General features: G+C 40.9%; 4 protein-coding genes across 9 annotated transcripts; 3 read left to right on the top strand and 1 right to left on the bottom strand.

Annotated features, from left to right (window-relative positions):
• Positions 1-8,353: 8,353 nt before the first annotated feature.
• Positions 8,354-11,772, top strand: fabp4 (fatty acid binding protein 4, adipocyte). The gene is given in 4 exon segments (NM_001102786.1): positions 8,354-8,468; positions 10,510-10,682; positions 11,019-11,120; positions 11,571-11,772. Coding segments are annotated over 4 exon segments (405 nt in total). The 5' UTR covers positions 8,354-8,392; the 3' UTR covers positions 11,625-11,772.
• Positions 11,773-17,860: 6,088 nt separating this feature from the next.
• Positions 17,861-23,608, bottom strand: mrpl53 (mitochondrial ribosomal protein L53). Its single transcript, NM_001005117.2, is given in 3 exon segments — positions 17,861-18,659; positions 22,282-22,394; positions 23,444-23,608. Coding segments are annotated over 3 exon segments (327 nt in total). The 5' UTR covers positions 23,539-23,608; the 3' UTR covers positions 17,861-18,540.
• A 20,931-nt stretch (positions 23,609-44,539) lies between these two features.
• On the top strand, positions 44,540-50,240 carry LOC100495473 (fatty acid-binding protein, brain). Its single transcript, XM_002936622.5, has 4 exons — positions 44,540-44,677; positions 47,489-47,661; positions 47,943-48,044; positions 50,006-50,240. The coding sequence occupies exons 1-4, from the start codon at positions 44,602-44,604 to the stop codon at positions 50,057-50,059; spliced, it is 405 nt and encodes a 134-aa protein (XP_002936668.1). The 5' UTR covers positions 44,540-44,601; the 3' UTR covers positions 50,060-50,240.
• A 9,248-nt stretch (positions 50,241-59,488) lies between these two features.
• Positions 59,489-140,407, top strand: pag1 (phosphoprotein membrane anchor with glycosphingolipid microdomains 1). 6 transcript variants are annotated; one of them, XM_004915163.4, is made up of 10 exons: positions 59,489-59,714; positions 72,074-72,178; positions 113,855-113,997; positions 116,211-116,368; positions 129,757-129,968; positions 130,470-130,521; positions 131,096-131,189; positions 131,928-132,532; positions 135,983-136,042; positions 137,836-140,407. In XM_004915163.4, the coding sequence occupies exons 5-10, from the start codon at positions 129,820-129,822 to the stop codon at positions 138,196-138,198; spliced, it is 1,323 nt and encodes a 440-aa protein (XP_004915220.1). In that variant the 5' UTR covers positions 59,489-59,714; positions 72,074-72,178; positions 113,855-113,997; positions 116,211-116,368; positions 129,757-129,819; the 3' UTR covers positions 138,199-140,407. The 6 variants fall into 6 exon arrangements, with proteins under 6 accessions (XP_004915220.1, XP_004915219.1, XP_004915218.1 ...); XM_004915162.4 differs by lacking the exon at positions 116,211-116,368 and adding an exon at positions 70,198-70,349; XM_004915161.4 differs by lacking the exon at positions 116,211-116,368.
• The last annotated feature ends 3,772 nt before the right edge of the window (positions 140,408-144,179 follow it).

The raw sequence follows: 144,179 nt of genomic DNA, 5'->3' as shown, positions 1-144,179 counted from the left end.
CACTAATATTATAGATGACTGTAAGAGCCAAGACTTTTTGTGTCATATTAATGGGACCAATTCTGCAACCAACCTGTGCACACATACCCATGTTGTTTCATACACAAACATGCCAATTAGAGCTGTGTTATGGTGGGTTGGCAATGCCCTGGACCACCTACCCCACTTCATTTGAATGGGAAGTAAGGTGAATTGTCCAGTGTGGGTTTTACCCACTTAAAAATGCAGAGGAAATTACAGATTTTGGGTGAATCTCAGCAAAGGCACAGCCGCTGTGTAATATAGTAGCAGTGGGGGGATAATAGCCTCTGGGAAGGGACTGTGGCTGTGGGATAGCAGGTATAGTAAGGAGAGATGGTGCCTATAGTAATGGTGGGGGGATAATAGCCTCTGGGAAGGGACTGTGGCTGTGGGATAGCAGGTATAGTAGGGAGAGATGGTGCCTATAGTAGCAGTGGGGGATAATAGCAGGTATAGTAGCCTATAGTAGCAGTGGGGATAATAGCCTCTGGGAAGGGACTGGGGCTGTGGGATAGCAGTATAGTATATAGTAGCAGGAGAGTGGTATATAGGTGGGGGGAAGGTATATAGGGGAAGGGACCCTATAGTAGAGACCTATAGTAGCAGGGTAATATAGTAGCACAGGTTAATAGGTATAGTATATAGTAGCAGAAGGATAAACAATGTTATGTAAAGTTACAGTGATTATAATCTGAGATGGCATTGCATATGAACAATTTTCTGTGTTAATATACATTTTTACAATGCATGGGATGGAAGTTTACACTTGTGGTTTAACCTTTATGTTGCAGCAGATTCCGGCATGAACCCAGAGCAGTAGTAACAGAGCTGGAAACCTTTGGCACACATTGTAGCACAACTGGTCGCTGCATAGTATTTCCCAACATGAGACTGATTCATAGCACCTTGCTAGATTTACTGTTTGCCTTATGTTTTATCTCATGAAAACACCTTGGGAAAATCTGGGAATAAAACATGAGATAACATTTTCTCCTACAGTTGAATCTAGGGCAGCATGTAGTTTTGTCACCTTGAGGCTGACGTCCCACAGAGTAGATCTCTGCTACTGCAGGCAACTAACCACTCCGAAATGCCTTTCCACCATCACTTCGGTATTCCAAAATGCCTGCAGGAGGAAACTTTGTGAGTCTTTGGGAAGCCGAAGCGATGTGTAGGCCTTTCTATCGGCGAGTTCTGTAAGTGTATGCTATATTCTGAATTGTGGAAAACCAGTTTGGTAGTTTTGCTAGGAACAGCATGTGTCTTAAAGCCTCTAAACTGTCTGTACCGTGTTAAATTAAAGAAACTATCCAAATGGCGTGTATTAAAGGTAAAACTAACCCCTAAAGAACATACACTTCACTAAGATACAATTTAATTCATGGGCTGAAGTCGCTGATGTATCTATTAAAACTCATCTGCTGAGCTGCTATCTGGAGTAATCCCATTACGTTTATCAGCACTACAGGTTGGACATCTTAAGGTGGCCATACACGTAGCAATCTGCTCATTTGGAATTTCGGCTCTTTAAGTTACCAGGAGCGGCTTTTTGCTCTCCCTGGTAACTTGCCGGGCATTCGCCCCCCCTTCCTGTGCATGCACGAAGAATCTCTCTCTACACCCATCCCCCCCGCCGAGCCAAAGCAAGCGTGCAAGTGCGGGCATTTAAACTCCCATACAGAGCAGTGGGAAGACGTCCCCATTGCTCCGTATGGGAGCAAAATGTCGAAATCTTGTTGCTACCCTAGGGGCGGGCCTTTGTGGCCTTGCCACAAATCCGGGCCTGGCAGCTCCCCTGAACAGATCTTCTGCCAATATGCTCACCTAAGGTGGGCGATATCGGGCTAATTCAATCATGGGGCCCTAGGGCTGAATGATCAAATTAAAAACGCAGGTACTCGATCCAACGGAAAATCAAACCTACCCAATCTGGACAATTTTAGGCCAGATATGGATCAGGTAGGCCCATCAGGGGTGCCCATAGATGGGCTGATAAGCTGGTGAATTGGTCTAAAAGACTTAAATCAGCAGATGAATTCTGCCAGTGTATGGCTACCTTTAGCCGCACAGGAAGCTTCCTTCGGCAGTTAAAATGACCTAGTGGTGTAACCAATGAACCAGCCCTAATTCCTTGTTAATTTGCATGGTTACAAAATTAATTTATGCCTCCCTAATTAACCAGTTAAGCATCCTTGTGCATATCTACTCCTATTGATGGGTGGGAGTTTTTACCTACTTTGCCCTACATGGCAGAAAAAGTCAAAATAATCTTGGGCAGCTACGAGGAAAACAAAGTCTGACTGGCCTGCCTGGACCCAAGGAATAGCCAGGTGGGCCCCAGCCATAGTGGGCCTCTCTCCCTCTGCCCATCATGCTTTACCAATGCTGCCATTAATGTCTCCATATTGACATTCTCTTATGCTGTTGTGTGTTCCTCTTTGCCTTCTGCTTGCTCTATCAATCAGGCTGAAGGCACAGACACAGTCACGCCCTCATCAACAATTCATTTCTGTCTATGTTAGCAATCAGCTGGGATGTCATTGGGCTGGGCTACACACATGGCTGCAGTTTGCATATCGAGCTGAAAGGGTGCAAGGTCTGCCAGTGCACACGATCCTCTGGCTCTCAGGCATGGCTTTTTTAATACTGAACATCAGTATTTCAACAACCTGTAATAGTAATGGTAATAGTATATTGTCTCAATTCAGTCAGTACAGAATGATGGTGTAACTATAGAGGGGGCAGACCCCAATGCCACAGGGAGTCCGAGGGAAACACTGGGGGTCGTGGTGTTACAGGTGACCTATGATTTTCCCTAGTGGAGCCCAAGCTCCTCAATCTCTCAAATAAGGTGAGCTCTACTTAACTACCTAAGACCAAATGGTCTAATTAGTAAAGAGAATGGCTTGGATGGACATCTGGACACATCCTTTGAGGGGGATATATTAAGGCCATTGACATCAAGGGAATTCCATGCTAGATTCCTGCATTGGGTCGGTTACCTACAGAATTCCCACAAATTGGTTAGGACTTAGAAATCTCCCAGTTGTGTGGGTGGCCTTATGTGTGGGTTAGCTGGTCAGGGTCAGATAGCTCCTGGGTGGGCCTGGGTCAGGTGCCCACACAGTACTCTATTCCATGCCCTACACTGCCATCTAGTGACTGTTACATGTACCTACATTACCATAAAACTAAAGTCATTTACCAATGTACTTTGTTCACTGCATAGAAGTTGCCCACAGAATCTGTTGTGCATTGTCTTTGTTCATCATCCACTGTCAGTTATGACTCTTGGTAATCTGGCACTAGCATTGGTGCATGTGTTGGTTTTCTGGTGTTGATTAGAGATGTCAACCAGGCCCATATTGTGAGTTAAATAATGATCCACTCCTGGCCTTTTTCAGATCCTATTTCATATTAACATTAAGGGGCCCATTCATTAAAGCATGAATTTTCACCAATTAAAACCATGATAATTTCTGAAAATTGTGCGAAAATCCTTTTCTTGGACGTACGAAAATATCGTGGTTGCGTTCTGAAAGTCACAAAATGTTCATATCCAAGCGATCGTAAACGGCGCGAAAACCTTTCTGGCTTTAAAACTTCAATGCATGATTTTGGAAGCCTTCCATAGGACTCTACAGCTCCAACTTGGCCAAAAGAAAGTCACCATACCAAAGCTTGAATGAATTCCGAAATGGTCGTAGTCTTTGCGAAAAATACGACTTTTTTGTGGAATTTAACGAAAACCACGAAATAGTAGTAATTTTTTTCATTTGGTAAATCATGCTTTAATTAATGGGCCCCTTTGTTTGAAGAGAAATTCAGGCCTAAAAAAAACAGGATCCAGGGACGCTGCTGCCATGAGGCGAGTTGAGATACTCGCCTCAGGCGGTAGCGCCGGACAAGTTACCAGGGCAGCCCCCCCCGCTACATGCAGGGGGAGTGAGGGGGTCTGCATCAACTTGGCCACCTCAGGCGCCCAGGACCCCTGTGAGATGGTGCTGGCCTCACGCATCTGCTTTATTCTCCTAGTGTCTTTACTTTACATACTATAATCTATCCTTCCATTTATTCATTCTCTTTGTCCTGATACAGAAATAGCGAAGGATCATGAAATAGACCAAATGATTAGGAGCAGGGAGGCCACTGAAACCTGGGCCCACCGGTAGTTTTCCTGGCATCCTGTAGGGCCGGTCCAACACTGCAGAGGACTGAGGATTTGGTAAAAGGAGGAGTATAAAACATTTAGAATATGAATATTAATCAAGCACACCTTTTTAGTTATACTTTACTGCTCCTGGCCTAGCCTGCCTGTGTGCAGTGTCGGCATTCCATGAGTGAGTAGCTAAAAGTAAATAGCTGGAGAGGGAGTGCTGATTTCAACTAAGACAGTGGTGTGTATTTGTATCCATATGCGGCAATTCACTACTTCAGTAATGGAAGATGGAGAATTGGGAGCTCAGACTCCAAGGACTCTTTTATTTCTTGATGGTACAAGGCAGACATTTTTTTGAACCCTGTGCAACATTGTGTAATATCACAACAGTGTCAAAATCCTGTTTAAAAAATAAATTAGTGCACACTTTATTAAAGCATATAAATGTTTAAAGGGGAAAAATGGAAGAAGAGAAGGGAAAAAAATGAAAGGTAGAGTTCAAAGTGGGAATAAGACAGTAGAATGATAAAGGATAGGAAAGCATAGAATGGAGAGGTGAAGAAAGAACAGGCAAGGAGAATTAAATGAAAAGAAAGGAAGGGGTTGTCGAGAAAGGTTAAAAACAGGGAATAATATGAATGTGGTTAAGCATTAGGGGAGCAATGTAGACAGGAAGAGCAGAAAGGACAAGGAATAAGGAAGAAGAGATCATAAAGGTAAAGGAGAGAAGAGCAGGAAGAAACAAGAAAATGGGAGGGCATAGGTAAAGGTAAGGGTATATGCAGAGTGGATAGAAGCAGCCAGCACCCTAGGGCAGTGCATAAGCTTTGCCCTGGAGCAACTGAAGTTATGTAATGGGTAAGGGATTAGATTTGGTACGGTTAAGGAGTTTGCAATTCAGAGGTGATGCCAGTGGTGCAAGATTTGGGCATTTAAATTCCCATGATGCCAATGTTCATCATCAATAAACCAATAAACCAAGCCCTGCCTTCTTACTTTTTTGTGTTTCAGTACCTGTTACCTTCCATTAACCCTTCCTGTGCCATTGCCTGCCTTTCTATTTTGTGTTGCTGCAGTAAAGCATCTTTTGTTTGCCAAACACCTGCCTGCCTGGTTACCAACATAGCCTTCTCCTTCTTCTCTAGTCTAAACACTAAGACCAGTGGCCAGGAGACCTAATCCTGAATTCAGTGCACCATTAGAATAGAACTATCAACAGATTTTCTGCAATTTTTCTCTGTAATAATGAAACTTGCACTAATAATAATAATAATTATTATTATTTATATAGCACCATCAATTCACGCAGCACTTTACAGAATAAAGGGGTACAAAAGACAAAACAGGTGAACAATGTGGGTGATTACAGCCTGAGGTGTGAACAATGCAGGGGGTGAACAATGCAGGGATTAAAAGGTGTGAACAACACAGGGGATTACATTTTTAAGCAATACAGGGGGATTACAGCCTGAATCTGAGGCGAGAACCATGCAGGGGGCCAGTTAATCTCAGTAATGATACCATTTAAAGTTTACACAAAGGTAAACCATCAAAGCAGCCAGACAGATGGGGGGCCACACAGAGACAATTCACAAAAAATCATTTACAGTTACATTTGGATAAGGATTGGAGACACTAGGGGGAGCCTGCACGCAAGAGCTTACATTCTAAAAGGAAGGGAGGCTGAGACATAGGGGCTGATTTACTTACCCACGAACGGGTCGAATGGAGTCCGATTGCGTTTTTTTCGTAATGATCGGTACTTTGCGATTTTTTCGTATGTTTTGCGATTTTTTCGGATTCTTTACGAATTTTTCGTTACCAATACGATTTTTGCGTAAAAACGCGAGTTTTCCTATCCATTACGAAAGTTGCGTAAAAAGTTGCGCATTTTGCGTAGCGTTAAAACTTACGCGAAAAGTTGCGCATTTTTCGTAGCTACGAAAAATGCGCAACTTTTCGCGTAAGTTTTAACGCTACGAAAAATGCGCAACTTTTTACGCAACTTTCGTAATGGATACGAAAAACTCGCGTTTTTACGCAAAAATCGTATTGGTAACGAAAAATTCGTACAGAATCCGAAAAAATCGCAAAACATACGAAAAAGTCGCAAAATGTTCGTTTTCAAGTCGGAACTTTTCCAATTCGGGTCGGATTCGTGGGTTAGTAAATCAGCCCCATAAGGTCAGGGTAACTACCATGGCGTTAGAGTTCATCTTGGTGTGTAAAGTGACAGTAAGTGCAGAGTAAGGGGTGAAAACCAGTGGTTAGTTTGAGGCAAGATAAGGGGTGCTCAGTGAGTAATCTCATTTCTTAGATTATAGGCTTGAATGAAAAGGTGAGTTTTAAGAGACCGTTTAAAGGCTTGGAGAGTCTGGCAGTGCCTAATGGGATGGAGAAGAGTGTTCCAGAGGATGGGTGCAGTGCATGAGAAGTCCTTGATGCGAGTGTGAGAGGAGGTGATGAGTGAGGAGGAGAGAAGGAGGTTGTGTGTAGAGCGAAGTTTACATCGGGGGTGTACTTGGGGATTAGGGTGGTTAAATAGAGGGGTGTGGCACCAGTGAGTGTTTTGTAGGTGAGTACAAGAATCTTAAACTGAATCCTGTACATGACCGGTAGCCAGTGCAAGGATTGTCTTTCGGGGGGGGGCGGCACTTGTGGAGCGGGAGGAGAGGTATATGAGTCTGGCAACACTGTTCATGATGGATTGGAGTGGGGTCAGTTTAGACAGGGGGAGCCGACAGAGCAGTGAGTTGCAATAGTCTAAACAAGAAATGACAAGGGTGTGGATGACTCTGCCCCACTTCTGCTTAACTGCATGCTGTGCTCCCTACTCTGGGTGATGATTCTATGCATTTCAGTGTAACTTGGTAAGTTAGGTTTTGGGTGCAAATTTCTGATAGAGGATGACAGACTTGTTACTGCAGGTAATCTGGTGAGGGGGGCTCAAATCAGGGTGACTCCCAAACAATACGGGCAAATTGCAATGTCTGTGGATTCTGCTGTGCACCCCTAGTTTGACATAGTATGGTAATCTTTAATATACTTGGGGACCTATGCACCCCTAGGTCTTTTTGAGACCTTGCAACATCCATCATTTGCATTTAATGGGGTTGTTCACTTTTAAATTAACCTTTAGCATGACATAGACATTGATATTCCGAGACAATTTCCAACTGGTTTTAATTTTTTATTTGTTGCTGTTTTTTAGTTACTTAGCTTTATGTTCAGCAGCTCCCCAGTCTGAAATTTCAGCAGTAATCTGGTTGCTAGGGTCTTGTTTACCACAGCAACCAGGCAGTGGTTTAAGGCTAATATCCCATGGGGAGATTGGCTGCCCCCAATAAATCTCTGCTATCGCAGGCATCTAATCTCCCTGAAAAGCCTTTTCACGGGCAATAAATGGAATCTCCAGTGGAAAGGCCACACATTGCTTCATTTTTCTAACGTCCCATGGTTTCTTCCTGCAGGCAACTTTATGCAACTTCAGAAAAACAAAGCAATGTGTACTGTAGGCCTTTCCCTTTATTGCTGGTGGAAAGACTTTTCTCCCTGTGGGATATTGCCCTTGATGAGAGACTTAAATATGAATAGGAGAGGGATTGAATAGAAAGATAAGGAATCAAAAGTAACAATAATAATAATAAAAAAGATGTAGGCTCACAGAACAACAGATTTTGGCCGTCAGGGTGGCTTTTTGCTGCCACCCCCCCCCCCCATCTGGCCACTCACTTGCCTCAAGTTGGGAGCAGTTCTGTCTGTAACTTGTATTATAAACAGGCCTGTGCTTAATCAGTATCAAAGTGTCAGTTGCTGTCCCAAAGGCTTGCAATTTATTACAGAAAGTGATTCCTTCCCATTTTTTCCTGCTTGGGAGCGGCTGACAAATTTCCATGGTGCAGATTTCCCTGGTATTATAGCAAACAGCACCTGTAGGAGGTGTGAGTGTAACTTGGGGAAACCGGCTGAGCAACAAAGGGCACAAGTCACTTCTTGAACAGACCCTGAGGCAAGGAGTAATTATGAGCGCCCAATCAGCTCAGCCGGACAAGAAAGCGTTCTACACCTGAGCAAAACGCTACCGCAGCGGCGCCCAATGGCTGTCTCACCCAGGCCCCGCCCCCAGCCCATATAAACTCGTCCTCCGTAAGTATCTTTCTCACTTTGCGCTGAGTTTGGAGGTTCTGTTCTGATTTTGTGGTTATTGCAGACATGGAAGCGCTGTGTGGTACTTGGGTGCTGGTAGAACCGGATAGTGCCAACTTTGAGAAGTACATGGCGGCAGCCGGTAAGTAGTTTAGCGGAGATCCCGGCTGAGTTGGTGTTTGGGGGTGGCGGTTGGGTTGTGGTTACCCCATACTAGAGATGTCTGTTCAGAGGAGCTGGGTTATTGGAGCTGCTGACTGTTATAACAAAAACAGTAAGTTGTTATTGGTTATTACGCTTTAAAGGGTTTTGATTTTTTATTCCTGTAACGATATAGCAGGAGTTACTTTTCCTCCAGGTCTAGTAAGTGTCGGAACTAAAGAACAAGAAGTACAATATTCAATAGCAATTAAAGGATATTGGTATTTTTTTTTGTTTTTAAATGAATGGGAGGTGGAGATAGCCAAAGAATTACCTGTAGAAGGGGGTTCCCTTGGAGAAAAGTTGTCTGTACCCAGGAGGTATAGCCTTAAAACAGTCCTTAAGGGAACATTAACACCACAAAATGAGTGTTAAAGTTATTCAAATATTTGACTATTGCCCTGCACTGTCAAAACTGGGTGTTTGCTTCAGAAAGACTGCTATAGTTTATATAAATAGCCATATAAACTGAATGAGAAAAGGCACTCATAGCACATAACCAAAGCTCTGTAGACTACCACTGTAACCTATTAAGAGTATATTTTACAATGGTATTCTACAGAGATGTTGTTAATTGTTATCTAATCTTTGCCTTTTTCTGACTGAACAGCTGCCCCATGGCTATTACTAGAGGGACACCTCTAGTAAATACATGTTGCAGGGCAACACTGATGGCAGTTTAATTAAACTTCAGTCAGTTTGTCCTGCGGGATGGATTTTCTAGATGTCCCTGGATTTTCAAATGATCTGGTCACCCTTACTTTTGTGCCCCCTAATTCTCCAAGTAACATCTCTACATTGGTCCTGTTGCTGCCATCTGATTACTGAGATTACTACTGTGCATTCTGCGCTCACAAGATGCAGAGGGGTTGGTACTATGATATTTACATATATTTAAAGCTTGCAGATCACATGAGGCTTAATGTACATAGAGGGTAGGATTCTCACTGATTAAGTTGCATACTATAGAAATGGAGAAATCTTTGAGCACTGTTTCTTTAAGAATCTTTCCTGGATGTCACACTCCGCTTTCTGTAACCATTAATCTGAGTTGGACATTTAGGCAGTCTGGTAAGTGAAGGTTATGCCCCTTTATAGAGACTAGTAAAACAAATCAGCCCAATGACATTAGGTTGACCCAGATCACTCACTTTCAGGAACATGCATCTAAAAAATCATTAGCAGGGCTGAACTTATTGTAGTTTAGCTTAAATGCAGTGCTGCCCTGCAACATGTATTGGACATGTGTCTGAATTTTGAAAAGATTGGTCACCCTAGCTGAGAAGCCTTCTGTATAATGAGCTGTTCCTTATCTGAAAGCCTAACAAAGGCATCAGCCTAGGGAAGTAAGGGTTTATTTGTACAGAGGGCTTCTCTGCTGCTAATTATGCTCATACAAACAAGGTAGAATTGGACTTTACACTCAAATTCGGTTTAGTGCAAGACAAGCAATACATAGTTATTAAACAATAAGCAAAAACTATAAGCCCTATTAAGTGAACTAATGGGGGGGGAGTTGTTTACTGTCCCGTTAAGATGGCTATACTGTCTTAATGTTATCCATTTGTGTTCATCCAAGTGGCAGACATTTCCTATATCTGGGTCAATGTCTGAACACTTTGGATCTGTGCAGTTTGGGTATTTGTATGACTGCATTAGAGGACTGTTTAGTGATGGCTTACTCCCTCAAAGTAAGTGTGTGTACTTTTAGCACAAAAAGTGGATTTTGCTGCTGAAAAGCCTGATCATGTGCCCCAAGTTGCCCAAACTTTCCTCGCAAACAGAAATTAAATGAATGGATCATGCTGCAGTGATTACATGGTGGAAGGTCCAGTGGAACTGATCCTGCTGGAATTTGGGTTATTCGGTGATATATGGAGAGCCTTCAGTAGTTGTTGGCCATAGCCATGACGTGTTCATAACAAGTAGAATGACTGTTAACTAGTGCTGTATTTACATTATCTTGGCCTATTTCTTTTCAGATGTTGGTTTATTAATAAGAAAAACAGCATGTACCTTGAAACCTGATGTTATCATCTCCGTGGACGGCGATATTATAAAGATAAGATCTGAAAGTACTTTCAAAAACCATGATACCATTTTTAAGCTTAATGAGGAGTTTGACGAGGTGACTGCTGATGGTAGAAAGACAAAGGTGAGCAATGCCATCTTGTCTATCATTGGGTTCCCCTACTCACCCCCACAGGCTGCAGCTCTATATTTGTCTCCTCCTTGGTCAGTTCTAAGTATCCAGTGTATGCAAATCCATTTCTTTATTAGGTGCTCTTAGCCACCTAGGTCATTTCTTGCCTTTAGCAGCAAATGAGTTGAGTGGTGGCTTCTTGTAGAATGCTATATATTTATAAATATCTTTAAGATTATTTTTTTTTTTTTTATAAATGCTTACCGCTTACTATCATTTGTATATATATATTTTTTTTTTTTTTTTCTGTGACGTGTGCAGCCTAATGACCATGTCTTGCCCTTCTAGACTACTGTTACTCTTGATGATGGTGTGTTGGTCCAGCACCAAAAATGGAATGGCAAGGAGTCTAAAATAAACAGAGAGGCAAAAGATGACCAGATGGTGACGGTAAGTTCCTTTCTTTCCCCTACCCCTGAGTAAGTATCTACAGAGTTCAGTATTCCTCATTAACTGTAGCCAAAAGAGCCCCCAGAATGCAAACTAGTTAAAAGAACTTTGTAGCTTTGTTCTGATTCATGTTACTGTTATGTGAGGGGGGATCATGGGCTGCACTGGTGTTACAAACTTTAACAATACCCAATTAGGTTCCAGTTTCTAAATGGTTTTTTAAGTCTTTTTCTGTTGGATACCCTGCTGAACTTTTTTTTTTGTTTTCTTGAGGGGTTGTACAACCTGCAAAACTGCAGCCCTTCCCAATATTGCCCTAACAGTTGGTTTTAGTTAAGTATGTGCAACAAAACCCCTGCTGCCTTATAGGAAAATCTCCTTTCCATAAATGAACAGATCCAGATTTTACACTTGTTATAATTTCTCCCCCCCCCCCCCCATCATCCACAGACCTGCATAATCGAAGGCATAAAGGCTATAAGGATCTACAAGAAGAAAAACTGACTTCCAGACCTTGGAAAGGAGCTATGCTTTAAAAGCTCAGTTTAATGAGCTGTGGTCCAATTGCCTGTACTGCTTGCTTCATATTGTAGGCTTGGCTATGAGTGCATATGTGACCTGTCTGAGTAACATTAAAGCTCTTGGCTACCAACTCTTGTGTATGTGTTTTCCTAAGCCATTTCCTTACCCTTGACCATCACAATGAATCCCTTTTCTATTTAATAAGTAAACTAACATAAGATTATTTATCCTGGGAATGCTTTGGTGACCACATTCATTCTGGGCACTAAAGCAATGGTGTAACTAGATTACTGGGGTCCCACAGCAAAATCCATTTAGGGCCCCCAAAACATTAGTAAATTGACACTATAGCAATATACATTAAAATTACTATTTTGGGGGGGCTTGCTGGCCCTCTACACTCCTGGGTCCTCCTGCAACCACAGGGTCATGTTGCTCTGTAGTTATGCCCCTATGCCTGTGCAATCTTGTAACTGTAAAACCAAATATTGGACCACAAAGTGAGCTAATATTGGATGCTTTATACCCTAAAGAAACCACAGTACTTTTCAGGACCCTTCTGCTTTGTGTCTTTGAGGGCTATAGCATATACTATTGGATTTGTCAACAGCAAGTTCTCTGTAGACTTGCATATCAAGCCAGGGTTTATCCAATAAAGTAAGAAAACTAGACAACTCTTACCCAGCAGTTTAATGTGTGTAATACAAAAGATCTTTGAATAAAAATACAGTGGCTTGCAAAAGTATTCGGCCCCCTTGAACTTTTCCACATTTTGTCACATTACAGCCACAAACATGAATCAATTTTATTGGAATTCCACGTGAAAGACCAATACAAAGTGGTGTACACGTGAGAAGTGGAAGGAAAATCCTACATGATTCCAAACATTTTTTACAAATAAATAACTGCAAAGTGGGGTGTGCGTAATTATTCAGCCCCCTGAATCAATGCTTTGTAGAACCACCTTTTGCTGCAATTACAGCTGCCAGTCTTTTAGGGTATGTCTCTACCAGCTCTGCACATCTAGAGACTGAAATCCTTGCCCATTCTTCTTTGCAAAACAGCTCCAGCTCAGTCAGATTAGATGGACAGCGTTTGTGAACAGCAGTTTTCAGATCTTGCCACAGATTCTCGATTGGATTTAGATCTGGACTTTGACTAGGCCATTCTAACACATGGATATGTTTTGTTTTAAACCATTCCATTGTTGCCCTGGCTTTATGTTTAGGGTCATTGTCCTGCTGGAAGGTGAACCTCCGCCCCAGTCTCAAGTCTTTTGCAGACTCAAAGAGGTTTTCTTCCAAGATTGCCCTGTATTTGGCTCCATCCATCTTCCCATCAACTCTGACCAGCTTCCCTGTCCCTGCTGAAGAGAAGCACCCCCAGAGCATGATGCTGCCACCACCATATTTGACAGTGGAGATGGTATGTTCAGAGTGATGTGCAGTGTTAGTTTTCCACCACACATAGCATTTTGGCCAAAATTCCATTTTGGTCTCATCTGACCAGAGCACCTTCTTCCACATGTTTGCTGTGTCCCCCACATGGCTTGCAGCAAACTGCAAACGGGACTTCTTATGGTTTTCTGTTAACAATGGCTTTCTTCTTGCCACTCTTCCATAAAGGCCAACTTTGTGCAGTGCACGACTAATAGTTGTCCTATGGACAGATTCCCCCACCTGAGCTGTAAATATCTGCAGCTCGTCCAGAGTCACCATGGGCCTCTTGGCTGCATTTCTGATCAGCGCTCTCCTTGTTCGGCCTGTGAGTTTAGGGGGACGGCCTTGTCTTGGTAGGGTTACAGTTGTGCCATACTCCTTCCATTTCTGAATGATCGCTTGAACAGTGCTCCGTGGGATGTTCAAGGCTTTGGAAATCATTTTGTAGCCTAAGCCTGCTTTAAATTTCTCAATAACTTTATCCCTGACCTGTCTGGTGTGTTCTTTGGACTTCATGGTGTTGTTGCTCCCAATATTCTCTTAGACAACCTCTGAGGACGTCACAGAGCAGCTGTATTTGTACTGACATTAGATTACACACAGGTGCACTCTATTTAGTCATTAGCACTCATCAGGCAATGTCTATGGGCAACTGACTGCACTCAGACCAAAGGGGGCTGAATAATTACGCACACCCCACTTTGCAGTTATTTATTTGTAAAAAATGTTTTGAATCATGTATGATTTTCGTTCCACTTCTCACGTGTACACCACTTTGTATTGGTCTTTCACGTGGAATTCCAATAAAATTGATTCATGTTTGTGGCTGTAATGTGACAAAATGTGGAAAAGTTCAAGGGGGCCGAATACTTTTGCAAGCCACTGTATATTTGAGATCACATTTGTCATGTGTTAAAATTTGGGTATTAAAGTATAGTCCCACTAACATGCTGTTAGACATCCATGGATAAAAGTGGTGTTTGATCATGGGGGGGAGGGGGGCCTGGTATGGCTGCAAGTTGCATTAGAAATCAGATGAGAAGGTGTTACACACTAGAATCCATAGGGATGTAATAACAAATATTTCTTTTAACATGACTTATTCTATTGCTATAGTTGCCCATTTATATTCTTTATCTAGTTCAATGAATAAAAATTCCCAAATCTATAGTAGCTGCTACCGTCTTCCTATAGAAAGAATGTGCGTAGTCTGTCACATACTGCAGGAAGCTTATGGCCTCCCTACCTGTAAGTGTTTGACATCGGATTGGTCTACACATCACCTCCTACATCAACACACATGAGACTGAAGCCGGTAAAAGCCTTACTGATGCATTTAGTGCTTAGTAGGAAGACATTATTTGCCTGTTCTAAGTAGGGTTGCCACCTTTGCTGGGACTATTTAACTGATTTCAGAGTGGTTGGATCAAGGGGGATGGATGTGGTGGGAGTTGGGAGGATCCAGCACTATTTTTAAGGCAAGTTGGGGACAAAACTTAGCAGAGAGGCCAGGAAGTTAGTTTGTAATACCAGGCCTGGCCTTAGATGGTGATTTACTGGCTAGGCTGGTAACCTGCCTGCTACTATACTGATCAGTTACTCAGCAGAGGCAGATTAATTTTCCTTTATACAGTGTCAGACAAGTTAAAGGACATGTCAACAAAAAATGTACTTTTTGTCTAATAAAAGAAAACCTAATTCCAAGCTACTTTGCAACATACACATTACAAATTTGCATTGGTTTGACTTATTTGTATATATGATTGCTATTAGAAGTACTGTTTGCTAGTAAGGCAGCAGACTGACAGACCTGTATTGCTGGAGGAGACTAACCTTTGCAACATTGTTTAAAAGTAACAACCAGGAGTTCAGCAAATGCTGCTTTTAATAGCAATTACATTTACACATAACTTTAAAACATTAAAAAATTTCAATAAATACACATTGGAAAGTTGTTTGGAATTATGTTTTATTAGGCAAAAAAATATTTTTGTGGTGGACAGCCAGCTCCATGCGTGTTTAGAACCTGCATTTTATGCCCTTATGTTGTTTTTTATTTTAGGCAAATTAAGAGAATTGTTTTTTTATCACTGACACACATTACAGTGCTTTACAGTAATCCTCTATCATTCCTTGCCCTAAGGTATATTATTATTGTACATTCCTTCATTATAAGCTACAATTAGACAACAAGCTTGAGTTTTTCTTTCAACCGGAACTTCCCTTGCGGTACATGTGCTATTATGAGTTGAGGACTCGGGCCAGTGCTTTTGTCACAGATCAAAATTCTTACTTTGGGTCTTTGTTTCTGATATTTCCCAATATAATGAGAAATTAGTATGTTTCTTCTAGAGTCCTGTGTCTTGTTACAGAACTGGAATTACACTGTAAGGCCACACTTAAGTCGTCCTAAAATTAAAAAAAAACTACTCTTCAAAATCTGAATGTACATTAAACTTGCCTATAGGTCATGCTGATCATTTTTCTTTGACGGTGATTTGTAAGTAATTGTTACATAAAGTTCCTAACCTGACTCTTCTGCCAACCTGACTGTCCCCTCTCAGCCTGTCAGTTACACATTCTAATGCTAACGGCCAACTGCTGCACAAATATGGCCGCCCCCTCATAGAGGAACATGGGGGATCAAGTAATGTAAAAGCATTGGGCAAATACCTTAAAGTAAAAATTATATATAGCACGCAAAGCCAATGTTATGATAGATGTAAAAAAATATTACATTTTTGGTGTCCGTATCTCTTTAAAACAAATTAGATTAACAACGATTAATATAATGCTTTTAAAACAACAGTTTCATTTGGTCATGTTAGTCAACTGGCTACAGTCAGCTGAAAATACATTTCCTGTGAGAAGGATTATCTGAGGCTCGGTTTAGAAACTGATGCGAGTGAGCAGAGAAGAGACATCAGCTGTTTCTCTAGTCAGTTCTAAGCAGAGCAGCATCACAAGTCATGGGTTTTCTCAAAAAACAAATTTTAAGCTCACTATAGGCCGTCAGCCGCAATGACTAGCAGTTTCAAAACTGCTAATATATTGGAAACTAGAAAAAATTATGTTCATTGCAAAAGTTCTTAGAAGAGCTCTCTGAGCAATTTACATTTTTTTAGGGAAATAATTGGATGCCACTCTTGCAATGAGGCGCATAATATTTGAGCTTTTGTTAGCTTATAGGGAACTTTTCTATGCTGTCTGGGTGCTAGGGTCAACAAAAATAAAATGAGATGATACCAACAGAAAATGAGGAACACAAATTGAAACCAGCAACGTTTTGCATTACTTGTTCAAAGGTTTTCCCATGGTCACAACAGACGAACATTCGGTTACTGCTCTGTGGCCTCTAAGGAAAAGCGTGAAATTCCTATCCACTGTGTTACAGAAACACAAACCAAAAATATTTTATGGAATTTAATAAAAATCTTAAATCTATAAAAGTTAAATGCACTCGTACCAACTAAGACCACTGTGTACTTTTTATAATGTTAGAACAATTCCCCCACCCTAAATCTTGTCATATGGATAGAAAAAGATGCAGTTTGAGAGTGTGAGCCAATGAGCAAGTGAAAATACTTTGGTTAAAGGGGATATTGTAAGCCCAAATGTGCCTGATGATTTCTTTCCAACAGTATATACAAAAGATATATATCTGAGAACACTGTAAAAGAGAAGGTGAGGCAAGGTGATGACATAGCAATTAGCAACCCCCACTGCCTTTTGGTAATAATTCCCAACAAAATTCCCCCTCCACACCAACATCAAATGCTCTCCCATGAGTTGTCCCCTTGTTCCCTGTAAGTGGATAATGTAGTGCAGTGGGGTTGGTGGCCCCATGTCTGGCTGTGTCACATCTATGTGTCAGGAACATGTGCAATAGAAACAAGAACCTGATTGGCTTCCAGTGCCATATACTCCACCATGGCAATCAGTACATGAATGTTCTGCAGTCGCCAATCCTTCTGTGCTATACTGTGTCCTTATTGGATACTGAAATGGTGTGAGGTGTGGGGTAGAAATCATCTGGGATAATATATTTGTGTGTTGTAAGAAAGTTAAAAATACACCAGAATGTTGAGTGTGACTTTCTAGGATTGCTGTTTTGCTGCAAAAGCGGAAAGGCTGGAAAGCACTAAATATATTCATTTACTTACTATAATTATCATGATGGTGAAATCGATTACCTATGTCTGTACAAACAGTACTATCTGTACACAAGCTTAACTAGTGGTTGGTCTCCTGTCTTAAATATTCATATATTTTGCAAGTTAAGGTTCAATTTCGTCTGTCTCAGTTTAAAATTCCACTTGACCATTTATTTTCACTTTCCCTTTGGGTTTTGTCTAATGTGAATATTAAAGAGATGCTGACCACTGAAATTAAAGGAGAAGGAAAGGTAAAATTGTAATCGCTTACCTTATACCCGGGGCTGGTGCTTCTGTTAGAAAAAATATGCACCAGCTCGGGGTAACTGCGAATGAGCAATCCTCTTCCTTCTGTCTTCCTTCCTTTATATTTTGAAATTTAGTATTTTGGTGTCAGTATAACTTGATTTGGGGCTTTTACACATGGGAATTTATGTGTTTGACATGCAGTTCTGAGTCAGAACAGACTCTATTATATTCGGCCTGACTGTACCTGTGAGTGTTTTGAGTTGTCTTTTACTGCATTTATACCCCTAGAAATTAAGCAAAAATATGTTTTATTTACCCCACCCTTCTAGTGAAACTTTTCGTAGCCATAACGGTTAATAAGATGTTTCCAAAGGTGAAGGAATCAAAGATTACACGGATTCTTTATTTAGAATCACAGCTTTCAGAGAATCATTGCTAATCAAGAAATAGAGCTGTTACCAAACCTTAGGTTTCCATATGTTATGGAACCACAACTTCATGCATATTTTGGCTAATGGTATTTTTGGAGGATTATGGGAATTGTAGTCCTGCAACATCTGGGGAGTAAATGTTAAGAAATGGGGATGTAGAGTCTCGCAAGCAGCAGGAAATAAGATCAGACTTCATGGCAAAGTAGTGGCTTGCCCAAACTAAAGTTACATTATGCACTATTACACCCTGATTTCAGATATATGAAAGTTTTAGGGTGACAGTGTCCCCTTTATAAAAGAATAATTATAATACAAACCCTGGTTTCAGATAAGTTATATTTAGCTCTATAACAGTGGAAATGTGTTTCTGTATACGTTTTTTTATGCTGCTGAAAAAAAATATTAACAAAGAGAAAGCAAATCCGAGGATCTTGTGTGAATTATGGATTTCAGCTCAGAGTGACTCTGCCGGGTCACCAGAAGACAGCCATCGGCTTGGGCTTATCAAGGCAAGTTCCCTGCCAGTCATAGCAGAAAGAGATTGTGCGGCTGCTGTGCCCCAGGTGGAAGGTTGCTTAATGGCATGGCTCAGGAATGATGAACAAGAGGCAAGCCTCTCCACACACTACTTTTTCCCACTGTCTTTTACTTGCAGGTTCTTGGAGGCACATTTTACATTTAAAGCTGATAACATTTCCTTGGAGGTCACATTGGGTCCTTTTATCACAAGTCGCTCACCGTCAGCTGGAAAGGAAATAGAAAATATGTAACTGTGCTTCCATTTGTAGCATGAAGGCAAATGTAGCCGCTGCTGGACAAAAATGTCAACTTCCCCCCTAAGTGAAATGCTTTGCTGGCCGTGCAGGTGAGTGAGTAAAACTGGAACATATACAGAAGTGCTTCAGTGCTACTGCCATTAGGAGAAAATTAAAAGAATTTTTATTTATTATAGGACATGAGGGATGGATGAACCAAGCCTAAAACCAATAAACACTATCAGTGATAATTAAATTACTCATTTATTAGCAGCTTGTGGCCTGAATCCCTAACTGAAAGCACTCGCAATGCAATTGGATTGGTTCTGCTGATACACACCCCAGCTCAATGCTGCGAGAACAAAGCAGATGTGTGCATGTGTTACAGGAACTCAATCCAAAAGCAACAAATATGGAGCCACAAGTTCAGTATTTGTTATTGGGCTCTGAGCCTATAACCACCAAATACTTGCACATCTCAATGTATCCAATACCCTTGATAAAGTAAATATATTGCTAGACTCAGGGAACTGAACAACAGAAGATGTGTCTGGGGGACCAGGGCAAAATAATCTATTCATTTTATCCTCACCAGCCTTTAAATGCCCTCTGGTGTGTAATCAGGAGTACATAATCCCATCTCAAAGATAGATTAGCCAGGCACAAGTGTTATTTTACTCTCTGTGATTTTCAAATTTAGGAACTGTGAGAAACCACATCCCATAGTACTCTTAACAATGAGCAGCTCTTGAGATCAGGGGGTGTCTCATATCACAGTGTTCTTCCCAAATAGTGCTGTAACTAAATTGCTCTGCGTTATGCTGCTCTGAATGTGACCCTTTAATTCACACACTGAATAAACTCTGGGATCAGTTTTTAAGTGATAGAGCACCCCCTAGTGTTAACAAGTAAATTAGTAGTTACAGAGAAGGCTGCAGGCTAAATGATTTTGTACAATGGTGACTTCCAATATCCATATATTATAGAAATGTACTACAGTTATGGGACCTGTTATCCAGAATGCTTGGGATCTTGTGTTTTCTGGATAAGGGATCTTTCTGTAATTTAGATCTCCATACCTTAAGAGTACTAATAAATCATTTAAACATTAATTAAACCCAATAGGATTGTTTTTCCTCCAATAAGGATTAATTATATCTTAGTTGGGATCAAGTACAAGGTACTGTTTTACTATTACAGAGAGAAAGGAAATCATTTTTAAAAATGTTAATTATTTGCTTAAATGGAGACTAAATTGTCTTCACATAATTTGGAACTTTCTGGATAACAGATCCCATACTTGTATCATGCAATACATACTTTTTTTGGTATAGGTACAGTATGTGCTCTGTGAGAGAGAAATCTGTGTGACACAGTGACATCACTGCCAGTCAGTGGTGTTCATGACATCTGGAGGTATAGTCAGTTGGGTACCTGCAGCAGACTCTAGAACGTCTCTGAGGGTGACTTCAATTAAAAGTGTACTCCCCAACAAGTGGCAGTGCCCCCAGTGTATGCACACCAGACTGAGTTTACCATAATAATAACAATGTAAGAAGAGAGATGCCAGTACATCCCATGATTTCCTGCTGGTCCCCAGAGAGTCCTATGAGTGCTAATAATGAGTTAAACTTGTTATAAGCTGTTTTAAAGGAGAACTAAACCCTAAAAAGCGACACTCACATGCTCAGTGAGCCTATGGGTCATTGCAAATCATCAATTTGATAATGAGTCTGGCCTGTTATAAGGTGATGCTACAGGACTGATTATTTAATTCTGATGCTAGTTGCACTAGATTCTGAGTTACCATGTAGTAATTATCTGTATTAATTACTAATCAGTCTTATATTGTGACATTTATATTCTATATATACAGTATATTGTGAGCTGGCCCCTAACCTCAGGTAAATGACAGCAGCAGAGCATGTGCAGTGAATCAGCTAAAGGGGTGTGGATGCCTTGGGCTAGCACAGAAGCACAAAGCATAATATATACATTTCTAGCCTATTTCTTTAGTTACGCTTTAGTTTTCCTTTAAAGGTTACTGTCTTGCAATTAGGGATGTGAGGGTGAGAAATGATTTAACCCACGCCAGCCATAAACAGTGACAACTCAAACCCAACCTGGCCCGGCATCAGGTTGGACTATTTACAACTGTATATGCAACATATTTTGTTTAAAGGACAAATAAACCCCAATTCACAGGGGATGCCAATTTAATTCATAACCTGGAACCCCAGGATGGCGATTCTTGGATCTTCCAGCAAATGCACAGTATAGGAATAGTTTTCACTTTATTATACAGCTCCACCTACTGGATACTTAAATAATAAATAAATCATACCAAAGCAACCTATAAGCATTTAAGAAAGTACTTGCCCCTTTTCTTCCACAATGCAGCTGTACATAGTTGTAGGTACAGAACAGCTATACGATGAAAGAGAAAGCCTTATGTGCCTTGTAACCATCCTGATGTTCCTTTAGCTTAGCATGGTGGCAGTATATTGAATATGTATAAAAAAGCACCTGTCACTGTGCCCAGCAGAGACTGAGAGTCGGACTCAGCATACCTGTGCCATCGGGGAGAGGGTGGAATATACTGAAGTCAGGGAAGACAGGAAGGCATACAGCTGCTCTCCCCATAAATGCAAACAATAGGTGAATAATTAAATACGTAATGGGGTTGTCCACCTTTGAATTAACTTTTAGTATGATGTAGAGAGTAACAATTTGCAGCTGGTCTTCATTTTTATTGTAATTTTTTTTTTTAAAGGTAAGTTTTTGTTCAGCAGCTCTCCAGCTTGGAGTTTTAGCAGCTATTTGGTTGCTAGGCTTTAAATTACCTTAGCAACCAGGATGTGGTTTGAATGAAAGACTGATATGTGAATAGGAGTGGACCTGAATAGAAAAATAAGAAATATAAAGTAACAATAACAATTAAATTGTAGCCTCACAGAGCAACATTTTTTTGACTCAGGGGTCAGTAACCCCCTTTTGAAAGTTCCAAAGAATTAGAAGAAGAAGGTGAATAATTCAAAAACTATGAAGAACAAATAATGAAGACTTGAAAAGCTGCTTAGCACTGGGCTTTCTATAACATACTAAAAGTTAACTAAAAGGTGAACCTACCCTTTAAAAACAATATAAAAACTAAATAATGCAGGCCAACTGCAAAATTTCTAGGAATAGGCCATTCTATAACATACTATAACAAAGGTAAACTATCCTTTAATATGCTTAGCAAGATCCACCAGGCAAAGTAAAATAAAAAAATAAAAAAAAGTTGGAACAATTTGTTTGTCACATATGTGACACCACATATCACTGTGCAACCCATCACAATCTGACTGCAACCTTTAATAGACTGTAGTTATTTATAGTTGGTTTCACAGTATTTTGGCACCTCTTGGTGAAACAGCTAACACAGAGGAAGGATGAAGTAGATCATATAATTAAATATCACAACCTACATTGTTAAGACATTGTGTGTACACATTGCTAACAAAACTCTATTGGTCATCCCTGGCGCAATACACAAAAGAGATGACCAATCAGTCTTTTATTGTTAAGTATGTATATTTGTTTTGCTGTTAATATAATATGAGACTCACCAAACAGAATATCCACGTGGGGTTCACTCCGATCATGCCTCACATCTACAGCAATGTCACAGTTTGCGTTGGAAGAGCGGATTTTTTTGGAGTTTATAATATCCAAAAATTCTCTGGAAAAAGAAAAGATTCAAAATTCAAATAATTATTAGCAATAATAATAAGTATTATAATAAAATGGCTACTCCTGGAACAAGCATAATATCCAAGTCTATCATGATCTTAACATCTATTGGTATAAGTATTGGTATATGTAGTTTATATATCTGAGTGCACATAAAGGTCTGTATGTATATAAGATAGATATGTATATAAGACAGATATATGCAATGGCGGTCATTTAGAGGGGTTGAGCAGTAACTCTGGTCTAAAAATGTTCACTGGGCCCCTACACTGTGCGGAAAACCGCTTTCTGAAAATACCGTCCTACGCAGTATTTTCGGCAACCGTTTTTCCGCTTGCCGAAAATATATGCCCTACGCCTCATCTGGCATTAGCCTTAGAGAAGCTTACGTATAAACTCCACTGACCTCCCAATTAAAATGCCGACGTATTACCACATTATTTTTACTATGTTTATTAACCACTAATGACTAGTTATTGGGCCCCACAGCAATATCATTGGGCACCTAAACTTAAAAAACATATGAATTTCCATATCAAGCAATGACAACACAGAGCAGGGGCAGGTAGGTAGGAAGGGGTTAAACTTTAATGACCCCAAAACTCTGAATGACATTAGCACATCAATGGAACAGCAGTTCATATTGCACACACAAGGGGCATGGGCAAAACGGTGATACCGCACACTTGTGTTCATGGGGGGCCCCATATGGAGCCAATGGATGTAGTTATAATATAGTGGTTTAATATGGTGGAACATAGTGCAGCAGGGTGCAGGAAAGCAGTTTTACATAAGGTGCTGACCCTAGTACTGCCCTAGACTGGAATGACTGGGATTAGGAAGGTACCACCTACAACGAGGGTGGGGGGGGTGCAAACAAAATAGCTGGTACACAAGAGTGACACAAGTGCCCCATGTGTTTGTATGACCTTAGGCACTTAATGAGGAGAATGTGCTGTATATGTACATAATACTAGTTCCCCATATAGAGCCGAGTGACTGAGCGCAGTGTTGCTGCTCCTGTGGGGCACTACTTACCTAACGTGCCGGACATTGGGCTCAAAGGGACAGAATCGCACAGCGATGGACTTCACTGACTTTAGCAGCAGCTCCGAAGCACCGACAGCAGCCATCATCCCGCACACATGCAGCCAATGAGAGCGAGAATCTCCCTCTCCCACAATGCAATTCGCAAATAACTCTCCGCCCCCCGCCCCGCCAAAGCTTCCTGGGATATGTAGTTCTTTAAGCGGGGATAAAAGATGTGACGTGAGAGGAAGGTACGTACGTGTACATGTAATTTCTTAATAAGCAATAAAGCCATACCAGGTGCTGAGTGGTGCAAATAGAAGCACTGGCAATTTCACCAACTCTTGTTCACACAGGCGATCCTCCTTATGTTGCAGGTTGCATCCAGTTGCGCTTAATTCTACTGTATGTATGTATGTATATCTTTATTTATAAAGCGCTACTTATGTACATGAATACAAACGGGGTTATTTAGATCAGTGTTTTTCAACCTTTTTTGGGCAAAGGCACACTTGTTTCATGAAAAAAATCACGAGGCACACCACCATTAGAAAATGTTAAAAAATTTAACTCTGTGCCCAGCAGCAGTGCCCCCCTAGTACATTGGTGCCAAGAGCAGTGCCCCCCTAGTACATTGGTGCCCAGCAGCAGTGCCCCCCTAGTACATTGGTGCCCAGCAGCAGTGCCCCCCTAGTACATTGGTGCCAAGAGCAGTGCCCCCCTAGTACATTGGTGCCAAGAGCAGTGCCCCCCTAGTACATTGGTGCCAAGAGCAGTGCCCCCCTAGTACATTGGTGCCAAGAGCAGTGCCCCCCTAATACATTGGTGCCCAGCAGCATTTTACTTCTGCTCTTCGGCAGCTTCTCCGGTGGCTTCAGCAGCATCTTCGTATCCCTCAGGTGCGCCGCCTCTGCACTTCTGCCTACACGCGACCGCACACAGGCCCTTTTATAACGTTGCGCCCCGTGCGTACTGACATCACCCGTACACACGGGGCGCAACCAATGACAGGGCCCGGATTTTATTAAAGGGCCCCCTTTGAAAGTAAAAATTGCGGCCCTGCCTACGGCACACCAGTCAACAGGGGTTGAAAAACGCTGATTTAGATAGTAATAGATAAATACAAAGTATAACAATAAACACAAATAAATAAAAGATACAGTTGCAATAACTTAAGAGCCAAAGACACAATAGGATGGAGGTCCCTGCCCCTAATGCAACTTTATACCTTAGGACATATCTGATTTTGCGTCTGATAATGGTGGTCGCAGCTACACTGGAGTTCTGGGTAGGGAGATTTTATTGTGAGTAAAAATCATGGAGTATTTGCACATATTTGTTTCTACTTTGCATTGCTTCAGTAAATATCCCCGTAGTCCCCATCTAAATTATTGTATCTTTTAATCAGGGCTTTAATATATTTCCTCATTCCCCAGAGATTCTTTTATCTGTGGAATTTCTTTTATACACTGGAATATCTGTACTGGCTCAAACTTATATTCCTATTCCAGGCTCTATTTGTAGGGTAATGCAGCGACATAACTAGATTTTACTGGGCCCACAGCAAATTAAATTAAGGGCCCCAAAACATTGGTAAATTAGCAGGGTCTGCTTCCTCTGTAGTTACATCCCTGGGGGACTGTGCATAACAAGCTAACTGCCTTTTTTGCAGGGAGTGCAGGCGTATGCCTCCATTATTCTTTTATACCTAAACACACCACTAGGGGGTGCCTACACAACATATAACCAGGTTGGCTAGTAGTAAGAGACATTGGTCATTTACAAAGTTATTAATGCTCTTTAAGCTAGCAAGTTTTTTTCTGTTTTAGCTGCAGTCTGCAACAATGAACAAAAAAAACAGATGCAGGGTGGTCAGGGGGTGCAGGATAGGAAAAATGTTAAGGATAGGGCCTAGTGGCAGTCTACTTCCTGTGTAGATACCTAACTTTTATGTGCAAATGATGTTCCAGTTAAGGGGCAAGAGGGTGGACCACTATATCCCTTCCCATTACCCCTTATGAATATTGTGCTTCTGAATACAGGCAGTGTTGCATTTATGGGGGTAGCCGCAGGGCTCTTCGCTTCCAGTAGCAGTGTGCAAAAAGTAAAAACAGGGTACAGGGGCTGAGGAGTTCAGTATTCAGCATTTCTTTTTGTGTAACATTGTGGGGGGTTGTCATACTTTGTTTTAATCATCTTACACTTTCTGATATCACAACACAATGCATTTCACAGAAAGCAATCAGCCAAGTCAAATGAGCTGGCATCTCATTAAAAATACATCAACAGCTCATTGCGCAGCAGTAAGCGTTTATAATCCAACAGCAAAGAGCCACAGACCACAAGATCCATCTGACTAATCTGCTTGCATGAGTGTTTTTTAATGTGTGAAGAAGTAAAACTCGCCATTCCAAAGGGGCATTGTGATTGTGACACAGCATCATAGTACAAAGGAGATTCCCTGCTGTGTCAAATGTGGTTGAACGGATAACAGCAGACTCTGTGGAAAACATCGCAATGGGCATGGCTTCTGTTGTGCCAAATGCTGTTGTGCCTAAATATACTTTAATTTGCCTAAACTGGGCTGTCTTCTATAGGTATCCCAGATACCAGTGGATGGGGTGGACTAGGGTGACTGTCAGTTAAGGTAAGATTTGGGGGACTAACCTGTTTGATCAACGGCTCCTCCTGAAAGTCCAGTTTGAAGGCCAGATAAAGGAAGATTAGACCTTTGAAATTGAAAATATGTTTTATGGACAAGGATTCTAAAAGTGAGCAACTGGTCTGCCGCACCTCTCTGCCAATCCTTGCACTGGCTACCTGTCATGTACAGGATTCAGTTCAAGATTCTTGCAAAACACTCACTGGTGCCAAACCACTCTATTTAACCACCCTAATCCCCAAGTACACCCCCAGACGCAACCTTTACTCTACACATGACCTCCTTCTCTCCTCCTCACTCATCACCTCCTCTCACTCTCGCATCCAGGACTTCTCGCGCGCTGCACCCATCCTCTGGAACGCTCTTCCCTATCCCATTATGCACTGCCAGACTCTCCAAGCGGTCTCTCAAAACTCACCTTTTCACTCAAGCCTATAACCTAAACCCCCCAAAAATTCACTAACCACTGGTTTTCACCTCTCACTCTGCACTTACTGTCACTTTACACACCTACATAAACTCTAACGCCATGCTAGTTACCCTGTTATGTCTCAGCCCTCTCTTTTAGAATGTATGCTCTTGCGAGCAGGGCCCCTCCCCCTAGTGTCTCCAATCCTCATCCAAATGTAACTGCAAACCATTTTTGTGAATTGTTTATATGTACATTGTTTATATGTTAACTGTTCTGTCTTTTGCACCCCTCTATTCTGTAAAGCGCTGCATAAATTGATGGCGCTATATAAATAATAATAATTATATTTCTGAAATAACATGTCAGTTGCTTGCAGTATTTGAAAATGTTCTTTTACTTGAAGTTACACTTTTATGGACCACTAAAAGAGAAATTTAAGGATGATTTTCGATGATATTGAAAAGCTGAATTGACACGTGTTTTCCTACCGGCAACTTACATTACTACCATTGGAAAAGCACGCAGAAGAGATTAGCAATGGCAACCAGAGGAGATTAATCGCAGGGTGACTACTCTCCCCAAGTGGCCTTATATGTCCTTTGACCAAAAATGAGAAAGGGGCATTAAAGTAATTAGAATGTAAAGTACATGGGGAATTCATTTTTCCCTAGGCCTGCATGGGAGGGTTGCTGGCAGTGCATGGGTTACTGTTGTGCGCATAGTAGGATAGCTTTCAGTTTACCTTACCATAGAAAACAGCTAGGGTTATGATGTCAAAGGGCCAAGTCATCTCAGGGCCCATGGGGACCATGTGTTCTTAAGAGCAGAAATTTCAGGGGTATATAAAGGGGCACAAGAGCAGATACCTCTTCGGCTGGCGGCTAGATAAATAAGTTAATATGTTGTTTATTGTTGTATATTGTTTATTATATTAAAAAAATATATATTGTCGCAGCATGGAGGAAAATATGAGGTTTAACTAAAGAGCTTATTGGATTTAGGTAAGGCCAAGCCCGTCACAAAGTCACTCAATAGTCATCCTGTTAAATGGACTAAGGCTGGCTAGATGTCATTGCCATAAATATTCTGTTTTAATTTAGTTTTGTGATCCTACACATTTATTGGACATTAATGAATTTGCTGTTAAAACATGTATTGTGGAATATAATTTTACCACCTGGGAGGGGAGGTGATACACTGGGTTATGCTTTTGAATCAGGTTTAATCACTAAGGATACTAAAGAGTTTTTGATTACTTCTCACCTTAAAGTCCCAGTACTATATCTCCTGTCTAAAGCACAAAAAACCTAGATAACCCACCAGGTGCCCTAAAGTCTCCACAACAAACTTTCTCACAAAATGTTGACAATCCTAGAATGTCATAGAAACACTACATATTTCTTATTGAAACTGCAGTGTATTGGCTTAATAAATCTGGTTGGTTATGTAGCATAAATATATGATTTTTATAAACATCTATTCCCCATGAGGAGGGTATGAAATACACTGAGAAAATGCTCCATTTGGTGAGGTGTATTTCCTGGAGAAAAAAAATAAAATGTACATTTGTTATAAAATATTGCTCATGTGACCAAAGAGGGATTACAGGGAACACCGAGTTAGGATGCATTTGGGTATGGTTCTAATACATTTGAGAATTTGCATAGCCAAAGAATATCCAGTGTCCCCAGTTCCTAGGGTCTTAGCAAATTCAGTTTTACTTGGAAAAACTTCTTAGGGTACAGCTCTGTAATTCCATGTCATTCTTTAGTATGAATAAGTAAAGGATAAATTGACATGCTGGTAAATGAGTGCCTAATTCCCACTAATTTAATCGGAATTTGTTTTTCATTTGCAGTCATTTTGTATGCTAGGTCAGTGCTTTGTTCATTTTAATATATACTGGATTTTAATTAAATATTTGACCTCTTCCATCTGGCAATATGCTACCCAATAAATTTACACACAAAGTTAATTACTGCCAATCTGCCCATAGGAGATTTCACTATTAATATGGATCAGCAATATCCAAAGTGAAACAGAGCACCTCATCTGCCAAACAATTCCTCAGCAAACATTATCCAGACACTGAATCCCAGCGTATGTACTGTACAAGCTTGTGTTCCAGTCACTAGGCAAATTCTTTATGGCCTTTAATATTTACTGTGTATATCTGTCAGATAGGTTGGTGGCTCACAGCACTTTGTGCAAATCACTCTGCTGAGTAGTTCTCCAGAACTATGGAATGGCACAATGGTCAAATGGGCAAGATTTTCATTTTGAGGTAAACACATATGGCGCACTGAAGCTCAGTGTTTTGTTGCATGGGAGTGCCCTATTGCATGGCAAATTCATATTGGTCCTATATTTTGGTGGGCGGGGGCTAAAGTTTTACAAACAAAAAGTTGTGATTCACCTCCTCCCAGATTAAAGCACAGTCCCTGAAAAGTTTTGCTGCATTTTGTACTCAAATAATTTTATAGAATAGCATGGAATTGGGTCTGTGGATTGGAGCCACAGATACGCAGATGGCCAGAAGCCTCTGTCTCCATTCATTCCATCCTTCCTCCTCCTATCCCCTTTTTGTTTTTTCTTTTTACCGTGTCTGCTGAGTCCATATTTTCCTTGTTTTTAGGTTATCTCTTCTGGATTCCTCCATTTCTTCAGAACTCAGAACTACTGATTCTCCAGTATGATAATGGTGCAGTGCAAAGTGGTAGTGGGATAGAGGGGGTGGAGTGAGAAACTGGGGATGAATGAGTGCTTTGGCCCCTAGATTTCTAATTACTGGAAAGATAAAGCCTAGGCAACAAAAGTGTTAAATAAATCCTAAAAGATTTTCAGAATTGTTCTGATGAATTTTCTCTTTTGTCTCTTACGATCTGTTTTAAAATTATATTCTGATATTTATCACTTGCATAAATATTAAATGTTGCTAGTTAATATTTAATCATGTTATTGCCAGTCTTAAATTGAAATTTAAAAGGAAATGTAAAGACAAATGAGTTATCTATTCAATTCAAGTGTTGAGTAGCCAAATGGAAGACACATCCCATCAGAGCATTTGGCTGGTCAGCCTCTGGTGTCAGTTGGGTGGGGTTGGTATTCTGTGTTGGCCAATTAAAACTGGTGTGAATTGTTTTTTTTTCTTCTGGTAATAATGACCTTTCAGGGGGTGCTACCAGTCTATTTGGTAGCCCCTATCCTACCCCGGTTAGCACTGAGTGCAGTAGGCAGGTGCCGTGTTGGCCACATGGGCATCAAGATGAGGCAGCTGCAGGCTCAGGGTGCTGGAAGAACTGAATCCCCATCATATTCCTCTTGATATTTCAATCCGGGTGTTGTGATTCTTGTCTCTATGCAGAACTGAGCAGCTGGAGATCTCTCTGTGTGTGCTGGGGTTTGGGAATGGCATTGCAGGCAATGTACTCTCTAGGAACAGAGGGAGTGTGCTGGGGGGTAGCTGTGTTTATTTATTTATATTTATATATATTTACCTGTGAGCCTCACTCAAATGTAAAAAGAGTTGGGGAGCAACACAAGCGTAAAAAAAGTTTTGTCTATTTAGTAGCCCCTTTATGCACAGCCTACAGGAGGTTCTGTTTGTCAGTACACCTGGTTTTTATGCAACCAAAGCTTTTATCCAAGCCAGGGATTCAAAAATAAGCACCTGCTCTGAGGCCACTGGGAGCAACATCCAAGAGGTTGGTGAGAGCAACATATTGCTCCTGAGTCACTGGTTGGGAATCACTGCTTTAAATACTATGAAAAATACTTCCTGCAGTGCTGAATGCTGTTAAAGGACAAGGAAAGGCAAAGTCACTTGGGGGTGCCAAAATGTTAGGCACCCCCAAGTAACTTAAATCGCCTACCTTTCACCCCGGGCTGGTGCCCCTGTTCGGAGAGAACAGCACCAACCCGGGGTAGCAGCGAGCACTTCCTCCTTCCTGCTTCGCGTGCGCGAATGCGCAGTAGAGTGAAAAGCTGAACTTTAACAGAGAAGTCGGCTTTTCACTCTAATGCGCATGTGCCGGTCGTGGGGTCCCGGCAAAACGAAGCAGGAAGGAGGAAGCGCTACAGGTACCCCGGGCTGGTGCTGTTTTCTCCTAACAGGGGCACCGGTACAAGGTAAGCCTTTCCTTGTCCTTTAAGCCTCATCAATTCCATAGGAAACTGCAGATGCCTGTAGATCTGTAGCTGCAGATAAATCAGTGTAGCCCTGTGCAATGCCTCTTACATAAGTGTGCCTATTGGAGAGTATGCTTACAGAACTGCAATGTTATTGGCTCAGGGCATCATTACATATAGAGCACCCATCACACTATGTAGTTCAGGATTTCTTAACCTTTTTCAGATGGGACTCAGATTATATGTGGGAATCACCTACACCTTAAGATTTGGTTATGTGTTCTTTATAATAGAACGAAACCTCACCTTAATTAAATAGCATGGGGACTCAGTTTTTGGTTCTGTAACTTGCTGTCTGTCTGACTGCTGCTGGCCATGCCAAGCTGTTGGATTAAAGAAAAATTATACCCCAGAATGAATACTTAACCAACAGATAGTTTATATTATGTTAAGTAACTTCAAACGGTAATATATATCAGTAAATATTGCCCGTTTACATCCTTTCCCTGATCCACCATTTTGTGATGGGCTGTGTGCTCCCTCAGAGATCACATGACCAGAAATAATGCAGCTCTAACTGTAATAGGAAGTAGATTTGAAGCAAAAGACAGAACTCTGTCCATTCATTGGCTGATGGGGCCTAGCATGTATGTGTGCCTTGGCTTGTTTGTGTGCACTGTGAATCCTATGATCTCAGGAGGCGGCCTTAAAATGGCAGTTTTTTTTTTATATAGGATTATCCAATAGCACGTACTACTAAAAAAGTATATTTCTATTAAAAAAAAAAAAGGTTTATTTAGATGAAGCAGGGTTTTACATATGAGCTTGTTAATGCAATATATTTTTATAGAGACCTACATTGTTTGGGTGTATAGTTTTCCTTTAAGGGAGATCAGCAATTCATTTAAAGAGTTCCATTAATAAATAATAAGCAGTTCATATAAAGAGTTCCATTGATTAATGTGCTAAAAAGTAATTCGGTTTATAGGGGGGGTCAGTGGCGTTTGCCCTAAGTTTAACCCCTTCCCACTTACAGGTGGGATTGCTTGATGAACGTTACAAAGTTTTTATATAGGTTGCGTAAACTGCGTAAGTTTAGGAGCCTAATGATCTTGCTGCGAGGCCCAATAACTAGTCAGTAGTAGTAAATAAAAATAGTAAAAATAAGTATGTGTTAATGAGTCAGTATTTTAAGTAGGAAGTTAGTGGAGCCTATATGTAAGTTATGTAAGTTTCTTTGAAAATAATGTAAGTTTTTACATAAGTTAGGTAAATTGTGCAAGAATAGGGGCCCAATAACCAGTCATTCCCATGCTGCAAAGTTCATGTAGAAGACAATTATAAACAATGGTAAATAGATCCCAATATAAACAGCTGATGTTACTCTATAATAAGCAGTTCATATAAATAGTTAAATTGAATAATTAATCTGCTAATAAGTCAGTCAGTCCATTGGGGGCAGAGGAATTTACCTCAAACTCCAGGAGCTCCTGGAAGGGGCAGGGTAATTGCTGATGTCAAGGAGAGTAGTGTTAGAAATCGTAGCTGCATTAGGACCAAAAAATAAAAGGGGGGGGGGGTTACTAGAATTAAGAGGAGAAAAGTATCCTAAATTATGAGTCAAATATCAATAAAATCTACAAATGTCGCTGCCTAAAATATTTGCTACAAATACTTACTGTAATTTACTGTAATAATAATTATGCCAAAAGGGTTGCATTATGTTTCTGTATTGTAGAAAAGTCTTAAATTCTTTAAAATATCAGCCAGTATTCCATCCTAACACCATTTTCTCAGCTAACCATATACATATAGGGGAGCAGGCCCAACTAATGCTGGAAATTCCACTCCCCATTATCTGGAGGGCTACCAGTTGGCTGTTCTTAGGCTAATGTCAGACCTGGTGTTTGGAGTATATTTTAGGTAAGCTGATTGCCAAAAATAGCACCATACGGCTCCTACCTGTTGTAGGGAGTGTGGGGGGGTCATAATATTATATCTCCTAATATACTGTAGTCTGACACCTGTGCCTGCACCCGAATGAATGAAATATGCTCGGGTGCAGGCACATGTAGCCGATATCCGCCAAAAAACATGAGACTTCATATCTTCGCCGGATATCGGCTACACGCGGCTGCACCCGAGCGCATTTCATTCATTCGGGTACAGATAAGAGTGTATGGCGGTATTTTTGGCAAGCGATTTTCAGCTTGCTGAAAATATACGCCAAACGCCAGGTCTGACATTAGCCTTGTTATCAATGGACTAAGTAACTTGGTCTGATTGGTCTCTGCCCCTGCATAATTTTATAATCTGACAAAGCTGTGCATTCTTACCAGCAGGGTGGAGAGGAGTGCAGTGACAGCAGTTTAAATTTCCCACCTTGTGAGGTTCTCACTTCTGTCAGTTAGAAAGCAGCAATACTTTATCTCCAGATACCTTGCTTCTTGGGATGGGGGTCCCAATGCCCACCGTCTCTCACTGCACATAATGATGTGAGATGCCAGTACCCACAAGTTTCAGAATATATAAAGAGAATGGTACAGGTAGGGGATCCATTATGTGGAAACCGATTATCCAGAAAGCTCCAAATTATGGAAAGGCAGTCTCCCATGGACTCCATTTTAATCAAATAATTCAGATTTTCTTAAAACGATTTCCTTTTTCTCTAGAATAATAAAACCATATCTTGTAACTGATCCCAACTAAGATATAATTAATCCTTATGGAAGGCAAAACAAACCCATTAGATTTATTTCATTTTTAAATTATTTTTTAGTAGACTTAAGGTATGGAGATCCCAATTACACAAAGACCCCTTATCCAGAAAACCCCAGGTCCCGAGCATTCTGGATAAGGATCCTGTACCTGTATTTCAGTGTCCACCAAACATCACTGCATATAATTATACTAATGTGCTAGTAAATGTGAATTCCTCTTATTGAATATGATTATGATTGGGCCCACTGGGGCTCATTTATCAAAACTGAGCAAATTAGCACCTGTGCAGAATCCCTTGGCAATCAAGCTGTTGCTGTAATTGTTCCACTTGCAGCTGCACAAAAGCTAATCACTAACTGGCTGCTTTTCCCTAATCCCTAATATGATGCTGATGCCTTTACCAGTTTTGCTATAATGGCCTAGGGATGACATTGAAAGTGTGCACTGTACCAGCTGCTTGGCAGTAAATGCTACCAGGCCTGACTGTCATAAAAGGAAAAAGAACCAAAACTTCTTTTTACAGAGGTCTTGGTGGTGGCTCAGCTACAGTTTAAAATGTTGACAGTTTATGTCAACCATGTATTATTCTATTTTCCGGATCAGGGATCTTTCCGTAATTTGGATGTCCATAACTCAAGTCTGCTAAAAATAATTTAAATATTGAATAAATATAATAGGATTGTTTTGGCTCCAGTAAGGATTAATTATATCTTAGTTGGGATCAAGTACAAGATGCTGTTTTATTATTATAGAGAAAAAGGAAATCATTTTTAAAAATTAGAATTATTTGCTTATAATGAAGTCTATGGGAGATGGCCTTTCCGTAATTCTGAACTTTCTGGATAACGGGTTTCCAGATAAGGGATCCCATACCTGTATCTTGTTGCTGTTTGTTATTAAACTTAAAGCAAAATTTGGTCCTGCTAGAATATTCCTCTTAAAACCTTGTAAAGACATGCTTCAATATTGGTGGTTTTTAAACAGTTGTGTTCATAAATGTTGGCATGACATTAATAAATGGGCTTGGCTTGTTTTGCAGCAGCGTAGCTCCTTGTCATGCCCCCCCCCAAGGCAAACATCTTCTGCTGCCTGTGAAATAAAATACAGTTGAACAAATGCACCAATGCTGTACCACAACCAAGGAACAGGCCCACAACTATAAACAGTACAGATACAATGGCTGTAGCTTGCTTACCTTATCTTTTTAAGTTCCATGCTATGCTTTTTTCTTTATTTCCCTGTTATTTTGCCTTGTTATTAATGAGGTACTAAATTGCAGTATGTTGGTTTGCATTTTTCTCCCTTTCTATATAGTCCATTCTTTTCTGCCTTTCATCTTATTCATAAATACAGGTATGGGACCCTTTATCCAGAATACTCGGGACCTGGGGTTTTCCGGATATGGGGTCTTTCTGTAATTCGGATCTCCTACATTGTCTGCTAAAAAAAATATTTAAACAGTAATTAAACAGAATAGGATTGTTTTTGCCTCCAATACAGATTAATTATATCTTAGTTGGGATCAAGTACAAAGTTCTGTTTTGTAATTACAGAGAAAAAGGAAATCATTTTTAAAAATGTGAATTATTTGATTAAAATGGAGTCTATGGGAGATGGCCTTTCCATAATTCAGAACTTTCTGGATAATGGGTTTCCGGATAAGGGGGTCTGATACCTGTACTCCTTTTTCATTTCTCCTCTGCACTCGGTATTGTTTGTAACACTCATTTGATGTTTTCTATATATCCCCTCCCCATTTTAATCTCTTCTCTTTTAGTTTATTTTTCTCCTGCTCTCCTTCCCCCTCTATATTTCTCTTTGTGATCTCTCATTCATCCTAATCCTTATTCTGCCCCCCTATCTTTGTTCCCCATTTATTCTATCCCTTTTAATTCTATGTCCATTTTTCTTTGTAACATTACATTCAGATATTCCTATACACCTTCTTTGTTCTTGCCTTCTTTATTGCCATTCATCACTTGCAGTCGTTCACCCTGTTGATCCCGTTATAAGGCTGATGCCCCATGGGAAGATTAGGTTCCCATGGTTTAACCTCTGCAACCACAGGCAAATAATCTCCCCTAAGTGCCTTTCCACTGGCAATAAAGTGAATTGCTGGTGGAAAGGCATACACATTGCTTCGTCTTTCCCCAGTCATGCAAAGTTTCCTTCTGCAGCATGCCATTCTACCAGCGATTCACTTTATTGCAAGTGGAAAGGCATTTTAGGAAGACCAGTCGGCCACGGCAGCTAAGATTGACCGCGAGTGACTAACCTTACTGTGGGCCATTGCCCCAGAAACAACCTTCCACAGAATGCTATTTATGTTTGAAAGGGGTCACGTATATCTTATCTACTAGAAGGAGAGCCCCCCTCATACAGTGCTGTGTGTACAGCATGTTTGGACAGTGAGTGCAGAGGGTAAAAGTTGAATGCTCTGCAAACTGTCCGGGTGCAATGCACGCACAGCACTGTGTAAGGGGAGCTCTATGTTCTAGTAGATAAGATATACTTGACCGTTTTCAAATGTAAATAGCATTCTATAGACCAATGTTTTTCAACCTTTTTTGGGCAAAGGCACACTTGTTTCATGAAAAAAATCACGAGGCACACCACCATTAGAAAATGTTAAAAAATTTAACTCTGTGCCCAGCAGCAGTGCCCCCCTAGTACATTGGTGCCAAGAGCAGTGCCCCCTTAGTACATTGGTGCCCAGCAGCAGTGCCCCCCTAGTACATTGGTGCCAAGAGCAGTGCCCCCCTAGTACATTGGTGCACAGCAGCAGTGCCCCCCTAGTACATTGGTGCCAAGAGCAGTGCCCCCCTAGTACATTGGTGCCCAGCAGCAGTGCCCCCTAGTACATTGGTGCCAAGAGCAGTGCCCCCCTAGTACATTGGTGCCAAGAGCAGTGTCCCCCTAGTACATTGGTGCCCAGCAGCAGGCCCCAGTATTGGCCAAGGCCCCCCTAGTACATTGGTGCCAAGAGCAGTGCCCCCCTAGTACATTGGTGCCAAGAGCAGTGCCCCCCTAGTACATTGGTGCCAGGCCCCCTAGTACATTGGTGCCCAGCAGTGCCCCCCTAGTACATTGGTGCCAAGAGCAGTGCCCCCCTAGTACATTGGTGCCAAGAGCAGTGCCCCCCTAGTACATTGGTGCCAAGAGCAGTGCCCCCCTAGTACATTGGTGCCAAGAGCAGTGCCCCCCTAGTACATTGGTGCCCAGCAGCAGTGCCCCCCTAGTACATTGGTGCCAAGAGCAGTGCCCCCTAGTACATTGGTGCCAAGAGCAGTGCCCCCCTAGTACATTGGTGCCAAGAGCCAGCCCCCCTAGTACATTGGTGCCCAGCAGCAGTGCCCCCATAAGTCAGTGTGCCCCGTGGCCCCCCCTAATACATTGGTGCCCAGCAGCATTTTACTTCTGCTCTTCGGCAGCTTCTCCGGTGGCTTCAGCAGCATCTTCGTATCCCTCAGGTGCGCCGCCTCTGCACTTCTGCCTACACGCGACCGCACACAGGCCCTTTTATAACGTTGCGCCCCGTGCGTACTGACATCAACCGTACACACGGGGCGCAAACAATGACAGGGCCCGGATTTTATTAAAGGGGGCCCGAGCTACTAAGAAAAACTGTAGCATCGCCGGGCCCCCTTTGAAAGTAAAAATTGCGGCCCTGCCTACGGCACACCAGTCAACATCTCGCGGCACACTAGTGTGCCGCGGAACAGGGGTTGAAAAACGCTGCTATAGACAGCATTTTCAGGTGAATCAGCAGGAAGAATGAGAGAGAAGAATTTTGGCTGCTGACAGGTTTCAGTTTTAGGGGGAGGGACATGGCCTCATTGGGTCCCCCTGGTCCCCAGCCCTCCAAATAGAGCTATAGACTCCTTCCTTAGTCATCAATTGCTTTATAACTGAACTGGGCCCACGGACATGCGTGGCACTGGCTCATTTGTAGAACACACCATTACAAAAGCTTGGCCCCAAGGGCCTTGAGATTGCATAAGTAGAAAATCATTTGAAAATGTTAAGGATTACAAAAGTAATATTTATAGTTTCAGAGAATAAGCATTTTATTTCTTAAATTAAATAAATTTGTGTGTTTTGAGTTAGTAGGTGAATTATTTCTGGTAAAAACCTCTCTGTCTGCACCTCACCCAGCAACTGCTGGTGTCCCAAAGGCATCTGTCCTGCTGCCTATTATAAAAGGTGATGAAATGCATTAGGAGTCTAATGCAAGCTCTCACTGCCTTTCTCATTTTAGACTGTATATCCCTCTCTTACAATGCCATCACCGTTTCATTCTCCCAGAGGAAATTACCCCAGGGAGTTTGTTGAAAACTTAGAAAGCCATTTAGAAGAGGGAATTAAGCAAAGAACATGCATCACTGGCCTTAAAAGCTCCAGAGACTATTGGTGGCTAAAAAACAGAATGACAGAGCTAGAATATCACTTCTATAGAAGGTGCGTAATGTTATCTGGTGTTCAGCTGTTTATTTAGATTTAGATTGGATTGTTAATAAATATTTTGTATGATATTTTACTTCTTAGTGAACAGGAGCATTCGTATATCTGGGAGTGCTGTAGCGATAGTTATTTCTTATTAAGAGCTAGGTTGATAAAAGACCCTTAAAGGAGACATATGGCATAAATGAAAATCTCCATTATCTTGTAGGTAATGGTGAATAATAGGTCTCAGCTTTAACTTTGGGCTAAAAATTATCATTACCTTAAAATCACCCTTTATTGGCAGGCCTGGTTCCATGTTTTAAACGATTTGTAGGCACAATCTAAAGAACTTGGAATGATCCAGGAGGTTCTATGACACAGAAGGGTCTAGGTGCTGTGCATAACATTTCTATTCTGTTTATTTATGACAGAATGGCATTGTATACACATGACCATTTTGTGTGCATATTTTGTAAATGCATATTGACTAATTAGAGAATAAATGAAGCCCCCTATTTGCTATAACATTCCTGGCCATGACCCAGCAACAGCAAATATTCTCAGTAGTGAGAAATTATAGTTATAGTAAATCTGCCCCTAAGTGTCTCATTTTTTAAAATTCAACTAAACTAATTTCCTCGAAAGTCTGACATGAAAAGTCTGTCCAACAAAAACTGTGACTTTTTCGAATTATCACTGCGAAAACTCAAATTTTAGTAGCAGTGGGATAATAGCCTCTGGGAAGGGACTGGGGCTGTGGGATATCAGGTATAGTAGGGAGAGATGGTGCCTATAGTAATGGTGGGGGGATAATAGCCTCTGGGAAGGGACTGTGGCTGTGGGATAGCAGGTATAGTAGGGAGAGATGGTGCCTATAGTAGCAGTGGGGGATAATAGCCTCTGGGAAGGGACTGTGGCTGTGGGATAGCAGGTATAGTAGGGAGAGATGGTGCCTACAGTAGCAGTGGGATAATAGCCTCTGGGAAGGGACTGTGGGATAGCAGGTATAGTAGGGAGAGATGGTGCCTACAATAGCAGTGGGGGTAATAGACTCTGAATGTGGCTGTGCGGATAGCAGGTATAGTGATGCAATTTTCTGTGTAAATATACATTTTTTTAGCACATGGGATAGAAGTTTACATTTGTGGTTTAACCTGTTTGTTGCAGAAGATTCTGCCTTGAACCCAGAGCAGTAACAGACCTGGAAACCTTTGGCACACATTGTTGCATAACTGGTCCCTAGTACTTCCAAGCATAAGAGTGATTCACAAAACCTTGTTAGATTTACTGTTTGCCTTATATTTTATTACATGAAAACTCCATTTGTGGATAAAACATAATAAAATTTTTTTTTCCTGCAATTGAATGTAATTTTGTGACTTTATCACAGAATAAGAGGAGAGCACCTTCACGCAGGTTAACTGCTTTGGCATTTATTCAAACCACACTTGAGAAAGGCCGTGATACAGTCCGAAACATGTTGTGTGCAGTGGTTTGAATAAATGCTAAAGCAGTTAACCTGCTTGAAGGTGCTCTCTTCTTATTCTGTGATATTCCAAAGGGCCAGGCGGTGAACAGTAAGGCTGATCGTTTGAACATATATTTTTTTAATTTTGTGACTTTAATAACTCTAACTTTGTGGCATCCCATCTATAGACCTGATGGCAACCAGGGAGAATTTCAAATTCCAGATTTTTTGTTCCCTCAACTGTCAGACATATCCTTCAGGTGGCAGTTTTCCTTAGTCCAAATTTCCTGCCCTATCCCTATGATTTTGTAGGTTCTCCAAAAGATCATGCAAAAACTAATTCAGACACTCATGGATATACAGTACTAAGGCTATTGGCATCAAGGGGATTCCATGCTAGATTTCTGCATTGGGCATCCACAGAATTACCCTCAAAGTGCTTAGGATTCAGTCCGAAAACTTCCAGTACAGTGGTTGGCCTGTGGGCACCCTGTTACATAGTTACATAGGGTTGAAAAAAGACCAAAGTCCATCAAGTTCAACCCATCCAAGTAAACCCAGCACACACAACCCACACCTACCAATCTATACACTCACATACATAAACTATATATACAACCACTAATACTAACTGTAGATATTAGTATCACAATAGCCTTGGATATTCTGATTGTTCAAGGACTCATCCAGGCCCCTCTTAAAGGCATTAACAGAATCTGCCATTACCACATCTCTAGGAAGGGCATTCCCCAACCTCACTGCCCTCACCATGAGGAACCCCCTACGCTGCATCAAATGGAAGCTCTAATCTTTAATCCTCTAATCTAAAGGGGTGACCTCTGGTGCGTTGATCGTTTTTATGGGAAAAAAGAACACCCCCCATCTGCCTATACTCCCCTCTAATGTACTTGTACAGAGTAATCATGTCCCCTCGCAAGCGCCTCTTTTCCAGAGAAAACAACCCCAACCTCGACAGTCTAACATCATAGTTTAAATCTTCCATCCCCTTAACCAGTTTAGTTGCACGTCTCTGCACTCTCTCCAGCTCATTAATATCCTTCTTAAGGACTGGAGCCCAAAACTGCACTGCATACTCAAGGTGAGGCCTTACCAGGGACCTATAAAGAGGTAAAATTATGTTTTCATCCCTTGAGTCAATGCCCTTTTTTATACAAGACAGCACTTTATTTGCTTTAGTAGCCACAGAATGACACTGCCTGGAATTAGACAACTTGTTATCTACAAAAACCCCCAGATCCTTCTCCATTAAGGATACCCCCAACACACTACCATTCAGTAGATAGTTCACGTTTATATTATTTCTACCAAAGTGCATAACTTTGCACTTATCAACATTGAACCTCATTTTCCAGTTTGCTGCCCAGTTTCCCAATTTTTTCAAATCGCTCTGCAAAGCGGCAGCATCCTGCATGGAACTTATAGTTTTGCACAATTTAGTGTAATCAGCAAAAAAAGAAACATTACTGTCTATGCCCACCTCCAGGTCATTAATAAACAAGTTAAAAAGCAAAGGACCAAGGACTGACCCCTGCGGTACTCCACTAACCACACTGGTCCAATTAGAAAATGTTCCATTTACCACCACTCTTTGTACTCTATCATTCAGCCAGTTCTCTATCCAATTACAAATATTATGTTCTAGGCCAATATTCCTTAATTTGATTATTAACCTTCTGTGAGGTACTGTATCAAACGCTTTAGCAAAGTCCAAGTAGATGACATCAACTGCCATTCCAGCATCGAGGTTCCTACTCACCTCCTCATAAAAGGCGACTAAATTAGTCTGGCAAGATCTGTTACGCATAAAACCATGCTGGCACAAACTAATAGTATTGTGAACTGCAATGTATTCAAGTATCCTATCCCTTATTACCCCTTCCAAATGTTTTTCTACTACTGATGTCAGACTAACAGGCCTATAGTTTTCAGGCTGAGAACGGGATCCCTTTTTAAATAACGGCACCACATTAGCAATCCGCCAGTCTCTCGGCACCATGCCAGACCTCAACGAATCCTGAAAAATTAAGTGAAGAGGTTTGGCAATCACAGCGTTCAGCTCATTTAATACCCTGGGATGAATCCCATCCGGCCCTGGACCTTTGTTTACCTTTACATGTTCATGTCTCTTTTGAATTTCCTCCCGAGAGACCCATGCGTCAGTAGCTAAATTACTAGAACTGGGCATATTACAAGGGAAGCCTTCATTATCTGGCTCCTCAGATGTATAGACAGATGAAAAATAAGAGTTCAAAATTTCTGCTTTCCCCCCCCCCCCCCCCGTGATAATAAGGTTCCCATCCCTTCTTGCTTCATTTTTTTTACTATTCACATAATTAAAAAATAATTTAGGATTCTTTTTACTCCTAGCTGCAATATCCCTTTCCATTTCTATTTTAGCCTGATAGCTTTTTTGCATGCTTTCTTGTACCTGATGAAAGTTTCTGCTGTCCCAGCTAACTTGAATGCTTTAAAAGCATGTTTTTTCTTACCAACCTCGACACTAACACTTTTATTCAGCCATAAAGGTTTTGCTTTGCGATGCCTCTCCTTGCTTACAAGGGGAATATACTGTTGTGTATACCTGCAAAGCAGTGTTTTAAAGATGTTCCATTTTCCTTCTGTGTCTAACCCCATGAAAAGCCTTTCCCAGTTGACACATTGCAGAGATGCCCTTATACTGGCAAAGTCTGCACGTCTAAAATTGAGCGTTTTAGTTAATCCCTTATAGAGCTGTCTCTGCAGCATTATCTCAAAGGAGACCATGTTGTGATCACTGTTCCCCAAATGCTCACCCACACAAATGTTAGATATGAGTTCATTATTATTAGATATTACCAGGTCCAAAATAGAGTCATTCCTAGTAGGTTCTTGAACCGCCTGAAATAAAAAGTTGTAATTTAGCATATTTACAAACCTACTAGCTTTTTCTGACTTAGCCACCCCATTACTCCAGTCAATGTCCGGATAATTAAAGTCCCCCATAATAACAACTTGACCCAGTTTTGAAGCCTCCTCCATTTGCAACAATAGCTGGGCCTCATCCCCCTCATCTATACGGGGTGGTTTATAGCATACACCAATGATCATTTTCTTTGTGACCTTCAGCCCTACTGAAATTTCTACCCAAAGAGATTCGACGTTTTCATTGGTAATGTCTTTATTACATGGCTTTAAATCTGACTTTACATAAAGACAAACCCCTCCACCCTTTTTAATCTCTCTGTCCTTCCTAAAAAGTGTATAACCATTTAAATTCACAGCCCAATCGCATTTATCATCCCACCAGGTCTCAGTGATACCAATTAAATCATAATTTTCAATACATGCAATAGCTTGCAGCTCCCCTAATTTACCCGACAAGCTTCGCGCATTAGCCAGCATGCAGCGGAGATTACTACTTCTCCCTCTGATGTTTACATTAGCTAACGGAGAGTTAGAGCTAAGGCAAATATTAGACTGTTTTCCTTGTAACGGAAGCTCCTTATCTGATGAACTATATGCCCCCCTCACTCCTCCCCCACAACTCTTTGCTAGTCCCCCTGCCCTGTCTACACTAACTTTCCTATAGAACTCTAGCTCACCCCCCCCCCCTGTCTAGTTTAAACACTCCTCCAACCTCTTAACCATTCTCTCCACTAGCACAGCAGACCCCCTTCTATTAAGGTGCAATCCGTCAGGGCTGTATAGATTGTAACCCAAGGAAAAGTCAGCCCAGTGCTCTAGGAACCCAAACCCTTCCTTCCTACACCAAGACTTTAGCCACGCATTTAGCTCCCTAAGCTCCCGCTGTCTCCCTAGACACGTGGCACCGGCAAAATTTCAGAAACAATTACATTGGAGGACCTTTGCTTAATCTTAGAGCCTAGATCCCTGAAGCGATCCGCTCGACAGATTACCCTGTCCACTTTTCTAATGGTTGAATCCCCTATAACCACCATCTGTTTAGGCCTAGCTCTGCTCACCTCCCCACCACTACTAGAGAAACTGGTCTCCCGGCTGTTAGAGAGATATGTAAGGCATATTGAGTGCTTAGTTTCTCTCTTTTGGGTGATTTGCCTAGATGTGATGTCACTTCCAGGGTTTGGTGTTGATCAGAGATGTCAACCAGGCCCATGCCATGAGCTAGATAATAATCCACTCCTGGCCCTTTTTCAGATGCTATTTTATGTTAACATTTAGGCCTAAAAACAGGATTGGATCATTATCTCCATCATGACATTGGGCTGCTTGACGTCACTGGTTGAGATACAAAGGAAAAAGCAGGTTTGTGGTGATCTAAACACACGTCTACTTACTCAAACAAACCAGACACGTTACAAGCCAGAGTCCTGCATAAATACCCAATACTCATGTGGCTTGATACTGCAAACAGAGGACCAGTGTCAGACTCCCCTAAGGGTGGGAATGTAGCCAGGAAAAGTAAAAAGGAAGAGGCAAAAATAAACTATATAAGCAGAGAGTAAAATTGAAAATTGACATGGGGAAGAAGAGATCATAAGGGGAGAGGAGAAAAGAGCAGGAGGAAACAAGGAAATGGGAGGGCGTAAGTAAAGGTAAGGGTATATGCAGAGTGGATAAAAGAATGGAATACAGGGAAAGAAAAACAGCTGGAAAAGAACTGGCAGAGAAGGTGAGTAAGAAGGAGGAGCAGAATTAAAAAGGAGAAAGGGTAAAGGGGGGACCAGGAAAATGAATGACCAAGGGTTATGAGTGTTTAGGGGTACAGAAGAGAAAAAAGTAGGCAGAGTAGAAAAACAAGGAAGAAAACAAATAGGAGGGATAATTATGAGAATGGAAGCCCAGTAGCCAGCACCCTGGGGCACTCTGTCCCAAAGGAACATTGGTTATGCACTGCCTTATAGTGATGTGATGGGTGAGGGATTGGATTTGGTATGGTTTACCAGTAAGCCCGCTTGCCTGTATATTTACTGTGCTTTTGCCAGTATATCTCCTTAGCCTTGCCTTTTTACCTGCCTGTGCTTCAGTACAAGGCCGCCTCCACCCTGTCACTATACCCGCCGCTTCTATAGGAAAAGGAGTGAGAGTAACGTGGGGCAACCGGCTGAGCAACATAGGGTCCGTGTCACTGAGTGGAATCCCCACGCCTGAGGCAAGGACTCATTACAGGCGCACATTCAGCTCAGCCTGAGCAACTAAGCGCTATAACCGGAGCTGAAGCTGCGGCGCCCATTGGCCGTCTCACTCGGGGCCCCGCCCCCTATATTCCAGCCTATATACACTCCGCCTAAGGTGTTTCTCTGACACTTTGCGCTGTGTTGAGAGAGTAAGTACTAGTCGCGATTATCGCAGACATGGAAGCGCTCTGTGCTGCTTGGGCATTGGTAGAAACAGATAAAGAAAACTTTGACAGGTACCTGACAGCATTGGGTAAGTATTTTAGCTTAGATCCCGACTGAATTGCTATGTTTGGCGTCGGGGGTCCTGGCTTTTCCCTACTAAAGATGTCTATGAGAGGACAGATGGCAGTCTGTAGATTGGAGCTGCTGATGTGAAATGCTACTATGGCATCGGGATCCCTGGGGCAGCAACTAAAGCTTTGAACAGAGGAAAATTAAAGCTGTTTTTTTCTGTTCAACTATATGTTTTGCCTAGTTTTAACGAAAATAGTAAACCCTTATTGAGTATTACCCTTGAAGGATATTCTTTTTACCTTTTATTTATTTTTTTATTCATTTAAAAATAAAATTTAGAAAATAATTCTCTGTTTTGAATGGCTATTGAAAGCAGTATCTGCTTGTCTTTTATTCAATGCTACTTAGTCTGACTCCTGAAACAAGAGCCATTTTTCTTTCAGGTTAGCAAACTACACTTACAAATAATTTTAAAACTACTGAGCAATTTTAATGAATGGATATTGGCAGTTAAAAAAAAATAACTTTTTGGGATTACAATTCTCTTTATACATGTTAGGTTATTTTTTTAATGAATGGGAGGTGTAGATAGATGCCAGGGATTGTGGCTTCAATAGCCAAAGATTTGGGGGGGGGGGGTTCCCTGGAGAGAATTTGTATATTTGTATTCACCCAGCATGTAAGTACAACCTTAACACCTCTCCCTAATTTTTCAAGTAACATCTCTACATTAGTCCTGTTTCTGCCACATTTCTTTAATCTGGTCCAGTGACAGAGCAGTTGAATCAGTGCAGTTTGGGCATCTGTATGGCCCACGAAGGGGAACAATTCAGGTTTAGGGATGACTTAGTCCCTCAAATGAGACTGACTGCCATGTATAAAGGTGGCCATATATGCAGCAATTTTCCCCTGACATTCAGGGCTGAATATGGATATGGAGGTAGAAACAATAGGAATTCTACCTTCACCTGCTGATTCAGCCCTGAACAGAGATTTTGTTTGGGTGCTTTCAATGGCGCACAATCAAAATCTTTTAACCCGGCCGATTGACAAGACAACCGATATCCACAGCCTTTGCGATATTAGTCATCTTGATGATCCACCATACACACACCAAATAGTACGATATCATCGGTGTGTGTATGGCCAGCATCTTGCCTATAGAAAGCCATCAATAGGTAGCTCCCCAAACACAAATATAAAAGTTAACTAGGGACACTTGACCTCGGGCAAATAACACAATGCATCTAAATAAATACAATTTGCATATCTAAAAGGGGGTCCTTAATGAGTATTTTACCCTGCTATTATGAACGTGTAACTTGCTGTTTGGGCAAGGCAGAACTTTTACTGAAGCAGAAAGTGTCTTGTGATGCTTCCCTGCTCAGTTACAGCAGCCCCTCTGGGATTAGCCAGAATACACAATCAGACAAGGTCACTTATGAGACCACAGCCCCAATGGGTTTACCTTCTCCAACTCTGTACTGTCCCTAGGAATTAGACGACAATAATTCAGTTGCCAAGCTCTTACTGAGACATCTCCGCCTCCCTATTTTTCTTTTCACCAGTTCTACAATTTTAAATAAAATGTATTACCAAATTCACAATGAAGTACAGGTTTGGGACCGGTTACCTAGAAAGCTTGGGACTTAGGGTTTTCCGGATAAGGGGTCTTTCCCTAATTTGGATCTCCATACCTTAAGTCTGCTAAAAAATCATTTAAAAATAAAATCATTCAAACATTAAATAACCCCAATAAGATTGTTTTAATTATCTCTAAGTTGCAATCAAGTACAAGGCACTGTTTTATTATTACAGAGAAAATTTTGAATTATTTGATTATAATGGAGTCTATGGGAGAAGGCCTTCCCATAATTCTGAGCTTTGTGGATAATGAGTTTCTGGATAATGGGTCCCATATCTGTACTTTAATAACTAAACCATAGGTGGGCACATCGGGCAATGATCCAGTCGTTTGGCGACCTTGCACCGTGTATGGCCACCTTAAGATTGAGAATTACAGATCTGGTCATTTTGACTGACTAGAGGGTTTTCTGTTTAAGCCCTGCCATATTTTACAACAAGCGGTTCTAAGTTTGGGCTGAAATGAGTAATCCCCCTTAACTATCAAGTAATCCCCTTTAACTCTATCAGGCATCCATACAGTCTGCATGTAGTTTATAATGTCTACAGCAGTGTTTTTCAACCTTTTTTGGGCAAAGGCACACTTGTTTCATGAAAAAAATCACGAGGCACACACCACCATTAGAAAATGTTAAAAAATTTAACTCTGTGCCCAGCAGCAGTGCCCCCTAGTACATTGGTGCCCAGCAGCAGTGCCCCCTAGTACATTGGTGCCAAGAGCAGTGCCCCCCTAGTACATTGGTGCCCAGCAGCAGTGCCCCCCTAGTACATTGGTGCCAAGAGCAGTGCCCCCCTAGTACATTGGTGCCAAGAGCAGTGCCCCCCTAGTACATTGGTGCCCTGCCTACGGCACACCAGGCAACAACAGGCAGTGGTTGAAAAACGCTGGTCTACAGCATTACCGGTTCAAGGAATGTTTCAGTTAACTGTAAGTGCAGATAAATTCTAGTTTGTACATTTGGGCAGAGAGTAGGGCAACAACTGATGCTCACATAGTTTTGCTTTCTTTAAATCAGTTGTGCGTATCCATCGTGGTGGTTGAAATGAGTTTCATGTAACAAAAATATTTTATTTCCTGTAAGGCCTGTTGGATTGCATGATCTGGCTTTCAGTCATGACCATTCACTACTGTATACTGTTGTCTTAAGCTCTATTCACATTATCCTGTCCTATTTGTTTTCAGATGTTCCTTTCATGGCAAGAAAAGCTGCAGGTGCCTTGAAACCTGATGTTATCATCTCCAAGGAAGGCAATGTTATAAAGATAAGATCTGAAAGTACTTTCAAAAACCATGAGCTCTGCTTTAAGCTTAATGAGGAGTTTGATGAGCCGACCCCTGATGGTAGAAAGACAAAGGTGAGCAATGCTATGTTGTCTGTATATAATGCTTGGGATCCCTGATTTGCCCCTCCCACACTGGTTGCAGCTCTATATTTGGTTCCACATTGGTCAGTTCTAAGTATCCAGTGTATGCAAAACCATTTCTTTATTGGATGCTCTTAGCCACCTAGATCATTTCTTGCCTTTAACAGCAAATGATTGAGTGGTGGCTCTTGTAGAATGCTTCATATTTATAAATATCTTTGGGTTTTTTTCTGTGAAGTGTGAAGCCTAATGACCATGTCTTGCCCTCCCAGACTACTGTTACTCTTGAGAATGGTGTGTTGGTTCAGCGCCAAAAATGGAATGGCAAGGAGTCTACAGTAACACGAGAGGTGAAAGATAACCAGATGGTGACGGTAGGTTCCTTTCTTTCCCCTACCCCAGAGTTCAGTATCCCTCTAACAGACTGCCTATTTAACTACAGAAAATAACCAATTTTCATCTTATTTTGAGCACCCCTTTCTGCTATTTTGGGATTTCTGAGGAGGAGCTCCAGTTTTGGAACCATTCTTAGTGAATGTGTCTAAACGTTGGCTAAAGGCCAGTTAGTGCCAGACTTAATTTCACTTTTCTGCTATGTTTAAAGGGATACTGTCATGATTTTTAGGGGGGTAAAGACACACAGAGCTACTAGTAGCAGCTACTTGTCTTGGCTACTAAAATAGACAATGCTGATCATTTTCTGATAATTATCTGTACGTGTGTTTTAGCAGAGGCAATTCTCAGTATTGCCTATGGCAAGGTGTTTTCTGGAGTTTAGTAGCTGTGAAAAAGTAGCTGCTACTAGTAGCAGTGTTTCTTCACCCCTATGGTATTTTTTTATTTCTAAATTACACTGTTTACATAGCAAATAATTCACTCTACCATTTAAAATGTTATTCTTGAATCAATAAATGTATTTTTTTTAGCTGTAATATTGGTGTGTAGGCGCCATCTCAGTGCATTGTGCCTGAGTCTGAGCTTTCAGAAGAAGCCAGCGCTACACATTAGAACTGCTTTCAGGTAACCTATAGTTCTCCTACTCCCATGTAACTGGAGGAGTCCCAAGCCGGACTTGGATTTCTTACTATTGAGTGCTATTCTGATACCTACTGGGAGCTGCTATTTTGCTCCCTTCCCATTGTTCTGCTGATCGGCTGCTGGGAGGGGGGGGGTGTATATCACGCCAACTTGCAGCACAGCAGTAAAGTGCAACTGAAGTTTATCAGAGTATGAGCCATGTGGTTGTGGCATCCTGGGAAATGACAAAGCCCCATGTGAAATTTCCAAATTAAATATAAAAAAATCTGTTTATGTTTTTGACAAGTTTCAAATTTCAATGCAGGATTCTGCTGGAGAAGCTCTATTAACTGATGACAGTTCCCATGACAGTATTCATTTAAAGCTCTTGGGTCTTTGGGATCTGTCCTAATAATTTTTCTAAACACTTGGAATAAATCGCTTTTAAATGGCAAAATCTCAATTACAAAGATACTGGGTCACTATCAGGCTCATGGTAGACAGGGAAGTATATCAGCCATTGTACAACTACCTGTTTCACTTACCATTGACTTTAATGAAAGCTACCAGAAAAGTGCTGGTGAGTCTTGGACCCCAAAAGGATACACTGCCTTATGTATCACTAGACACATGGTAATTCTGTTTGTATTGATTATGCTGTGGGTTCTAAAGAGTATGTAACTTTTGTAAGTTTATAGTGCCACATTGGCCTAGCCAGACACTTGCCTCTTCTTTCCCCCATTCTTAAAATGTTTGTTTTTTAACTCAGACTCCGAGATGATTCTGATGTTACTAGCCAAGTTAAAATGTAATCCGTTTCTTGTCTCACCTGTCTTTGTAAGCTTTTGTGAACCAAATGTTCTCATTCTCTTGAACTGAGAAATAAAGAACCTCTGCTATGAATGTGGTAGGTGTTGGGCACAGTCCTTTATGGCATCGGTGCTACCTGAGTGGCTGCATCCTCATGACTTTGGGTCTTGGTTGGAATGTTGCATAGCACAAGTGCAGCATACCCTTTTCTCTGAACTGGAAGGGAAACTGCACATAGAAGCCATGTACCACTAGGTGCTACTAATCTATACTGAAATATCAGATGGCTTCAAAGATTGGCACATAGTAATTGCTGAACACCAGCTTGATGTGGAAGTTCCCTTTTATCTTTATGGGTTGTTAAGACCTTTAGGACTAATGAACACTATTGCAGAAAGGGCCAACAAAACTCTTTCCGTCCAAAGGAACATTTCCTCTACCTGAATGCTATGAACAGATGCAGAGTTTATACTTGTACTTTTTACATTTTTTCTTCTCCATCCAACAGACCTGCATAATCGGAGACATAAAGGCTGTAAGGATCTTCACGAAGAAAAACTGAGACTTCCAGTCCTTGGAAAAAAGTTATGCTTTAAAAGCTCAGTTTAATGAGCTCTGGTCCAATTGCCTGTACTGTTTGCTTCATATTGTAGGCTTGGCTATGTGTGACCTGCCTGATATGAGTATAACATTAAAGCTTTTGGCCACCAACTCCTGTGTATGTGAAACAAAACAGAAATATATATAGCGCTTATTGTGGTCTTTAGTTGTATGTAAATTTAATTGACTGCAGCTCCCTTTCTTTATTCCCTGTGTCTGAGATCCAAACAGTGAAGTATACTAATAACCCAGCTACAAGGAGGCACAAAAATAAATAATATGATGGTAGTATTTTAGTAAAAACACATACACTCCTGTTAGAACACGTGTTGGTGTTGCTTTAAAAATGTTAAGGTGACAATGCGTTCATTGTAGGCGACCAGTGCAGTCTAACAGTTATTCGCCTTCACCCAACATGCAATGAGTCAGTCTACTCACCTGATAAGGTATCACAGCTCAACTGATCACTCCCACAAGGCCGAGACTTAAGGTGGCCACACACGTGGCAATCTGACGATCTTTCGTGCGACTGATGGTCGCACGAAAGATCGTCAGATCCGCCACTAACCTTCAGGGCTGAAACAGGCAGATAAGGAGGTAGAAACAATAGGATTTCTACCTCCTTCTGCCGATTCAGCGCTGAAGGCAGATTTTGGTCAGGCGCCTTCTATGGCGCCCGATCAAAATCTTTTAACCGGGCCGATCGGCGAGTCGACCGATATCAGCAACTTCCTGCGATATCGGTCGACTCGCCGACTTGCCATACACGCACCGAATATCGTACGAAACGAGGTTTCGTACAATATTATCAGTGCGTGTATGGCCAGCTTTAAACCAGGCTCCTTAATGACTTGCCAAGTTCATCATACAAAAGATGATAAAAAGTACATATAGTGTAATATATTTATTCAAAGAATAAAAATCATAGCATACAGGCTACTCTCAAGCTTTCTGTTGGTATCATGCATATAAAGATCAAAAGCTCCAGGAGTTTTGCATGGTAGACTCCAAACTTCCTCAGGAACAAATGGCACTTGTTATGCAAAAACACACTTGTGTAAGAGCTCTAAGAAAATAAACATGCACTTATTTATTAAGAGCATTTGGATTTAATCAGCCCTTAGCTTGTAAAGAAAATTATCTTATTTGGCCTTCAAGCTGGGCCCTTGCCAGCCTTGCCCCTGTCTGCCTTGTGAAATAGCTCTAGTTTCTATAAAGGTCGTACTGGCTCTCAGCTTGCAGTTTTAGCCACAAGTTACTTAAGGTGGCCATACACAGGCAGATTTAATCTGCCAATTAGAACCCTTTAGACCAGTTTGGAAGATAATATTCCCATGTAAGGGGCCCTTCAACAGGGCTACCCAACCGATATCTGGCTGAAAATAAGGCAGATGTCAATCAGACAGGTTTGAAATTTAGTAAAGGCAAATTAAACAGAAATAGACCAATAGTACTAGTGCTCAGCAGTACAAACATAATGGCAATGCATTCATTTACAGAGGGCCCTGAGCCATCTTCTGGCAGTGTCAGGCTCATATGCAGCACCTGGGGCGTTGAATAGCTATTGATCAAAGTTAGCACTAGAATGTCTCTGCTGGTAATTTTTTACCCCCTTAAAAAGTGGTAGTACAACTAGAAAACACACTGTGCTGTGGGCAACATCACTGGTAATATTTGCCTCCAATGATAATAAATACACCCCTAACAGTTATGTACCTATTATATTTAGCTATTATCTTATATTTAGCTATTATCTTACCCTCTCTAATGCTATAGAGACAAGATTAGAGCCATATACATTTACAGAAGTACTACATGCATTGTGTATTACATTAGACACAAATCCACAAGTGTCATTATTTATACAGTTAGCAAGGCAAAGTTAAAAAAAAACCAAAACAAAACAATTGTTTGTCAGTCACCAAATGCCAGAGGGTCTGCTGCAAGACGCCACACACTGGTGGGGGGTTGTTTGGCCCTTTGTGTACTTGAAATGCCAGGGCCTATTTTGAATCTCAATCTTGACCGGTTTCACATATGTGAAACCATAAATTACTGTGCATCCCATTAAAATCTGACTGTAACTGTCAATGGACTGGAGTTCTTTGTATTTATAGCTGGTTTCACAGTATGTTGGCGCCTCTTAGTGGTGAAATAGCTAACACAGAGTCTAAGGAGCAGATGAAGTAGATCATATAATTAGATATCACAGCCTACATTGCTAAGACATTTTATGCTAACAAACTCCATTGGGCATCCTTGTCACCCACCAGAGACACCCAATCAGCCTGTTATTGTTTAGTATCAGAAAGCAAAACAGGGAGAGGGATCGGTCAGGCTGGGAGATCTGGCCTCTATTGCTAAATGGAGGCTAAATGACTGGGGGTGCACCCCTGTGATTGTAATCGCTTACTTGAAACCCCTGCGCCGGTGATCCTATTAGAAGAAAACTGCTCAGATTAGTGATCCTCTTTCTTCCTTCTCCTTTTGATGAGATCCCAGGGGCCCACGCATGCGCAATTGAATAAAAAGTCAGCTTTTTTTGTTAAACTTCAACTTTTCACTCCACTGCGCATCCACGAAGACTGAAGAAGGAAGAGGATCGCTTTGTCACATACACCCCAGCCGGGGCAGTTCTCGCCTAACAGGAGTGCCAGCCAGGGCTTTCAGGTAGGTGATTACAATCAGTGGGGGGGGGGGTGCCTAAGATTTTGGCACACCCCAGTGATTGTAACTTTCTGTCATATTTAATATAATATGAGACTCAACAAACAGAACGCCTACAAGAGGGCTTGCTCTCTATCTATAGCAATGTCACAGTTCCCGTTGGTAGACTTTTTTTTTTTTAAGTTTATTATTTCCAAAAGTTCTCTATAAGGAAAAAGAAAAAAAATCAAAATTCAAATAATTATAAGTAAGAATAAAAAATGTTGTAATAATATGACTACTTCTGGAACAAGCATAATATCCAAGGTTATTATGATCTTACAGTTACATTCACACATTTGTCTGGATTGGCCTAGGAAAAGTCCTGACCTTAAAAGGGGACCTGCCACCCAAGGAAATAAATCCAAATCTTTCTCTGTCATGTTAGTTGAGCAAAATAAACATTCTAAGTATTTCCTTCAGTCTTGGAAGTCACAATTACAGCAAGCATGCAGGCACCACTTTGTGGACAGTTATTGAGGAAAGTTTTGAACAACCCCACAATCTTGTTATTGTGCCATCTAGGTGACACCTAAGAAGTGCTGGATGGAAAATAAAAATAATTTTAATTAAAAATCTGACCTGTCAGTCATATATTGCCTGCCCCGCCTCTGTGGCTCATAGAGGGGTTGAACTTGATGGATTTTGGTCTTTTTTCAATACAATTTAACTATGTAACTCTTATCTTAAAAGTTTTTTTTCATCTCTTTGCAAAAAAATGTATTTCTCCTGCATCTCTACCATAGGAAACAGGCAACAGCCTTTACTAGCAAGAATGATTTGTTTTGCCTATGCCCCTGGGCAGCAGACTACAGCTTCCTGGTGCACATACAGAGCCAATAGATGTAACTACCCTTTAATTTGGTGGAATTTAGTGTGTAGTGTGCAGGAAAGGGACACCTCCTCCTATAAATAGTACAGCTGCTTGTATTATTCACATTTATATTAAAGGGTAAGTCACGCTTTGGCTCCATCTGCTGTGATACTGACCTTGGACTAGAATGGGAAAAGGCAGGTTCCAAAGTGGAACCAGTGGGGGGGTTCAAATAAAACAACGGGTACACAAGAGTGACACAAGTGCCCTATGTGTTTGTATGACCTTAGGCACTTAATGAGGAGAATGTGCTGTATATGTACATAATACTAGTTCCCCATATAGAGCCGAGTGACTGAGCGCAGTGTTGCTGCTCCTGTGGGGCACTACTTACCTAACGTGTCGGACATTGGGCTCAAAGGGACAGAATTGCACAGAGATGGACTTCACTGGCTTTAGCAGCAGCTCCGAAGCACAGAGAAGGGAGGTGGCGACTCCTACCACTGAAAGCTGGCTTCTTATATACTGGATATTACAAGCAGTAAGTTGCAAGGATAGATCACCAGGTAAAGCCAGATGAAAATACTCTATCAACAGATACAAACCTTAAATGTATAGAAAAAAAAATCACTTGATAAAAACATGAAACATATTTCTTTCCTAGACATTCTTGTCACTATGGCTAGATTACTAATACAGTAATATTTTCATATATCTGTAGCTGTGTTTTTAGTTATGGAGTGCCTTCTCAAATGGGGCTTAAACTAAAAGAAAATCACTGGTTTAAGTCTGTCAGTGCAGTTACTGTGATTTTTGGAATGACAAACCTATAACAGGTTTTATTTTTTGAAAGTTAGGCTGATGCCACACGTGGCGTTTTTACGCTGCATTTTTTCTCAGCCTAAAAACGCCGCACAAGCCACACAGCCCCTGACTATGGCGTTTTTCAGCCTAGTACTGGTGACGTAGCAAATCCCGTTTCCATGGCGCTAATAGTGCAAAATAGTAAAAAACGCTGCGTATTTCAGCTAGGCCTGGCAGCTGCCTTTGTGTATACATAGGAAGAGCTTGCTGTGCAAATACTGGCGTATTTCAGCCAACACTTGAAAAATCCGTGCTAAGGCGTTTTCTAGCGTATTTCCGCATTGTGTGGTTTGCTTCGAGTCTTTTCAAGTTATTTCTATGGATGATGATATCGGGCGTTTTTCATCCGCTGAGAGAATTAGAAAATACGCAGCGTAAAAACGCCACGTGTGGCATCAGCCTAAATTTAGTTCTCCAGAGACTTAGATAGCAATTTACAGTTTGACTGAGACACTTCTCAAACAAGATTTGTGTTACATTTATGGATAGATTTCAATAGACAGCTAGAAGGTATGAAACTCTACTAGAGCAAGGTTACAATGTTCTCTGTGTGTTCATTTGTGCACACACAAGTTTTGTGCCCATTACACACATCAAATGCTGCCCACACAAAATAATGCTCATGTGACCAAAGAGGGATTACAGGAAACACCTCGTTAGGATGCATTTGGGAATGGTTCTAATAAAGAAAGAATTTGCATAGCCAAAGAACTATTCAATGTCCCCAGCCCTTAGGGCTCTGGCACACGGGGAGATTAGTCGCCCGCGACAAATCTCCCTGTTCGCGGGCGACTAATCACCCCGGCAAATCGCTGAAAATGCCTCCCGAGGCAACTTCGCAGCGTGTACCATCCCACCAGCGACTTACATGTTCGCCGGTGGGATGGTAGTTCGGGGAGATAAGTCGCCTGTGACAAGGGAGATTTGTCGCGGGCGACTAATCTCCCCGTGTGCCAGAGCCCTTAGAGTCTTCGCAAATTCAGATTCTCCTGGAAAAAAACTGGTATGTTTTTAGGGTACAGCCCTGTAACTCTATGTCATGTGAATTAGTACTGCGATAAATTGACATGCTGGTAAATGAGTGCCTAATTCTCACTGATTGAATCAGAATTTTTTTTTCCATTTGTAGACACTGTTGCACATTTTGTATGCTAGGTCAGTGCTTTGATCGTTTTTAATATATACTGGATTTTAATTAAATACTCGACCTCTTCCATCTGGCAATATGCTACCCAATCAATTTGCACACAAAGTTAATTACTGCCAATCTGCCCATAGAAGATTTCACTATTAATATGGATCAGCAATATCCAAAGTGAAACAGAGCACCTCATCTGCCAAACAATTCCTCAGCAAATATTATCCAGACACTGAATCCCAGCGTATGTACTGTACAAGCTTGGGTTCCAGTCACTAGGCAAATTCATTAGGCAGCATAACTAAGCTAATCACACTTGTATATCCCCCATGTACATGAATAGTGTCCAGTACTATGAAATGGCACAATCTCATTGGTCAAATGGGCAAGCTTTTAAGTTTGGGGTAAACACATGGCACATTGAGGGTAATTTGTGTTGGTCCTATATATTGGTTTGCGATTGTAGGCAGGGGACTGAAGTTTTACAAACAAAAAGTTGTGATTTACCTCCTCCCAGATGAGAGGACAGTTCCCAAATAACTATATGGCCAGAAACCTCCATTAATTTCATGCTTCCTTCTCTTATCTCTTTTTTTTTATTTTTTTCTTTGCTTGGTCCATATTTTTCTTGGTTTTAGTTTATCTCTTTTGGTTTCTTCCCTTTCCTTTGTACTTCTGTTATTCCGCCACCATTCCCCTATTTCTTGGGCCATACAATTATTGTTCTACCTGGTTAACTGTACCATTTTAAAGCCCTTCTCTCCTCCTTTTCTCCCCCCCAATACCAATTGTCCACAGTCCAGGCTGTATCATCATTGTATAGGTTGTATCATTATTGGCCCAAACTATTGGGCCTAAATTGAGCTAAACAGCTGGTTATTCTAACACTTGTCCCATGCATGGCCAGAAATGAACAGGTTTGGAGTATAAAAACCTAACAGAGCCCCAGAACTACAGATTATCTGGGATTGTAATAGAGCAGTGCAAAGTGGTAGTGAGATAGAGGGGGTGGAGTGAGAAACTGGGGGTGAATGAGTGCTTGGGCCCCTGGATTTCTAATTACTGGGATAAAGCCTAGGCAAAAAAAGTGTTAACTAAATCCTAAAAGACTTTCAGAATTTTTCTTATGAATTTTCTTTTTTGTCTCTCAATTATTAAATTATATATTATTTATTATATTATTTATCACTCGCATGAATATTTAATCTTGCTAGTTAATATTTAATCATGTTTTTGCCAATCTTGAATTAGAGTTTTAAAGTGTTGATTGGCCAAATGGAATCATGTCCCATTAGAGCTTTTGGCTGGTCAGCAGATATATATATATATATATATATATATTTTTTTTTTTTTTTTTTTTTTTAAATAATGACCTTTTAGGGGGCTCTATTACCAGAGCTGTGGAGTTGGAGTCCTGGAGACATAAGGAATTTTCTAGTACCTGGATTCTGAGTCAGCAAAAATGTACCAGCTCTGACTCTGACTCCTAATAAATTTAAATTACTATATGTTACAATGTCCTTTTTCACAGATAATAGTCATAATGAAGTAGTTTTCTGCTGTAAGAATAAAGCCCAGTGAGAAGTTATTTCACTAGTGTGAAGTCCAGCTGAGCTATTATAACCTTATTGTTTTCATTTTTCATCTTTTGTTTAAACTTTGGGTTTCAAGAATGTTTGTAGTTTCTATAATAAATAAAATAAAAAGCCACAGTGGCATAGGCATAGTTATAGATTTAGACCCAAACTTGAACAGTATCCTCATTTAGTGTCGGACTGGGACCCCAGGGGCCCACCAGAAAACCTTTGACCATAGGCCCACTCTCCAAACTATTTTTCCTCCTTTCCTCACCCAACCTCTTTATTCTTCAAGTCCCTTTTATTTACATGCTAGCATCTATTCTTCCATCTATTTCTCCTCTTTGTTTCCATTCAGAAATAGGGAATGACCATGAAGCAGGCCAAATGGTCAGGAGCAGGAGGGCCCACTGACACCTGGGCCCACCGGGAGTCCGACACTGTCCTCATTCATGTTGGCAGTGACAGGCATGGATGGTCAATAGGGTAGTGCATCAGCTTCCTAGCCAGTAGTTCTTTGGTTTGTTCCTAAAAGCAGACACCATCTTCATATATAGTAGCTTTAATATTGTTGAGTTTCGGCAGTAATTAAACACCTTGTTTGTTGTGTCCTTTCAATCAACATGGAAAATACATTAGTATATTAAAACAGGAGGATTTATGTACCGACTCCACAGCCCTGTCTCTTAAGCTGGCAATACACGGGGCGATTCTAGCTGCCGATATCGGCTCTTTAGACCAATTCAGCAGCTTATCACCCGTGTACGGGCACAAACGACGGGCCTGCGCGACCATCATCTGCCCTAAAATCGGGCAGATCTCGATTGGGCAGGTTTGATTTTCCCCGTCAGATTGGGGACTGCATTGGCTCGTTGATGCAGTCCCTGAATCAGATTCTGCAATCTACAGATAAATTCTTCTGCTAAAATCCTTTATTATTGTGGGAAGGCATTGTACCTGCAGACCTCATGGTTAGTGATAGAAAAAAGGGAGCCACACTGCACTACTACATCTGTGTAGCTACCAAGCAAAGATGGAAGCAGCGGCGGGCAGGCGGCTAGGGAAGTTCAGGTGGTGCAGGCTTCAGGTGGGCTCTCTAACGTGGTGGGCGGGGAGGCGAGCGACTTGGGCCAGTTCTGGAGAGAGTATGAGAGAGATAAAAGTGAAAAATGATTAAATGAAAGGAAACACAGGAACAGAGGGGACTACAAGGAGAGAACAAATTAAAGATTCATAAGAAGAAAGTGAAGTGGACTAGTGGATGTAGCTGTGGTGAAGGACAGAAAATGGGAAGGGGCAATATTAAAAAAAGGCAATTTAAAGAAAATTAGGTAGGCTGTAGATAGCAGACCATAAGAGGAAAATGGAAAAGAATGGGGACATCAGAAGTAAATGTGCAGGATTTGGGGCATCTATCAATCTAAGCCTAAATGGCCTTTTTGCAGTGCTGCTTTATTAAGTAGGCAAATGGGCATTTTTGCAGGTCCCACCAAGACCCTCATTCCTGTCACCTACTAAATAAATTAAGCATCACCCATTAATTAATGACTGAGCCCTCATATTAATCAGCTCTAGAACTGTGTGTGTGAGGGCAGTTCGTTTAGGGCTCTGGCACACGAGGAGATTTGTCGCCTGCGTTTTTTCCCCCTGGAGCTTTGGCGACAAGTCGCCACGACAATACCCACGAAGAGATTTCATGCGAGTTGAGCTCCAGGCGATCTGCTATCCATGGTACACTCAACAGTTAGCCCCCCCTCATGTTTACTCAAGTCGCTCAGAAAAGGGTCTGTGTGCGATTTGAAACAGCAGGCGATTTGAAGTAGCCTGGTATGTTTTGACGCTGGCGATTTCCATTGATTTAGCATTGGCGTCTTGTCGCCAAATCGCTCTTTTAAAAATCGCCGGCGACAAATCTCCTCGTGTGCCAGAGCCCTTATAAGTGTGGGGATTGATTACAGGGGCCCATTAATGGCAATGACCCACCATTTGTTGACACAGCTTGCCTAAAAAACATAAAGACAAAATCGCACATCTAGACATGATGATGAATATTATTTATTTGCACAAGGATAACGCTACGGCCGAAAGTCACAGTTTAATAAGCGTCCCATAAAATGCAGAAGGTGAAGCCCAAATTCAGTTCATATAAAAAGTTACTAGCAATAAACATTAAACAAGATTTTAAAAAAAATGTCCCACCCCCCTGCAGTAAAATAAAGGAGTGACTGAGGTGCTGTGCAGCACCGAATGCAGAACATAGCACAGCGTATTACTAGCACCGGCCCCTCCCGTCTGTCAATATTTAGTAGGCCTGAGCGGCCATGTGACTGGGGGGGGGGCACAGAGGCGGCTGCTGATTGGCTCCTCCCCTGTAGCAGTGAGGCAGGTGCCGTGTCGGACACATGGGTACAGGAGCAGCCTGTGGGGGATGCAGAGGCTGCTGGCGGCTCCGTGTGCTGGGGGGACCGGAGCCCCTCACATCTCTCCGGGCCGTGCAGGACTGAGCAGCGGAGAGCCGGTGAGATCCCTCTGGGGTTTGGGAATGGCACTGCGGGAAGTGGGCTCTCTAGGAACGCGAAAGGGCTCTGGCTTTTATGCCCCCCTAGTTCCAGGGCTTATCCCTAGATGTGCGCTAATGGCTTGCTAGCAGTCATACCCCTCAGTGTTATTGGCTGTGCGCATTATTGCGCTGTTACTGTGAGGGGCCCTCCAGCTGCTCAGCCCCCCGGTTGGACAGAGCTTTGTGTATAATTAGTGAGCAGTAGGAGTTAATGAAGCAATCTGTGGTACCTAACAGGTAGTTTGGATACTTGGGAAATTGGTGCAATAATGGCTGTACATGTAACTATCTGTTTGGCTAGCAATAAATGGGGTTAATGAGTGCTTCCATTTTATAAACAGAATCACTTTGCTGCGGGTTGTGTTTCAGTCACAGCCCCTTCCCCTTGTTAGCAATGACTTGCACTGTGACTGGGGATACTTTATAGTGTTGCCAATCAGAAAATTGACACTTTGTAATTGTGGTTTTATGGGAATTTTCACTGGGAACTAATTAGTATGTCTCATGTATTTACATCATTTATTTACTCTAATTCATCAGTTAAAGTGAAAATAGTCCCCTGGCCCCTCACACAGCTCTTCTTATTGGCTACAGATTCCATATTCTCAGTGCCATTCCCCACACTGCATCTCTCCAGCCAGCTCTGCAAGGCTTTAGTGTGGGCTGACTAAAACCAAAGGAACTAGCACCTTGGGGGAGGGAATCCATAAAACAGGTGGGAATTTACTCAGGAGGGGTCTCCCATAGCAACCAGTCGCAATTGTCACTTTCATTAACTACAGCTGAGTGATTAGAGCAATGTGCTAATTAGTTAATATGGGTTTCTACCCCAAAGTAAAGCTACACTCTTGTTATGAATTCACCCTCTGGTGTTTTGCTTCCCCAGCCGTGTTGCAATTGTGCAAACTGATTGAAAAGTATTGGTGTCTCTGGGGATCCCAAAGATTCCTTTGTAATCCGACCTGTTTGATTTGCAGTGACAGAGATTCCAGCCTCATCCCTGTTATCAGAGAAATAATGGTCCAGCCCTTGTATGTGACATTGCCTTCTATTTCATGCCAGCATAATGTGGAATAATGTCTTCAAAAACCATATCCAAAACTGGATCACTTTCCCCTTAATGATTTGAGATAAGTTGGCATCTCTGTATTAGTCACACACTCTTAATGCCTCCCTAGTGGTGTTAAAACTCAAGGACAGCCTTGGCCTGCTCCATCCAGGGGTGATTGCCTCAGGCTGGCACATAGTGTGCAGCTTTCACAATGCCACCCCCTCAACACCCACCCCCCATGCACATAACTAGCACCTTGCCTCATGGCGGAAGCACCCCCGATTATTCCTATATGCTTGGTGTGGTCTATGACCCTGTGTTTAAAAAAGGTTGGGACACTGTGTAAGACCACATTATGTGTCCATACGTGCTGCTTCTTAGTTGTAGAACTGCAGTACAAATCACTGAAGATGAATAGGGTAATTGGCAATGGTCCTTCTAGGCTGTACAACACATACAAGTCATGATACCTGCTTACACACACTCACACCCTAGAGCTGTGTGGTTTTTAACAACACTGCTTGGCTTTCCCTAATGCCTGGCACTAACTAAACTAAAAATGTACCCTGTTAAAGTGGGCTGCATTAGTGGCATCCCTGCAGTGTTATTTACCTCTTAGCCGTTTGCAATATAACTCCTGCTGCATGATGTATTATACTTGGAATATTATTTCTCTACGAAAAGAGAGATTTGCAAAGTATTTTACTTGTAAACATTAGCTGGATTGAATTGGGTAGGTGTGCGTTGAATATGAGACTTCTCACCAGGGGCTGGCCCCTCCCGGCTGTGAATATTCAGTAGGCCCGGCCTGCCATGTGAGGAGGGGAGGGGGCAGAGAAGTGTCAGCGAGTGGCAGATTGGATCCTTCCCCTGTTAGCAGTGAGTGCAGTAGGCAGGTGCCGTGTTGGCCACATGGGCATCAAGATAAGCAGAGGAGGCTGCAGGCTCAGGGTGCTGGAAGAACTGAATCCCCATCATATTGCTTGTGATATTTCAATCCGGGTGTTGTGATTCTTGTCTCTAAGCAGAACTGAGCAGCTGGAGGTGCAGAATCCGGTGAGATCTCTCTGTGTGTGCTGGGGTTTGGGAATGGCACTGCAGTACTACAGTAATGTACTCTCTAGGAACAGAGGGAGAGTGCTAAGGGGTAGCTGTGTTTATATATTTATGTCTGTTCTTTGATGTAGTAGCCCACTCCCTAAACCCATCATCTTCCTTTTAACATTCACCCTTATGAAAAATACTTCCTGTAGTTCTGAATGCTGTGAAGCCTGATATCAGTTCCATAGGAAACTGCAGATAGATCATTTATAGGCAGCTGCAGATAAATGAGTGTAGCCCTGCACAATGCCTCTTACATAAGTGTGCCTATTGGAGAGTATGCTTACAGAACTGCAATGTTATTGGCTCAGGGCATCATTACATATAGAGCACCCATCACACTATGTAGTTCAGGATTTCTTAACCTTTTTCAGATGGTTAAATGTGGGAATCACCTACACCTCAAGATTTGGTTATGTGTTTTTTATAATAGAAGGAAACCTCACCTTAATTAAATAGCATGGGGACCCAGTTTTTGGTTCTGTAATTTGCTGTCTGTCTGACTGCTGCTGGCCATGCCAAGCTGTTGGATTGAGGGAGATGGATAGTTAATGAGTAATGTAAGTATTTTAGTTCATGAGTCAGCCGCTCACTAGAGCATCTGTGAGTGTTTCAGTGAGCTAATAAAAATGCAAGCTGCTTGTCAAATGAGTCAGATAATGTATGTAACTGTCAGCTCATCGTGTAATTAATGCGAGTGAGTAGTTCTACAGTTAGAACATAGGTCACGAGTATATAGACCTACATCTTATGTCTTATTTCCAGTCCCTCTGCCATGTCCTGGGATTAGACAGAACAGACTAGATGAGATAGGGTGGCAAAGAGTGAAGAAAGAGTAATGTGGCACGTGCCTAGCTACTACACTTCACAAATTTGTGCCTGCCAGAGTCTCCTTTTTCTACTCTGATTGATTATGATTGTGTGCCCAGTGTCTCATTTGGCTGATAATAAATTGTATTCCTTTTACACCATGAACTAACTGATATTCATGGTTGTCTGAATTGTGTGACTGCAGACTGATATCGCAGTATCGGTGAATCCCATAGCAAATCTCTGCCCTTTTCCTTTGTCTGAAGATGTGTTAGAGGCGCTGCTGAGTAAAGCACTGAGGGGTGCAATATACAGAGGTTTGCCTGTATTTTACCCCTCTGGTTGTACCCACAGTGCACTTTATTTATTTAATAAGTATTCCAGCATGAGAGAAAGTGTTAGAATGGTATCATGTATGGAGCTGGGCTAAGGGTGTGGCCACTGTAAATGTAAAATATTCTATAACTCTAAGCTATTAATTTTACTTGTTATTATTTATGTCTTATGCATTGACATCGAAAATGTTTTATAGTGTAGTGTAGTCATAGTTTAGTATGCATCAAGAACTAATTCTGGCATATCCAGTCAGATAAGTGATTACTTCATGCCGTGTCCCCTAGAGGGCAGTTTTGACAGACTGTTATGCAGTTCCTTTGGATCTCTCTGTGTTTCTGGGCTCTCCAGCCTGCTAAAGCCTCTCACTTTTGGGTTGTTTGGGCTTATGCTCTTATGTAAGTTCCACTGTGCATGGAGAGTTATAAATTGTGTAGGCAATGTATAAATAAAGGCTAATAATATATAAGGGGCAGTGGCATCCACCTGCTATAGTAAGGATATAGGCTTAATTTAAAGCCAATTCTGAGACTGCCAAGGAAAGATACTTTGTATCTTATCTTGTATCATTATCTTAGTATCATAGCTGGCTGATCAGGGGCAAGAAAATATGTTCTACTACAAGCAGAAGTTAAGCAAGATGACTGCAAACTGATATTATTAGACTGAATGCAAATAGATATTATTAGCACAGATCATTTTGTTACATAATATTTCCCAAATCTTCTCTTTCGGCACAGCAGATGCAGTGAAGGGAAAGTATATTACTGACTCTCAGGCAGTGCAAGCACAGTGAAGGTTATGACTATTATCCTTCCTAGACGTCTGGGGGGGATTGATCCTGTTTAAGAACTATAGAATCAAGGACATATTGCCCTCCTTTTGCTGTCTTAACTTTCAGTCTACAAGATGCCAGAATGCTATTACCAAGCACCATGAGCTACACACAGATTGGGTATTTGAGGCACAGAAATTTGTCACTGCATTCTCACTGCCATGTGCTCTGGGACAATAAACATACTACAGAACTATATTATGCTGCTATATTTTGTATTTAGTATGCACATGGCTGTGATTTTCAGTGGTATCACCACCCAATTAGGATTTATAAAGAAGTAGCCAGGCCTATGCATGTTTGTGCTAATTTTTGTAAGGGGTCATGCTCTCCAACATTTTTAGTACATGCAGTGTTGTGCCAATCAATGGCAGAACTTTACTAATGAATCCCTGTGCTGACAGGACTAGCAGTAGCTTTCCCCCTACTACGAATTTCTGAGAATTCTTGCAGTCATTTGTTAAACAACTTGTAATTTTTTATTTGGAAAGCAGAACACTCATACCAGTCTTTAAGTAGATGCCAGGTTAATGTTCTTCTGTTCAGATCATTGGTAGTAGAGTCGCTGGGCTCACATTCCCATTGTGCGGTGTGAATCTAGAGTCATTATCTTGAATATTTCATGGCTGCTCTTTCCGCTAGCGCAGCCAGAAACATCACGCACTTTTATTTCACTCATTCTGGTTTTTTTTAATGCATCTGTGGCTGTAATTACCTTTAGGGGAAAGGCATCACAGTTATCTACCCATTAGCTCTTCCTACCCTGACCGTGGAACATTCTTATTGTTTTAATGTACTAACTACACAATAGTCACCTTTGATACAGCAGCCCTATAGACTCTGCGCTTCATCCTCCCTTACAGATCACAATTTTCTTATGAAATTAGGTCACTGACTTCCCATCTGCCTTGTAACACTAATAGTTGAGCTTATAGAAAGGCAGACTGTTTGGGCAAATGAAGGCCATGGAAGTTTTATGCAACCAATATGTTGTTCTGCATTTATTTAAAGCTGGAGCTACTGAATTGAGAATTTGTTAATTTAATGGACTAGGTATATCATACTGATGTGCCTTGTACAGGGGAATACCAGTGCTGACATTTGTTGTTTATATGTACAAGCTAGGGGGGAAATTAGGCGGTGTTTCTGCTAATGCTATGTCAGAAGTATTCCATTAGTGGCCCTGTTCAGCCAGAACGGGGCCACCCTTGATTGGTGTCATGCTTCACGCAATGCAATGCGTTTCTACCTATTATGTAAAATAGGTGAATACATTTTTATTAGCCCACATTTGCTGAATTTTGTTACTATATTAACCTCCCCATTGAAGTGTGCCCTTTTATAATACTGGTATGGGATCCGTTATCCAGAAAGCTTGGAATTATGGTAAGCCCATATCCCATAGACTCTTATTTTAATCAAATAATTTTATTTAAAAAATAAATTTTTTCTCTGTAATAATAAAACAGTAACTTGTACTTGATACCAACTCAGATATAAATAACTGGAGGCAAAACAATCCTATTGGGATTATTTAATGCAAATTACAGAAAGATCCCTTATCCAGAAAACCCCAGGTACCGAGAAATCTGGATGACAGACCCCATACCTGTACCAGTGCTTCTGTTTTTATAAAAAGAGAGGATGGTGAAACTCCAGTAACAATTTTGCTCTGCTTGCCTCTCCTTGCAGATGTTCACTTTGTCTCATTGAGTTTTGGAACATAGATAAATGCCTGCTGTACAAAATAATATAAAGAAACATTATATGGTTATAAGTTCTAATACAATACACAGGCCCGGACTTGTGGAAAGGCCACAAAGGCCCGGCCTAGGGCGGCGGAATTTTAGGGGCGGCATGCTGTCCTGCCACATTCAAATTGGTTGTGGTTGAAATCGGGGCCTGACAATGCACCTTCTACTTAAATTTGGAATTTCAAAACTATTCAGACTCTAGGTGCTCCTGGAAGGGGCTGGGTAATTGCTGATGTCAAGGAGAGTAGTGTCAGAAATTATGGCTGCATCTGCCAAACAATGATTAACAGTAAGGGGATGGGAAGAACAGTGCCACAGGGGCAGACAGGCATATACAGTAATAGGACCAAAAAAAAGGGAGTGGGCACAACCCATGGTACAATACACAAAAGCAGTAGAAGTGAATTGTAGAAAAAATATCCTAAATACTAAAAGTATTTGCTACCAGTACTTGCAGAAACTAAAGGATTGAAATGATAATGTACAAAAATGTGTTGTAAACCAAAAAGGTTTCATTATGTGCCTATATTGTAGAAAAGCCTCAAGTTCTTAAATATCAGCAAGCATTCCATCCTAACACCAGATTCTCAGCTAACCATATACATACAAATATAGTGGAGCACGGCCAGATAATGCTGGAAATGCTGCTACCAATCTGCTGGAGGGAGGAAAGTTGGGCATTCTTATTAATAATGGATTAAGTAACTTGGTCTGATTTGTCTTTACCCTGATCCTTCATGCCCTGCTGTCTGATTGAGAAGATTTGCTAAATTGATCTGAGCTGGTCCTTCACCAGGAAATCCATGCTATCTAGGATTGTGTTCATCAATTATATATGTATAGCTTGTGTAAAGTATTTTCCTTTCTCTTAGTTTCAGCAGTGTGTGACCACAAGCATATGGCTGTCAAACTAGAGTGAAGGCACACGGAGCTACTTAGTAGAAGCTACTCATCACGGCTCATCAAGTGCCAGAAAATACCCTGCCATAAACAGTACTGAGAATTGCCTCTGCTAAAACACATGTAGAGACAGTTAACGGTAAACGATCAGCACTGTCTATTTTTGTAGCTGTAACAAGTAGCTGCTACTAGTAGCTTCACCCTTTGGGTGAAGACACGTGGAGCTACTAGGTGCAGCTACTTTTTCATGGCTACTAAACTTCAGAAAATACCCTGCCATAGACAATACTGAGAATGGCCTCTGCTAAAACACACACACAGACAATTATCATTAAATGATCAGCATTGTCTATTTTAGTAGCCACAACAAGTAGCTGCTCTGTGTGTCTTCACCCTTATGGTCCCCAGCCTTCCAGTCTGTGTGCACCATTCCTGGACTTTTAATATATATAACCGGTATGCTGGTTGATTTGTACGAAGGCTTAGCTCTTACGAAGGCTTAGCTTTGAGATTTCAGAAGGAGTCCCATGGGAAAAGGCACAAGATCTCTTGCTATAGGAAATGAAAAAGAAAAATTGCAGTTAGGAATATGAGAGAGAATATGAAAGAGAATATAGTTTTTGGGTTTATAAAATAAATTTTTATTGGGAATCACATTTGGCCATTAAATATATTTGTGTCTCTTGACTCAGTAGGTCAATTGTTATTTTTGGGAAAGGAAAAACTTCTAATTTTACCAGACCTGATGTGGACCCACTGGAAACTGTAGCGCTACCCTACCTGCACACTATCTTCCCCTCACTCAGCATTGCTGCCTATTATAAAATGTGATGAAATGCATTAAGAATTCAAGCACTCACTGCCTTTCTCATTTTAGACTGTATATCTTTCTCTCGCAATACCATCACCATTTCATTCTTTCAAATGAAATTACCCCAGGGAGTTTGTTGAAAACCATTTAGAAGAGGGAATTAAGCAAAGAAAATGCAACATGAAACATGCAAATAGAAGCTCCAGAGCTTGTTGGTGGCTTAAAAACAGAATGACAGAGCTAGAATATTGCTTCTGTAGAAGGTGCACAGGTTTCAACTGTTTATTTAGATTTCAGATGCTCACTTTTACAGCAGAATATACCCTGTTGATTTGATTGGTGCACTACTACTATAGCCATGGCTTAGACTAGAGCCTGGTCTCACTGAAAACTACTAGTAAGTACACTGCTTGTTCTTTAGAGAGAAAGAGAACCAAATGGCATTAAATGCTGCTCCAAATAGAGGCTTGGGGCTATTTGTAGTATTTTAGGTTCAGATTATGATTTATTGTGGTTTTCGTTTGTGGAGTGATAAAAATAGAAATTAAATTAAGTCAATTGACAATTATGAAACAAACATATTTATATAGCAAAATCAGAATGAGCATTGACAAGGATTAAAAAGCAGAAACAAACACAAAAATAAATGGTAAGCGAAAGTGCTGTTGTAGCATTTGCCTAAGGTATCAAAACGACTTATCAGTCGTGGTTCTGTAACAACAGTGCTGTCATTTACGTATGTATTTTTGACTTCAAGCCTTCAAGCTCAAAGACTGCAAACAAGTTTTGTATAAGAGTTAAAACCCCTAAGGAACATGAAGAACCCACTGTTGCATGAAACTCGGCAAGCAGTGGTAAATATAAGCATAGCCTGTGGGTAGTAGGGGCATCAGGAATTACAATGACAGGCTGATTACCTGTTGTGTCTTATGCAACAGTTAACATTTTTAACATTTTTAATACATTATCTGCATTAATGGGTTACAGATATGTTTCTGTATAAGAAATTGGCTTCCAAATCTATGATTGTAAGACCATGACCAAATATAATGAACAATTTACTACAATTCTTTCTCCTGTATAAATGTCAAATTGAGTTAAACCTGTATTTTAATCCTGGTGTTTCAAGCAAATGCAAAAGACAGGTTTGGATATTATAGATTATTTAGACTTTTTGGATGTTTTGGCTAAAATAAACTGCTATGGCTGTATGGGTCCACACCGTGTGATCTAACTGTTGTAAGTTAAGGTGGCCATACATGAATCTTTTAGGGTAATGTCCCACAGCGAGGTTGCTGTGCATTATTTTAAAAAGAGTGCACTAACTTAAAAAGCTAGCAGAAAACATTCTAGTAACAATACAATTTCAATGATTTGCTTATTAATTTCATGCTTTCTATATATTTGTCTCTGATATCAAAGAAACAATAACCTGACCAACACTGGCTCTTTGCTGTGTCCCACTATATGAACACCAACTTTTTGCAAAATACAAACAGAGGAGTTGCAATGATCAACACATAGCTATGCATAAAACAATGGTTTATTCCTGCAACATGTCTCAAGCTGCAGGATCACACTTCGAGTTGCATGGCTTTTGAAAGGACATATAGGGCTTTAATTATTATTGCCCACAATGGATATGTTAGAGCACTAAGGGGCACAAAATCAGTGATTCTGATTCTATTGGTGCTTCATATAGATCCTTCTTGTGCCTTGTGTTACAAATGACTAAATGGAGAACTAATGGAGCGGTCATAGTGCTGGAGAGCTCTAAGAATCAATATCTTCTGGCAGATTAACAACAGAGCACAAAAACTCACTACTAGTTTTAAACTAGTTTTATGTCTAAAGTGTCACATTTCTGTGTATAGAGGCAGTAAGGAAAAACCTTTCTACAGCTGCCATTTCATTTTGACAAGACATGGTTTTAGAGATGCACACATTGGTTTGCTTTACTCTAACTAGACCACTTGCTGCTAACTGCTGAGTAGTTGCTGTGGGTTAATAGGCTAGGGCAAGTTTTGCTAAGGTGACTATATAACCCAATAGTTGGTAGTACAGCAACATGGGCCTAGTTAGCCCACACCTAGCACCTACAGCCACCAATGTGCTTTTACTGGTGCAGATGTAATAACTGCTATCTCCTAACTGGTTGTTAGGGTATACCTGGCAACATTTACTTATATCCTGGTATAACATCTACATTTATAGTAATTCCTAGTTACCCCCAAAGTCTGAATTTGATTGGTCCTTTTCAGTTAAAATTATAATGGTGTGCATTTGATTGGTTGGCAGAGGTTGCTAGCCTGGAACAAATGTTGCTTTTGTTAGGTTTCATATGCTCTATAGTGATTTGTTTTTCTCTGAGAAGCAGTGTGAGCATAAAGAATCCATTTCTGAGTAATAAAGCATTATGCAAATACCATCTCTGCTGTCTAAATATAATTTAGTATTGAGTAAATCTCTACCTGTGTAACCTACAAATATCTTTTTAATCATCCCTCATGCCTTACTATAGACCTTTGCTTCTCTAATAGCCAACATATTGATATGTGTCAGTGAGAGAGAGGGAGTGAAATTACAGGCTGAAATCGATATGCTTGGCTGTGGCAGATTTCTCATTGGAATTGGAATTGCTGCTGAGTGATTGCTAAAATCCCCGGCTCTCCATTCAGGCCATGCAATCACTGTAAGTTATCAGACTCTGTAACATCCTACTGACTGGTGGATATTATATATTCTGTTTACACAGGTCTCTATTGTATTCATGTCATGTCCTGTATGAAATGTAGGTCATGGGGTCCATTCAGATCTACAAACACTGATACTGTTATTCTTTTTAGTGATACAAAAAGAGAATTAAAGTCCCTTCAGTGCTCCATCTGGTATCTTGGAATGGAATAGGATTAAACATACAAATGAGAACTGCTTTCTGCAGCTTCACCCAATGACTTTTTGACTTTTGGACAAATTGCAACATTTCAGAAGGAAACGGGTAATTTATCTTTTTTATCTGTCCTTTTCCACAATAGGCGAACAAGACTGGAAGCAGCTGAGATTATGAATTGCATAATGCCCCCCACTTTTTGATTAGTATGGACTGACTGGTATTCTGGTTCCTTTTCTGAATAGTTACTAATTAATAGGAAACCTTCTCAAGCCTGCTGTAAGCAAGCAAATACAAATACTATCAGTTTGGGCCCAATGTTGCTTGACAGAAGTCCCTCATAGAAAATAAAAGATGGCAGCTCCCTTTTACAGATACATGTACGTATGAAAAGTGTAGCACTCATTGTAAGTAATGAGCTCTACGATTAGGGCTGAATCAGCAGGTGGAGGTAAAATTTTTATTGTTTCTGCCTCGATATCGGACTATTCAGCCCTGAATGTCAGTGGAGGGTGGGAACAATCTTTCGTGAAGCTTGTTATTGCTACATGTATGGCCACCTTAAGGTTCCTGTCCCTCCGAGATATTACCTCCTGGTGCATAAGGGTAATTTTTCCTTGATGTGCGCTGGTTCTGTACATTATGTAATTGCTCTTGGGCTGGAGGTGTCACTGGATGATTTGTACTGAGCACAAATGGAGGATGGATGCTGTTTCTGCTGAAGCAGATGATCTGTTGCTGATTACAGCTTCAGAGATCCGATTGCCTTCAATGCCTCTCAGTTGGAGGACAACTCTGTGCATCTCAAAGTATTATGCCTCCTTTTGTCATACCTGAGGGCACACTATAAGCTCTAAAGGAAAAACTCAGGCACAATACAAGAGATGCCAAGTGGGAATGCATACATAATGGATTGTGGATACAGTAGGAGCAGATATTGGCCCATTTTCAAATATTGGTAAATGTGTCCATGTGATTTTTTAACTTGCCCAATTGATGATCAGTTGGGCAGGCCTATTGGGGACTAATAAGCTGCAGAATTTGTCTGGAGGGACTAAGTTACCAGGAGCAGCAAAAAGAGTTAATGATGATTGTGGCTCAGTCGGAAACTGATGAGAGAGACTAGAAATTGTTGGGCAGGGATGCAGTCCTCTTTCAGCTGGTCTGTAGTGACTCTTATATGAGATTATTGGTACATGAACCAACTGATCAAATTATACAATTTGGTATACCGCTGTGGGGGGCTTAAGAAGCAGAATTCTGCTGATCTGCCAACCTCACCAACCAAGTGGGACCATCCTTTTTTCAGGAAATGGGGGCCCATGAAAACAACTCCAGGAGAGTTTGCTGCTAATTGATAGCTCTACTTATTTAAAACCTTACATGGGCTCTCTTTCACAGATCACATATTTGTTTTTTTTATTTTGCTTTTTAAGAATTTTCCGGAAACAGCGTTGATTTAATGGGGCACTAAACCCAAAGTAGAATCAATTTGTGTTTCAAGACCTAGAGCTTATGTAGCGCCTCCATGTACAGCAGCCCAATACTACTTGAATCTCTAGTTCTTTTTCCCTTTTTTTACTATCCAGATATAACACAGCTCTACATCTGAGCCCCATACAGTGCAATATGCGGGTGCCCAAAGCCCACATGTGAATGCAGATCAGGGAAAGCAAGATGTCCCCAGGGGACAGACAGCATGAGATTTGTGCAGCCATATGCACTGAAATCTCTTCTTGGGTTTTAATTCCTCTTATTTTTAACACTTGCTATACTTTCTGGTTGTCTTTTGCAATTATATATTTGCTAAATCTTTGTGTTGTTTCTTTCAGATCCCTTGATGCTTGGCAGCCTCTAGAAACTGGCCCATTCTAAATCCTGGCCCACAGTTGCGAATATCCTTGTCTTTCTGGAACAGGCACAGTTTCAAAACAAAGGTGGGAATTCATTTTAACTTTGTTTACATGCTTATATTTGCATTTAATTTTACACAGGGTGGGGGGGTGGTGAGTCCGGGGTCTAAAGGAGAAGTTACAGCCCTGCCTAGTAGCAAAAAAGATCACCTAGTGTCTGTGGTTAAATAAAGTTGCAAAACTATATGTTGCTGTCCCTAAGCTAATGTTGGTATTCATTGTTAGCCTCCCATGGGCCTAATGTATCTTCTGTTGTGTTATTTGCCAGATTGGAATTTACTAATTGCTATGGAACTGTTAATGGGAGTATGAATCTTTATTCTAGGTTCATGCATCAGAGCAGATAGGCATTTATATTCATATTAGCTCAGTCAGGTCCCTCCCACACTTCCGATACAACAAGGTATAAAGATATCCCTTGGGATGATCCCTCAGTATAACTGCTGTTAACATATGGATTAAATAGAATCTAGGACAAACATAGGTCCAGTCAGAGAGTAAATCCTTTGTCTTTCATTAGATAATTACACATTATTTCTATTCATGTAGGACACATAAGGACTTTATGATTACAAAGCACCATGCAAGGTGCAAACATCAGTGCATAATTGTGCCAGTCAAACCACTATTCGGTATTTCTGCTGACTTTCATGCATCCGTATTTGTGCTAAACTCCAATACAGTTTGGCACAAGAGTGCCCATGTGCTTTACCCCTATGCAGGCAGTAATTCCACAGCTTCCTTTGCATGCTATGCCACCAGCTCATACTTGCTGCAACAGAATTGTGTGCAAATGTCCTTACTGATGCTACATGCTGTTATGCCCATGTTACCACCCCAACTAGCAGTCTGTGCCACAGTGACTAGCATGCCAAACCCATGAGTAGCAGTTTTTTCCCCCTGAAAGTTCCAGGGTAGCCCCGGCACAGCACTGCCTGAGTAGTGCCATACTGATTTTCATATTAAATAAAATACAAAATGTTTTTAAGGTGGTGTGTAGCAAGTGCGGACATGTGCTACTATATGTAAAGTTAGTTACAGTATTTTTTGTTTTCTTAATTAACAAAACAGATCAATGCCCAGTTTTATGAAAACTCTAGGAAAGATCCAGTGGTCTGTAACGATATAGAGGGCAAATTGTCATTGGGAGCAGTGTTTAAATTGTATGTATTTGAGTAGAAAAGTCCTCCGTTACATGGAGGACCGGCCCTGGGCTTCCCACTTGCCTGGTATTCTGGTGGAATAGTTGATAGAAATAGCATCAAAATTTGACATCTTCCAATTATTATGTTACTGTATATAACAATATAATAAAAAACATTATTTATTGATCCTGTGTGGTGGGGCCAGGAAGGTTTGCTTTACACAGTGAGATTTTAGCAGCTGAATTTGGTAGTGTGGCTGTACAAACAGCTTGGCACAGTTTATCTCCACCACTTACACAGATGATATTTGATTTGTCCAGTACTAACCGTACTTAAGATGGCCATACACGGGCAGATTTAAGATGCCAATTGGGGTCCTTCAGACTGATTTGGCAGCTTATCTGTCTGTGTATAGGGCCCTCTGACAAGGCCCCCCGACTGAGATCTAGCAAAAAATCAGCCAGATGTCGATCAGACAGGCTTGATTTTTCTGTTGGATCAATGAGCCAATGCGGTTCTCACTGACTTATGGTATCCCTTTCAATGTAATACAGTCTCTTGGCCCTAGGGCCTAGTCATTGAATTAGTATGCTTAATATGTATTTTTTTTTTTTTTTACCATCTCCCTAATGTATTTTAAAGGATGTGTCAACCCCAAAAATAACTTTCTGCCTAATTAAAAAAAATTCTCAGAACCTTTCAATAAGAATTTATTAAAAGGCTGTCTCCTCTAGCAAGACAGGTCTGTCAGTCTGCTGGCTTGTGTTACATTGTTTTAAATGCCAGAGCAACCAGGGCAGAGAATAGAAAAGGACAGACAAACACTACTTCTAATAGCAATAATATATACAAATAACTTTAAAACCATTACACATTTGTAATGAATGTATATGGCAAAGTTGCTTAGAATTATGTTGACATGTCCTTTAATATGCATTTGGCACAAGATAGGTATTGAACCTCACCTTTAGGGGCATAATGTTGACAAACATTTAATCTGGGGACGGCAATTACATTAAACTTTTCTGTTTATAAGATTTAATATGTGGACATCGTATTTCCTCCACATGATTTTTTTATTCGCTTTCTTTCACAATGAATATTGCCCTTTGTCTGTATTCATACTGCCATTGTTATTTTCTTTCTTATGGAATGGGCATCATATCTCAGGAGATGGATCTTTTGTCTCCCAGAAGCCCCATAGGTTTCTAATTAAGAATGCCTGCATTAAATATTTAAATGGTTGGTGTAGCTAGTGCATTTATTACTCGCTTATGGTTCCTGCATATTTATGCTGTATCTTTAGCCACTTTAATATCCCTTCTCTATGTTTTGTACAAAGAATATAGAAGCCCCTTTCCTGAACTAAATTGGCACAGTTTTATGGCTAAATGTTTTTTTTTTAGATGCTGTCTTTGTCATTGTTCTGCAATAATAACTTTGGTCATTGTCAGTGACATTATCAATGAAATATGATATTCTGAATTCTTTTCTGCATCCAGTAGTGTTATACATTGTTTACTGTAAGTACAGTGGCACAGTACTAATCCCCACGTTCCTTCTCCTTTCCCAGGAAAAATCATAGCAAAAACAAATGTCTGGAAGCACAGGCATCATATTCCCATTAATGTGTTTCATGACAAACTACAGTAGTGTGTGTTTCAGTAATGGAAGGGGCTATGCAATAATGAGCTCCCTAGCTCACTCAGACAATTGTTAGCCATATTTGAATCCATTTATACCAATTTGGTCCTAGCCCTCTTCCGGAACTCATTGGGGGGGAAAAAAGGAGGCTCTGCAGATAAACAAATGAGAATATTGAATGTGACATTGGTTAAATAGCAGGTTTATATCAGACCAGGATGCTAGCAGACAGAGGCCATGATTAGGAAAAGAGCTTTGTCAATGAAGCAGGTAAAAACAGCTATCATAAATGAAAGGCTATTGTCCGTTATCAAGTAGAGGTTGGCAACAGGGTCATGGGTATACAGTATCTCTTATGCACACGTTTCTCTTTAGAATAAAGAGGCAAAGAACATAGCCCTTTGGGTCTGTTAAGGTGCACATTCTGAGACCGCTATAGAGAAGCAGTTGTGGTTGTGGCCCTCTTGGAACTAATTTAGATGTTTAAAATGATTGTCGTATGGATACGGTAAAAGTGCTCTAAGGATATCCCTGTGCAAGGCAAAGGCCCCCCTACAGTGTTTCCCACAGACAATAAATTGTGTATTTCATAGTTAAAGGTCAATATGTCCCTTGGTGTAGGGCAAGACACTGTCTCCTAACTATGGCAGTGGTCAGTGGGCATGTGTACTCTGGTGCTTGAAAGTTTGTGAACCCATTAATATGTTCTATACTTTTACATGAATGTGTCCTAAAACATCAACTGATTTTCAAAGTCGGAAAAGTAGATAAAGAAAACCTAGAAAGACAAATGAAATAAAATAATTATATTTGGCCATGTATTTTAAAAAAAAAAAAGATCCAATAACATCTGTGTGTGGCAAGTAAGTTAATTGTGTTCTCCGTATTTGAAGTGATCCCCTTTTGCAGCAATAACTGCAACTAAACGTTTGTGGTAACTGTTGATCAGTTCTGCAAATGGAGATTTGTCACGGGCTACATGTGCGCTTTTATAAGCTTGCGCCCTGTGCGTACTGACGTCACACGCACGGGGCGCAACCCTATAAAAGCGCACATGTAGCGGAGAGCTCGGGACATCACAGCGGACACCAGCGATAACAGTAACAGAGCCCGGCCGGGCCCCCTTTAAACGCCCGGGCCCAGGACAACTGACTTGATGCAGGGGAGTAGGAGCCGAAGGATGCTGGCGGCGGGGGGAGAGGACTGGAGGATTCTTGGGGGGGGCCCTGGGGGGAGAGGACTGGAGGATTCTTGGGGGGGCCCTGGGGGAAGGTGGAGGATTCTTGGGGGGGCCCTGGGGGAAGGTGGAGGATTCTTGGGGGGCCCTGGGGGAAGGTGGAGGATGCTTGGGGAGGGTTCTGGGGGAAGGTGGAGGATGCTTGGGGAGGGTTCTGGGGGAAGGTGGAGGATGCTTGGGGAGGGCCCTGGGGGAAGGTGGAGGATACTTGGGGGAAAGGCCCTGGGGGAGGGGGAAGGTGAAGGATGCTTGGGGGGCCCTGGGGGAAGGAGGAGGGTGCTTGGGGGGGAGCTGGAGGATGCTTGGGGGGCCCTGGAAGAAGCAGGAGGATGCTGGGGGGAGCTGAAGAATGTTTGGGGGGCCCTGGAAGAAGCAGGAGGATGCTGGGTGGGGGGAACGGGAAGAAGCAGTAAGGAAGCAGCAGAGAGCGGGCCATTGTATGGGGACACTGGGGGAGGACCACCAATGTTTTAGGGGGCCCTGGGCTAGCTAGCAATGTTTTAGTGGGTCCCTGCCCTGGCACCAATGCAAAACGTAAACCTTGGCCACAAATGTTTTAGGGGGGCCCTGGCTACCAATGTTTTAGGGGGCCCTCGCTACCAGTGCCTGTGTGTCCCTTGTATTGATGGGAGGGGCCATTGGGGGCGTGGGAGGCTGGGGCCCAGAAAATTTTGTTGTGAGGGGCCCCGTGATTTCTGATGGCAGCCCTGCCTGCGTGCACCGAGCCTGCGTGTAACATGTGACTGCTGGTACTCCCTAAATGCATCTAAATGACACACAAGATAGGGGAACGGAGGGGGAATCACTTCAAATTCAGGAGGACTGTATTTATGGGGCAAACACAGGTTGCTGTGATCCATTTTTGTACCTGCACCCAGCCCTGCAGGCTCTAAATAACTCCTCATATCTCTTTTTTTTTCTGGTAATTCTAATGAAGGAGACCCCCCTTGTGCCTCGGCGCACCCCCCCCCCCATGCCTGCGTGCGCCGAACACACCCCCCATGCCTGCAAGGCTGCAGCCTTGATAAGGAGAAAAACAGGTGAAGAGTATTTGCTTCGTGGGATACAATTACCGTATATACTCGAGTATCAGCCGAGGGTTCCTTTTTTAGCACATTTTTTGGGCTGGAAAACAGATTATACTCGAGTATATACAGTACTTTTGTTAATAAATCCATGGCCAAATTTTTTTAGCTAGGTTTTCTTCATCTACTTTTATGGCTTGTTTGAAAATCAAATGATGTTTTAGGTCACATTCATATAAAAATAAAGAAAATTTTAAAGGGTTCACAAACTTTCAAGAAATAATGTACTTTATGTACTGCATGTATATTCGGTATATAACTGAATAAATGTGTGTTTGGGTTTGTAGAGTGTTCATTTGTTTTTCTGTTCCAAAGGCAACAAAGCAATGGCACACAATAAATGAACCTCTGATTTATAGGAAACTGGAGGAGCAACACTAGCCATGATGGAATCCTTCATCACTTTTCCCATTTTGCCTCCCCAGAGGCTGCAAAAAGGAGGAACTATATATCAGCCATGTCGTTTATTGCTAAATGTGATTAGATTTCTTAAGGAAGAAGGTCTTCTAACAAAAGCAAGGGTGGCAATTAATCTCATAATGAGAAAGTGTTGCTTCTTTCCCTAAATGTAAGGAGTTGTTAGTATTGAGATTATGCACTCAGTGTGATTGTCTGACCCCTGATTTGCATTACGATGAGCAGAAGAGCACAAAGGAACAATGCTATCTTAATCCATGTAAATCTGTATTTTCTCTAGTGTATTACCTGGCAATGGTTGTATTATATTCCTTTTTTATTCAATCAAAAGTGAGGTTTATATGCGCCTGTAATTTATAGCAATCACATCAGTACGGTTTTAAAGCTCCCGATATGGCAGAGCACCAATTAAACTAGAATTGTCACCTCACATAAAAAAACTTTATAAAAAAAAGTCCTTTGCAAATTAAACATTAAACCCATTTTTTTTAATTAAAACATCCACACCTGTAATAAATGTATTAAAAAAAAATCTCCGCTGTAAATCATATATTGCCTGCCCTGCATCTATGCCTCAGGCATAAAACCATGAGCAAAGGTGCCCCAATCATGCTCCATTGCCCTTTAGCACACCCTCCTATCCTGTTTTGCTCTATTGGGTGCCTAATCAGAGGAGTGCCAAACTGCACAAAACTCATTGGTTAACATAAAGCTTGGGAGAACACCAGACATTTGGTAATGCCAATATTCACCACAGGTAAACCCATCTGCCTGCATACTCTTAACCAAGGGACTATAAGGGCTGCCTTCTCCTCCTTGAGGGCTTGGTCATTACACCCTTAGGCTGTGACCTAGCTGCATTCCTGGCCTGAATTTCTGGCTTTATTCTTACCTATTTGGTGTTGTTTTCAGACACTGACCTTGGTATGTTACTTATTATTGGACCCTACTCTTGTTTGCTGCATCTTCAGACCCCTGGCTAGTTAACAGACCTGTCTATCTGCCTGCTCTGACTACTATAGTACACTATAAGAGAGGAAAGAGTGTCCAGTGTCAATTTTTAATATCCTTCGGGTTCCACATCTGTTTTTTTGTCTGGATTTGGGACAATCTAGTCCAGTAATAGTGTTGTTATGCACTGTAATCAATTGAACATGCATGTGCTGCTCTATATATTTTACTCTTGTTGCTCTCTCCAGCAGCCTTGGCTTGTAAATTTGTAAGCTCTTGTGAGCAGGGCCCTTTCACCCATATATAACCCTTGTTTGTTATATTATTTAAGACCCCTGCTGTGTAACTGGCTGATGCTATATGAAAAGATGATGATGATGAAATGATTTATATTGATGTTGATTATATCAATATTGATAATAATTTTAAATCACTAGGAGATTTTACGAAAGGTCCACAAACTTTGGAAACCTCTGTGGGTATCTATATTGTGTGCCATTTCACTACGCATTATTTCCTTTACTTTCTTCCTGTTCTGGCCCCAGTCTGCTCATCCACTATCTGCATTTCCCGATGCCCATTATCGAGAACACTCTGATAACTAACAGTACCCCTCCCTGCAGGGTATTTTCTTAGGTATAGGCATAGGAAAGATTCCTTATACAGAAAACACCAAAATCTCATTTAATAACAGACCCCTCACTCTGCACAGGGCCAATACTAGGGGTAGGCAGGGAAGGCCGCTGCCTAGTGTGCAATAGCATGGTGGGGGCGCAACATAGAGGTCAGCAAGTTATTTACTGGTGACAGGAGCAAGGCAGTGGTTAGTGAAGGCACTGTGGTGCTTTGCAAATTGATTTAATGGCACTTGTGGCGGCACAGAAGGCTTTGTCTGGGGCCGGTGGTACATGGTTGAGCGGGAGTTCGCATCTGGCAGGATGAGGGGTGGGATGGCTGCACATTGGGCCTTGGGCACCAGTAGAACTTGGCAGGGCGCTACCTCTGCATGTAATTATACATTATGTGCCTGGGTGCTATTATTTTACTGTGTATGTGTATTGTTACTGTTGTGACCTTTTCCCATTATTACTTTTTTGAAACAACAGTTAAAGGGAATCTGTGAAGCGGAGTATATTATAAAGACTGTAGAAATGCCTGGGCTCTGCACAAGCCCTATCGGAAAGCAGTCACGACAAGATTAAAAATGACTTGGTTATGAGAGCCATAAATCCTTGCCCTGCCAGCTATCAGTGAGCAGCATCGTTTGCTGACTCTGAGCCAGGCTTTTTGATGTAAAGATTAAATACATGTATTTTTAAAAGAAGCCCTTGCAGTTAGCTGTCACTCACAAATAAATCATCTTTCATTATATCCGGAACAGAATCGCCACTGTGCAAAGTACAATGTTGTCGGAAAATCTTTAAAGTCCTTTATCATAGACCAGCTTTATTTTGTAACAGAATCTGCGTGCCTGGGAGCGGATTTACTGTGATGCATTGGAGATTGATTGTTTATTCTGCTGCTCTCCAATACAAATGCACTCACTGTAGGGATTATCGCCTGCACCGGAGCTGCTCTAATTACAGCCAATGGGACACCTCAGCCATTCCTTTTATATCATCTGCTTCTTATATGGGTGAATACATAGATATATCCCTTTCATTAAATGTATCCTTTATTTCATTAAAGGGGATGTCCACCCAAAAAAAATTCTTTCCTTTGCATAATAATAATAAAGAGTATAATTCTAAGGCACTTTAATCAATATTTATGTGAAAGTGTCAGTGCTTTTAGTTTATTAAAGGAACAGTAACACCAAAAAATGAAAGTGTATAAAAATAATTAATATATTATGTACTATTGCCCTGCACTGGTAAAAGTTGTGTGTTTGCTTCATAAACACTACTACAGTTTATATAAATACCCTGCTGTGTAGCCATGGGGGCAGCCATTTAAATTGAAAAAAGGAGAAAAGGCACAGGTTACTAAGCAGATAACAGATAAGTAGATTCCCATTGTATTCTTCACAGTTATCTGTTATCTTCTTATGTAACCTGTGCCTTTTCTCCTTTTTTCAATTTAAATGGCTGCCCCTATGGCTACATAACAGCTATTTCTATTAACTATAGTAGTCTTTCTGAAGCAAACACACAATTTTTACCAGTGCAGGGCAACAGTACATTATATTTTAATTATTTTAAAACATTTTTATTTTTTAGTGTTACTGTTCCTTTAATAATTTAAAGCGGTTTGTTTGTCCTTTGATATTCTCTTCTCAGTTTGCCAGACTACAGAAATCCACTCTCCACCAGCCAAGACTCCATATCCCACAATGCTGTGCACACTGCTGTTCTTTTCCTTCTCATGGCTGCTATTCACAGAACATTCAAAGCATTGTGGAAATTGGTGTGGTGGCTGGGAGAGAGCCGACTGTCGCTACAATGTTGCAATTGAAATGAGAAGCTGGGGAAAGAGTAGGCAATGGTAGGAGACAGCTTTCCATATGTACAAGGATATAACGGCAATTTTAGACTTGTTCCTGCCTTCGTACTGAATTAGGGTGACTTAAAGGCAAAGTTCACCTTCAAATTAATACATTTAATGTAAACAAAGGTATTAGTATTCACATTTTGTTTTGCAGTTTTCCAGGTGGGAATGTTTGTGGCTTTTTCATTGCTAGAGTCCCATTTACCCTATCAAAAAGACAGTTTTTGGAAGAATTGGGAAGGATTTCTTTATAAAGATATGCTCTGCAAGCAATGATGGAATTCTTGCCCCAGAGAGCATCCATTTTTCATTGTCAGGGTCAGTGACCCCCCAACAACTAAATAGCCTTTTACATTTTCAAGCTAGAAAGAGGCAGAATAGAAAGGCAAATAGTTTCATAATGATATAAAATTCAGGTTGAAAGTTGCAAACAAGTGGACAGCTAGATGAACTAGAGTTTCATATGGGCAGAACTAGATTTTTCAAGCATATGGTCGGATTGTCAGCCTAAGCTTATACGCAGTCCACCTTGTGGAGTTTTCTTTTAAATATTCATGTACGTTATAAAGGTATTTTGACAATCATATCATATATTGCCTCCCCTATCTCTGTCTCAGGCATAGAGGCTTGGCAGGCAATTACTTTCACTTTCCATTCTGCACTTTTTAAATGTTACTGCACTCCTCACATTTCCCCTCCCTCTTTTATGTTTATAATTGTGTAATCTGTGCATGGACATTAGGTACCCCAGTCTGGCACATGCACAAGATTTTGGTATGCAAAATGCAAAGGATTTATAATTATTCCTTAGGATGATCCTTCCCCTTTATGATGATCCTGATTAATACCTACGTTCCATGAATGGTTCAGTTTGTCAAGCTGGAAAATTTAATCCACAGATGCACCATTTGTGCTTGTAAAATTCAAGTGATTGAAGATCTGAATGCTTAACCAGGTTTCAGTTTTTATTAGCTGCAACCTCCACAACAACGTGTGGCCTATTCTCTTTCTATTCTATTTCTCTATTCCCTTTGCATAGACTTCTATCCCTGACTCTCACACTGCCAAAATGGTCACCTCACTTCCACTCCCCTTTTCCTTCATCCCCTTTTGTTTTTAATCAACTTTATTGCTATTTCACTGGCCAGCCTTATAGGTTGCTGCCATCTACTGGCCGAGCTAATATAAAGTAACTATGACACTGAAACAGTATGAGCTCCTGCAGTTTGGGTGGTCCCCCTGAATGAGCAGTAGAAATGTGGGCACATGTATGGTATCCATCTGTTTGGCCCATGGGCCAGTTGGTTTATACCAATGTGTATTGGTCAGTGTATGGTCACCTTTAACATACATTTGCAGCTGGAGACTGCAGACTGGGTGTAATGGAGATCATACACCTAACTGTGCAATTGAAATGTTAAGAATGTGTATACTGGCATGGGATCTATATCTGGAATGCTGGTGATTTTCTGGATAACAGGTCTGGGCTACATAGAAAATGTTTCTTCTGTTACGGTACATTGTTCCTCTTGCAGGATTTTAGTAATTTATACCACAGAATAAAACTGCCATGGAACACCATGTAGATTGAATTTATAGCTTACGTATTTCTTTTCCCAGAGGTTCTTTGACAGAACCCGCTGAGATTTGCTTTCATTATTTGGGAACATTGCCGATTATTGTCACTTGGGCTTGTAAAGCAAAACCTGAATTTCTTAATCACCTCTCTCCAAGATGATGGGCACAAACTCTGCTTCTGTTCCTTTTCTGTGTGTTTTACTCTTTATTGTTAAGCCATCTGAGCTGCCAACCATTGAGGGATCTCTGCTTTATTGAAAAAAAATCTATTTATTTACTAAAACTTAAGCGCCACTGGATAATTGGACCGGCCAGTAAAAGATTAGAGCCTGTACTGAGGCAGATAATTAGATAAATCCACTGATTCTGTAGAATGAAATATCCTTGCAGGTGTAACATCTGTTGAGTCGAAACACATCTGTAAGGCCACCAAACAAGCAGATCTGGGCCCCGTTTGGCCACCCACTTTCTAGTCATTTAAAAGGGGTTGTTCACCTTTAAAAAAAAAAAATATTTCGTATGATGTTGAGAATACTATTCTGAGACAATTTTGAGACAATCTGAAAATTTTTTCTTTTTTTATTATTTGGGTTTTTTAAATTATTAAACTTTTTGTTCAGGAGCTCTCAAGTTTAGAATTTCAGCAGGTATCTGGTTGCTAGGGTCCAATTTATCCTAGCAACCAGGCAGTGGTTTGAAAGAGTGAGAGAGAAATAGGAGAGGACCTTAATAGAAATATAATCAATAAAAACACTAATAATGTTTGCAGTCTCAAAGAGCCTTTCTGATGCAACCGCAACTTTTTTTTGCCACGCGACAAATTTTTCCGCGGCAAATTTTCACAGAAGTTTAGAAATGGCGAAATGCGTAAATTCACTGCAAATCCATGCCTGGGGAAAAAATTCGCTCATCACTATTGTTCATCCTTTATCGGCAAATAGGATGGACATGACAAGATTGACAAGGCACCAGGTGGCCCCCCCATGTAAATCCTTGTACCTGGAAGAGGAATGGGACATGATGGTGTTTTTCAGGGAGAGTAAAAATTGGAACAGCAGTATTAATATCAGTTGTGTGTGTTCTTGTCAGTAGCATTTAATTCATATATAAATGTCAGTGCTATACTGTTGGGTCCTTGCTGTGCCCTTGAAATGTGGAATTAATAAATCTAGTGCAATTGCTCAGAATATACATGCCGATCACATGGAGCTCAGTGAAAGCCCTTTATTATTTTGTGTGGGAAACAATGGATGTAGATACACAATGAGCGTGCATATCATTTTAGTGCAACTAATCATCATGTTCAGCACTCGTAGATAGTTTTAGCCTGATCTCAAACCGGACTCGCACGAGTTTCATTTCTTTTATAGCCTTAAAATTCAGAGAGAACACAGATCTCTGTGCAGCTGTCATCAGCATTGGGTAATGATTTACTTGCGGCTGCGGTGGAATCTTTATATCGGTAACATTTCCAAGCCACGTATAGTGAATAATTATGTTCTCCGGCGCGGTGTAACAATGGGTTCCTTACGAGCTGGGAGACTGTTTTGCTGACAGAGGAGTTTGGTTTGGTTACAACTGCATTTGCATTCATACAATTCTGTAAGTAGTGCTCTATGTGCTTAGAATTGGGCAATATTAGAATAGATCCCATCATGCCAAAAATTCCTGTTGTTAAAGGGGAACTCTGGCTTCTGAACCAAAATTTGTTAAAGAGCCCCACTGTAATTTGTTCCTTCAAAAAGTATAAATACATTCAATTTTTATATGCTGAAATCCACCTGCAAAACCGTTCTCCTTGTGCATCATTTGAAATCTTGGCAGGGGAGGTGGGACTAAAACACTGATGTTACAAATTGTAACAACTTCTCCACAGCTTACAGACGGCATACAGGAACTGCATAACCCACAATGCATTGCACTGATGTCAATTCTGGGATTTGGAGGATGCAGGCTGAAGGCATCAAAGCACAGTCAATTACTGTTACAGAAAATAGCCTGACAGATCAGCAGAAGAACAGGGGGCTAGACTTGCATAACTAGTCCAAACCATATTATTACATATAAATGCATGAAAAGGCTGGATATTGTTTAATTGATGTATATTGAAAAGTTGCTTGAAATTATTTTTATTTTTCAAAAACGCTAAAACACAATATTGTCTTTGGGTAGAGTTTAATCATTTATGCCTCCTGATGCTTTCCTGCTCACTTCTATTGGTCAGTGTCACAGGAGCAATAGAACCAATAAGAGCTTTATTTCCCCTTTAACCCTGTACGCAACCCATGTCTTACAGTGAACATTATGAGCAGAACTTGAAAGGCTAGGGATGTAGTGGGGATGAGTCTGGCACCCATGGAGTTAAGCTTCTCTCTCCGCAGTAATTGCTGTGCAGGCTTCTACTGCTGGATAAAGAGCATATTTAATATGTGTGAACCTTTTATTAACTGCTCACTGCAGAGACGAAAGGCTGATTAAGAAATGTGAATACTACGTCTGTTCAATTGCTGACAAGCACATTTTTCAAACCTGCAAATTTGTAAATAGGAATGGGCCTTCTCTCTTCCAAATGACAGGCTGATGAGGGGTGCAGGGAGTTCTGGTACATAAGGATGGAGCTGTGTGAGTCTGCCAGGGACGTGGGAACAGCCCCATATGATTCTGCTGTTTGCTGCTTTAGGCATCTGAGGAAAAGTCCCGGTAACATTGGTGTTGGGGACACAGTCATTTGGGCTCTGTAGCCCAGGAAAGCTTCCCTAACAGTGCCATTGTGCGCCACACATTCCATGTAGTGATGGTGAAAATGTTTATTTAAGCACCACTCTCCAATCACTATGCCACATACAAATTACATGTTTGTTATAGGGTGAGACCAAGCAGAGTTAAAGCCTGAGACTGCCCCAATAAATGATGGAAACTTCATCCCCCCCCCCCCCCCCCCCCCCCCAACATTCATGGTTGCAAAACTGGGAAATTTGGTAACATCCCCCCGAGCCACGTTATGCCCAGGCATTGTCCCAATCTGCCACATTGTTTAACCTTTGCATCTTTAGGTGTCTCTAGTTGTATCCAGATTGTCCTGCATAAATACAGACACTATAAAATATAACATTTATTGTGATTATACCTCTGGCAGTAATGCAGACAGTTTACATTTGCTCTTACATTGACACTAGAGTAAACTCGCTTTTAATGCAGATAAAGACCGGGATAAAAAGTTCTGAAGGTAGATTCTGTTGGGGAAGGTTGTTGGCTGGAGCTGCCATAGAGCACCAAAGCTACAATTTACATGATTTTCTTACAAGCAGCTGCGAGAAGTAAAAATAGCTTTGTTAATAAAAATGCTTGCAATTTACAGTGTAAAGTAGGAAACTGTATTGATTTGTGTTTGATTATCTGTCTTGAAAGGACACAATGGAGAGACATAATGATTTAGCGCTGCGTTATTTATGGCTCTGCTGCCACATAATGTCTCCTCAGTTGGCATGCTGTGTATATTAGCATGGTGTGATTTACACTAAATTGCCTGTTTGACATGCATTGAGAAATTGAACGCTATAAGTGCACAAATGATTTGCCTGAGACAGAGATGAAATGACAATAATTAGTGGTTATTTGGTGCTACATATCATTTCTTATGCTGAAGGATTGGTGTGAATGCTTAGTATCCCATGTATGCTGTTAGAAACTGCACGGAACTCTGGGAAAATCTTCTTTCCTACATTTGAAGAGTTGTTATATTATCATCATATTGATATATATCGAGATTCTAGGTTGTTAGTTGGTTCAGCATTAATATTACATTTGGTACAGGTTTGGTGGGGATCATAGATTAAAAACTCATTGACACAACTAGCAAAATCCAGCCAACAGGGCTGAACCGATTGCAGTTTAATTAAAATGCAATCAGTGCTGCCCTGTAGCATGTATTTATTAGATGTGTCTAAGTTTTCAAGTGATCTGGTCACCCTATCATATGTCAACACATTCACTTTGAGGTGGAAAGGGCATTGCAACAAATGCAATTTAGGTAATCTAAAAAAAATCAAGACGATAATGGAAATATCAGGTTCTCTTCATTTTCTGCTATAACATAATAACTTAACAGTAAAAAATAGTTCATTTTTGGTGTTAGCAGTCCTTTTCTTTGTTCTGTATTATAGCACTATGATGTTGCCAGTCAGCAGCTAGGTGGACCTGATAGGGAACTGAAGCATTTCTTTGTGTGTGTGTGTGTAACTGCAGGGCTGTGATTGGCTATCCCCCTCCTACTGTGCTTCTGACAGGGACCATTAGGACACGCCCACCCCTCATCTAAAACATGTACAGGCACCATAGCAGAGCCATAAAGAGCTATGTGTCTATTTAGATAGAGACAGAGATAGATAGATATATAGATTGATAGATAGATAGATATATATAGGTAGATATGGAATAAAGTTTGCGCGTGCAAGTACCAAATTTTACTTTTGCATTTTTGCAAAATAAGATCACATCTCGCTCTCACATAACACCATTCCTTCAGAGAGTCTTTGTGGGACCAACCTGAGCAGTTACACAGAGGGAATTAGCCAGTGCCCATCAGGAAGCAAGTCAGCGCAGTTTAATAACATACTGTACAATAAAAAGTGTCGGCTCTACTCACAAGGGTATCTACAGATGCACAGAGAGAAGCCCTATACTGAGAAAATATTGTAAAAGGATTATCTATCCAGTGTTTGGAATATTGTAGAGCTCAGATAATGAGCCCCTCCAGGACCTGAAATACTCCTCCTAATGTGATACACAATACTGAGAGTGTTCCTCTCTGCTTGATAAAGGACATGTCAACCCAAAAAGTAATTTTCTGCCTGATAAAAGAAAACACAATTCTAAGCAACTTTCCAATATTAATGTATTTAACATTTTTAGTACTTGACTTGGAAAAGTCTCCTCCTCCAGCAACAGGTCTGTCAGTCTGCTGCCTTGTGTTACATTGTTTTAAAAACCAGGGAAGAGGATAGAAAAGGACAGACAAACACTGCTTTTAATAGCAATAATATATACAAATAACTTAAAAAATGTTATAAGTTTGTAATGAATGTATATTGGTTGCTAATAATTATGTTACGTTTATTAAGCAGTTTGTCTAATAATGACAGCCATCAGAGTCAAATTAGCTGTCATTTGATATAGTGTGGCCGAGCCAAAAGGCAATATCAGCCTTTGTATGTCCAGCTTGGCTCCAAGACAGGGGCTCACCAGTAGGACAGTAGTATTAAAGGGGTAGACCACCTTTAAATTAACTTTTAGTATGATGTACACAGTGATATTCTAAGATAATTTGAACTGGTTTTCATTTTTTATGATTCTTCAGTTATTTAACTTTATGTTCAGCTCTCCAGTTTGGAATTTCAGCAGCTGTCTGGTTGCTAGGGTTTGTTTACCCCAACAACCAGGCAGTGGTGTGAATGAGAGACAGGAATATGAATAGGATAGGGTCTGCATAAAAAGATAAGTAATAAAAAATAACAATAACAACAAAAATGGTAGCCTCATGGAGCAATAGTTTTTGGCTGCTGAGATCAGTGACCCCCATTTGAAAGCTGGAAAGAGGCAAAAGAAGGAAAATAAATCAAAAACTATAATAAAAAAAAAAACCATAATGAAAACCAATTGCAAAGTTTCTAGGAAAAGAAACTTATAACATACAAAAAGTCAGTTTGATGGTGACCTACCCCTTTTAGAGTAATTATTAGTAGCGCTAAGAATGTATCTTTTTATGTGTGTAAAAGAAAGTATACAATGAGAAAAATATTGCCAGGAAATAAACCTGAAGTAGCACTATTAGAATTGCCCCCTGTCCAGTCCCAAACTGCATATCCAGGTGTCCGAGAAACCACCTTGTGACACGTAGAAAGTATTACAGAAACCTGCATCCACAAAGCTCAGAATCACAGGAAGTACATCTCCCACAGACTCCATTTTAAGCAAATCATTCTGATTTTTAAATAATTCTGATTTTTACAAATGATTTTCTTTTTTTCTCTATTATTATTATAATAATAATAAAACAGTACCTTGTACTGGATGGTAACTAAGCTGAATTAATTCATATTGATGGCAAAACAATCTTATTGGGTTTATTTACTGTTTAAAAAATAAAAGTGATGGTGATATATACAGTATTGGTTAAACCAGGGCTATATACAGTAACTCCCTCAAGGGCCTTTGCAATGATAAACACCAATATAATACTGTTTAGAATATGGTATTTTCCTTACCTTACAGAGCTTCCCTCTGACAGTTGCTTAATAATGAATAAAGAACTTTAAAAAAAAAAAAAAGGAATGCCACCCAAACACAACTTAATAATTTAAAGCAACTTTGCAATATATATCAATTAAAAAAATATGCTCTTTTCATGATTTTTAATGTAATAATATGGTTTGGAACAGTTACCTAAGCCTGTTGACTGTCCTCAGATGCCTTCAGCCTGCATCTTCCAAACCCCACAATTCCCTGCACATGTGATGTTAATAAGGAAAGCAACATCACAGTGCAATGCATTCTGGGTTATGTAGTTCCCACATGCTGTCTGTAAGCTGAGAAGTTGTTTAAATTTGTAACATCAATGTTTTAGTCCCTCCTCCCCTGACAGGATTTCAAATGAGGCAGAAAGAAAATATATATATATATATATATATATATATATATAAATATATATATAAATATATATATACAGTGGTGTGAAAAACTATTTGCCCCCTTCCTGATTTCTTATTCTTTTGCATGTTTGTCACACTTAAATGTTTCTGATCATCAAACACATTTAACTATTAGTCAAAGATAACACAAGTAAACACAAAATGCAGTTTTTAAATCAGGGTTTTTATTATTTAGGGAGAAAAAAAATCCAAACCTACATGGCCCTGTGTGAAAAAGTAATTGCCCCCTGAACCTAATAACTGGTTGGGCCACCCTTAGCAGCAATAACTGCAATCAAGCGTTTGCGATAACTTGCAACGAGTCTTTTACAGCGCTCTGGAGGAATTTTGGCCCACTCATCTTTGCAGAATTGTTGTAATTCAGCTTTATTTGAGGGTTTTCTAGCATGAACCGCCTTTTTAAGGTCATGCCACAACATCTCAATAGGATTCAGGTCAGGACTTTGACTAGGCCACTCCAAAGTCTTCATTTTGTTTTTCTTCAGCCATTCAGAGGTGGATTTGCTGGTTTGTTTTGGGTCATTGTCCTGCTGCAGCACCCAAGATCGCTTCAGCTTGAGTTGACGAACAGATGGCCGGACATTCTCCTTCAGGATTTTTTGGTAGACAGTAGAATTCATGGTTCCATCTATCACAGCAAGCCTTCCAGGTCCTGAAGCAGCAAAACAACCCCAGACCATCACACTACCACCACCATATTTTACTGTTGGTATGATGTTCTTTTTCTGAAATGCTGTGTTACTTTTACGCCAGATGTAACGGGACACGCACCTTCCAAAAAGTTCAACTTTTGTCTCGTCGGTCCACAAGATATTTTCCCAAAAGTCTTGGCAATCATTGAGATGTTTTTTAGCAAAATTGAGACGAGCCATAATGTTCTTTTTGCTTAAAAGTGGTTTGCGCCTTGGAAATCTGCCATGCAGGCCGTTTTTGCCCAGTCTCTCTCTTATGGTGGAGTCGTGAACACTGACTTTAATTGAGGCAAGTGAGGCCTGCAGTTCTTTAGATGTTGTCCTGGGGTCTTTTGTGGTCTCTCGGATGAGTTGTCTCTGCGCTCTTGGGGTAATTTTGGTCGGCCGGCCACTCCTGGGAAGGTTCACCACTGTTCCATGTTTTTGCCATTTGTGGATAATGGCTCTCACTGTGGTTCGCTGGAGTCCCAAAGCTTTAGAAATGGCTTTATAACCTTTACCAGACTGATAGATCTCAATTACTTTTGTTCTCATTTGTTCCTGAATTTCTTTGGATCTTGGCATGATGTCTAGCTTTTGAGGTGCTTTTGGTCTACTTCTCTGTGTCAGGTAGCTCCTATTTCAGTGATTTCTTGATTGAAACAGGTGTGGCAGTAATCAGGCCTGGGGGTGACTACAGAAATTGATATTGAAATTGAAAATTGAAATTGATAAACCACAGTTAAGTTATTTTTTAACAAGGGGGGCAATCACTTTTTCACACAGGGCCATGTAGATTTGGAGTTTTTTTTCTCCCTTAATAACGTAAACCTTCATTTAAAAACTGCATTTTGTGTTCAATTATGTTATCTTTGACTAATAGTTAACGGTTTTTGATGAGCAGAAACATTTAAGTGTGACAAACATGCAAAAGAATAAGAAATCAGGAAGGGGGCAAATAGTTTTTCACACCACTGTGTATATATATAGGCGGATGTGGCCTGATGGACTGATAAGTATAGTTGTTATACTGCTTTGAACGATCATGGTATTCGTTTTTTTAAGAAAATGCTTGAATAAAAGCTAAGTTTTACAAGTTTGGTGTGCGGCTCAGTTGGAAGAAATATTATTGTGCAGGTGGACTCCCTGCAATTTGAGCCTATCTAACGCACCCACAGTACTACATTATACTATATTAAGGTCTGAGTGCATCGTACGTTGGTTTTTGTATATATATATATGTATATATAATATAATATATATATATATATATATATATATATATATATATATATATATATATATATATATATATATATATATATATATATATATATATATTACACATATACACAAAGTCTGGTAACAGGCACTCACAATATAAAATCAGCGTTGCCTGGGTGCAGTCCAATGCGGGATAATAGAACAAAAAATAACCAGGTACCGCACTCACAGGTCTTATAGACAGAAATTTATTCAAAAAATCGGGTCTAACGTTTCGGCTGCCATTGCAGCCTTTATCAAAGACAATGTGAATACAGTGAGTACACACAGATAAACCTGAAAGTGGTGCGAAAATAGTGACGTCATGGTGTGGGGGAAAACGTGATTACACAATAAATGAAATAAACACAAAAAATCCAAATAAATTGTGAAAAGAAATCGAGTAGAGACAAGGTAAGTATATGAAAAATCAAATGTAAAGAATAGAGGAGAATATGGAACCCAACCGGTAGAACTCCGTACACTAATGTTGAACTGTAACTCGCACATACTCAAAATCAATCTCACTCGTCCTATGTCTATACGCGAGTAGTAGTTAACAGGAATAGAGTCAGGACTGTGTTAGGGACAAAATCAACTTACAGGTCGAGTCGAGCGGACCGGTGGCACTTGGATAAAATTCAGCAGTCGGGCTGTTAGCATCCTCATTGGTCCCGTATACAGCACGTCAAGCAGAACGTGCTGATAGTATTGAGTGGCGCTGCTGTAACGATTATGGGTCAGGGCTGCGTGAGGTGATTGGCTGGCTTGACAGGACATATACCAGCAGTGAATTAAACTACTGCGGTTCCTTAAGCATACTCCCGAAAGTAAAGTAACATATCTGCGGGCACACACAATAGGTGTTGGGCGCGCGTAAGAGAAAGTATAGGCTTGTACAAAAAGTGGCCAGTTTCACTCCCCGATGCTTGAAGTCACCAGTTGTCAGGGGTTGCATTGTAAACACCAGACGGGGCACATATTCATCACCTATAGCAATTAAAATGTCCATAGGTCACAGCGGACAAATAATATTATAGTGACCCTTCACAATAATTAGTGGCAGAAGTCCTAGTCAGGGATAAGGAGGGGACGGCTGGTTCACAGGTGCGCATGGTGGAACCTATGGAAAGCGGTCCATTAGGCAGCACTGTGTTCACTATTGTTACCATGCCCTCAATAGAGCCCAACTGTCACTGGTCTAGATGTACGGACCATCCAATATTCACTATCCGATGCTGGTCCTAACCAGGTTTAGACAGGGGGAATGGCTGGTTCACAAGTGCGCATGGTGGAACCGATGTAGTACATGGTCCATTAGGCAGCACTGAGTTCACTATTAATGCCATGCCCACCAATATGCCAAGAAATATGCCAAGAAATATAGCTGGTCAACCGATGTGAGTTAATGGACCAAACGATATTGGTGGTCCCCTATTACGTGTATGAACCACGTAAAAAATAATAGTTACTTGCAAACTAGAATCAAATCTATAGAGAAAAAGTGCTATATAGGATGTAGCCACCGTCATATAGTCAAGAGTATATCACCACAGCAGATCATTAATAATATCAAGAGATACTGAGATATTATTAATGATCTGCTGTGGTGATATACTCTTGACTATATGACGGTGGCTACATCCTATATAGCACTTTTTTTTTTGTCCCTAACACAGTCCTGACTCTATTCCTGTTAACTACTACTCGCGTATAGACATAGGACGAGTGAGATTGATTTTGAGTATGTGCGAGTTACAGTTCAACATTAGTGTACGGAGTTCTACCGGTTGGGTTCCATATTCTCCTCTATTCTTTACATTTGATTTTTCATATACTTACCTTGTCTCTACTCGATTTCTTTTCACAATTTATTTGGATTTTTTGTGTTTATTTCATTTATTGTGTAATCACGTTTTCCCCCACACCATGACGTCACTATTTTCGCGCCACTTTCAGGTTTATCTGTGTTTACTCACTGTATTCACATTGTCTTTGATAAAGGCTGCAATGGCAGCCGAAACGTTAGACCCGATTTTTTGAATAAATTTCTGTCTATAAGACCTGTGAGTGCGGTACCTGGTTATTTTTTTAGTGGTTTGTGTGGTGTGTGGGGCTCTTTAACAAATTTTGGTTCAGAAGCCGGAGTTCACCTTTAAAGTTATTTTGCTTAAAAAAGATACCAACCCATTTTTGACCAACAAACACTTTTATGCTTCTCTGTCAGTAGGTGATTGTGGTGTGTGGTCTTTTATGGTGGCAGTACACAAAGCCACCACACTAGGTGGGGCACAAACACACTGCATATTCCTTCATTATGTACATGTGATTGCGGTTAATCACACACACACTGCATGGCACTGACACTGGATCCTGTTAATTTTTTTTTTTTCACATTGGGTCAATACTAACTAATACTATCTGGGGATATTAAATAAAAATGCAAAGCCTGCTGCCGGCGTGCCAGCCTCAGGGTTTCCATGTAATGCAACATAAGCTACTGCTAACAGAAAGTAAAGTTAGAACAAAAAATATGTAAGACCTGCTTAAGGGTAACCTATCACATGCAGCCATAGATCACACAGTCACTTCTGAACTACTGTGACCATCTCAAAATATTCCATAGCTTGCCAATTAAATTTACACTGTACCAATAAGCTTCTTTATGTGAACCCTGGGACGAATAATGGTGAAGTACCAGGCCCTATGTAATGATCCAGTGACACATTCTCATGAGAATTGCTTGAAAACGCTGTATATTTAGGTGTTGTAGCTACAATTGCATTTGCATTGCAGTCAGTACTCGGTACTCAGTGGCGCCTTTCAGCCAACAACAGAAAAAAATCCATGTTGTTTGGTGTTTTTATGGAAATGCATTTGTGTTTGATTTGGCTGATCCAATAAATGCGTTGTTGGTGTAATTACACCACCAGGGTTGGACTGGGCCGGAGGGACACCAGGAAAAAAACCCCAGTGGGTGGAGTGGCCCTAATGTACCCTGCAGCCCCTGCCAACCCAGCCCTCTCCTCCTGCAACCCCACCGGTAACTTTGTGCACCAACGCTCCCCCCGCCTGGACCTGTGTGTGCTGGCGCACCCACCCTGATTGCGAAAGGGGGTGCAGGAGCTTGCAACTAGAATGGGGGCCCCTGTGGGGGGGGTCCGACACTGTAGACCACTGAGGGAGTTTTTAAAACGCCACATGTGGTATGAGCCTAAAGGTTACTGTAGTTTTCATGCAGCAATTATGCTTTCTTATCTGTTCCCTTTCACCAGCGAAATCAGACATGTCCAAGAATCATGGCAGTAAGTGCAAGCCTTTTAGACAAAGACGTGTTATACCCTATGAGGAACTTGGTGGCATCATCTCTACAGAGTCCGTACAGCAATGCAGAACTGCTTATTGATTTTGTTATTAAGGAAGCAGAGGCCACTGTGTATAGTGTTATTGTGAAATGATGGTATAAACTTATAAATAGTCCAAATATATAAGAATCTGAGTGTCTAATGTGACAGAAAACAAAACTAGTTAAAAAATGAAATGGGGTAATAAAATGGGTACATATGTGATGACAGAATCCATTTCTGCACAGTAGATAGCCATATTATATGCAATATTATACCCAGAGGAGGACATCTAAATCTTCAGAAGGGCTGAATGTTAGGAAAGTTAATTTCATTTTGATACCTTATTAATTATTGCTTACATGTTGCTGCGCTGAGCATTGCGTGATTTATATTCAGGCTCCTGACACTGACATAATAGGCAATTAATAACTGCGTGTTTCTTTAAACAGTTATTTGTTTTTTGACTGGCCATTTGCATGGTACTGATTGGTTCACTCATTTACCGTTGAGCTAGATCAGTAGCTGGAAATCATTTCTACTTTTGTTCTGTAGGCTTTTTCACCATAAAATCTGTATAGATTTATTTCCAACATGAAAACTCTATTAACTTAATGCTGAAGGCAAAAACAGGAGAAAATGATATTTACTAAGACTTGTCTAATGCCAGGGCCTCCATCAGTACAGGCCCTTAGGGCTCCACTTGCAAAAGAAATAAATGTGGCTTTGAAAGTAATTCTTTCCGTACCGGAAGCCTTTTCCATTTGCTTTATAAAGAGGGTTTTGTTTTGCCGTAAAGGTAGGTCACAACAGGATTACATCCTTCGATGGCTTCTATTTTCTATGAAATGCTGTTTCCTATATCTCTAGTGTCTCCACCAGAAAGCCTGTGCAAGAGCCTCAATAGAACTCTGTGCCAAAAAGGTTTCATTGTTGTAGAATGTTTAGCCTACTGTTTATGCAGAAAAGAAAAATGAACTTTGGTGTTTTGATTCCCTAAGATACCTACACCTACACCCCATATGTAATAAATATGTAATAAAAGACACTAAGTATGCCCAGGAGCACAAACGCATAGCAGCCATAGCTCTTAAACAGGTGATCGGAAAATTCTACAGATTTGGTTGCTATGGGGTATTACTCCTGGGCAAACTTAATGGCTTTTATTACATAACCCTCCTGGGGTTTTAATGCCCTAATACACATATGGTTTTATTGCTCTAAGACGTACTCTGGCAAAGGAGCTTATAAGGGCTCTGGCACACGGGGAGATTAGTCGCCCACGACAAAACTCCCTGTTCGCGGGCGACTAATCTCCCCGAGTTGCCTTCCCCTGCTTTTTCGCCGATTTCGGGAAATTGCGCCGCCGCGTGTGCCATCCCGCCGGTGACTTACATGTTCGCCGGTGGGATGGCAGGGGAAGGCAACTCGGGGAGATTAGTCGCACGCGAACAGGGAGTTTTGTCGCGGGCGACTAATCTCCCCGTGTGCCAGAGCCCTAACCAATGCTAACTTGCTGCTTCCAGATAATTACCTGGGTAGGAAGAGTTTGATTCCAATCAGGGCTTGGGCTTCCCCCCGGGGAATCTACTTTCCTCCCACTTGCCTAAAAAGAATTCAGACAGGTTAATTGGCTACTTTATCAAATTAACCTTAGTGTATGTAAGCGTGATGGGGAAATTAGGTTGTAAGTTCCACTGGGGCAGCGAGGGATATGAATGATTACCAGTCTCTGTAAAGCGCTGTGTAACATTGGTGCTATATAAATAAAGGCTTAGAATAGACTACAAGGGCCATGGCCCACTGGGAGATTAGTCGCCCACAGTCATTCTGCTACCACAGACGACTTATCTCCCCGCAAAATTTTCAGCTGCAGGAAACTTTTGCACGTCTTTGGAAAACGAAGCAACACATATGCCTTTTCACTGGTGGTTCTCTAGTTCAATCTCCCCAAAATGCCTTCCTACCGACAGTAGTTGCCCTAAAGACTTGTTGCTGGTTATCTACAGTCATATTTCTGTTAACGGGATCTTGGACCTAGCTCAGGTTGCCTTCCTATATTTTTATGTTTCTTTCCTATTAATAGCATTGGCATCAAGCAGAGCAGGCCAGTACCATAATAGCCCGGTGGCAACTCAAAGCTATGTTGTATAAAGATGACAGAGTCACAGGACTAGTCATTGCCTATGTGATTTTGCAAATATGGGATCTGCATGCCAGGGCTGTGGAGTCGGTAGATAAATTCTCCGACTCCTCAGTTTCTGATACTTCCGACTCCACGACTCCGACTCCTCTGTTTTTAATATGCTAATGTATTTAGTGAAGCATACAGTCAATGAAAAGCATGCTTCATGGTCACTCAACGTGTTTGTTTATGCACTGTATGCATTGGGCTTTATTCTTTTAGCAGAGAAGTAATTAATTATGACTGTTTGTGAATTGGGACATTTAAACTTGCTTTATTTTATTTTTTATTCCCATTTAAATTTTGTAGGAGTCGGAGTCGGTTCATTTTTTTCCGACTCCAGGTACCCAAAATTGCCTCCGACTCCACAGCCCTCCACAGCCCTCCAAGCTCTGCTTTAGCTCCTCCTGTAAGGGCTGAATATATAAAGGGGGGTGCCCAGTGCAACAAGTTTATATTGGATTTATACGATCTTGCCTAAAGTTCTAGTGAAGGCTGTAGAAGCCAATGGTCGCATGGAAGGTCACTATTGCTATGTGTATGGCCACTTTTATCCATAGCTTCTAAGCCAGAAGCAATATTGCATGCAGCCATAGCAAAGCTCTGTGGAACACTAGCAGCTCATACTGTCTGAAGCTCTAAGGGGAATCCTGCAATCCTTCCTGTTAAAGGATATGTCAACCCCAAAAATAAGTTTTGCCTAATAAAAGAAAACTCAATTCTAAAGGTGGCCACACACGTGGCGATTTGGGATGGTCGCATGAAAGATCGTTCAATCAGCCACTAACCGTTCAGGGCTGAAATGGCAGATAAGGAGGTAGATACAATAGGATTTCTACCTATTATATAGGCATTATGGTTGAACGTGATGGACGTATGTCTTTTTTCAACCCAACTTACTATGTTACTATGTTACCTCCTTCTGCCGATTCAGCCCTGACGGCAGATTTTGCTCAGGCGCCTTCTATGGCGCCCGATCAAAATCTTTAAACCGCCCCAATCGCTGAGTCGACCGATATCAGCAGCCTCGTGCGATTTCGGTCGACTCGCCGACTTGCCATACACGCACCAAATATCGTACGAAACGAGGTTTCATACGATATTATCGTTGCATGTATGGCCAGCTTATGCAGCTTTGCCATATAGATTTTACGGACCTGTTTTGCTGGAGGAGCCTGGCACTTGCAACCAGGGGCGATTCTGGACATATCGCCGCCTGAGGCGGCTCCTGGATGCCGCCCCCCCCGCTCCCCAGTGCTTACCTTCTGAGCGCAGGAGCGGATCCGGGGGCGGTCTCACCGCAAAATATCTCCCTGCATAGAGGTGTCTCTAGGCATCCTCCCCAGCTACAAACCTTCAAGAATTTACCATCCTGTTAGAGACACCTGCATATTAGTTGTAAAGAAATCTTTGGCCAAAACTGTTTTTTTAATCTTTCTGTATATTATCGCTCTCTATTTTTCTCCATATTCGCTGGGATGTTTATATAGCACCCTAGTAGACACTCCAGAATGTGTTAAGTGTGATTCTATGTTACAGTATGGGTCACGTGCATGGCATCCAATTTCAGCACCGATTTATAACTACGATAAGGCATCTCTTATCTGCTGCCTATTCCCAGGGGATCAGAATAAAACTGGAACCAGAAGATGAGATCATTTTTAGTTCTTTTCAATGTAAGATTGCATGGAGTGTTTAGTATACATTACGTGGAACAGAAGTGTTGGTCCATTCATTGACTCTATAGAGATCCATAGAACACAGAAGATGTGCAGAGGGTTGAGAATAGAACTGCCAGACAGATTAGATTAGTGCACATAAGCACATGAAACACGGCCTCTAATGTGCTTTAAATTCAGCCCTAGAAATGTTGTCAGCCAGGCTCCCTTGGCACTGGAGAGCAAATCAATCCTCTCTCTGTATTGGGCTTCTGCTAGGAATGTAAATGCTCTCCCAGCCAGGAAAGGTCAATAGGCTTCACTTGGTGCATCTCTTAACCCTTTCCATTGCCTGTGGGCCTGTCGATAATTTGTAGAATTGTGCACAGAACTGATAAATGAGGATGCAACCTAATCCCTTTTGGGACAACGTTTGGTTTTAGCTGTCATTGCACTTTGAACTCCAGCTGTGCCCCTGAATAAGATGATAATGGAATTTGAAGGTTCATGCTCCTAATCCTCATGCCACAGAGCTATAAAATATTGTTTTAATCGTTATTTATTATGCATTATGTGTTAGGACCCTGTGATCCACTGCCCTTGATATGCAAATCAGCACTTACTAACGGTGGCCCTCCAGGAGAGAGAGAGTGATTGTTTATTAATGAGATGCCTCTGGCTGGGTTTCTGATCCAAATGAGAGAAATGACAAGATAATAGGGGCTGGGATGCAGAACACCCATTAATGTATTGCAACTTTATTTGTATGTGCGCTATGGGAAGGAATTAGGGGTTAAAAAAAGAAACAAGGCTAAAACCACTTTGCCATATATGTAGCTAGCTGGATAATTGTGCTCTGTGCCGCTGCCTTCCTGTTGTCTCCTGTTCTGAATTAAAAAGTGCTGCTGTGCTTAAATACACAGGGACCCTTGGGCTACCGCCAACTTTAAACCAGGTGGTAGGTCCAGCGTTACCATAGCCCTCTGCATTTAAGGGGTGGTTCACCTTTAACTTAACTTTTAGTATGTTTATGGGGTTTTTTGTATAGTTTTTAAATTATTTTGCCTTCCTCTTCTGCCTCTTTCCAACTTGCAAATAGGGGTCGCTGACCCCAGCTGCCAAAAATAAAGTTAAATAAGACCCCAGCTACTAGATAGCTGCTAAAATACCAAATGAAGAGCTGCTGAATGAAAAGTTAACTGAAAAACCATAAACCATAAAAAATGAAAAATCGGGAACACCTGTCACTAAAACAGAACATTTTCCATGCAGTTGTGTTTGGTTCATATTGAAGCACAGGTGCTGTTACGTTATAGTTGAGGCATCGCCGTCAATTGCTTCTAATGCACAACGGCAACAACACTGAAATTCTGGGTAACAGACTGCATTGTGGGTGGAAAAAAAAACATACGGAAAGTGCACTTCTGTGCTAGGAATGTGCTTACCTTGTGTCATTCCAGAAGGGGCGCCCATAAAGACCCCAGCAAAAAACCTTATTGATCTGCTTATAACATTGTGTGCCAACTGTGAGTCTGTTACGAACGGGTGGGGCATAATGTCATTACCAGGTCAGTAAGGTAGCAATTCAGCAGGCCAGCTTTTAAGAAATAATACTTTTAAAAAGAAAAATTGGTATAAGTCCGATAAATGGAAGAAAATATGCTAAGGGAACCCTTTAAACAACCAGGAAAATAAATGTCAAGCTACAAATCCCACGCTGTTTTCAATGTTGTACAAAGAGACCAGAAGTAATGTAAAGGGAGTCCATAAAAGCCGCTGCTGTCTGTTTAGGTGGCGCATAGGATTCTGGCTCTTTGCCACACAACTGGAGTGCGGAAAGTAGGAGATTGATCATGTGTTGTCTCTGTCAGGGGCCAGACATGTCATTTATGCACTTTGTGTACTTGCTGTAAGTGGATTACTAGTGATTTTTTTTTTTATAGAAGCGAAATCTAGTTTAGTAAATAATAATTAAGCGTATTTGCTACAAAGTGACATAGATTTTTTACCTTGTTGGATTAAATAAGCCCTTTATGCATTGCTGAACCTTTAAAGACATGATTTTGTCTTTTTCATGAAATCCTTTCAAATTGGTACTTTGCCAACCACCAGCAGCTGTTTGTGTAGGAATCTTCTTGCAGCTTTTTATACCCTTTAAGAGGACTGAGGATTTAGTTACCCTTTATTTGGGCTGTTCCCTTAAGTCGTAGACAGCTGAGTGTGGGCCTAATTTATTGTTTGGCTGTTTCCTTATCCCTGGTTAAAGTTTTTTTCTGGCAGTTCAGTAACTGGCTAGTAGATGTCATCATTCTGTTTTATTAAAGGAGAAGCCAACATGTCTTTAGATCTCATGTGTTGGTACTCCAGAGTCTGGGTGGAGGTAGGCCCAGTGGGTGAAACTAGCGTGTAGATAGTGTTGTTAGTGTAGATAGTGGGAGTTAGGATCCGGGTAGTTAGTGAGCAGTCTGATGCTCCTATGAGGAAAGCAGAAGGAGTAATGGATGTTCCATCCTCAGGATAAAGACTCAAGTGTACAGACCTAAGGACTACTGTATTTCAAGTAGATTCCACTTGTAATACCTGATGTTTGAGGTTGGACATTTTCAAGTAGACTATCCGCAAACTGATTACTTGTCCTGATGGGCAAACATTTCTAGAAGTTCCATTTGTGAGTATGTGCCAAGCAACTGTACTGTCCCATCTAGGCATGTCCTCCAAGAGATCTGTTCTACGTCCCTGCAAATAAAGTTATGCTTTGTTCCAAGAACCTCTGGCGCCCAATTGGTTTAATCAACTTGAGGGTTATTGTCTAGCAACACCCTTCCTCTACTAAGTCCATGGCCCATTTCCAAGTCGCAAGTTGTGTGTTTGATTTGCACAGTGAACAGGGAGTTTTCTGGATTGCGCCTCCATTTCACCCTACACCCTTTATTTGTTGGAACTTGGCTTCCGGGTGATATCGGATCAGTGCCCAAAAGCAGCACCCTGCCACTGTTCTAGTGGGTTACACCTGTGACATAATCTTATGCAGGCGGATTTTGGATTCTGATCTAATGAAACATTAAGATAAAACTTAAGTAATTTGTTTTCAGGTCAAATTATACAGTTGCAAGGAACAGGATCTCCAGGACACGTTACAGGTAGTAAAATGACAGATACGGCATTGCAAGTTTAAAATGTGGGGAAGAAGAATTTTCTCTCAGATCTGTTTGTATGTGGGGAAGACTGATAAGATCTCCCAAATATTTAATGTCCAGGCCAGAATAAAAAATTATGGAGTAATCTAAATTGTGGTAGATACGTGTTACCCCAGACCAGCAGCTGGGTCATAAGTAGAGGTGGGGGGGATGTACAGAAACTTTGGAAGGTATTATTTTTATTATGTTATGAGTGCCAGAGCGAGAGTGGCAGCTTGGACCATTGCGCCAGCTGGGTTTTTAGGTCAGAGTAGGGGGTCTAGATTAAGTGTAGTATATTTTGTTAGGGTCTGCAGTTACCCAGATTCCTAAATATTTAAATTGGTTTACCCATATTAGAGGTATGCTGGAAGGCATGGGCTGTGTTGTATCATTTAGTTATTTAGCGCTGGCAAGTTACACAGCACTTTACATTAGTTTATATAAAGCAGGATTTAACAAACAAGGCTTACAAATTAAAATGGGAGCAGATAGCACTGCTCACAAGAGTTTACAATCTATTTTGCCATCATATCGCAGTGTGGTTTTTTTTTTTAAACAAATATTGAAATAGAGATAATGAGGTATATCAATCAATCATTCCCTCCCTTCCTTCCTCTGGTTTAAAGATAATGTGGAGTTTATTATACAGGGTGCAGATAATCTGATTAGAGAGGATCTCCACCCAAATACTTGAAAGAAAGTATAAATCTGAAATATTTTGAATGGTATGTAAGTTATTCGTACATATAATAGCAATTAAAATGTAGTATTTGTTTATCCCTTTCTGTTGTTTGGTTCTGAGTCTTGAGACAATATAGCAGTTAGTTCTCCTAAAGGTCTAACAACTTGTACAATTAATCTTTTTCTGTTAGTTTTATCTGCATTTAGTCAATTTCTGTCCCATGTCTATCATTGACATTTCCATTATAGCTGGGGTGAGCAGCAAACCTTCTGTCCCTTTCCCCCACTAAATCCTTATATGTAGCATTCCGTTTAGATTTTCAGTTTATAGTAGTGCGGACAAATGAGTTACCTCCTGCGGCCCAAAGTGATTATTCTGGGTAGGAGCAGAAAATACCATCTCTATAGAAAGGAAAACGGCAGCAGGCACTTAGGAGCACAAATGGGTAAACAGAGTTCCTGACATTCCATAAATATTTTTGGAACAAAACCCTCATGGAGTTTCGATATTGGGGGCAAACATACAGTAATGCTGTGAAACCATTTTGAATGAAATACTGAAGGAAATACTGATCATTCAAAAAGGTTGTGTGTTTCACACAAGTCCTATAAATAATATTTGTATGTTAGGTTGGCACACCAAAATCATATTATACATGCAGGGCTGGGTGCACACTGTAAGGGGCACTACCTGAAAGCCCCTGAACATTCACATTCACATGGCACATCAATATATAAAAAAAGTAAAAAAAAATTTTTATTCCATCCTAATGAAAAAAAACACGTTTCAAGAGGGGTACATGCATTTCTATTTATCTAATGCAGGTGTGTTTGCTTTATAGGGTTGAAACATGTTGAGTTTTTCTGTGAATAAAATGGAATTAAGTTTTTCTTCTATTTTTTTAGTCCTATAGAGATTATTCAATTAAATACATAAGGCAGAACATTATACTTGTATTATTGAGGAAAAAAATTATACATTATAATGTATTATTTGAGGAAGATGATCCAAAGTGACAAATTTGTGTGCGGCAGAGATATACTGGAGAATCATGATTTCACATCCCCAGATTTTTGAAGGCATTGATGCTGTTTTTTCATATGTAGGCAAATTCACCAGGCTGAAAGGCTACAAAACTACTTCTAAAGCATTTGGACTTCACCAGGCCACTGTCAGATTGTATACATATGGAGGCAATTGCAAACATTTGTTACCCACAGGAATGGTTGAGCAAGAAAGATCAAACCAAGAGCAAAGCATGTAATACTCATGCTAATGTCTAACGAACTAAAGGCTTGTCTTGTATAGGAGAATGTCAGTGTTTGAGTCCACCAACACTGACAAACAATGGTGTGCATGGCAGTGTTGCAAAGCCCAACATCCCTGAGCTGAAGCTGTTTTGTAAGGAGGAATGAACCTAAATTCCCCCAAGCTGATGTGCAAAATTGTTCCTCAACTTTATGTAAGAAGATTTGCTACAGAGCATGTGTTAGATTTGGGCATAAAGCAGCCGCCTGCTAGAAAGTGTCTATAAATGTGTTTGGCAAACATGTGGCGCAGCTTTGAGTCACATGGGAAATCTGTCTGAAATGTAAATAAGTGTGGAGAAAATCGGGAATAGAAACCAGAAATATCAAGTAGTCAAGTGATACAAAACTGCAACTGCAGGAGGATTCATCTAAAGGAAGTTCACACACTTTCCTGCTGCTCGGTCCTTTCTGCTACAGGGTAGCTCATTAGTGAGCAGATACAGAGCTAACAATCTAACAGTGCCGATCTGAATATCCAGCCTTCAGGGATATCCTAATTATTCAATGCCTTATTATAGTCTATAGAATGTTGGGCACTCAACTTCCCCCACACTTATGATTTTTTTATAATATTGGGGGTGGGGGTTATTAGTGCTGACATGGCTATTTTTCAACCAAGGCCTTGAGGTGGTGGCATGAAAGGTACAGGAAACACTAAGGGGGACATTTATCAACGTTAGAGTTTGATATTCTTCATAATTCGAGTTTTTTTGTGCTAAAGTCTGAGGCAAAGGCAAGCCATATTTTCAACCTCAAGTTTTGAGTTTGAAAACTTGCAAAAATTTTAGGTATTTGAGTTTTTTATTTAAATGAGATTTCCTTATTAATAAATAAGCAAGCATTCGATAGGCGAGCTTATTCAGTATAGAAAAACATTCAAATTCACAAACTGGAAAATTGATAAACCCATAAATGTTTCTGATCCGCTGTCAGTCAGATTGTGTAGATCTAATGTCTAAGAAACTTAAATTTTTTTCTCAGGGACTAACATAAATAATTTATAAATGTATACAAAGCCTTATTACAAATTAGTGACATCTCTGACACTATTCTATTTTCCTTTATATTGTATTAGAGTTCTCTAGCGAGCCTTCAATTCAGCATGTTTAGTCACATGTTGGTCAGGCTTTCCCACACTACAAGTTTCTCATAGGCATGTGGGACTGGCGTAGGAACAAATGCACCCTGTCCCCCCGGCGCACCCTAAACAGATGTTTCCAGCTGCCTGCAGCTGTTACTCCTTCATCTGCCTCAGCGGAATAATGCATGTACGCAACACAAACCTGTAACAGGGTCATCAGAATTAAGCCATGTATGTGTCAGTGCCTGTATGGTTCCCTGCTGTTCCTGACCCATATCCATGTACTATCGGTTTGTTCTGAGATTAGGCAGGTTAGAAAATGTCATCTGCCTACACACCATAGTTATCAGTGCATGGTACATCAGCAGGTAAAGCTTTGAGGAGGAGCTGTAGACGATTGGAACAACAGAAATGCGCCATACCATGGCCTATCATATGCTATCTGCCCAATTGGTCTGTTGTCAGCCAATGTACGGTTGGCTTTACATTCATGCAAAAAAAAAAAAAAGGTGCTATAGGATTTGAAAAATACAAGTGAACTCATCTTTGGTTGGTAGCAAAATGCATTTGATTTATACCTTTTAGCAGGGCAGCCCACCTACAGCATATACAGATTTGTTCCTGCATGTGGGCAGGAACAGAGGGCACTTTCCTTTGGTACCCAAATCTCAAACACGGCAAATATCAGGATACTTAAATAAAGTAGTGTAAATAAAAATAATGAGCTCTGTTTAAACAAAACCCTCCCTGAGCTACAGTCTGTGCCTCAAGTTTACACATAAGAAGAGTTCATTATACAAAGGAGTTTAACCACATTATTACTGTCCACAAGCTGTCAACTTCACTGTTAGCACTCTTTAGTGTAATCAATAACATATACAAAAGTATATTTTGATTAAAATAGGTGGAAAATAGAGTATCTCAGGATATGACTTCTTGTAGATTTCCCCATACTCACAGCAATGAGTATAATTATGTCCGTCACAGACATCTGTATTTAGCTTATAACTCCTGTACAAATAAAGTGGTAAATGTATATTTATTGGCTGTATATTCCAGCCGAATGCTGAACAGGAGGCTGGCCCTAGATTGTGGATCATTATTATATGTATTTTTTTACTGGCCTCTGTTTTAAAGCTAAATATAAAGTGATCCAAGGGGCTGGGGTTAGGTCACTTGTGAGACCCAAAGTTGATCTTATTCCCACTAAATTCAATTTGAGTTCATAAGAATGAATAGAGCTGTGGGATTTTTTGTGGTTAGAGTGGGAAGAAGTCCTTTAAGAAGCAGCTGAAATAGAATCCTAGTACATGCTTGCTGTTTGTATATTATTGCAATATCAATCTCTTTCTGTGTGAAATCTAATACAGACATGTCCTGTAAAGCTGTGTATTGTTGTGCCAAGGTGGGGAGGGCATAATACAATACTACAGCCATTCCTCTAATGTCACAATTGTGCAAAAAGGGGTCATGTAGTAAAATAGGAAAACATTTGTTTTGAAGGTTTTATTTTGTTTTTTGTTAGAAAAAACAAAAAAAGAATATGGGGAAGGATCTAAAAAAAGAATGAGTAGGGTGGGAAAACAGAGAAAGAGAAGCTAGGGCGGTGTCACCACCAAACCACATTATTACTCAATACCAATATAAAGCAGATCTTGTTCAGCTATTTCTAACCCCTAGGCATGAACAGTTTAAGTGACTTTCTGTGACTAAAAATGTTAAAGAAAGTCATTTAGTGTTTTATTTTACAGAAGTCCAAGGATGGTGGCAGGGTAAATTTCCAAGTCATCATGAAGGCTTCCTCTGCATAGCAAAAGAACTGGTTAGAAACACAGTGCATGATTTAAAGGGGCACTTCACCTTTACATTTTAAAAGTAGCAATAACCATACAATTTTTCCTGCTCAAGTCACTGACACCCATGTAAAAGCTGGAAAGAGGCAGAAGAAAAAAGCATATAATTTAAAAACTGCCCCCCCCCCCCCCCCCCAAAAAAAAAGACCAAGTGAAAAGTTATTCATGATAGCCATCCTATAACTTACTAAAAATGAATGTAAAGGTGAACTACACCATTAAACAATAGATGGACAGTAATATGCAATAGGCAGGGATTATATATACAGGTATGGGATTCATTATCTGGAAATGCATTATCCAGAAAGCTTGGAATAACAGGAAGCACATCTCCTATAGACTCCATTTTAATCAAATAATTCAAATTTAAAAGTTGTTTCCTTTTCCTCTATAATAAAAAAAACTGTACCTTGTACTTGAACTAAGATATAATTTAGGTCTCCATACCTTTAGTAGTAGGTGTTTTTAGTGTCAGTATCACTTTAAAAAAACAGACAGAAAGGGATTTTAGTTCTGTATTCAATACTCTGATTTGTTTAAGGCTAAAAAAAAGACATGCTTCCATTGTGTTCAGCCTATTGCTTAAATAAATCCTAATTAACATCTAGGCTTGTAAATGGGAAAAGCTCTTTACAGAACACATGCTGCTGCCACAAGGTAGGGATTATTGGGAACATAACTTTTGATTTTGCAGTGGAACAACTTTATATCATTGCTCCCTATAAAAATCCGTAAAGATGATCAACATTTACCATTTAAGAATATAATTACCATCTCATATACGCCGGTGGCGTAGTTGCCACAAGGAGAGCGACCCAGTAGAGTCCCAGGGACAGAACCCTAGCAGAGCCATAATGGCCAGACCTTCAGTGACTGGTTGCTATATTTGGGCTGGGGTATATTTTCCAATTTTACTGCATATACCCCTTATTATTCTGAACAGAAAGCACAAATAACACTTCATTTTCTCCATTAGTCCCCTTTTTGTCTTGCAGTGCTTAATATAATGAATTCCTTTCTGCTATGGCCTTGTATCACTAAGCTATTGTTTTGCATAAATCACTGTTTCTTAATGTAAATTGTGAATATTTATATATAGGGTGTCTGTTGTTGTTTCCATCACGTTGAAAGATATGATAATTATGGGCTGTGAATCAATCTGTTTCCTGGGAATGGGGCTGTAATGTCATTTCTGTGCCGGCGCTGAAGGGAATCCTATGATCTATTCAGAGTTACCATTTGGTTTTCAGATGTACAAAGTTGTCAGACATCTGGGAACTGCATGTGAATGAGACACTGTTTGCCAGCACTGCAGGCACTGTCAGTTCCCATGAGTCAAGTTCAACTGCCAATAGACAGCCCTCGCATTTGACTCCTTCACTACCACTGAGCTTCTTTGCAAACATATATGCTAGCCCAGGAATGACTTATTCAGGGCCAGATGCTGGGAATTATAGGCCTTTTGGAAGGATGGAAGAAGTTCCATAGTCCATAGTGGGACCCTCCAACTGTGGTTAAACTATACCTTAGGGCACGGGTACACGGGGAGATTAGTTGCCCCATGACAAATCTTCGTTGTCACAGGCGACTAATCTCCCCGCAATGCCATCCCACCGGCTATAATGTAAATCACCAGTGGGATGGCATACATGCTGCTGCGATGTCCCGCAGTTGCTCGAAGTTTCCTCTCAAGGCAAGTTTGGGCGACTGGGACATAGCAGCGACGCGTATGCCATCCCACCGACAATTTACATTCTAGCTGTTGGGATGGCATTGCAGGGAGATTAGTCGCCCGCGACAATGAAGATTTGTCATGGGGCGACTAATCTCCCCGTGTACCCCTGCCCTTATAGTCAAAGTCTGGCAGTTGCTTGGATTTGTAGTTGACCAATAGCTGATATGAAATTAAGATGGTGGGGAATAAATTTTGAAATTATTAGAGAATGCAATACTGTATTACATGGCCATGGGGGTCTTCCTACATTGCCCTAAATCTGTCCTGGACTACTTTTTTTTTAGTATGGAAAGAAGCCCTTTAATGTATCTCTCTACTTAAGGCAGCCATACATAGATACACGGGAAGATTTTAGCTGCTGTTTAGGTTCCTGCACACCAATTTGGAAGCTTATCTGCCCGGGTATGGGCACCCCTGACGGACCTACCCAAGCAAGTTTGATTTTCCGTTGGATGGGGGACTGCATCGGCTTGCGGATGCAGGCCCTGATCTGATGATGCCTATGCCCACCGTCATACTTCGATTGTTTGGCTGTAGGGCTAAACTATCTGATTAGGCAGATATTGCCCACCTTTAGGCGGGAATATTGGGAGAAGATCCACTCACTTGGCTACCCCACCAAACGAGCGAATCTTCCAGTGTATGGCCACCTTTAGTCTGGAATTTCATTGTAAGTTGTTAAAGGAGAACTAAAGCTTAACTAAAGAAGTAGGGCAGAAATGTTGTACCATATGTTTTGGGCTTCTGTCCCAGCCCAAGGCACCCACAGCCCTTTAGCAGGGAAGATCTGTGCTGCTGCCACTTACCTGAGCTTAGGGACAGACTCACAATATACTGTATATACAGAATATCAATGTCACAATATATGGCAGATTTTATGGGAGAATTTATTTAGATTCACATTACATGGTAGATCTGAAAGCAGTGCAATTAGCATCAGAATTTTCTGCTTGGTAATGTGCGACAACCCCTAAGCTCGGCTTCTCAACAGAGCCCACTGAGCATTTGAGTATCAGACACTTCCGAAGATGAGGAGCTCCTGTGAAACATGTAAAGGCCTAGATCATTGCTTCTATAGAGATGGTGGAATAAGTCCAGTATATAAAATATGGCATTTTAAGCCATAGTTTTAGGGTTTAGTTCTCCTTTTATTGTCAAGTTTAGTTCACTCTTTATTTAATGGAACATTTGATATGGAACTCAATTCCCCCTCTCCCAGACTGCAGCGAAGAAACCCTACATTGCTGGCTCCCCTGTACTGCTCTTGAAAACGCTGCAGACTAAGTGGCAGCAGAAGTGGGAGAAGTATGCGCACTTAAAGGCGAAGGAAAGGCTAATAAAGAGTTAATCTCAAGCTGCAGGCATACCTTCAGTTCTCTCAATAGTGCCCTTAAGTCTCCCCATATTTCTCCCGTTCAATTGATCAGAAACCTCATACGGTAAAAAATGCTGAGCTGTGTAAAGAAAGTTCCCATAATGCCTCGCTCCTGCACCAAGACCAAGGCCGGTGTACATGCTCAGATTGTAAGACTGAGGGAGCTTCCTGCTGATTGGCTGATATCACACATTCCTAAGGAGGGGAGGAAGTTCTAAGCATTCTTGAGGGGAGGGGGTAGCAGGAGAGAGGAGAGAGCTGCGTGTCTCTGGCACAGGAAAACAAAGAGACAACAAATCCTGTTTCTTTTGACAGAGAAGTCAGTGCAGCGTTTCTGTGAGTGCTTATGGCTGTATTTACATAGACCTTTCTGATAAAGCTTACTTAGTTTTTACCTTTCCTTCTTAAAGACAATGGCGGCCATCAACCCCGCTGCACAACTATGCATATCAGTATGAATAGTAAGGGAGAGGTGAGGGCACTCATTAGAGGGGACCCTTGGTTAAATTTTGAGTTTTGATCTCAGTCACTGCTCCACATTAATTAGCTTGTGCTATATAAGTTTTACTGTTTGGGCGCCAGAAAATATCAAGACATCAGACTCCTATCTAAGGTGCAGGAGCCCATAGCAACCTATTTTGTATGTTAAACAGGTGACCAGTAAATGTTTTTTGCTGGTTGGTTGCTATAGGTGATTAGATCAGTAGCAAACTTTGCTCCTTTAACTGCATTAGATGCTCTTCTGGGGAACCCAAGAAGCAATATAACTTACCTCTATAGGGCTTTCCATGGATGTCCCCAATAATTTTCCTTTTAAACAGAGACCCAGTGACTAACTAGCTTTATAAAGCAATGTCTAATAATTCATTTGTACTTGGGGAATCTTGCTTTGAAGTGCAGAATACAGAAAATCTTAATTTTAGGGGGCAGTCTTCAAGCTGGGCAACCCTGTTTACTGCAGAAGAGCAGATTGGGTACAACTGGGGGGTCTCAAAAATAGAGAAGAGGCAGGCACTCCGGTAAAGTCAAAAGTGAATAGCAATTGTTCATGAGAAATAGGAGTAAAATCAAAAAACTTTTTATTTAACACATGATACAGAGAGCCTTACGCGTTTCGTACCTCCTGGTACTTAATCATAGGCTCATGATTAAGCCTATGATTAAGTACCAGGAGGTACAAAACGCGTAAGGCTCTCTGTATCATGTGTTAAATAAAACATTTTTGGATTTTACTCCTATTTTTCATGAACAATTGCTATTCACTTTTGACTTTACCGGAGTGCCTGCCTCTTCTCTATTTTTGAGACGTATCCATGATGGCTCCCTTTGGCTGAAGGTCTGGGGCATGAGCACCTGGGCCAACCTACACTATAGGTGAGATCCTTTCTTATGAGCATATGTACTACTATTATGTTATTTATTTACAACTGGGGGGTGACTGCTTACTACACTGGGTATGCTTGGAGCTATCACAGCCTTAAAATAATGGTTTTACATGTTTTTAACCTTGGTGGTTTATGAAATTGTGGCCTGAGTTGGGCCATGAAATCTATAAAAAGGCTTTTATAGACCGTAAAATCAGCGCAATCGGGTAGTATTATTGGCAAACTTCAGCACATAAAATGATGGCCGGGTTGGTGATCCATAAATGAGTTTTCCTTTGGGTGAATATTCTAACAGCCTAACTGAAAAGAACGTCCCCCTGTACTTAATATACAGGATGAAACATTCAAGGAAGTCATTTCCTAGATATCTACACAAAAGAAATTATTGATTTTTTTTCCCCCCAGACTAAGTGATGTCTGTTTACTCCCATGAATAATCCTTTGCAGCACATAAGGAAGGATGAAAGACTCTGCGCATCCCTCTGATGCTCCTGCCCCTGCGGCAGTGCAGTTGCCATCCTTCAGACTGAATTATTTTGTTTTCTCAACAATTTATTTTCCTTCTGCCTCTCATATCCTGACTCTTGGCAAGAAATTTCTTTTAAGTAATAGGCCAGATAATAATTTGAGACAGGAAGCTCCTATCCATAGCTCCCATTCGCTCCCGTTTCCCAGCTGCTTTAGCAATCAGTGTGTGTAGGGGGGGAGGTTAAAATAGCTGGATGTGATGGGCCACATTTTCAGTGCATATAAAAGGGAAGGGAAAGGATACGAGGGGCAACTATCTGTCTTTTGCCCATATGGCTATGGAAACCTATTATCCAGTAACTTTAAAATTACAGGAAGGCCATCTCCCATAGTCTATTTTAATTAGGGATGCACCGAATTTACTATTTTTGGGTTCGGCCAAACCCCGAATCCTTTGTAAAGGTTTGGTCGAATACCGAACAGAATCCTAATTTGCATATGCAAATTAGATTACAGAGGTGTTAACGTGACCAAAAGTAACGTGATTTTAAGTAGGGATGCACCGAACCCACTTTTTTGGGTTCTGCCGAACCCCCGAACCCATCCTGATGGATTCTGCCGATTCCCGAACGGAATCCTAATTAGCATATGCTAATTAGGATTGGGAAGGGTTAAAATTCCCCCTAAATGTTAACCCTTTCTGAATGCTAATTAGCATATGCTGATTTATGCTAATTAGGATTCGGTTCGGCCGAAACTGAATCCATCAAAAAAAGGCTGGTTTCGACCCGAATCCGCGATTCGGTGCATCCCTAATTTTAAGATTCAGATTCGGTTTGGCCTGGCACATGGATTTGGCTAAATCTGAATCCTTCTGTTTGTCTGGAGGCTCCCAGTCGTTCCTATTCACTTATACACTTATGTAGTGGTGAACTATAAACTTAAGCTTAAATTTAATGGTTTTTTTATAACAAGCCAAACGCTCACCAAATTAGACTACAGGTCCGGGTGCTTATGCCCCGAACCTCTCGCTCTGTAGGTATTCAGTCTTCATATAAGTGCAGTTAATATACTACGTATAGTTGTGAACAGTTAGATATACACTCACCACTTCCTCTCAGTGGCCCGGGTGCGATGCCCCAGACCCGCAGCAAGGGAAAACACAACCTCAAATCAGGTGTAGAAACATCACCGGCATGCACTCAATGGACTCCAGGACAGCGGTTCAAAAAAGAAGAAAAAGAAAACTTTTTGAAGTTTTACAAGCGCTGTCCTGGAGTCCGTTGAGTGCATGCCGGTGATGTTTCTACACCTAATTTGAGGTCGTGTAAATCCGAATCCTACAGAGAAATTCACATCCTTTGTAACATTGGTACAGTCCCACAATGTGTATGTATGTATGTGTAGTGAATAATGTACCCCCTGTTGTAAAATATAAGTCATTGAGTTTCATGACCACATAAGGCCTAAAAGCTTAGTGTATTTTCTATCTCATGACTCACTGAAACTAGTACATTAGAGACGATAATGCATGCCCTTTTAATATGAGGACATTAGAAGTCACCAAGGAGTTCTATGACCTGTATTACAGCTGGACTATGCCAGTTATAACTGATTATGACATTAAGCAAAATTTATAAGGATAAAGTTTACAGGATGTTAATGGCTATAATATGTATTATATACATATAAATACGGATAAATATATAAATTTATCATTTAACACAATTCTAAAGTGCATTTTGCAGTACTGTATAGTAAATGGGTATATACATATACAGCCCTGTCCAAAAGAGCTTACAATCTAAAAGTTTCTAGATATATGTGTGTATGTTAATGTAATTGCAGTATTTTGTTTATCCCTTTCTGTTCTTTGGTTCTGAAAAACCGTAGTAGAAGTCCATTCTTCTTTGGGTCTGTTAATCAGCTGGCTTTTGCTACACTGTTTCAGGAGTCACAGTCAGCAGTGCAGAGATAACATTTCCAAATAGCTTCAAGGCCAATAAAAATGTGTACATAATGAAATTATATTTGAAAGTTGCTTATTATTACACTCTTTCATTCAGTTTTTGGGTGGAAATACCTTTGATAAAGGAGTTTGCTTTAACCCTTGAGTATGTGGCAGCGAGTGGGTTAAGGGAGTGAAGCATGGCTCTGTACAGGGGACAGGCTGATTGTAGCTGTGAGCTGACAGAGGCAGCATTGTTGAGTGAAACAGGCTGGCAGCCTAATAAGGAAGTGCTCTGTGCTTTGCATGCAGATTCCCTCTCTGACCGAGCGCACAGCAATCTTTAAATTCCAATCTGATGGAGGATTAGCTGGGAGGCACCGTAAAAGCAGCAATTTCTAAAGGCTCTCTGGATAGCCGTGCTCATTCTCTGGGAGGAGGCTGCATGCGTTTAGGTAAATATTGCCTTTTTGATTCCTACTTGTGAACTCGCTCTGCACCGTCCATGTGTATGTTAGTGCCGAGAGTGATAGTGCTGAGTGTGATAGTGCAAAGCATGATGGTAAGGTCCTCACTCCAGCGCTGCATGGCCCCAGGCTGCAATGTGCAACTTATGCACCGCATGTGATTTGTAGCTTTGGATCTGGCTGCAGATATACTGTAAATCACACACATTGGGGTGCAAGAATAGGACTAGGGTGAGTTTGCAGAGCCTTCTGTAATGAAAGTGCTTTATTAGTGCGCAGATGCCTGAGTGTGTGTGTAACACTGGCTTGATTAAGTGTGCATGAACTGCAGCCGAAGTTACTAAAAGTTACCTTAAACAAAGGCTAAAGAGTGCAGCAGAGCCGAGTAATGAGCTGCCTTTGGGAAGAGCAGATGGTGCGCTGGCAGTGATAAGAATAGATGCTGTGCCAGTGTTAGTGGCTCCTTATTCAGGGAGGGGGGGGGGGGGGGGGGATAGAGAGTTCTCTGAAGCATTTAGTTTTTCTGCTCTGGTTCATTTATAAGGACACCTAATTCAAATGAAATAGCTTGTTATATAATTATCTATAGAAAGTGGAAGATCTTGTTTAACAAGATTTGGGATTTAAATTGCTTTTCAATGGTTCAGCAAAATAATTTATTAGGGGTGTGTCGGGCATCGTATATTCTATAGGCACCATGTGCTCTCATATTATGCACTTCCCAAGCCCAAGTTTGCCATTGTGGGTGAGAAAAACATGGAAATTGCACTCATAATTGCACTTAGGGTCGTAAATTCCCTGTTAGGTCTTAGCAGAAGTTTAGTTGGGGGTTTGATCCAGTCAGAAATGGACCTGTCCTTCCTACACTGTAAGGCAGGGCCTTTTTTTAGGGGGAGGTGTTTGCTTACCAAAATCAGGGGATATACATACATGTGGAACTTTCAGAATCTCCCACACAGCTCTTGGCTGTCCCTGGGATGCTAAAGTTCCAGTACTGTAAGTGATAACTGCCTGTTATAATGTAGTTCCTTTCTTATTTCTTCTACTGGGTTCTTATGGGGAAATGCCCTTTCTGTCCTACCCTAAATCCGATGCTGGTTTATAGAGCATGTTACTATTGGCACATGTAGGGAGGCGCTTGTTTGATGGCTAATTTACAAACAACAATTTTACTACGGTGAAACACATGGCGTGTTCCTGCGTCTGTGCTGCTATAAGGGATTCTCTGTTCTCTATATTTATATTGCACTCTCTCTCTCTTCCTATATCTATATCTGACCCCACATTGAAGCTGGAAAGAGACAGAACTGGAAGGAAAATCATTTAAACATATTTTTAAAAAAATTAAAGGTTGCTATGAATAGGACATTCTATAACATGTTTTTTTTTTAAAAAAAATACGTTAAAGGTGAACTACCTAATTTATAGACTCATATAGACAGTGTTGTACACAGTGATGTCCTAATTTTGTCAAAATAAGGCTGGACACCCACTGCTTGCTATGAAAGATTATAATTGTGCATTTTAATGCAGTTATTTATCTTGGAGTGAACCTTTTTTTGTATCATGCAGGGATTTATATTGGGGGAGGGGGTTTAAATCTGTTCTGCTTCTCTGTAACCAGAAATGTAGATTATAGGACTGTATCTGCTAGTGTTGGCCATGCCGGCAGTCAGAAAGCAGATTCATCCCGAGGCTGCATTTTTATTTTTTGTTCGTATTATTTATAGCCATTTTTTGTTAGCTATTTAGACCAATGCCAGCTTGATAGGGTAAATGAAGTGCAGAATAATTTGCTTGTAAATTTTGCCCTAAAGCTCTGTATCCCTGGGCATTCCTTTTGTGCATTTTGCACTAATGTCTGCTCCTGTTGGTACCAAGTAGAATAAAATCTCTTCATAAAGCCATTGGGTACAGAGGCTTAAAGCCTAAATCTGGTCAAACCACCGTAAATCCCACAGATTAGACACCAATACTGCAAATACTAAAAAATCTCCAGTCATGATCATGTGTTGGTTGTTCAGGACCAAGGATTTTTGCTGGCCCCGCTGTGCTTTGAGTGAGGTTTGAGTGAAACTGGGCCTCATACAGTTTTAAATTGCCCCTAAAACATTCAGCTTGGACTGTCCTGTTTTAAAGTAAATTATTATGAAACATGTAAGAAATAATAAGGAAGTGTTTGTGTGGCTGGGTTTTTGCAGGTTACTGCTGGGAAACTGAGTTTGCCTTGAATCACTGAGAATGGTTTTGTGAAGAAAGAATTCAGTGGCTTCCCCAGCTCATGACCCCCAGCTGGAACAGAAACCTTTTTGCACCATGGGGAGTAACAGTAATGTCCTTCCCACAACTCAACTCAATGGTATTGTACTGTAATGCAACTTGGCTGTCGCCTTACTTCAGCTGTAACATCCCATCCCATGTAAAGGTGGTCATACGCCAAAGGAGGGGATCTTCTCCCGATATCCCCACCTATGGGTGGGCGATATCGGGTGAATTTAGGCTAATTCGGTCGTTTTGCCCTGGGGCCAAACTATCGAATTTAAAACAACGGTATTGGGAACAGTCAGTTTGGGGACCGATGTGGTCCCCGATCCAACTAAATTTTTTAACCTGCCCAATCTATATCTGCCGATTTCAGGCCAGATGTCGTTCGGGCAGGCAGTTGTTGGTGCCCATACACGGGCCGATAAGCAGCCGAATCAGGGACTGTGTATGACCACCTTTATTCTGTGTGGCTGATCTCTTCCTAAGACTCTGTATTTTTGACTTACAATAAAGCAGCCGTTTCTGCTAAACAACCTTATCTCCGAGTCTTGTTGTATAAGATAAGGTTCTGGTAGGTAAAATTATCTAAACCTTTTTTATATGAAATCTCCTGCTTACGGGGGAATGTAAGTTCCAAACACTGCAGTAAATACTAATTGTTAATTGTTTACTATAGGCTACTAGACTTTGCCCGTGTTATTATGTCCCCCCTCTCGGGATGCTCGTGCATATCTTGCATGTCAGATCCTCAGCACTAAAGCATTTATGTGCTGCTGCTCAAAGCATTTTGGGAATTGTAGTTTATGAAGATGAAATTGCTCTACTATATTAGAGTTATATTAGGGTAGATTTGGGGTAGAAGTGAAGTAGAACATGCAGTAAGTTGTTTTAGAAGCTGTTTATGAGGCCCAAGTGGCAGAGGGAAATGAGCTGCACCCAGCCTGCTAAGTTCATAGCAAACAAAAGGAAGTAGCAGGCAGCGAGTTTCATTTCCCACCACAGACTGCATCGTGCAAAAGCCACATTATCAGCACCCAGCTAATTCAGCATATGATAGCCTCTCTATGCAGAACCTGCTGTAGTCATCAGACAAAAACTGGAAGGCATGATGAGAATGCTTATGACACTTTCATTGATCCTATAGCTGACAGTTATTTGCTAAATGACAGCTGGGATATCAGGTCACTAGCTGGCCTATGCTGAAAGGTTACATACACACCGAGCTTGGCAATGCCATGTTTATTTATTGTGGGTGCAGAGTCAGTCTGTGAGGGTGACAAATTCCAGCAGTTTGTTGAAGGTTAGCAGAGCACTACACAGAATAGACTACACCTTTTGTTTATTCTCTACGCTGTCAATACTGCTATTTTAGCAATCTCACTGCTTTACTGAACTGCAATCAGTTCTCTAATTGCAATTTCTTGGCTCAGAAATATTTTTATACCAATTAATATGTGGGTTATATGTAATATGTAATTATTTGTATGCCATAAGGTGAGCCTGCCAGGCATGTAAAGGTAGCAGCCACGTACAGTACAGTACAGCCTCCCTAACTGATCTCTCATCATTTCTGATCTCTCTGGCCAATATATGTTTGATTCAAGCAAACATATATTGGCCATCCATCCAGTATTAATGCTGCAGCCCAGCATCTGCCAAGGACCCCAAGTAATACAATCCTTTTGAGGGTCTAAAACTATTTTATGGGCATGTAATCTCCTTTCACCATCCTGTACTGTCACAAGAGGAGCGCCAATGACAAGTAAGACTTCTCTAGGCCACAACACTGAACTCGCAGTCATAAGGGCCCAATGGGTGTTGCACTCATTAAACATTAGGATGTCAGGGGATTTTTTTAAAATGGTTTTTGTTACTTTGGTGACAGTAATGGCTCTCCTGCCCTGCTAAGTACCCATGCCTATGGCCTTTTATCACTTTGTGAGCGTATTTATGGGTTCATACCCCTGTGCATTTAGCTTTTGCCTGCCATCACTGTATATTTATATTTTCCCTGCCCCAGTGGAATCCCTATAGTTAATGTTTTTAAAACAAGTACGAGCATTAGTGTTTGTGTAGAATGAAAGTCACTGAGCATTCAGAGGAGTTGCAGGCTGGTACGTAGATATGAATGAAGCTGCTTTTCTACCCTTCAGGTGCCAGTGTATGACCTATGGCACAGGCCTACAGTGGTGCTCACAGCTCAGATGGGCCATTCAGCCTGATCTGCAGTCTGTCTAGGTAGTGGGAGAATGTTTCCATGAATGGCTGCATGGCCTCACTGTGTACTGTGCTAGTCTCTGTCAGATAGTTTCTAGCTGTACTTTGATTTGCTATATATATATATATATATATATATATATAATATATATATATATGTTTATGTTATAAAAAGCCATATCCAGCAACTCTGCATTACCCAGGATTAACTTGTCAGAGAAATTATTTTTACCGTATTTTTCGCCGTATAAGACGCACTTTTTCTTCCCCAAAACTGGGGGGGAAAAGTTGGTGCGTCTTATACGACGAATACGCCTGAGCCCCACTCAGGTTTCCCAGCATGCTCGAGTACAGGCGCCAGTTGGCCCCAGAGAGTGTCACCTCAGTGTCTCAGGCCGGCTCTGCAGCCATGGAATAGGCACAGCATTCAGCAGCCTGAGCGGCTATGGGATCAGCAGGCACCTCAGTGAATGGGGCAACCCCCGGCAGTACTGTGGGACAGCCCCCCCCCCGGACGTCTGACAACGCAGAACGTCACACCGAGCGTCGCTATGGCAAGTTGCGGGGTTTCGTATTTTTTAAATTCGCATTGCTTACCCATACTGGGGGACCTCTTGGGTGCTAGTAGGGTAGGGTGGGGAGTAGTAAATAGAAATGATGGAGCAGGCGGGCCGTGCTCGAGTATGAGGTGAGTGTGGGTGCACAGAGGAACATGAGTGGAACACAAGTGGAACGAAACGCTCAGACAGTTTGTGTTATTGCTGTGACAGCGCTGGGACGCACAGCCCGGGCAGGTGTTTCTGGGGAGGAGGCAATAAGGCACTACATGTACATTTAGATTCCGTGGGGGGAGGGCCGGGCGTCTCTTCTCACATGCAGAAAGTATCCCTCAGTGTGACACCGTGCCGTCATGTCAGTGCTCAGGTGACAGGGAGATGTGCGCCTTTGGACCATAGTGTGTGGGGGCGGGTTCCGGCTGCAACATGTACGGGTAGCTGGGAATGGCAATGCCGGGCTGGGCAGGCTGTGTGCGGCGGGACAGTGACAGATGTGCTACTGGCAGATTTTTCTAGATTTTCCTCCTTTAAAATTGGGTGCGTCTTATATTCCGGAGCGTCTTATAGGGCGAAAAATACGGTAATTGTTTAGCCTCATTCCCAATGTTAAATAGAGGTTGGGGCCAAGTGTGCTAGAGTAAAGGGAAGAGCCAAGTTGGTTATTAAAAGAACCCCATTCCATGTGATTTAGTTTAGATATGGAAGGGGAGGGTGGCTAAAGGAGTAGTTCCCCTTAATATTAACACATTTGTAATGTAAAGAGCAGCATCTTTGTGGTTTTTGAAATACAGTATTTGCATTTTTTGTTGCGCAAGTGAAACTTGTAGAGTTTTCCAAGTGCCAGTGAAGTTAGCGCTGTTACTTTGCTTGGTGGGCCCCAGCCGTGCCCATATTGCTGGTTCCTTGGTTATCTTGGGCAGACGGGTAATTCACTCATCTATTGGCTCTATAACAAGTGAATAGTTTTCTAATTTCCTGTTGATATATTGCCATTAATATTCAGTGGGGGGAAGGCAGATGAGTGAAATAAGAGTTACAGTGCACTGTCGGCCTCCTTCCCACGGGAAATTTCATCACTGCCACAATTGAATTAATATATAGAAGCTAAAAGGTTTTTCTCTTGGCTAAACTATAAGCTGGTGTACTGAGCAGGCATATTAAGTTAGTCCTTTCTGTATCTGCACCCTGACTGCTTGCACGAATGTAATAAATGCACCCGAGCAGAAACCTCATCCGCCTGCCCCCGCCACACTGACACCTAAATAAATCTTCCAACATAACCAGATTGATGTTTCAAATTTCAGCTTCACGGCAATTGTTTTTTATTCAGTGCCACGCTGTTTTCCTTGGCTTCCTATTAGAAAGTGACTGTGCCAGCCCAGTTATCATAGTGGATCAGCATACCATGGGCACAAGAAGATTGGATTAAGGATGGGCTCCGGGCTTGCTTGTATAGACTACATCAAAAGAACTGCCACTCTCCCACAATGGGGGAGGGCAATACCACATTTTACAGAATGCTTGAAGGAAAAGATGATCTAGGGTAGGGCTTTAGGAAATTCATCATTTATATACCCTTTGTAGGGTAACATTTGTATTATATAGTGAATATTTTAACCCCCCCCCCCCCCCCCCCCCATGTTGTAAAATATAAGGATATTAGAAGTCACCTCAGAGTTCCATGACCTGTATAATATTATAGGGTCATGGAACTCCCTGATGACTAATAATATCCTTATATTTTACAATAGGGGGGTACATTACGCACTATATAATACAAATTTAATCCAATAAAGGTTACATAAAGAAACTGATTGCACTCTGCAGCCCTCCATCTCTTGCAGAACTACATCCCGTAGCCTCTGACAGCCAAAGGAATGACTCTAGTATCTGGTTTAAATGGAAATGTAATGTATGCAATCACGAGTCGCTAAGTGCTGTGGTCCCTTTACAGTGCACACTATAAGGAGGTAAAAAGGGCATTTTTGGAAACCTGATGCAGAATCTACATTTCTTCTTTGAACTGCAGATGGATGGTTCTAGTGTCTCGCCTGGATTCACTATAGAATATATTAATGACAGCCCAGGGAACTATGGCTGATTTATCTGTCTGAATAAACAGCACACACAAATCGGAGATGACAAGGCAAGCTAATTAGCCAGCTTAATTGAATTAATGCCCTTCTTTCCTCTTCAGCATCATAACTGCTTTTTCTTTTCTGGCATTAAGTTAAAGCTGATAATGCTGATTTTCACCTTTTATATATGATTTATCTGCACTCGGTGTGGCTTTTGCAAGATATTGTTTCATTAATCAGGGGTGATTATGCACCCGTCGCCCATTATGTGCCCACTCCGCGCTCTCTAAATGCTATATGTAAATGAGTGCCTGAAAGAGCCATCTTATCTTACAGAGATGCGCGCACACAGAGATGCGCGCACACAGAGATGCGCGCACACAGATTTCAGACACAAGGAAGATAAAGCTGAGGGCTTCTACTATTTGATTCCTCTTGTTTTAACCCTTTCACTGCCAGCCGTTTTGAACAAAGCGGAACTTCTACTGCCAGACAGTTTTTGAACATTTTGCACTGTTTCACTTTAGGGGCCTTTCCTTGGGGGAACTTTTAGTTTACCCAGGAAAACAATATATTGTTTTTTTCAGGACAACCTAAGCTTTTAAAATATGGTAGAATTTTTGTGTAATTCCAATTTTGTAACAAGATATAGGCTTCTAAATGTCTAAAAAATGAAAAAAAATTATATTTTCCATAATATAAACACACATACCAGAAACAAAAATTATTTTATGCATGAAAATACACCTGATTTTGAAAGTCCCATGTCTCCTGAATGTGCCAATACCAAATATATATAGTTTTATGGAGATTTCTCACATGTATAGGTCAAAAACTCCCAGCAGTACATTACCAAATTTCCAAAGCACTGCTCCAGAAAGCTGCATACTTTAGATTTCAAGGGCAAAAATTCCGCTAATAGAAGGTTTATCCCAGAAAATTTTACATTTTTAGAAAGAAGAGATTCTGGGGAATCCAGAATAGGCACAACTGTCTGTCTACTCCAAACTATCAAGTCGTAATGCTTTCCTAAAGTTATTGGTTTTTATCAAAATTTGTGAATTTTTTTTAAAATCGCTTCAAAGCTTCCAGTCTATAGTATCTTAACTCCTAAAGGTCATAAAGTAACCAAATAAAACACCCTAAATATGAATGCCAGGGGTCAACTGAACAGTTTGATGCCCAATATGTATAGATTTAGCTAAGTATGTGGCATGTAGGGGCCCCAATGTGAACATACACCCATATGTACTGTCATTTCTGTCATTTCAGCTTCTGCAAAATCAACATTTACATCATTACATGTGGGATAAAGCTAGTAAAAAGTACATTCACCCCAGAAAGCCATATATTTTTGGAAAGTACACATTCCCCCGAATCTAAAATGGGTACCCATGTCTTTCTACTCCACAGTACCAAGCCATAAAGCTTTCCTAAGTTTGACGATTTTTATGGCATTTCCAAAAATCACCTCAAAACTTCCACTATGCAGCATCTTATTTTCTACAGGTCATTAGGTACCAAGACAAAACACCCTAAATATGAACCCCAGAGGTCTACGGAACAGTTTGATGCCCAATATGTATAGGTTTACCTAAGTATGTGGCATGTAGGGGCCCCAATGTGAACATATACCCTTATGTACTGTCATTTCTGTCATTTCAGCTTCTGCAAAATCAACATTTACATCATTATATGTGGGATAAAGCTAGTAAAAAGTACATTCACCCCAGAAAGTCATATATTTTTGGAAAGTACACATTCTCCCGAATCTAAAATGGGTACCCATGTCTTTCTACTCCACAGTACCAAGCCATAAAGCTTTCCTAAGTTTGACAATTTTTATGGCATTTCCAAAAATCACCTCAAAACTTCAATTATGCAGCATCTTATTTTCTACAGGTCATTAGGTACCAAGACAAAACACCCTAAATATGAACCCCAGAGGTCTACTGAACAGTTTGATGCCCAATATGTATAGGTTTACCTAAGTATGTGGCATGTAGGGGCCCGAATGTGAACATATACCCATATGTACTGTCATTTCTGTCATTTCAGCTTCGGCAAAATCAACATTTACATCATTACATGTGGGATAAAGCTAGTAAAAAGTACATTCACCCCAGAAAGTCATATATTTTTGGAAAGTACACATTCCCCCGAATCTAAAATGGGTACCCATGTCTTTCTACTCCAAAGTACCAAGCCGCAAAGCTTTCCTAAAGCTAGCGGTTTTTATGACATTTCAGAAAATCGCATAAAATATTGCAGTTTGCCGCATTTATCTCACAGAATTTCTTGCATACCATGGCAAATCACCCCAAATAGGAACACAAGAGGCCTACTGAACAGTTTGATGCCCAATATGCATAGATATACCAAAGTCTGTGGTGTGTACTGAACCCAAAATGAAAATAGCGCATATGGATTTCTCGCCAACTTAGCTTTTGCACACAGAGCCCCCTGACAGCCTATTATATGCAGTAAGACCGCCAAACTACACAGGGACCCCCAGAAAACCATATATTTTTGGAAAGTACACATTCTGACAAATCCAACAAGGGTAAAGAGTCCTTTCTACAGCAAAGTACCAATCTGCAAAGCTTTCCTAAAGTTAGTAGTTTTTATGACATTTGAGAAAATCGCATAAAAATGTTGCAGTTTGCCGCATTTATCTCACACAATTTCTTGCGTACAAAGGCAACTCACCCCAAATAGGAACACCAGAGGCCTACTGAACAGTTTGATGCCCAATATGCATAGATATACCAAAGTCTGCGGTAAGTCTGACCCCAAAATGAAAATAGCGCATAAGGATTTCTCGCCTGCCAGCTCAGCTTTTGCACACAGAGCCCCCTGACAGCCTATTATATGCAGTAAGACCGCCAAACTACACAGGGACCCCCAGAAAACCATATATTTTTGGAAAGTACACATTCTGACAAATCCAACAAGGGTAAAGAGTCCTTTCTACACCAAAGTACCCATCTGCAAAGCTTTCCTAAAGTTAGTGGTTTTTATGACATTTGAGAAAATCGCATAAAAATGTTGCAGTTTGCCGCATTTATCTCACACAATTTCTTGCGTACAAAGGCAACTCACCCCCAATAGGAACACCAGAGGCCTACTGAACAGATTGATGCCCAATATGCATAGATATACCAAAGTCTGCGGTATGTACTGACCCCAAAATGAAAATAGCGCATAAGGATTTCTCGCCTGCCAGCTCAGCTTTTGCACACAGAGCCCCCTGACAGCCTATTTTATGCAGTAAGACCCCCAAACTACACAGGGACCCCCAGAAAACCATATATTTTTGGAAAGTACACATTCTGATGAATTCAAAATAGGTAAAGTTATTTTTGTACACCAAAGTTACACATGGCAAAGCTACGCTAAAACAGATCAGGAACACTAATATAGGGATAAAAATGTGCAAATCAATGAAACAACAAAATAAAGTCACACGACAGCATAATTAGTGGTCAGAATATCTGATCCAATAGTCACGCTGTCAAAATAAACAGTTTTTGGGGGAAATAAAAAAAAAAAAAAAGAAGTAAAATGAAAAAAAAAATTTTTTTTTTAAAAAAGTTTTTGTGAGTTTGTGTATACATGTGCACATGTAAAAGTTGTGTGACAGTGTGTATATGAGTGTATATGAGTGTATATAAGTGTATATGAGTGTATATGAGTGTGCAAAGTGGAAAAAAAAAAAAAAAACCCTGTGCTAAATTGTGTTGTATGTGTGTATAAATGTATATAAATGTATATAAATGTGTGTAAGTGTGTGTAAAAGTGTGTATAACAAAAAATAAAGTCACACTTACCTGTCTGAAGGTCAGATCGGTTCCCTGCTTCTCCTTCCTGCAGTCGCCGAGGAAGTAGGTGGGAGGCGGCTCTGGGGGGGGGAAGCAGGAAGCTGTACAAGCAGCAGATGCGATGCGATCGCATCTGCTGCTTGTAGGATGGTCCTGCGACAATCGCATCGCAGGACCATCCCCCCCAACCCCCTCGGCTCGTTGCCGAAGGGGTTGGGGGCACATCTGTCTCTCTGCACCGGCGGCTTCTGCCGCCGGTGCAGAGAGAAGCGCTCAGGCAGGAAGACCGTAGGTACTACGGCGTTGGCAGGCAACTGCTTTTTTTAAAACAACGTAGTACCTACGGTCTTGGCAGGGAAAGGGTTAAAGGGGAAATATATTATTTTTACAATTCCTTGTTATTAAAAATAATAATACAACAGTGCATTCATTCCTGCTGATATTCCACAATGACAATTTAGGCTGTTTATAGTCAAGCCCCCGGATACAAATTGATTTTTTTGACTTCTAATTTAGTGGTTTGCCGACGCAACGTGTGACCAGTTGTGACATAGCTTAACCAAATCTCTAAGGATCTGAGGGGCCACATTTAGCAGTGGTTGTATGTTTAGTTTTTCTGAGATTTGTCTAATTGTTTGCTCTAATAATCACGATTGTTTTACTGAGAAAAACTGCAAATCTTTCTTTTTTATGCATCAAAACCACGAAAAATGCGAATGGAATAATTATGCTAAAATCTTGCAAGGTCATTTAGAAGTCAATGGGAGCTATCCTATGGGTTTTTTTGTGGTCCTTTAATTTCTAAGTACAGGTATGGGATCCCTTATCTGGAAACCCATTACCCAGAAAGTTCCGAATTACAGAAAGCCTGTCTCCCATAGACTCCATATTAATCAAATAATTTAAAATTTTAAAACTGATTTCCTTTTTCTCTGTAATAATAAAACAGTATCTTGTAATTGATCCCAACTAAGATATAATTACCCCTTATTGGGGGCAGAACAGCCATATTGGGTTTATTTAATGGTTAAATGATTTCCTTTTCTCTGTAATAATAAAACAGTACCTTGTACTTGATCCCAACTAAGATATAATTACCCCTTATTGGATGCAAAACAATCCTATTGGGTTTAATTAATGTTTTTTTTTTAGTAGACTTAAGGTATGGAGATCCAAATTACAGAAAGACCCCTTATCCGGAATACTCTTTGTCCTGAGCACTCTGGATAACAGGTCCTATACCTGTATTTGAGTTTTCTGGATTTTTGGGGGGATGGGGGGCGCTAGTCAAGGTTTTTCTTTTTTTTTTTTTGCAAGCACATTTTTTTAAATCTTATTTTGTAATAAATAAGGGGGAAAAAAGGGAGGTTGAAAAAACCTCTAAAATTACACAAATTCAAATTTGATTAATAAGCCCCTGAGTGTAACTTCTCTCCACTGTAAGCTCATTACTTTTTGTATATATTAATAGTGGAGCACTCTGGGAAATTCCTGGCATTTATAAATCATGGATGATAATAATAAAGATGATAGAATGCATGCTGTGGGGTCTGGTGAGTGAATTCCAGTGATCGCTGGAAGATGATGTTTCATTAGAATGGAGTCTCTGCTATATATCAGCGCCTAATAAAATCTATAGGGAGAAACCTGTTTTTCATTAGTTCAAAAGATTTTTTATAATTTCATTAGTCTCAGCTCATTAGACAGTATAATTGTGGTGGCTGTGAGGCTGCTCCATCAATAGAGCACGCGGGGGGGACTCCCGGAGGATGGTGGCTGATTAGCTTGTACTGTCTTTGTCCATTGAGGCAGAGGTGAATCCATGAAAGTAGGACAGTGTCACACAGGCGCCTGTGGCGGCAACTAGAGTGGGAAGGACACCGCAGCAGTAGCCACATACTAACGCCAGAGACATGAAACATATGATTGGATATGAGTTTTGAAGTGGTACTCTTTGACCTTCTCTTTAATAGGGGGGCATTTAAGCCTTCTTCACAAAAAAACTATTGGGTAATTCCTTTCATAAGGAGACTGTGCTGGAGAACCTGCATTATTTCCTTTCAGGTGATCAGCGACACACAGACATAAAATGGTGGCTCAGGGTAAAAGTGCAATATTTACAATGTTTATGCCAATTTGGTAAAAACGTTTAATAGCTGGCATGATTTAAATTATTATTATTATTTGGTTAATTGTTTTTCTGATAGTATAGCTGTACACTTTAGTATTCCACAGCTGATACAGGATTGCTTCAGTAGCTATTGAGCCACAGGTTCAAGAACACAGTCCACAACCTCTTAATCCTGTATGCAATGGCCTGAAATAAACCCTTCTTGCTGGCAGGGATCCAAGCTTGGCGCCTGTGGCATGTTACTTAGTATCCTGAGAGCATAACCCTGGTACATACAGTCATTTGCATGGCCCTAGCTCAGGCTGACATACAAAGTCTCCACACTCTTAAGTCTCAACATGTTTTAGGGCAGAGGCCACACAGTAATACACTAGCATTACTCCCTCACACAGCAGCTCTTTCATTGAGCAGTTTGCATGTTATATAAGTGGAGGGTTTTTAAAAGAATAGTAATGCATTTATATTGCTGACTAGGCATGTGATAACCCATTGGCACTGTGGTTTTGTATCAAAGTGTTCATTAATATTGTGACATATGCTGATTTTATTGCTGCCAAAACCAATAAACGAATGGAAAATTGTGCGGTGAAAATGTATCTCTGGATTAGAGCAGAGTCATGGTCAAAATGTTACCTTTGTTAATCCCTACCATTAGGTTGCCACCACCTTTTTGTTTTATTACCAGCCTTTAGATGGGGGGGGGGGGGGTTGGGGAAATGGGTGGGCTAGGCAGGAGAATGGGTAAATGGGGTGGGAAAGGGGCAGATGGGCGGGTGGGTAATTGGGTGGCACAGAAGTTGGCCTCTATTTAAAAAGGAGCGTTCTGCCATGAAGAGAGTGAAGAAAGGCAGGGGTTATGGGCAGGGTGACCATCCTTACAAATTTACTGGCAAATACTGGCTGGGTAGAAACCCTACCTACCATTTTGATCTGGCATCACCTTAAAAAGCAGCTTTTGCCAAACTGGTGCTTATGTCTGTATAAGAATATTCCTCCCTTCCTGTTCTATTGCTTGTAGGGGTTAGTGCAGTTTATAGGGACGTCAGTTATACTAAAATCCATTTTCCCTCAGTCCCAATAAACTCTGTTTTGTGTTTATTTACATTCTGTATTATGGCTTGGAGAAAACATACAGAAGCACAAGGGAAAGGGGGTGTACTTATGTGTAAGTAGGGGTGCCTTTTTGGGGGATTTTTTTTCCCCAATTTTGGATTTTTCAGCGCTAAAATTTTCTGGGAAAAAAAGTTTTACTATGTGCGACAATTCCGAAGATCTTTCTTTGCTTCAAATTGGGATTGACGCTGGCTTTTGTGCAACAGTACGAAAAAGTTGCAGTTATCGTGTGACAAGTTGAAAAATTAGCAGTTTTTATGACTTTTTCCTGCATGTGCTGTTTCATTTCAGATTTTTTGATATCTGACTTTCGTAGAAATTATAGTAACCCTTAATAAAATCAGAGGATTCTGTAAACTCTAATATGATTCTTATTAGTTTATCTTTTATTATAGAACAAGCACATTAAGCATATTGAACATATCAGATATGAATAAAACAGCTGAAGGGAATATGCTATGTTCATTTGTGTAAGTGAAACAAAAAACAAATAAAAATATAAGTTACAACAGCTGAAGGGATGCCCAGAAGAGGGCGGCTGGGCAGGTTATTGTTTGGGTTAATGTATAAGGTGCTTCTATGTGAGTAGAAGAGGATCCAGCAGTGTAAGTAAATATTTATTTCCAAGTGTCGGTGTATTTTTTGGGTTTGTGAAAGGGCAGCTGGCTGTGGGCAGACAAGGAGCAGAGCTAGGGTAGCCATGAATTGTCCACTTGTGGGTTATGCAACAGGCTGGCCACATGGACAGATATTTTGTGACTGGATCATCCATAGGGAAGGTCTAACAGCCAAAACAAGTATAGTGAGGAGATGCTGTGGTCCCTGTCACTTTCCCATCTATCCATCCCCCTTTTTGGTTGGTTGTGTGTATGTGCTTTTTAAAAGCTGCGGCCAGCATATCTGCAGGAGGGCACATAGTAAAATGCTGAATTTTGTATACAGATGCATATTGTAATTATCTGTTCTCTGCACAATGTATTTTGCCTATTGGTGTCACTATGTGTATGTATGCTCACAGCTTAAAGGGAACATTAGCTCAAACTTACACACTCGAGATCTTTTTGCTATAAATGCTCTAAATTGAAAGGTGCAAAGCTCATGTGTTTACATCCATGACAGCGCTTTAGCCTCTGACACCATGCAATGTGATAGAGAGGCACTCACACACAGCAACTTTCTATACCAATAACCATGGTGGCTGCATACAGTACAGCTATGGCTAATGTTCTTCTGAAACATTATTACATCAGATCCATTGAAGTCCACTCCAAGGTCCAAATTGTACGGTACTTCAGTTCCACCGTATTGCAGGATTTTTTTAGTCTTAATGGCCCCCTGACTGGTCATACGTGGCCAGATGTGTGGTATAGCTTAAATCACCGAAAATGCCCAGCCAAGTTGGGGCATGTATGGCCAGCTTAAGAGCAGGACACACAGAAATCCAGTGGGAGATTACATGGAATATAAAATGCATATATTGAGTTCTGTTTCTTCCTGTTTTGTTTGCTGTGTATGCCCGAGTGCTATATGTACATTTCTGTTACACTGTGCTTGTTTATTTCCAGGAAGCAGGACAGTGTGTTCCCACAAATGAAGTCCCCCTCTGAGCAGATAACCATACACTAAGAATGGCTCCCATTGTACAGGAGATGGCGGGAAGCCCAAGTAATGACCTGAGTGGGGAACAAGCAGCGTTCATGGCATGGGGTGGGCTGGCTGCTGTGTCAACCATCATCTTCCTCTCCATACTCCTCTTTCTGTGTTCCAGCTGTTACAGGCAAGGCTGATACCTTATTTACTTATATATAGCATGGGTAGGATACAGTTAACAAAAAGTAAGCAAGAAGATGTACTATCGCAAAGAATAAGAAAGTGGCAAAATGCACTTTGGCTTCCACAGTCTGGATGTTAAATCTGAAAAGCTTTTGCTGTTGAACTATAGATCCAGCATTCTCCTGCGGTCATCTGAGGGGCAATGACTTTATCTGTAGAACAGGGCACCACAAGCTATAGATTACTTTCCATAATTAAAGGACAATTCTCATCAAAATATCGTTTCCACCATCAGAGGTGCCTGCGCTCCAGATGGGGAAAACAATCATCAGTATTGTAACTTGGTCCCAGATCCCCTTTTGCTTTGCATCTGACTACAAACTTGATAGGGCAGCCTACACTATATAAGGTATTATTCATTAGAAATGAGAGACTGTGCTGAAACTAAAGGTGCTTATCTATATCAGGTAGGAACTACATAAATATGGTTTGTTTCTTTCAACAGAGAGAAGAAAAAGAAACATCAGAATGGGGACCATGAGAATCTAATGACAGCGGTAAGCAAATCTGCTATTAACTACATGTATGAACATGTGCATCTAATGTGCGTCTCAGGCAAATGTTTGTATGGAACAGCATATACCTATTCACACCCATTTGTTAAATGATAATTAAGCCACAACCTATCCCAGTGCCTACTGACACTCTGATACTGTAGAGATACTGTATAACTATGGCACTGAACTCAGATGTTTGCATTCATTCTACTACAACTGAGCCATAGGCATTTCAAATAATATAAAGATGTGAACTATTAGTAACTCCACTTTCCTAATGTTCCATGATTTTTTTATTATGTCTTTGGTGTATGGCTTGTTATATGTTACAGAACAGATGAATTACTGTAGCCCTGTTACAGCCAATGCAAATTGTGGAGATTTCAAGAAAATGTGTTCATTTGTCCATTTTTATCATTTTTCTTTATAACATTTACTGAAGCAAATATTACTTTTTGTACATATGCATGCTCTTTCTTTTTTGCATGGTGCATTTTATCTGCTTGTGGAATATCTTGTAAAGGTTACATTTCATAAAGTAAAAGTAACCTTTTTTTTTATTTGGAAACTGCAGCCTTCTGATAAGGAAACATACAGCCACTCTGTTACAAGCCTGGGCACAGAGGCACCGGCCAGTTACCGAAATGGTGCAGTCAGTAATGGTGATGGTGAGTAGCTCCAGTACATTAGCTAACATGGACAAAGGCAGCAGTCAGTGTAATTACATTAATTATCTACATTGTGACATCTGTTGTCGACATTCATATTGTCATTCGGTGCTAGGAAGAGAGTGATTGTACGTGTTCCTCATACACTCGTATCCGAATATCCTGAGCACCTATTTGCGTCGGCATATAACAGATGATTGTTGTAGGAAAGGAATACAGCACGTCGCCTTCACTTTAAAACTGCAATTTCCATAAACTGACACCAACCTTTATGTAGATGCTGAGAGGGGGATAGTACATCAAATTGATTATCTCTAGACTTTATTTCAGTTATTTGAAGTTCATATTACATTTAAGTTCCCCTTTACATAAACACAATTTCCAAAGTACAGGTATGGGTTCTGTTATCCGGAAACCTGCCATCTAGAAAGCTTTGGATTATGGGAAGCCCATACCCGATAAATTACATTATAATCAAATAATTCAAATATTTTTTAAATGATTTCCTTTTTCTCTGCAATAAAACAGTACCTTGTACTTGATTCTAAATAAGATAAAATTAACCCTTACTAGCTATTCATTTGTAAATGATTTTTTTTTAAACACGAAAAGATCCCCTATCCTGAAAGCTCCAAGTCCTGCACATTCTGGTTCCATACCTGTATGTATTTTCTTACTTTGCAGTACTGAGTAGTTAATTCAAAACGCCTCTGAATATGAATGTTGCTTTTCCTGCAGTTTCAGAAGACAGCAGCGCTGCCTGCATTCAGCCATACGAGGATGTACAGGGCTCCCTGCCTGACCTGTGCGACCTTCAGGACTGCACATCAAAATCAATAAGGTGCCACCAAAGCCGAGAGCTGCCTAGAATTCCACCTAACAGTAACCTAGAGACTATAAGCCCAGCAGAAGATGATGAGAATGAGTTACCTCTTGGGAATGAAGGGCCCTATGAGGTGCTAAAGGATAGTTCCTCCCATGAGAATATTATTGAGGATTCACTGTATGAAACTGTAAAAGAAATAAAGGATGCTCATGCACTGCCCCTCAATGAAGAAACAGAGAGATCCATGGATGCTGTAAGCCCTAAGAGACAAGAATTTAGGATAGAGGCTGGGGCAGAATATGCTTCTGTGGATCACAACAGGAAAAGCCGACAGAGCATCAACACACAAAGTGCTGGCAGCACCCCAACTTCCCAAGAAGAGGACGTTCCACCTCCACTTCCCAAGAAACTATTGGATGAAAATGAAAATGTGCAAAGCAAGGAACCGGAAGCAGAACCAGAAGCAGAACCAGAAGCCTTGAAGGAAAATATAGAGGGTGCAAGTCAAGATGACAAAGTAGGTTTATTGAAAAACTGATTTAAAATAAATCTCTGCTGAGATGCTCTGCAGCCACTGGAACAATATGTGTTAATATAAGATGTGCTGGTCATGAGTTTCTAAATATGATTTATGCGAAATTAAGTATATGAAACAACAGGAAGATTGTGTGTCGGCATTGTCAGAACCTTGTATGAATAATTGTATTAACATAGAGGACAATAGGAAAGGTACTAATTCTATTACTACTATGTGCCTAGGGTATAGTACCAGGAATGGTTATTAGCCAGGGTCGTTGCTTAAACAAAGCTACCAAATTTTACCATGTTACTTGACACAAATAGGTGATTCATAGTTTTGCTCCAGTTTTGAATTGGAGGTATGGGGGGGGATCTTCCAACTGGACAATTGGCAGCTTATTTATCAAGTTTCAAGTGGTTGCTTATTTAATTAATAAGGAAAACACTTTCTAATGAAAAAGCATCTCTAATTTTTCAAGTTTACAAGCTCTAAAAACTACAAAAGTTTGAGTTTTAGAATATGGTTTGACTTTGCCTAGGACAGCTCCCATTGAATTCTATAGAAACTCACAAGCTTTTACATGGCAAATTTTTACATTAGAGTTTTCAGGTTTTTTGCACTTCATAAACAGCCAGACATTCGAATTTCTGAACCTTAACTCGAATTTAAGTTTTTTAAGTGCAAAAAAACTTGAATAAAAAAAAAAAAGCAAACTTGACCCATGATAAATCACCCCCTTAATTCCTGGCGCACATTAACAAATTGGTCTCCTTTCCTTAAAACAAATTAAGGGTCCCTATAGAGATTAGTTTGCAAAATTAGATCAAGATCAAGGGGTTTCCTTAATGGAGAAGGATCTAGGGGTTTTTGTTGATAACAAGTTGTCTAATTCCAGGCAGTGTCATTCTGTGGCTACTAAAGCAAATAAAGTGCTGTCTTGTATAAAAAAGGGCATTGACTCAAGGGATGAGAACATAATTTTGCCCCTTTATAGGTCCCTGGTAAGGCCTCACCTTGAGTATGCAGTGCAGTTTTGGGCTCCAGTCCTTAAGAAGGATATTAATGAGCTGGAGAGAGTGCAGAGACTGCAACTAAACTGGTTAAGGGGATGGACGATTTAAACTATGAGGTTAGACTGTCGAGGTTGAGGTTGTTTTCTCTGGAAAAGAGGCGCTTGCGAGGGGACATGATTACTCTGTACAAGTACATTAGAGGGGATTATAGGCAGATGGGGGGTGTTCTTTTTTCCCATAAAAACAATCAACGCACCAGAGGTCACCCCTTTAGATTAGAGGAACGGAGCTTCCATTTGAAGCAGCGTAGGTGGTTTTTCACGGTGAGGGCAGTGAGGCTGGGGAATGCCCTTCCTAGTGATGTGGTAATGGCAGATTCTGTTAATGCCTTTAAGAGGGGCCTGGATGAGTTCTTGATCAATCAGAATATCCAAGGCTATTGTGATACTAATATCTACAGTTAGTACTAGTGGTTGTATTTATAGTTTATGTATGTGAGTGTATAGATTGGTAGGTGTGGGTTAGGTGTGCTGGGTTTACTTGGATGGGTTGAACTTGATGGACACTGGTCTTTTTTCAACCCTATGTAACTATGTAACTAAGGTTAGTCAGCATTTGAGAGCAATATTGTTCAAACATACCACAGTCCCAGAACATATGGATCAGAGTGCCGTCACAGTCAGATATATATATATATATATATATATATATATATATATAATAGATAGATAGATATAGATATATTGGGGTAAAAAAAAAGCCTCTGTACACAATAGGCTATCATTAACCTTGTGTAGAAGATAAAACCGTAAAGTTAAGTAGAAGGTATATAAATACTTCACTACATGGAAAAAGTGATCCTATTCTAACTTCAAAAACCTTAAAGTCCATATATAAAAGGTGGAGTATACGAGCAGAGAAAGCCACCACAGTGGGTAAATAGGATAAATTCAGAACACATTCGGGATGAAATAAGGTAACAAGTTGAGTTTTGCAATCCATGACTCATGTTTAGAGGAAAGAGGCCAGGACATTATGTATATACTCAATGTATTTAGCAATCATTCCCATATGTTCTGCGACGCCAATATGTGTTGTTTGGGATGTTGTATGTTTAAACCAGGGCGGAACCACCAGATGCTGCTGAACTACAACCCATTGCATCAGAACAAGCTTTGAATGTAGGTGAGAAGCCGCAGGAGGAGCATGCCAGCTAAACGTAAATGATAGTCTATTCAGATCTACCGTATTTTTCGCCGTATAAGACGCACTTTTTCTTCCCCAAAACTGGGGGGGAAAAGTTGGTGCGTCTTATACGACGAATACGCCTGAGCCCCACTCAGGTTTCCCAGCATGCTCGAGTACAGGCGCCAGTTGGCCCCAGAGAGTGTCACCTCAGTGTCTCAGGCCGGCTCTGCAGCCATGGAATAGGCACAGCATTCAGCAGCCTGAGCGGCTATGGGATCAGCAGGCACCTCAGTGAATGGGGCAACCCCCGGCAGTACTGTGGGACAGCCCCCCCCCGGACGTCTGACAACGCAGAACGTCACACCGAGCGTCGCTATGGCAAGTTGCGGGGTTTCGTATTTTTTAAATTCGCATTGCTTACCCATACTGGGGGGCCTCTTGGGTGCTAGTAGGGTAGGGTGGGGAGTAGTAAATAGAAATGATGGAGCAGGCGGGCCGCGCTCAAGTATGAGGTGAGTGTGGGTGCACAGAGGAACATGAGTGGAACACAAGTGGAACGAAACACTCAGACAGTTTGTGTTATTGCTGTGACAGCGCTGGGACGCACAGCCCGGGCAGGTGTTTCTGGGGAGGAGGCAATAAGGCACTACATGTACATTTAGATTCCGTGGGGGGAGGGCCGGGCGTCTCTTCTCACATGCAGAAAGTATCCCTCAGTGTGACACCGTGCCGTCATGTCAGTGCTCAGGTGACAGGGAGATGTGCGCCTTTGGACCATAGTGTGTGGGGGCGGGTTCCGGCTGCAACATGTACGGGTAGCTGGGAATGGCAATGCCGGGCTGGGCAGGCTGTGTGCGGCGGGACAGTGACAGATGTGCTACTGGCAGATTTTTCTAGATTTTCCTCCTTTAAAATTGGGTGCGTCTTATATTCCGGAGCGTCTTATAGGGCGAAAAATAAGGTAAGTATTTTTCATTCAGCGGTTGGAAATGGAAAACAGTGGCTATGATGGGATAAATAAACATACCTACAGTGTTAGTGAGTGTCCTGGGGGCCACTACAGAGCCTGACATCCTGGACCCACAGCAATTAGATATAGATAGTGCCAGATTGTATAAGTTTTTATATAGGTCCAGGGTGAAAATATTGATCGGCCTAAGCCCACTGGGACATCTCTGGTAGACTAGTCCGACACTGCATCACCCAGCCATTGATTTTCTCCTTTCTTTTTTTTCTTTCCTTTCAGAGACAAAGTTTAGTATCCTACAAATCTCGAGAAGAGGATCCGTGTCTTACAGAAACAGATGTATGTACTTAGAATTCCCTGTGTAACTCATGATACCATTACCTGTGTGCTATACTATGCACATAGCTATAGTTAATTTGGGTTAAAAAAAAAAAGACTCTTCCAAATGCATGTGCATACAGAGCTATCTTTACCTTCACATACATATTATACTAAACTAACTGTGGCCTTGTGTTTGTACAACTGAATAAAACTTGGGATCATTTATCAACACTGGGCAAATTTGCACCTGAGCAGTAACCCACAGCAACCAATCACTAATTAGCTTTTGTTTAGCCATCTGAAAGTATAACAATCACAGCAAACATCTGATTAGTTCCTTTGGGTAACTGTCCAGGTGCAAATTTGTCCCGAGATCATAAATAAGCCCAGTGGTTTACCTGTCTAACTTTTTTTTATCAGAATAGTCATGCAGGTATTCCATTCCAGGCTGCTCTTATGAGAGTAGTTCTCTATGTGTTTTAATCGGGGACCCTGGCCTGTAACTGTATTAGTACGACACTAGAATTCCAGTTGCACCCCATTTATATCCTGTGATTGTCTGCCCATTAATGTGTGCACATAATAATTCTCTATAAGCTATTTATTCAATAGCATATCAATCACAATAAAATAACTAGCAGTAACTGAGTGTGTGTATAGGGACTGCATGAGCATCGGTTAACTCATGTAAAAGCCTACATTTTCCTACCATGTATATAAGTTGGACAGGTCTTCCCCACTCAAATGGCATCAATTGTACTGCATATATCCCCTCTGTTTGCCAGCACCATCACATTTTCCTAAAACAAATACCAGCTTTTTTGGCTGCTCTCAGCCCCTCTCACACATCTTCAGTGACATTTACATCTGCAAACAGCACATGTGTGCATAAAGTTCATGCAATGAAGAATGCAGGCTTACACGGGCAGAACTTACTTTGATCAGAACTCTTGCTTGGATTGTGCCCTGTAAAAGTTATACTGAGCTCAAGACAAGGAGGTTAGGAAAAAAGCATGTTTCTCCAGCAGAGTGCACAAGAGCAGAATATCTGTGGAAATTCTTCGTTGGCTGCTAGACTGGAGGGTGTGTTTGGTAACCAAAGTTGATAAGAACTGAGCATGCTTAGTAGCCAAGAGCCAAAGTCATTTTCTAGGGGAAGGGGCCGAATGGGTTAGAGGCGGAAAAGGAATCCTAAGTGATTGACTAACAGGATGCTGCAGCCTTACTATTAACTTTTTAACAACAGGAGTGGCAAAAAGGCTATTTTACATGTCCTGTAAAGGCAGAAATATAAGGTAGATAATACAAGATAAGATAAAATGCAAGCTTTCTGTACTACTTAGGTGCCTACTTCAGGTATGGTATCTGTTATGGGGGAAGTATAGCCCTTATTCAACAGTTAATGGGTAGGCTTGCGCAAAACATACTTTAGAGTACTCTGAAGTAAGTATTTCTACTCTAAAATGTAAGAACAAATATATAAAATATTATCATAAGACCTTGGGAGTTCTACACAAATCAGGATTAGCCCAGGGCCCTTTGCATATAAATAACTAGCAAAAAGCTTGGTGTTTTCTGCTTCTGCCCTCAATATACAGAGAATGCCCAGTTTTTCCATCATTCCCTGAGCCTGTGGAGCTTACACTTTACCACAGCTATACAAACCCTATCACCCCAGTGGTGTGAGTTTTTCCTTAGTCATGTTAGTAGGTTTGGAAAGAAATAGGTGCACTCAAAAATGTATGGAAGCACGCACACAAATGTTACATTCCATGTTATTGCCCCTTATTTATATGATGTCTCTGTTTTAGATTTCAGCCATGTATTCCACTGTGTCTAAAACTAGTGGGCAGTCCTTCGAACTTCAAGAGGAATTTTCCCACTATGCTTACATTCAGGATATTGCACAGGACACATCCCCAACCACCTGCAATGGTACTTATGCCACTGTCAGAGACCTTGATAAAAGCCCAGATAGCATAGCTGGGCCCCATGCGATGGACAAAGCAAATGGAGGGCCTGATCCGGAGTATGAAGCCATTGCTAACTTAAGCAGAGAAGAGGAAAGGACTATGTTATACACCAATGCTGGCCAAACGCTTCTTGCACATGGAGAGAGTGACTATGAAAGTATTGGGGATTTGGTACAAAATGGGGATTTTACAAGACTTTAAAGGCCTGGGAAGTGACTTTCTCTCTTTTCAAGCTTGAATAGCACATGTCTGTGATGGAGCCTTTTGTACTTTTCTCATTGTGGAGTGAGGACACGGAAAAAGCACACATCTGCTTATTGCTGCCTTCCAGGCCCACGTAGGGGCCTTTTCATATCAGCCTTAAAGAACATGTGCCAGGCATTAACCATAATCTGAAGGATTGCCAAATGGGAACTGATCTTGAATTCAGGCAGCTTCTAGGTAGTTTTGTATTTTTTTTTTTTAAAGAAATCTTCCATAAATGACTTTTATTCTGCAGCTGTACTGTGTATACAAATAATGGGATTTAACAGTGTTGATAATTATATTGAGAGAAAAGCTAATGGTCACAGCAGGATTAAATCTACATTGTTTAGAATACCATTGGATATGCCAGAAAGTGTGTTTTTATTATTCTGAATAGCTTACAATTAGGTTGTATAGCAGCAACGGCAGTGCTTGCATTGTAACATGAAGTATGCAGTAGGCTGATGCTAGAATAAATGGGATCAGACTGATCAAGTTACGCCCCTGTACAGCTGCTCAGCTTTATACTCCGTTCTCATAATCGAGGTATTAAAGTCAATTCTCCCAATGTGGTGGGCCATGTCTGGGAATAAATAAAATATGCACTCCTCTAGTATTATCCCATTATGCAAACCATGTGTTGGGGCTTTTTATTGTTAGACTGGCCACACGCGCACAGGTTCATTCATACAGTTGGACTGATTTAATGTATGACTTCTGACTCTGTGCTCATGTTGCTCCCTTTAATATCATTAATGGATCAGACAAACTTCTGCCCATGACCAGCCTGTCTGAATCTTACCAGCAGTCATGTGATTTCTATTGGTTACTCCTGCAGAACAGGAAATATTTTTCTTTGTTTCACTATACAGTTACCATCATTGGACTTGGGGCTGGTATGAGACAATGGCAGGCTGGCATACCAAAGCTAAAAGTGTCACCCACAACTCAAGTGGAAATGCATTCTATACTGAGGGGTCAGAACCAGAACAGCGAGGCTGGGCTTAGCTGCCTGGTATATCCTATTTATGTAACCAACTTGGAACTCAAGGCTGCAAAAGATTCCCTACAGCTCATACAGCAGGCAAAGGCTGACGAATTTCACTAATGACTGACTTCTAATTATTTTCCCCCAATAAACACCACTTTACTTCTGCTGCCTAAAGTGATAGTAGGGGGTTACATTTTACAAGCAAGGCGGCACTGAGACACACAGCAGGATTATACCAGTTTGCTGCTAGGCGGGGGGGGGGGGGGCACCATAACCCAGAGAGACAGGATCAGTGGGGAGAAATATGAGACGCAGGCAATTGCTAATAGAACCAGTTAATGCAAAAATATTTTTAATACACCTGTGGAAGGTTGTATGATTGCAGAAGAGCCATGACAGAATGAAGTGAAGGGGTTTGGGGACATATATGCCCAAATGAAATTAGAAAAAGGTCTAGGTGATACATTGTTAAAACGGTCTGTTCAATTTACAGGTTCTGCTGCCCTCTAGTGCCCAATAAGTAGAATACTATAAAAGATATTAATTGGTGTAGTTTTATTTTTTATACAGTCCACTTGCCTGAAAAGCATAGTAGCAGCCCTAACTAGCACAGTAATTACCACCATAGGTTGGTTCCTAAGTGACCAGTCCTGCAAAGATTGCTAAGCAGTATTTGTGAGTGTATTTTTAAGCATTAGTTTTGAGGTGCTGGTACAGACTAGTACAGCGGTGTAATATGTTTGCCTCTAATTACTGCCCTACCTACACACATCTGTGGCTCACAATACCTAGCAAACCATACAGTTCCTGCCCCTGCTTTAGATCAACAGCAGTGGTCCCATGTCCCAATGTGGGAAATCAAACTGGCTGGCAAATCAGTTGGTAATCAGTGGGTAATCAAACAATGCTGGCTGACATTCTAGTAACTAAAGGATGTGTATATAGGGCCAAACTTGTACCTGCTCTAATCTAGCATACTTCACCTCTGCTGTATATAAAGCTGTGCTCTTCCATTTTATTGATTCAGATGTACAGGAATTTTGTCAAAAAATGTGAGGTTTAAGGTCCTCAAACATTTGTGAAATACAGACTTCTTTAAGTAGGCTGAGGTTGTAGCAGGATACAGAAAGCTGTCGATGTGACTATTAATTACTCTTCATACTGCCACCCTTTTCTTCTGTAGAAAAAAAACTTATTACTCAGGTATGTTTATTCTTTATTCAACAAATGCTGTAAAGATATAAAACCAAAATGAGTCAATGTAATGTAAAGATGATGAGCTTGCCTTATGTCAATGATCTGGGGAGCAAAAATCTCAGTGTAGCAGTCTTATTCACTAATTCACTTATTCACTGATGCTGGTAAATATAGGGGCAATGTCTATAAAACCAGTAGAGTCCATATCCCAGTCAATAGCAGACATATATAAGGGAAATTCAAATATATCTGACTTGCAAGTGTTTCAGTTTCATGCAACAGACTGAAGACATTTGGGTAGTATGTAATAAATGGTCTTAAGTGTGTTACTTGTCTAAAAATAACCCATAGCAATCAGTCAGCAGGTAGCTTTCACCTGTCGACAAACATCTGATTTGTTGCTATGGTGGTTGCTATGGATTACTAGATGTGAGCAAACAAAAGACTTTTTGTTACATTAACCTGTTGGTTTTTTATATGAGCGGTACAGAAAAATTTGTTTATACTGTAAATATGTAATAAATACAAATAGTATTACAACAAGACACGGCATATGCAGCTTTACAGAGGCAAACAAGCCAGGCCAGCATAGTGTATTGTTTTTGGTAAAAGAAAGGCAAATACCAGTATAGTATTTGGTGTGTGTAACATCAGCCTGCTCCTGGATAATCAGGGGCTTTTGCTTTACAGAGTTTAGTTTTACATTCATTACTGATTTAGAAGGATGAGCAGGGCATAGAGAGCCAGGAAGCACTCTCAATAAGTGCCAATAGTGTAGGGCAGAGGTTTTTTTTATCTTTAGACATTTGGTTCCCAAACATTTTTTATAACTTCCACAATTGGCCTTTAGTCCATAACAAAGTTCTGTGATCCTCCAGTGCAAAAAATATATTCACCCCAACTTCATTGACCTTTAGTCTACCTCCCTAAACAAAGGCCCACCCCACAGCCTGGAACAAGCCAGAAGCCCCTCTTCCATTCTCATTATTAGCTGTGTTCCGCTTTCTGCGCTACAGCAGTGTTGTTATAATTTACCTCCCGTATGTTTTCCACCTTGGTACTATTAGGAGATGGGTGGTAGGGAAGCCAAAGGGACCTGCATGTACATTTATTGTAAAGTGCATTGTAAGAGTAAAGTGCTACTCAAGTACAGGTTTACTATAATACAATAAAGAGTATATGGCAATTGGTTCAGTGTCCTTTATATACTAAATATGCATGATGTTTCCAAGGTGTCGACGATGGTTTCAGATATAATGCAAATCATTTTTGGGGAACTACAAACCACCCCAATACTGTTGGCTTACCAGCCCTTTGCATACAGGAATGATAATGCTCTTGCCTCTACGTAATCCCTGGCAGGCCTGTATTTGTGAGAAGGCCAAAAATCCCTGCTCCTAGGGTGGCATACTGCCCGCCATATTGCTAGGGAGCCACAATCATAACTACACTATCTGTCACATATTCCTTCTTTAGCATGGCTCCTTATTTTCCTTGGCTAGCGTGATGTGTAGGTGGGGGGTAGGGGAGACACTGCTGGTAGGTGGTGGGGGCAGTGGTTGGTAGCAGCAGGTGGGTGCGAGTGGCAGTCTGGCCTAGGGGCACAAAGATTTATCATCCGGTCCTGGTCTCTGGCCTTAACCTGTATAGTTACATAGTTACTTAGATGATGAGGTTGAAAAAAGATGCGCCTACTTCTAGAAATCAAAAGTAATACTGCGGAAGCTGCCTCCAATTTGCTCAGAAAGAAGGAAGGCAATTTCACGATTAAGCCGAATCACTGTAAGTAATGGGTTTCACTCTTAGCAATCCTAATGTTATGCTATGGCGAGTTTTTTTTTCAGGAGATTTGTCACTTGTGGTAGTGCAAATTTACCCACAAGCAACAAATCTTACTATGGGCCATTGCCCTCAGCATTGGTGACAAAATGTACCATGTGCCATCACCCTTAAATGTATCAACACTGCATCTAATCTGTCACTTAGTCAACAAGACTGCCGGTTGGTTGAAAGCCCCTACAAGAATAATACATCCTGAATGAATTCACTTGTCCTATAAAGGTTTATCACTGACCAGCACCAATGCTCTCGATGCCCTCCCCCAAGTCATTTGTAAACAGATTAATATAAGTGAACCCAATACCCCCTTCAGCACGCCACTTAGATTTGGAATCCAAATTGAATTAGACAGTATCCCATTAATATCCACCATCTGCACAGAATCTTTTTATTCAGTTTCTATTCGTGTACAAACAGCTGCACCAAGACCAATTTAGAAAGCAAACATTGATGCTGCACTGTATCAAAAGCATAGGCAAAGTCCAAGAAGAAGATATCTGCAATAAAGTGCTTTCTCTCCAATTGCTCTATGCTTCTGAATATATATAATTACAATATTGTTGTCCCCCTACCAGCAATCTGTTATAAGAGGGAATCATCAAATGAATCTCTTTTATATAAATTATGGCTCTCGTTGTGTTATTACCTAATACAGTTGTGTAGAGACACAGACAAAATATTCCCATTCTGTAATCTAACAACCAATCAGATGTGGTGTTCTGTGAATCTATATGAATTACACTACTAAGATGTAACTAATTGGCTGCTGCTGTGAGTTTTAGCCCCTAGAATGTTTCCCATCAGTTTCACATTGCAGCTTGCTGTGCTAAACTGGGATTCAGCTTTGTTCCTCTGCCATTAACATACACTTTATGCCTCATAGTAAGTTACTGAAACATAGAATTCCCCGGTGGCTTACAGTCACATGCCTTTTTTTCCCACTGAAATGAATGACACACAATGAGCCCCAAGCATGTCTGTGCCTAAATATCCCTCTGATTCCAGGATGTCTTAATAATGGTTCTTTTCTTTTAGAATTTTACCCCTTAGCTCAGCTATTTAGGTTCTTTCTTACAGCAAACCCTTTAAACATCCCTAGACTGAAAATATGCAATTTGGTTATTAATTTCAGTTTCTATTACAATACTGGCTAATTATTGTCAGTAAAATTAGTGTTTTCTAACCATTTTAACTCTCAATTACCATTTCTCTCCCCCAGCTACAGTTCTTTCCTACTTTCAGGTGTGTTTCTCCCCCAGTATGTGGCTTTTTCTTTGTGTGTGTGTGTAAATCACTTACCTGTTTATAACTACTATCTCTCCCTCAATCTGACTGTACTCTGTAGTCACAAAAATGATAAACTTGGCTAAAAATGGCTTAAAGTATCTACACACCTGCCAGTCCAATGTGTTATTCCAGAACCAAAGGTATTAATAAGAAATTGGTTTTCCCTTTGCGCTGGTTGCAAGACTGGGCGCTAATGTCGGACACTCAGGTCTGGCTTAGAGTCAGAGTTCCAATTCGTTCCATAGCTGTTCGGTTTGAGGTCAGGCCTCTGTGCAGACTTCTCACATTCTTTGTTTCCAATTTCAGCAAATTCATTTTATACAAACCTAGATTTGTGTACAATAGGAAGAAACTGTTACCTGTTATGAAGTGAATGCTATAACATTAAGATTTGTTTTCAGTGGAACAAGGGGCCTTAGCCCAAATCTCCACCAAAACCTAAAGGAGAAAGAAAGGTAAAAACTAAGTAAGCTTTATCAGAAAGGTTTATGTAAATACAGTCATAAGCACTCACAGAAACGCTGCACTGACTTCTCTGTCAAAAGATTTCTTGTGTCTGTTTTCCTCTGCCAGAGACACACAGCTTTCAGCTTCCTGCTCTCTGCTGCTCCCCCTTCCCTCA

This window comes from Xenopus tropicalis, chromosome 6, assembly GCF_000004195.4.
Source record: "Xenopus tropicalis strain Nigerian chromosome 6, UCB_Xtro_10.0, whole genome shotgun sequence".
Lineage (NCBI taxonomy): Eukaryota > Metazoa > Chordata > Amphibia > Anura > Pipidae > Xenopus > Xenopus tropicalis.
This window is presented reverse-complemented; position numbering and strand designations above follow the sequence as displayed.

Bases quoted from the DNA above. Each gene is read 5' to 3' on its own strand.
- LOC100495473 (XM_002936622.5), top strand. From the start codon at position 44,602: ATGGAAGCGCTCTGTGCTGCTTGGGCATTGGTAGAAACAGATAAAGAA. The intron at 44,678-47,488 runs GTAAGTATTTTA...ATTTGTTTTCAG, and splicing joins CAGGTACCTGACAGCATTGG to ATGTTCCTTTCATGGCAAGA. The intron at 47,662-47,942 runs GTGAGCAATGCT...TTGCCCTCCCAG, and splicing joins CTGATGGTAGAAAGACAAAG to ACTACTGTTACTCTTGAGAA.
- pag1 (XM_002936621.5), top strand. From the start codon at position 129,820: ATGGCTCCCATTGTACAGGAGATGGCGGGAAGCCCAAGTAATGACCTG. The intron at 129,969-130,469 runs GCAAGGCTGATA...TTCTTTCAACAG, and splicing joins CTGTGTTCCAGCTGTTACAG to AGAGAAGAAAAAGAAACATC. The intron at 130,522-131,095 runs GTAAGCAAATCT...TGGAAACTGCAG, and splicing joins ATGAGAATCTAATGACAGCG to CCTTCTGATAAGGAAACATA.